The 144,179-nt window shown below is 44.9% G+C and overlaps 2 protein-coding genes and 1 pseudogene across 5 annotated transcripts; all 3 read left to right on the plus strand.

Moving 5' to 3' along the window:
• The first annotated feature begins 2,026 nt into the window (after positions 1 to 2,026).
• On the plus strand, positions 2,027 to 61,733 carry GALNT8 (polypeptide N-acetylgalactosaminyltransferase 8). Of its 4 annotated transcripts, XM_004459023.4 has the most exons (11): positions 2,031 to 3,086; positions 6,974 to 7,226; positions 34,676 to 34,842; positions 39,429 to 39,612; positions 40,332 to 40,529; positions 41,313 to 41,427; positions 51,328 to 51,513; positions 52,981 to 53,118; positions 53,616 to 53,711; positions 56,539 to 56,706; positions 59,654 to 61,733. In XM_004459023.4, the coding sequence occupies exons 1-11, from the start codon at positions 2,882 to 2,884 to the stop codon at positions 59,819 to 59,821; spliced, it is 1,878 nt and encodes a 625-aa protein (XP_004459080.1). In that variant the 5' UTR covers positions 2,031 to 2,881; the 3' UTR covers positions 59,822 to 61,733. The 4 variants fall into 4 exon arrangements, with proteins under 4 accessions (XP_058138601.1, XP_004459081.1, XP_004459080.1 ...); XM_058282619.2 differs by lacking the exon at positions 40,332 to 40,529 and having other exon boundaries at positions 2,032 to 3,086; XM_058282618.2 differs by lacking the exons at positions 56,539 to 56,706; positions 59,654 to 61,733 and having other exon boundaries at positions 2,027 to 3,086; positions 52,981 to 53,705.
• LOC131274781 (ribosome biogenesis regulatory protein homolog) lies at positions 28,357 to 30,146 on the plus strand (annotated as a pseudogene).
• A 34,361-nt stretch (positions 61,734 to 96,094) lies between the features above and the next one.
• KCNA6 (potassium voltage-gated channel subfamily A member 6) lies at positions 96,095 to 136,667 on the plus strand. Its single transcript, XM_004459026.4, has 2 exons — positions 96,095 to 101,696; positions 136,314 to 136,667. The coding sequence occupies exon 1, from the start codon at positions 96,978 to 96,980 to the stop codon at positions 98,568 to 98,570; it is 1,593 nt and encodes a 530-aa protein (XP_004459083.1). The 5' UTR covers positions 96,095 to 96,977; the 3' UTR covers positions 98,571 to 101,696; positions 136,314 to 136,667.
• Positions 136,668 to 144,179: the final 7,512 nt, after the last annotated feature.

Raw genomic sequence — 144,179 nt, forward strand, 5'->3', positions numbered from 1 at the left:
TGCAAAAACCAAGGCTTATCTAGAATGTCTGGAGTCTTACCTAAGATGTGGAAGAGATATATGCTAATTGAAGCCTATTGAGAACTGAAACAAAGGGACCATTTGGCCTTTCCTCTCTGTATAAAAGACGTTTGAAAATCTTGTTCGGGGCTCGGGATTCAAACTGAAAGCTCCCGAGTCCGGCCGGCCGTCAATAAACCATTTTTCCTTCTCAAAATCATTCCTGAGTCCTGGCCTCTCTATACTCAAATAATTGAACTTCTCTTAAATTCCACAACAGTGTGAATGTACCATTATTTATTTAGCTTCCCCTGTGGTTGGGCATTTAGGTTGGCTTCTTCTTTTTCTATTATAAACAAAACTAAGATGAGCAGCTCTTCATATTCTTATCCCAGCCCCACCTCCATCCACCTGGTGCCTACCCTGAACTAATTGTCTTTCATTAAAGCGATGCATCTTTTTGTAACCTTCCTAACACCTTACCTTTCAAGATGCCACATGCACAAGCAGAAGGGCTGCCCACCCTTCTGTGTTCCTGCCCTTCATTGCTGCTGATGTGGGCTATGGGTGGGAGGCTCTTTGTCTCTTCAGAGATAACCTAAACTCTCTGATTGTGGGTGTGACAAAAGAGGCTGCAGTCCTGCCCCTTGGTAACAATGGGAAGGACTCCAGTCCCAGGAAACAGTTTAACAATGCAAGGTCTATAACCTTTAAGTATTTAGGGAAAATGCAAACCAAATATGCTAAAAGCTTATCTAGAATGTATAAAGTCCATGCTAAAAGCTTACCTAAGATGTGAAAGATATATATGCTAATTGAAGCCTATTGAGAACTGAAACAAAGGGACCATTTGGCCTTTCCTCTCTGTATAAAAGGGATTAAAAAATCTTGTTCCGGCTCAGGATTGAAACAGAAAGCTCTTGAGTCCCGCCGGCACTCAATAAACCATTTTTCCTTCTCAAAATCATTCCTGAGTCCTGGCTTCTCTATACGCAAATAATTAAACCTCTCTCAAATTCTACAACACTGCCTCCCACAAGGTTGCAATGCCTTTGACCCTAATTGTCAGGAAAGTGGTGTAAGCTTGTGGCATGCAGCAATTGTTAAAATGCATATGGACCAGGTCCCACAGGAAAACTGAATTGGAATCTTTAGTCTGGGACCTGGGCATCTGCATTTTAACGAAGCTACCCAGGTACCTTTTATGAACTTTAACGTTTGTGAACCATGTCCCAGCACTCTGGCAGGGACTAGATGAATGAGAGGGCACCTAATGGCAGGAAAGACATTTACACATGCCGTTCCCTCTGCTTTTCCCAAAGCCACGTGTCCTTATTTCAGTCCTTACGTCTGCCCAGCACTTGTGGACATACGCTGTGTTTGGGGGCTGGGATGGGGTGGGAGGGATGATTGTGGAAGGATCTGACACTAGACTGAGAACTGTAAGCTTTTGGCTTTGGTGAATAAGTGTGTGTTTACAATGATGATTATTAGGGATATGCCCAAAATATATAGTAAGTATGAGATGTGGAGACTGTTGGGGAAATAAAATAAAAAACAAAATCTTCTTCTAACCCAGAAAACCTGAAAACCCAGAAAACCCAGAAAAAGAAAGAAAAAGCATTTTATTTTTGAATAAGCATGAAGCCAGAATGGGAGCCATCACAGGCAAGCTGCAAAAAGATTGTAAAGAAATAAAAATCTCACCCTTCTATATGGCCGAGCAGATACAGCCAATTATATATACACAAGATAAATGGCAACTAGTCCTCGGGTCAGAAGACTTAGCCTCAAGAGCGGAACACAGTTCATCTTAAGTTCACGTGGTCGTTGAGGTGGTCTTTGTATTTGTTCCTTGTCCCTATCCAAATGAATAATAAAACTTGCCTTGTCTTTATGACAGGAAAATAAACTTGGAAATGGGCAGAGAAGGGCTGTAACTTCCTTGATGTTTACATTTCAGAGAGATGCTCCCAGGTTCTTGGGAAAGGTGGTCCTGGGTGTAAAGCTGACACAGGCTTATTTAGCTTTGAAAGGGATTGACATACATCTTAAAGGGGCAGGGAAAGGATTTACAATCACAAGCTTTCTAGAGAATGCTCTAAGAAGCGGGGAGAGGCGCTTCCCTTTTGTCCCAGGGAAAATTAATGTATATGTATTTTTTCTCCTTTCAATTTACTTTTACCTACACAAGGCAGAGGAGTTGCTGAAAGCTGAGGCCTGGTAACGCTCAGTGGAGGGAGGTGTGCAAAAGACAGCAGAGAACAGAGACCAGTGGAGCAAGGCTGTGCCCTGAGTCTCGGCCCTGGGGGCCGCCTCCAGGCAGTGAGGACTCAGGCACCAGCAGGAAAGTCTTCTCAAGTTTGCTGGCCAGACATTGCCCACGTACGGTGTCAAGGTCCCGGAGCTTGATAAAAAAAGACCTCTAGGACATGGTCCTTACTCTCAAAAAGCAAACAGCACAGAAACGTCCAATTCTATGGAGTACCTTCTTATCCGATTTAGCCCCATGACCAGACCTCACATACCTGGGCAGAGAGACTCCCAGGTGATTTTGCCAGAAAAGGTGTTCGTTAAAACAAAACAACCTAGAAGGAGGAAAGGTGGCAGCCTGGCTGTCTCCAGGGGCGACCATTAGCCTGATTTCTGAGGCAGAGGAAGGCGACTGCCTTGGCACAGTCCCCACACCTGACGTTGCTCCTGGAGAAGCCACACAGCTTGTGGCAGCTTTTCCAGACGGAGAACATCTGGCTCCAGGCAGGGAGGGTGTTGTCGGTGCAGCCGGGGTGGAGACGAAGCCCGGCTGATTCTGACCCTCAGGCTGCCTGGGCGGTGACATACCCAGGTCTCCAGGGAGTTGGGAGCACCGGGGGTGCAGAAGATGATGCTGCGGAGAAAGTTCCCCAAAGCCCTCTGCATTGGGCTGACTCTGGTTGTGGCCGCCAATGTCCTCCTGGTATTTTTTCCTGAGGGGACTTTTCAAAACTTGATCCTGGGTCAGCTCCATAAGAAGACCTCGCTGCCCGAGTCTGATGGGGGAGTGATCAAGAGAATCTCTGACTTGGAGATGAATTTGCAGCTTCTGAGTAAGTTGATAATGTGGACAGGGTGGTGGTGGTGGTGGTGGTGGGGCAGGTGGGCAACACACCAGGAATTAGGAAAAAGGGGCTTGGAGGGAAAAATAGGTGAGGGCCACATCATCACCTCTCAGTTTAAGTATCTGTATTGCATTCTGTGCCTCCAAATGAGAATTAGGTGGGTCGAAAGAGGGTAGTCAGGGGGTTCAGAGGAAACATTTTGGGGAGCGGGAACAGGAGTGTCTATGGGAAAGGATGTGTGTGTGTGTTTGGGGGTGCACATGTGTGCAGGCACAGGCTCAGAACAGGAATGGCTAGGAGGCTCGGGAATATGTAGGCACAGCCCTGTCCTTAGGTGTGTGGCACGGCTTTAACTGGAGGTGGGAAATCTCCGGGGCAAAAGGCCTCACTGCATTTTGCTGTGAGCTCATTCATGAACTAATGGGTGCGTTGGTGGAGGACCTAAGATGGAACCCCGATATGGCCGTAGTGGGCGTGCGACTTCCAGCAAGAGAAGCTCTCAGCCTCAGGTTCCTCATCTGTAAATGCAGACGATGATAAGGATGAGAATGATGATGACCCTGACACCTCCCTGGCCTCACAGGGTCGGGAGATCCAGTGCAGAAAGTCATCTGTAAACTGCTAGGTGCTAAAATTTTAACCTCTTCATTTAAAGTTCAGGGTAAGATTCAATGACCTCTGGGGTGTATTTCTCCTTCTCCTCTCCATGGTAATTCCCTGGAATTTTATATGTCCCAGCACCTGATTTCAGCGAAAGGAAGCGAGAAGTTTTCCCTTGCTGCCCAAGCAACAGGGATCGAATGTCTGAGTTCCTCACGGGAGGTGTTGGATGTGTGGGCATGGAAGTGACTCTGTGTATGTCAGAGCGTGGGTGTGTATGGGGGTGGGGGAAGCATCTTTTGAAATGAAAACTGAAGCATTATTTCAAGGTGGAGAGATGGCTGAAAGGAAAGAGGAAGAGAAAGAGAAGAAGAGGAAACCAGGGGAAGGGAAAGAGAATCTGGGAGACAAGCAAGGAGGAAAGATAGGACAAAAAAGGAGAAGGAAGTGAGAGCCTGGGAGAAAGAATGAAAGAGATTATTTGGCGACAAGAGGAGAAAGGGAATATGGGCTGGAAGGGAGAAGATGAAAGGAGGGAGGAGGGAGGAAGCTAAGGCACCCAAAGCACCCTCTCCACCCGCCTGGTGAGACGCACTATGATTTGTTTCAGGGAGGCAAGTTCCACAAGGACCAGTTCCATGAGTGCCTTACCCCTCACTCTCCTCCCCTTCCCTACCACGTAGAAACTAAGTGGATGAATAAATGAATTAGTGCGTGTTATGAAGGAGAGGACGAAGGATTGGCGGAGCCGGGAGAAGACAGAGGGATACAGGGCAAGGCAGTGGGTGAAGGTGAAAACGGTCAGTCCCCGAAGCCCTGGCTTTGACATCAACAGTGCAACGATGTGCGCCCCAGAGGAGGATGTCTGTGCCTAGGCCAACGATCCCAGAGCCGGGTCCCTTCTTGGCAGAGCCCCCAGACCACACCAGGACGCTCAGATCCAACTCCAGAGGCCTGTCATACGCTCAGCCTCCCTGCAAGGAGGCGTCTGGAGCCATCCTGTTTACTTCCCTTCCCTTCTTTCCATCGGCCAGTTCCTCCTCTTATTATTATTCTCAGGGCTCCCCACATTTTATTCACTCTAAAATGATTGGGGACTAGCTATAGCCTGAGACGAAGCTCAGAAAATTTTCTGGACCCTATTTCCAGGCCACAAAAGCCAATGTTTTTCTCCGCCCACCCCTGCAGGGCTTCCTGAAATTGAAAGCCAGTCATCCTGATGGCTCAAGGCCTCGGGGGTTCCGGGAGGATTGAAGAAAGCACTTAGTCAATAAGGAAGCCAAAGCAAACTCTCCTGATAATTATCTCCCTACTGAGTGGGGGTCCACCTGGCTAGCTTTATGGCACACTGTGGATTTTGTTGTCTGCAGAGTTGCTCCCTCCTGTGCAGTCCTTATCACACCCTCACAACCGGGCAGCATGCTCATTCACTTTCTCTTCATAATTTTTTCTGTTTTTCCAATTCTTCTCTTGCCAGTATCTGCAACTCCCTTGCATAACTGTTGTTGCACCCTCCTGGGAACCCCCTAGCATTATATGAAATCAGCTGCCCACCCTTTTCCTGCCTTCACCCCAGTGCTGAGCACTGCCAGAGAAACATCTGCCACTGTGCAGACTGGTGCCACTCAAAATCACATCCACCTGCCCCCACAGGCCCCCACCCAGCCCCACAATGCTTCTGTGTTTCACATTTCTCATCATAGTTGTTTTAAAAATTTCCCACTCTTCTCAATACCTTTCTTCACTTCTCTTCTTACCCCCAGCATAGGACTTTGCCTCCCCTATTCCAGAGACAACAGAATAATGGCCAACTTCCATTGAGTGCAGAGCCCTGTCCTAAATACTTTATAGGTATTATAACAGTGACAGTTTGAAGCTGGGTGGATCCCAGAAGATCATATTCCTATTCCTGGGGGTGTAAATCCTATTATACATGGAACCGTTTGATTGGATTCAATTAAGGGACCTTCCTTTTGATTAGATTGCTTCAGTAGGACATGATCCAGGGTGGATCTTAATCCTTTTACTTGAGTCCTTTATACATGGGAGACACCTGCAGAGATACACAGAAAAAAAGCTTCAGAAACAGAAACCAAAAGAGGCTGAGAGAGAAGTCCTAGAGGCTGAAGACTGGAATCTGTGGAGCACAGAGGTACACAAGGAGGCCAGAGAGGCTGAAAGAGACGTGGTCCGGAGGAGAGGGGAGAGAAGAGCCACATGCCTGATGCCCACGGCTGAGCTCAGGGAGAAAGTAAGCGTGGAGGAGAAGGCAGAGACCACCAGAGCCAGCATGATGTCCTGCCATGTGCCCGATCACCCATGGCTGAGCTTGACAGAAACCATCTTTAGATGACAATGCCATGAGTCTGATTGCCCACAGCTGCAGCTTGGTGAGAGAGCATCTCTTGATGATCCCTTGATTTGGATTTTCACAGCCTCAGAACTCTAAGTTTTTAACCTGCTAAATACCCATTGTATTCTGGTATATGGCATTGGCAGACTTCAGCAAATTAAAACAATAACCCATTTAGTTACCACACAGCATCTCTTGATGATCCCTTGATCTGTATTTTCACAGCCTCAGAACTCTTGACCTAATAAATACCCATTGTATTCTGGTATACTGCATTGGCAGACTTCAGCAAATTAAAACAATAACCCATTTAGTTATCACAGAAACCCTCCGATGTCCTCAAGAAATCTAAGGCACAGAGAAGAAAAACTGTGCTCAAGGTCACACACAGCCCAGTCATTAAGGAATATGGGGACCTTGGAAAATAGTGAAGTGGCAGGTGTATCTAATAGCCAGTTGATATAATGATATTGAGGATTATACTGCTGCTAATAATAATAATAACCAATATTAAGTACTTATAAAAGTTCCAGGCATAGTTCTAAATGCTTTACCTGTTTGAACTTTTTTGATTCTCCTGATAAATCTATGAGGCAAGTGCTATTACTGTCCCCATCTTACAGATGGGGAAACTGAGAGGTTAAGACAGTTTCCTAAGGTCATTCATCTGGTAAGTAACAGACACAAAATCCAAACTCAGGCAGCCTGACTCTAGAAGCAGATTGTGGGATCAATCCTCCTCCTCCTTGTCCTCAGCCTCCAGGTGAGAGGCAGAAGCTTGGGGGGAGATAAGAGGACCTGGGAGAAGAGTTTGAATCTTAGAATGTGGAGAGAATAGCATTTCAAGGAAAGCAGGATGGAAAGCAATGCCCAGGTAACTCAGGGCTGGCTGAAATGATTTCTTTTCCCCCTTTGTTTGCAGAAGACTCTATAAAATTGGCTAAGAAAGACCAAGAAAAGGTTGAGAACCCACCAGCCAAAGAGAGTAAGAAGCAGCAGCACCAACCCCACAAGAAACTCTTTCCAGACTCACCTCTTTTCCAGCAGTGGGGGGAGGATCTTTCTGAAGCCCATCAGAAAAAGGCCGAGGACCTCTTCCAGAAATTCGGTTACAACCTTTACCTCAGTGACCAGTTACCTCTCAATCGCACCATCCCGGACACTCGAGATTCCAGGTGGGACAGGCCAGGGTTGGGCTTCACACCCCACAGTGACCTCAGTTTGATTTTGGGATGAACTTTGAGAGTAGTGAAAGTTTAGGGTTAAAAAGAGGGTGAGGGAAGGGAGAAATTGATGGGAAAGGAGTTCAGCACATAGAAAGTTCTGGCAGGAAGGCTGACCTGTTAGCTTGTTTCTAGCTATTTTATAATGGTAGCTCAGAGAAGGTAATTGATCCAAATATTTACAGCCCTTCAGACATGAGCAGAGATGTCAGAGAAACAGAGATCCTTGGGAATTCTGATCTCATTAGGTCTAACTTATAATTTTAGATGAGGAAACCGAGGCCGAGAAGGAAAGGACCCGTGCAAGTCACATCAAAGTTAGCAGCTTTATTTCTTTCCTTGTTTTCATTCCATTCTCTACTCAGAGATCTCTTTGTTATTTATTTATTTATTTTTTAAAAGATTTATTTAATTCTCTCCCCTTCCCCCGCCCCCACCCCGGTTATCTGTTCTGTGTCTATTTGCTGCATCTTCTTTGTCCGCTTCTGTTGTTGTCAGTGGCACGGGAATCTGTGTTTCTTTTTGTTGTGTCATCTTGTTGTGTCGGCTCTCTGTGTACATGGCACCATTCCTGGGCAGGCTGAACTCTGTTTCGTGCTGGGTGGCTCTCCTTATAGGGCGCACTCCTTGTGCGTTGGGCTCCCCTACGTGGGGGACACCCCTGTGTGGCAGGGCACTCCTTGCGCACATCAGCACTGCGCATGGGCCAGCTCCACATGGGTCAAGGAGGCCCGGGGTTTGAACCGTGGACCTGCCGTGTGGTAGACGGAAGCCCTAACCACCGGGCCAAGTCCACCGCCTGCCTCTTTTTGTTATTGAAATTAACAAGCCCTTCTGTTCTCCCCTTCCATTGTCTTCTCCCTTCTTCCTCCTTTATATATGTTTTTTTTAAAAGATTTATTTATTTATTTCTCTCCCCCCCCCACCCCAGTTGTCTGTTCTCTGTGTCTATTTGCTGTGTCTTCTTTGTCCGCTTCTGTTGTTGTCAGCGGCACAGGAATCTGTGTTTCTTTTTGTTGCGTCATCTTGTGTCAGTTCTCCGTGTGTGCTGCACCATTCGCGCTGGGCGGCTCTCCTTACGGGGTGCACTCCTTGTGCGTGGGGCTCCCCTACCTGGGGACACCCCTGCGTGGTAGGGCACTCCTTGTGCGCATCAGCACTGTGCATGGGCCAGCTCCACACGGGTCAAGGAGGCCTGGGGTTTGAACCGCGGACCTCCCATGTGGTAGATGGACCCCCTAACCACTGGGCCAAGTCCGCTGCCTATATGTATTTTCAAATAAGAGCTTTATTGAGATAGAATCTACATACCATACAATTCACCTATTTAAAGTATACAATTCGATGGCGTTTTGTATATTCACAGATTTGTGCAATCATCACAGCAATCAATTTAGGACATTTTCATCACCTGAAAAAGAAACCCTGTACCCATTAGCATTCACTTCTTACTCCCCCACAATGCAACTCCCTCTCTCTTCCTCCACCCCCAGCCCTAGACAACCACTAATCTATTTTTTGTCCTTATAGATTTGACTATTTTGGACTTTTCCTATAAATGTGGATCATGTAGTATGCAGTTATGTGTATGAGTGTGTGTGACCAGTTTCTTTTAGTTAGCATGTTTTCAAGGTTCATCCATGCTATCAGTACCTCGTTCCTTTTTATGTGTGAATAACAATCCACTGTATGACTATACCACATTTTGTTTATTCATTCCCCAGCTATTCAGGATGTTTTCACTTTTTGGCTCTTTTAAATAATGCTGCTATGAACATTCATGTGTGGAAATAAAGTAAAGAAAGTTCAAAACAAGAACAAAGGCTATTTATTCAGAACTTGCTACAGCAAGCTACTATTACCTATGTTTGACAGAGATTTGAAGGCAAATAGAGAAGTGGGAAAGCTTTATTGTGAGGAAAAAAGGGAAGACTTCACGTGTGCCCTGGTTAGAGGCTATTGGCCTGGGGAAGTTGGAGGTGGACAAAGCGGGGAGTGGGGGAAGGGAGAAATAAATAAAAAAAAATAGACTACAATCTAAAGGTTTTGTCAGGCAAAACACCCAGGTAATCAGCCTGATGCACTCCAAGACCAATTTTGAGGCATCAGGATTTCAGAGAGAAAAAGAGTCTTTGTTGAATTGCACAAGCAAAAATGATAGGAGAAACGCTCAGATCTATTCTCCTCAAATTGGAGTAACTTTGGGTGTTTATGAAATTCAAACAAAGGAAAGTGAAGACAGTGATATTGGGATATTAGGAGACATGGACTGGTTTAATTCTGTCAGCATGGGCTCTAGAGACTGGGGTGGACATCAGTTACAGGTTACAATCTGGGTCATAAATTGCTTTATTAACATCCATTAGGAACTGACAAAGTCCACCTACAGAATGAAGTTGTAAATAAATTGGACTAAGTTTGGTCAGGGTAATACATAAAGCTGTAAATAGTTCAATCCACAAAAGATAATGCTGAACTAAACAAGTCACCTAATTAACATGACTAAGCTAATCAAAGCAGGTAGTCAAGAGGCAGTTAAGGATTGACAAAATCCATACATGGTAAGATAAGGGAATCTAAGCAGGGGCTAGTTATGAGTTAAAAATTAGCACTATAAAACATAGTATTAGAATTAAAGGAATAAGTTTCAGATATTTGTCTTTTGCTACTTTAACGTTAACATACATCAAAGCCATGATTACAGTGAGTGAGCATTCTACATATTACTAAAAGTAAAGAAAACATCTATATAATAACTCAGTAATTCTAGTTATTTGTTCATTCTTCATACTCAGTTTCAAATGTGCCTGTGTGAGGGCCCTTTCTCCAACATATTGGGCAGAACTAAATAAAAAAAATTTACGTACACTTTTGGTTGTACACAGGGACTGTAGTGAAATGGGTGTCAGAAGAGCAAGAGTCTGCCCTTGGAGGTAAATGTCTGAAATTCAGTCTTGAAGGGTGTGACGGGTCAACTGATTGAGCAAACCGTGACCTGGGCAGAGTGGGCAGGCAGGTAGGACGAGGACTCTGCTGTTTGGAAGACAATAAGTGAAGCGGGCGAATCACCCTGTGTGGAATGGACCAGAGTGGGTGGGGAGGGCTGGCCCAGAGCTGAGAAAGGCAAGGCCAGAAAGGTAAGTGGTAGCAGCTAGCCACCCCACCCTTACCCCTCAGGGACGTGGCAGCCCTCCCAGTCGGGACTGCCGCTCCCTCCTCTGGCAGCATTTCTGGAGCCAGGCTGTTTTGTTTTTTCAGCCACATCCTGCTGGTTCCCATGCACAAAAGGAACGGGACTTGGACAAGTTAGTGGTTTTTATACCTGAATGATTTCTTCAAAGTCCAGAGCTGCTCCGGTGACTGTGGAGCTGGGTCCTTTCGCCTTCCTCATAGCAGTTCCTGTAAGGGCTCCAGATCACAGTTTGAAATTCAGTTTAGATGAATTAGTTCCTGGGGTCTTTTGGAGGTCTCCATTCCAATTCATTAGAGACCCTTAAGTGCCATGTACCTCGTAGGCATTTGTGGTGCCTAGAGAAATTTCTACTTCTACTGTGGCTACGTGGCCATGCCTCTAAGTCAACTGAAGAAAGAGTGGTTGGGGTGTGGACAAAGAGTCCCCCCAGCAGCTGAGATTTCCTATACTTACATTGGATTATAATATGACATTGATGGGGCAGATCAAGAGGGAACCCAGTATGCTTTCCATGCCTGTTTTCCAAGATACCAGTCATGCTTTCTTTTCACAATTTGCGTGAGTGAGAGTGATATGGGCTATGGATGGGGGCTGTGAGTCTCTTCATGAATAACCTGGGCTGTGAGCGTCAAATAATAAAAAACTGCAGCCCTGCCCTTCGTAACCATGCCAACCACTCCCGTCCTGGAAAGCCAGTTAAGTGATATAGCTCCATAGACTTTGAATATTCAGGAAGGATGCAAACTAAATATGTCATTCAAGCCTACCTGGAATGTGGGAAATAAGTGTTAACTCAAGCTTATCTAGCACTCAAACAAAGCACCATTTGACTCTTCACTCCTACATCCTCTGTATATAAAGAACCCTAAAATCTTCTCTGGGACTTGGGTTTTTGAACAGATAAGTTCCCGAGCCCAGCCAGTTGTAAATAAATTGTTTCCTTCTCCAAATTATTACTGAGTCCTGGCCTTCCATATACGATTATTAAGTCTCTCTGTTTCCACAACAAGAGTACAGTGAAGAAGAGAGGACGTGCTGGGGACAGGTGGGGCTCAGGCCCGGACGTTGCTCTTCGCACTGTAGGCAGAGAAAGAGAGGGTGGCTGTGCCCACCTGGACTGCCAGCACCTCTGTGGAGACCCTCGACCCATTCTAGGCACCCAGCTGCTGGACATCGATGGTGACCAGGGGGCCTCCTGCCGACATCGCTGCTTTTCTGGCCTTCCTCAGGCAGCTATGGGGTTCCTCACAGATTACTCAGCTTCGTAGGTACCCAGGGGGCGGGATTTTGCTCCTCATGCCAGGACAAGTGGCAGCGTCCCAGGTCTTGGCCCTGGGTGACTGGAAAGTGCTTTCCCCTAACACTAGCATAAATTGGTTTGTTTTATGGGCCATTATTACAAATCAGGAAGAATTCCACAACAAAAACCATTTCTGTGGAAATGACAGCATCTGAGGTGGTGTAAGAGGAAGGGGTTGTAGCACGGACCTCTCTGGTCTCCACAGAGCAGCCCGAGAAGCCAACCAGCAGGGGCAGGGCCAAGGCCAGTACTGCCGCCATCTTCCCTCCACAGCTGTTGAAGGGGAAAAGATGGCGATTCATATAACTAGCAGCCCTGCTGAGGGCAGCGCGGCCCCCGAGGGCCCCCGCCCCGCCCCTCGTTCCCCCTGAGGACGGGGGGTGGGGGTGGGGACCTCTCTTCTGCGTTGCCCACCGTAGTGTCCGCCCCGCGCGCCCACCACCCGACCACCACCACAGGACCCTGGGCCAGCTCCTGGGCCCCTGGGCCTTTACCACCGCCAGTTCCCAGCGCTCAGGTCGTTGGGCACCAAGGCCCGCCTGGGCACAGTGTGCGGACACAGGAGCGCACACATCATGGCCTAAATAACTTTTTACTTAAGGTGATGTGTAACCTGTTTCGTTAATCCTAATAAAACAAGAAGTGTTAGCTGTGGCACAGACACCATTGTGACTGACTAGCCAACAGGAAATCTAGAGCAGTGCAGTTGTCCGTCACTCTCTTGCCAGGAGTTGAGCACAATCCGTGTTCCTTCTAGGGCAGAGGTGGCAACATTAATAACTTCTGCCAGAGTTAGTGATAGATTTCTTACAGTTTTTTCTATTTGGGTGATTCCCACACATGGGAACGCTGCTCTGATTATTCTCACAAACAATGTCAGTAATTCCCCCCGGCAGTGTACCTGAATAATCTAGAGTGGCCTCATTTTGGAGCTCACGTCAGAGTCGGAATTTCTACTCTTGATTGGTCCATATAGTCTCTGTTTACAGACATGTCTCAGGGTATTATTCCTAAAGTGCATGAGGTGTTAGTTTGAGGAAGCAGGACCGGTCATCCTGGTTACAAAGGAAGTAGTATCCAATAGAGGCACATGAAGATCCACACAGAAAAGTTGTTCTTGACTGAGATGGGAACTAAGGCCTTAAGTTAACTGGGTTATATATGTGAATTTCTATTAGTCTTTTCCAGGAGCCAAATACTTGGCTCATTGCCCTATGAGGTTGTTAAATTCAAATTTAGCTTGATCTAGGGTCTGAACAATATGTTCTTTTTTTTTTCCTGGGAGAAAGGGGCACTAGTGCAGACACAAGTTGAATGTTTAATGTCAGATGTCCATGTAGGTGTAAGTGGAAATGCCATTGGCTATAATGCCCTATGATCTTATTGGATGAAACTGGAATTGCCCACAGCAATTAACCATTTTTGATTCACAGACCCATTTGCCAGTCATGTGAAAAAGGCATGAACCCCTTACTAAGTCCACACTATACTGTGTATTATTATTTAATGAACATATCACACCCGCAATATGTCCCCATAAGAATAATGTTGTTTTTGTTTTTGTATTTCAATGCAAGCTCACGGATCTCTGGTTAAGAACCCCTGGGCCAGAGGTGTTTTTTTCCTTTTTTTCCTAATCATTGGCACCTGGTGATGGATAGCATATCCAACTGTCCATAAGTCTGAGGGCAGTAGCAACTGTTTGAGCTAATCTAAGGATGGTGTTAGAATGAGTATGTTCTGATCTAACAATTACAATAAGAGGTGAAGAAAAGAAAAAAGGGCCATTATGTGTGTGTGACAATAAGGGATCTATAAAAAAGAGAAGAAAAATGATTATTAATTAGCAGATAATAAACAAAATGAATTAAATAGGGATATTGTTCTAATTTCTTGGGCCAAAGCTGTCCACTATTCATTGTCATCTGCTTGTTCTGATGGTCTTAGGTCAGCTCTCTGCTTCTGAAGAATGTCTGTTTCAGGGGGATATCTCTGAATCCTCAGATTGAGGTTCCCTACTGGAGTAGCCTTCCAATTGTGTGCAATTCTGAATTGCTTCTTTGGTTGTGAAACATGAATTCAAGGAATGACTTCCCAGACTAACTAATAAGGTCCCTGTTTTAGTTTGCTAGGCTGCTAAAAGCAGAGACCATAAAATGAGTGGGCTTTAACAATAGGAATTTATTAGCTTATAATCTTACAGTTTTTAGAGGAGAAGAAGTCTAAAATCAAGGTATCATCAAGATGATGCTTTCTTCCTGAAGACCAGCTACCTGTGATCCTTAGGTCCTCTGCCACATGGCAAGGCATGTGGTGATTTCTGCTGGTCTCTCCCTTCTCTTCCAGGTTTTGTTGCTTTGAGCTTCTTGCTTAGGTGGCTTTCTCTCTCTCTTTATATATTCCTCTCATTTACGAAGAACTCCAGTAAGAGGATTAAGACCCACTCTGGGCCATGCCTTAACTGAAGTAACCTCATCAAAAAGCTCTTACTTACAATGGGCTACATGCACAAGAATGGATTAAATTTAAGTACACGCTTTTCTAGGGTACATACAGTTCCAAACCACCACAGTCCCTTCCAGCAAGGTACTCAAGAGCAATTTTTCTCTGATGTCTCTTCCAATAAGTGCAAGCTCCTGGCTGAAGATCATGCAGAGGCTTTCTAAGAAAATGTTGTAGTAACGTAGCCTTAACCTGTTGGTGATAGGACTGAGTATAGTACATGAATCCTTTGCAATATTTTGCCATATAGACAAAGTCTAGTATCAGAAGTGAAATCCCTAAATACATGGGCCTTCCAGTTACCAATTCATAGGGGAATAACTGCTGTATCCCTGAGGAAGTAGACCATATGGCCACGAGCTAGTGGGAGTACCGTCAGCCAAGGGGGTTCCAGGGTTTCTAAAGTCTTGCTAATTTTAGTTTAAGGATGTCACTGGCTCTTTCAACCTTTCCAGAAGATTATGGATGATAAAGAAAGCACAGTTTTTGAGTAAGAGGTCACAGCTTACAGCATTGTTTTCTAATAGCTTTTGTAAAGTGTGTGTCTCAATCACTTGATGTAAAAGTTGAAATGCACCCAGGCTGGAAACACAAAATCCAGCAGCTGTTTAGTGATGGTGAGGGCTTAGCTTTTCAGCAAAGAAATGCTTCAACCCATCGAAAACAGACATCCAATAACTAAAACATATTTAAATCCCATGGAGGATAGAAGCTGGATAAAATCCATCTGAAGGTATTCAAAGGGCCCTTTGGTTCCTGAAGGCATTGGTTCCTGCTCATGTTTCACCCACCTTTACAGTTTTTCTGGGAATCTGTTGTCCACAAGTGACACCTGACTTGAAAATAACCTCAGCTGTCTTTTTAAAGTTTCCCCACCAATGCCAAATTAATATAGTAACCAATTTTTTAAATTCCATGATGAGTAAATTCATGGGGAAATTTAGTTAATATCCATTTAAAATTATCTAGTGCTGAAAAGTGACTGTCTTGAGAGTGCCAGAGATTATTTGAGTGAAACGTACAATCCTTTTTCCCATTCTTCCTTTTCAAAATCAAGGATTAAACATTGACATTTTATAATGGCTTTTTCGAATCTCTCCAGGATTATCCTTTGAGAGTTTGTATAGTCTCTTAACCATGGTTAAGCCAATTTATTTGATATAATGATCTGCTAGAACATATCCTTTAGCTTACATATTATCTTCTTTTTCACATGGGCTTCTACTTTTAAAGTAGCCAGTTCTTTTGGAAGTAGGAATACATCTAAATACATCCCTAAAGTGAAGTAAGTGAAGTAAAGTGAAGTAAGTGGTTTCAGGAGGAATTGATGATAAGATGGTGTTTGGGTTAGGTACTACTGGGAAGTGAGGGATAACAATTTTGTTGATGGCCCTATGGTCTTGAACAATTCTGTATCCTCATCTATTTGGTTTCCTTACTGGCAGGACAAGGGCATTACAAGGGCTAGAGCAGGGTATAAAAAGACCTTTGGATATGAGGCTTTCATTTACAGATTTGAGCCCTTCTTTGGATTTTGGCTTCAAGGGATATTGGGGAAATTTGGATAAAAGGTAGGTAGGATCTATTTGAACTTTCATAGGTTCTGCTCTAAGGTTTTGCCTATGTCAGTGGAACTTTTCCCATTAGTTTACAAATATATATATATTATTAATGATTTTTTTTGTTAGAGAAGTTGTAGGTTTACAGAAATATCATGCATAAACTATATAAAATACAGAGTTCCCATATACCCGCCTATTATTAACATCTTGCATTAGTGAGGTTATGTCAGTGGAACTTTTAGCTCATAGAGTTTCAGGTACAGTTTCAAGATCCTTATCTGGGGCAGAAATCAAATACAACAGAGAAAACAAAGGTATATCCAGAGCAGAGTCAACTTGATAATGAATAGTGGAGTCCTTTGGAAGCTCAAGAAGTAATCTCTCTGGTATGCATTTAATATTACATTTCCATTTGCAAAGTATTTCTCTCCATGTTAAATTTGCAGACAATAAACTTCTGTCAAATAAAAGGAAAGAATGTTTTTCAAAGACCCAAGAGCTATAGTTAGAGGCTGGGAGTTAGGGAAAATCTGGGTTTAAAAAATTTTTTTATAACTGCCTCCTGTGTGGTATTTTTATTCTGAGGAAGAGGTTGAGCAAGGTTGGCAGGGTTTAATGTCAAAGAGTAGCTTTGGAGTCTACCAGGAACTTATAAGGATGGCCATCTATATTTGTAGTTAATTCATCCTGTGTCTAGGGTTAAGGCAGGATATTGGGCACTCTTTTCTTCCTTGGAGCACCCTCACTGATCTGAACTGAGGGATTTTTCATTGGCTTGGTTTTTCTTTTGTAAGATGGGATGAACTTCTTTCCAATGTACTTCTGTTTACAATATGTACAAGTGTGCTTGTCTTTAAGTCATTATGGCTGTGGGCCACATAGCTGTTTGATCCGCAGGGCCACAAGTTTACTTTGGTTCCTGCCTCTTTTTTGTTCTAAAGAATTTTCAAAATGTTCTGCCAGGTATTGTGGTTCAGATAAAGGGGCTCTATCCCATTCTAATAACTGCTTTTGAATTAGGCATCCAGTTTCAGGTTTAGCTTCATTGATAAAATGAGACGAAAGGGTTGCTAATACATCAGCACCTTCTTTAACTCCCAAATGTTGTCAGAAAGTATTTTCTAGCCTATCTAAAAAAATCTCCTATTGTTTAATTCTTTTGTTTGTTTGTTTTGTTTGCATGAGTGGATGATGGCCCAATTAGTTTTTACTGGAAATAGTTCACATATGGCTTTTAGGAGATGGAAGGAGAACCTTATCCGGTTTTATTGGTGACCCACAGCAATGTTTGCCCAGGTGGATGCCAGTCTGATAAGAACCTCAAACTCACCAGTCTGTGAAGCTGCCTGAAACAACAGATTTATAGGGACTATACTCACGTACTACCCTATGATTCTTCTTAGGATAAACAGTACTTTCAGACAGCTCAACAGGTAACAATAACACAGGTAACAGTAAAAATGAGAGAAAAAGAATGGCCAATCTGATTCCCCAAGCATGCCAAACAAATGGGAACCAGTAACAAAACCCAGGTACCAAAGTCAGAATAAATGGCTGAGGAAATCAATGCAAAGAGGGTGGAGGTCAGACCTGGTGCTGACTTACCACGCTGGCATGGCCTGGACAAGCCGTGAGCAGCAAGACACAGGGGCCACTGTGGGTACTGTACCTGGTGGAAAACTGGGGTCCAAGATGACAGTCCAGGTAGACTGGACCTCCACAATAACTGGGAATTAATGAAAAATGCCCAAATAAGAATAAAGACTGTTTATTCAAAGTTTGCCTTCACGAGGGAATCAGCCATCATCACTTATTTTTGCAGCAGCTCAAAGGCAGGCAGAGGAGAGGAAGGTTTGTAGTGGAAAAAAAAAGGAAGACTTCAGATGTGTAGTGATTGGAGGCTGTTGGAATGCAGAGGCTGGAGATGGGCTAACAAGAAGCAGAGTGTCCTATTTGATTGCTTTCACTTTGTTGATTACGTCCTTTGAAGCACTAAAGTTTTTAATTTCGGCGATGTCCAATTTATTTTTTCTTTGGTTGCTTGTGCTTATATCACATCTAAGAAACCATTGCCTAATCCAAGTTCATGAAACTTTATGCCTATATTTTTTTCCAAACGTTTTATAGTTTCAATCTTACATTTAAGTCTTTGAATCATTTTAAGTTAATTTTTGTACATGGTGTGACTTAGGCATCCAACTTCTTTCTTTTGCATGTGAATATCCTTATGCCCTAGCACCATTTGTCAAAGACATGTTGAATTGTCTTTATACCCTTGTCAAAAATCAATTGACCATGGATAGAGGGTTTATTTCTGGACTCTCAACTCTTTTCCATTGATTTATATGTCTCTCTTTATGCCAGTACCATATTGCCTTGATTGCCATTGCTTTCTAGTAAGTTTTAGAATTACTTACCAATTCAGTGGCATTAAGTGTGATTTCTCCAACTTAGTTTTTCTTTATCAAAATGGTTTGGCTATTCTAGGGTCCTTGAATTTCCATATGTATTTTAGGATCTGTTTCTGCAAAGAAGTCAGCAGAATTTTGATGGGGATTGCATTGAATGTGTAGATCAATTTGAGGGATAATGCATTTTAACAATATTAAGTCTTCCAATCTGTGAACATGGGCTGTCTTTTCATATATTTATATCTTCTTTAATTTCTTTCAACAAGGTTTTGAGTGTCCAATGTTTTGAGATCTTTCTCCTTTTAAAATATTGGTGTTTATAACTATAAATTTCGCTCTGAACTCTGCTTTAGCTTCATCTCATATGTTTTGGTATATTGTGTTTCTCTTTTCAGTGTTTTGAAGGTGTTTTCTCATTTTCCTTGTGACTTCTTCTTTATTCCATTGCTTATTTAGAAGCCTGTTTTTTAATATCCACAGATTAGTGGATTTCCCAATTTTTTTTCTGTTGTTGGTTTCTAATTTCACTCCATTGTGTTTGGAGAAGATCTTTGTATTATTTCAATCATTTTATTTTATTTTTTCGATTTTTTATTTATTTCTCTCCCCTTCCCTCTCACCGCCCCCCCTTTGTCTGCTCTCTGTGTCCATTTGCTGTGTGTTCTTCTGCGTCTGCTTGTATTCTTGTCAGAAGCACAGGAATCTGTGTCTCTTTTTGTTGCATCATCCTACTGCATCAGCTTTGTGTGTGTGTGGTGCCACTCCTGGGCAGGCTATGCTTTTTTTCACATGGGGTGGCTCTCCTTACAGGGTGTACTCCTTGCACGTGGGGCTCCCCTACATGGGGGACATCCCAGCATGGCATAGCACTCCTTGCGCGCATCAGCACTGTGCACTGGCCAGCTCCACACGGGTCAAGGAGGCCTGGGGTTTGAACCGTGGACCTCCCATGTGGTAGGCGGACACTCTTTCAGTTGAGCCAAATCTGCTTCCCTCAGTCATTTTAAATTTACCAAGATTTTTTATGACCTAGTTTGTAGTGTCTCTCTATGTGTACTTGAGAATGTATATTCTGCTACTGTTGGGTGGAGTGTTCTCTAGATGTCTATTAAAGCTAGTTGGTTAATAGTATGATTTATTTATTTCTCCCCCCCCCCCCCACCCTGGTTGTCTGTTCTCTGTGTCTATTTGCTGTGTCTTCTTTGTCCACTTCTGTTGTTGTCAGCAGCACAGGAATCTGTGTTTCTTTTTGTTGCGTCATCTTGTGTCAGGTCTCTGTGTGTGCGGCACCATTCTTTGGCAGGCTGCACTTTCTTTCGCGCTGGGTGGCTCTCCTTATGGGGCGCACTCCTTGTGCGTGGGGGTCCCCTATGTGGGGGACACCCCTGTGTGGCAGGGCTCTCCTTGCGCGCATCAGCACTGCACAACGACCAGCTGCACACAGGTCAAGGAGGCCCAGGGTTTGAACCTAACCACTGGGCCAAGTCCACTGCCAATAGTATTATTTAATTCTTCCATTTTCTTGTTGATCTTCTGCCTAGTCATTCTATACATTATTGAATGTGGTCTATTAAAGTCTCCAGCTTTTATTGTTGAGCTGTCTATTTTGTCCTTTGTTTTATTTATTTCAGGACTCTTCTGGTAGGTGCATATATGTTTATAATTGTTATATCTTCATGACGTATTGACCCGTTTTATCATTTTAAAATGTCTCTCTTTATCTCAAGTAGTATTTTTTTAAAGACTGTTTTAAATGATATTAGTATAGTTACTCCAACTGTCTTATGGTTGCTGTTTGCATTGTATATCTTTTTCTATCCTTTTACTTTCAACCCATTTGTATTATTTGCACAAAAGTGTGTTTCCTGTAGAAGCATATAGCTGGATCTTATTTTTTAAATCCAGTGTCATAATCTCTGCCATTTGATTGTATTTTTTTTTTTTTTTTTTTTAAAGATTTATTTATTTACTTAATTTCCCCCCCTCCCCTGGTTGTCTGTTCTTGGTGTCTATTTGCTGCGTCTTGTTTCTTTGTCCGCTTCTGTTGTCGTCAGCGGCATGGGAAGTGTGGGCGGCGCCATTCCTGGGCAGGCTGCACTTTCTTTTCACGCTGGGCGGCTTTCCTCACGGGCGCACTCCTTGCGCGTGGGGCTCCCCCACGCGGGGGACACCCTTGCGTGGCACGGCACTCCTTGCGCGCATCAGCACTGCGCATGGCCAGTTCCACACGGGTCAAGGAGGCCCGGGGTTTGAACCGCGGACCTCCCATATGGTAGACGGACGCCCTAACCACTGGGCCAAAGTCCGTTTCCCAGATTGTATTTTTAATCCATTCATATTTACTGTTATTATTGATATTGTTCAATTTAATCTGCATTTTATCTTTGTTTTTCTTATATCTCATGTCGTCTTCCTCTATTCTTTTACTGCTCTCTTCTGCATTAAGTGAATACTGTCTAACTTAACAGTATAATTCTTTTAATGAGCTTTCACTCTTGCGCTTATCATATACATCTTACCTTATTAAAATCTACTTCAGATTTATACCAACTTAATTCCAGTAAGATATTAGATAGATTACTCTTATATTGTTCTAGTCCCTTTCCTGACTTTTTCTTATTAATGTTCTATATTAATAATATATGTATGGTACAGTCTTGGTGGGTTGGGTCAAACAAGATGAATTTATTGGCTTATATTGGCTTATAAGTATCAAATCAAGGTTTCAGCAAGGCCACATTTTTTTGGTAGTGTTCTGGTGATGTAAGTCCTCCACCACATGGTGATGTCCTTGGTCTCCTCTTCTGTGCTTGCCCTTTTGGTTTGTGCTGACTTCTGGCTCCTTCTGTGGTTTTCCTGGCTTCTGGCTTATCTCTCTAAGGACTCCAGTAGTGTGGATTAAGGCCCACCCTGAGTCACTTTGGCCAGACCTATAAGATCTTAGAAGGTCATCTTTACAAATGAGTCCACATCTTAACTGAGAATACCTCTCCAAACAGTCCTTTTTATTTTATTTTATTTTTATTTCTTATTAACACATTTTAAAAATTAAAGTTAATATGTCACATAGAATGTTACATTAAAAAAACATAAGAGGTTCCCATATAACCCACTCCCCACCACCCACCCCCATCATTTCTGTAAATTGTATTTTTTGAAGATACATATATCACAAAAAAGGTTACATTATAAAAACTGTAAGAGGTTCCTATATACCCCTCATCCCCCCACCCCACTCCTCCCACACCAACAACCTCCTCCATCATTGTGACACACTTGTTGCACTTGGTGAACATATTTTGGAACACTGCTGTACCACATGGATAATAGTTTACCCTGTAGTTCACACTCTCTCCTAGGACATTCTCTCCTAAGGTTATGGCAGGATATATAATGTCCAGCATCTGACCCTGCAATATCATTTAGGACAACTCAAAGTCCAAAAAATGCCCCCACATCACATCTCTTCTTCCCTCTCCCTGACTTCAGCAACTACTGTGGCCACTTCTCCACATCAATGATACAATTTTCTCTATTGCTATTCACAATAGTCTTATAGTAGAATATCAGTAAGTCCATTCTAATCCATGTTTTATTCCTCCATTCTATGAACTCTGAAATGGTGATGTTCACTCCACCTCTAGATCAAGAGGGGGCTTAGATTCCACATGGCTGATTTGAATGCAATTCTCCTGCTTACAGTTGTAGGCACTCTTGATTCCCTGGTGTGGTGGTTGACCATCTTCACCTCCCTATTAGTTGACCTGGGTAAGTCCAATGAACCGGAGAGTAGGAGTTGCAACCCTGCTGAGGCTCAGGGTCCAGCTGGTACATGTGCAGTCAAGAGACTCAAGTTCCCTGAGTATACACCATCCCTAGCATAAACCACAGGTTCAGTAAAAGTGACAGAAGAGGCATATGTAGAAAGGTCACATCTGAGTCCAACTCCATCACTCTCAGGAGCACAAATTCCAAAGTAGGGCCCATTGACATGGCACAGAACTCAAAATCCATCTGCTATGACCATATACCCTGTGGGTCTCCGTAGCCTTCAGGAGAACCAGTATCTAGGATTGTATATACTTTAGCTGTTTCTGGGGTCCTGCTGAGGTGTGCATAAGCATGACCCCTCTGATGACCTCCTGACTCTTTTTGAAGACTCTTAGCCATATAAACTCATTTGTCTTTGCCATTTTCCCCTTTATTCAAGGTCAAAAAGCTGTTTTTAACACATGATCGTACATGTAGGCTGAGGTATTCTGCTGGTCTGAGTTGACCCTTTTATTCAAGGTCTCTTTCTAGCTGCATCACCAGTTAGTGATTGGTAGTAATCAGTGCCAGGGAGGTTCATCCCTGGGAGTCATGTCCCACACTAAGGGGAAGGTATTACATTTACATGCTGAGTTTGACTTAGAGAGTGGCCACAGTTGAGCAATGTGGAGGCTCTCAGGAGGTAACTCTTAGGCATCCTGCAGCTCTAGACCTAGTTCATATTTCAGGCACACAGCCTCATAAGTATAGTCATCAGTATCAAGGGCTCATCGTTGGACCATCCTTCCTTGTTGGTCTTTGCTGTTGCACTTGGGGGATTACTGCTGTTCCATTGGGGAACGTGACAGAGCTCCCCTGAGTAGGAATCTGCACTCCCCTCAGTTGTCATTTGTAACTGCAACTACTATGAAAACACCCAGCATATATCAGAACATTTTTATGTCCCGATATACATGCCCTGGAGAACTCCCTCCCAACCACGTGTCCCCCATCAATAACACCCCACACCAGTGTTCCTCCCCTGCCATAGTTGAACTTCTCTGTGGTCCAAAACTTCTTCAACAATGAAGTCTAATATACTGCCAAATTCAATTAATAGGAAAATGAAATATAGTGATGGGTTTAAAGATTAGAGATATATATACTAATTTAGAAATACAAAGATAAAGTTAAAAATAAGTTGGTGTATTAATAAAAATGAAAAATATTATAGTTTCATTTTTAATGTTTTGCCTTTCATCACTGTAATAGGTGTTGTCCTATATGTACAGTGGCACGGCGCTTTCATTTCTTCCTCAGTGTCTACATCCATTCATTTAAAAATTTTTTTTCCCAATTTTTAATTTTGTATTCAAAAAAGTTTTAGATCACAGTAATTCACATATACAATATAGGAACTCCCATATATCCAATATCTAACCCTTTCCCCCTCCCCAGCAATGATTTATAACCATAGGGATGTAGATTAAAATTTAGAATGTGTCTTTTGTTGGGGTACATGATTCAGTCTATCATAGGTACAAACATGACAATACAGTGTTATAATTATTACTTTATATAATCATGTCGATTAAAGAAGCTGAGGAAAAGAGAGCACATATAAATTTATAGAACTTGTTATATTATCTTGTTATATTATTTCCCATGTACAGTTATCTTCATTTGTTCCTATGAATTCATATGACTTCATTTGCTCAGTACAATACAGTTTTCCTCCCATTACCTTCTTTGTGTTTTTCTACTCAAATATATTACATTACTATAAGTCCAAAACTACAATTATATACATTTTGTTTTATACATTTCCTTTCTCAATCAGTTAAAAGAAGAATGGAAAAGAAATATGCATTTACATGTCTTTTATAATTACATAATTACCTTTACCAATTGTTTTAGTGTCCAGGCAGATAAAGAAAATATTATGCAATGGATTGGTTTGAACAGCAGGAATTTATTGGCTCATGATTTTGAGGCTAGACAGAGTCCAAAATCAAGATATCAGCAATATGAGGCTTTCTCTCAGAAGACTGTGGCATCCTGGGGATGGCTGCTGGTGATCCTTAGTCCTTGACTTTTCTGTCATGTGGCAAGGCACATGGCGGCCTTTCCCAGCTTCTCTACTAGGTTTCATTCTGGCTTTTGGCTGTTCCCACTCTGGCTTCTCTCTCTATGGTCTTCCGTTTAAGGCTTCAGTTTAGGCCTTCAGTAATAGGACTAAGACCTATCCTGACTCAGTTGGGTAAAACCTTAACTGAAGGAACCACATCAAAAGATCCTATTTGCAATGAGTTTGTACCCACAGGAATGGTTTATGATTAAGAGCATGTTTTTCTGGGTTACATATCTCCAAGCCACCACACCATCGCTCTTTATTTTTAGTGTGTGGATCTAAATTACCATATGGATTCATTTACTTGCTTTCAGGCAGAAGAACTTCCTTTAGTATTTCTTATAAGGTCAGACTGCTAGCAATGAATTCTCTCGGTGCTCATTTATATGCAAACATCTATATTAACCTTCATATTTTAATGATATTAAATATAAGATGCTTGATAAATTTTTCTTTTAGTCCTTTCAATATATTACTCCACTAACTTCTGCCTTCCATTATTTCTGAAGAGAAGTCAGCCGTTAATTTTATTGGTGTTCCCTTGTATTAGGCAGGTTATTTTTCTCTTGCCTCTTCCAAGATTTTTAATTTTTCTTTAACTTTCAAAATTTTGACCATGGTATGTCTGGGTGTGTATCTTTGCATTTATCCTACCTGGGAGTTTATTGAGCTTCTTGGTAGTTCATTGGACATCTCATAGTTTTGACTATGAATATTTTTTTGTGAGATTCTGAAAGATGTCATTTGTCACAGCTTCTGGGTGATAAGACTTTATAGCCGAATCAAGCAGACATAAAATAAACAATGAATCATGACCAGGAAATTTATAAAATGTCTTCCCTTTATAGCAACCAGAAAAAAAAAAAGAATCATTATTCAAGATCTAACCTACAAGCCATGTAGTGTATGACAGTGGCCCAATGTGTGGTTTGAGTGGTTAATTGGTAATCTCCATGACATTACCCTAAAAAGATGATTCCTTAGCATCTCCTGAATCCCCACATCAGAAGGTACAGGTGTAGCCATAGATGAAGAGGTAGGAAGCTGCTTCTCCACTAAGACCCATCATTTCAACATGTAGATTGCCTGTCTTAGGATGTTCTGTCCATGAGATATTTAGAAAAACCTTTTACCTATTTAGCTTGCGTGAGGATGGGGAAAAACATTTTTCATGCCATCTCTGATCATGAATTTAGAGTGGACATTAGATGCCATTTGGTTCATTTTCCTGTTAAGCAAGATGCTAAACTGACTGCAGTAACTAAGCTACCCCAGCTTTCTGGACAATGTCTGATACCAGAAAGATGCCAGCCCTGGCAGTTCTTATGTTGTGTCCTCTCTTTACCTTTCAGAGAGCAGAAGAAGGAAGCTCAGGAGAGTGCTATTTAAAAATTGTTCTATCAGTCACCTACTGCACTGTGTTTGGGTAGATATTAAATACCAATGAACAATTAAACACATGAAAAGTCATAGTTTTAATAGAGAGTCCATTAAAATACTGTGGGCAGACCCAGCTACAAATGTGTCGCCAATGCAAATGCAAATGTGTGGCTTTTTGTTAAAAAATTGTTAAGACTTTCAAGACAGAGACTGTAAAGCATTAAATCAAGTCAAAGTCCCTTCTAACGGTGATGCCACGTGCAGCTGCGCAGGTTGCATGCTCACTCAACTGGCCCTGCTGCTATTATACCATGTTCTAGGAGATCCCAATGTAAGAATATATTTAGCAATTTGTTGGAAGCTTGTTTGCATGTGTATAGATCAGTTTATTTGTTCCACACAACACTAGTTTCAGGCAAAACTCTGATGTGCATAAAGTTTATCTTTCTAGCTCTAACACCTAGAATTTATTCACCTTATCTACTTCTCCAATTGTCCCTTCCTATTCTGGTGGGGGGAGGGGCAGGCACATTGTGCTGTATTAGGAGTTGTTAAAGGTCAGTTCCTCTAGCTGCCATACAAGCAACAAATATTTATTATAGTGTCTACTGTTGCACTGTCAACAGAGTAGCTACAAACCACATGTAGCTATTTAAATTAATTAAAATTAAATTAAAAATTTAGTTTTTTTGGTCATATTGGCCACACTTCTGGTGCTCAATAGTTGCATGTGGCATAATGGGCAGAGCAGATAGAGAACATTTTCGTCATCACAGAAAATTCTATAGAACAGTGCTGGTTTACACATTCTAGATTAGGTGCTGGGGAAGCAATGAAGGGGGTGAGATCATTCTTTTTGAAACTGCAAGAGCCACATTTCCTGTATCTCTTGATATAAGGAGGAGAAGAGAATGTGAGGTGTGGGAAATACAAGGGTTGTGAAAACGTTTAGGATATAGCCAAGAAAATATTCAAAAGGATATGTGGGAGGAAAGAAAATCTGAAGGTAGCTGATGGGTCTATGTTGATAAGAGGGAAAAAAGCTGAGCAGAGTTATAATCAGTCTTCAATTTAACATAACTATTCTTACTCTTGATTAAACATGCATTTGTTATATAACCATTCTGTACCAGGCACTGAGGGCTGCTACTGACGTTTAAAGACTTTGAAGCCAGCGTTCATCAGGATCCTCTGCCTCTGCTTTACATGTTGATGATCTTCCGGATTTAGCTCAAGGTTCTTTTCTACAAATAGTTGGGGTGATTCTACCTAACTCTTGAGAATCCAACTGTCTCTTACCTGACGGCAGCTAGAATGGTCTTTTTAAAATGTTAATTTGGGGAAGCGGACTTGGCCCAGTGGATAGGGCGTCCGTCTACCGCATGGGAGGTCCGTGGTTCAAACCCAGTGCTGATGCGCTCAAGGGGTGCCGTGCCATGCAGCGGTGTCCCCACATAGTGGAGCCCCATGAGCAAGGAGTGCGCCCTGTAAGGAGAGCTGCCCAGAGCGAAAGAAAGTTCAGCCTGCCCAGGACTGGCGCTGCACACCTGGAGAGCTGACACACAGGATGACGCAACAAAAAGAAACACAGATTCCCATGCTGCAGACAACAACAGAAGCGGACAAAGAAGGACACGCAGCAAATGGACACAGAGAGCAGACAACAGGGGTGGGGAGTTGGAGGGAGTGGGGAGAGAAATAAAATAAATAAATCTTTAAAAAATGTTAATTTGATCATACCTATTCTCAGTTTAAAATATTTCAGCATCTTTAGCATAAAATCCAAACTCATTAGTCTTCCTGGTCCAGTCCCTGCTGATCTGTCCAGCCTTGTCTCTTGCCACTACTACGGAACAGTGCAGTTCTTCAAGCAGGCTGACTCCTTCGTGCCCCTGGGCATCCAAATGTATTGTGGCCTCTGCCTAAAATTCCCATGAAATCTCATGGGCTGCAATTCAGATGCCTATAGACATCCACTGGAGAAAAGTCTCGGTAGGGACTGCAGGAAGCAGGGGAGCATATGTTCTGGGTAAATGTGACCAAAAATCTGGACTTTTAAAAATATGTTGGCAACTAATCTAAATAAAAAATAAAAAAGTGTGAATCCAGGCTTCCACTTCCAGAATAGTTGAGTATGGAAAATGGCATTCCCCCTCCCTAACAACACACCCATTTGTCTGGAGAAAATTACTTTAAAGATCATTTACAGTTTCTGGAAATTGTCCTAAGGACACAGAGCAAATGGAGAAACATTCTTTCAAGAACATCTACTACATCTCAGTGAGAAGAAGAGTCTGTGGCATTTGAGCCAAGATTTGCTGCTGCTTCTCTCCTTCCCCCAGCTCTGTCATGGAAATTTTACTGCAGGCTCTCTGTGCTCCAGTCCAGACAGCTGTGGTCAGGATGATGGGGTACGGAGGCAGGAGGCTCCTTATTCCTCCTGCTCCTAGCTTCGAGCTATGGTTTCACTCTCGAAGAGGCAGGCTGCAAGCATTTCTCACCTCTCCAGTCCTCTGATGCCAACAAGCTGTTACCGGTGGGTGTGGCTGAGAAAACCAACACTCCCTCCCTCCACCTAGACCCTACCCAGAAAGTGGGATCTCAACTCTAGGTGTGATAGGCCCAAAATACCGAACCCTGATTGCTCTACCCCAGCACGCACAGGGCAGGGGTTTCCACACTGGAAGGCACCAGCTGAGAAGATCAGGGGCTGTTACTTCCCCACCATGGTATCTGCTTGTAGAGCAGGGGTGTTACTCTGGGTTAAATGGGCCATTATCTCAATCTCCAGCTCCTGTGAGGTGACACAGAACTTTTGTTCACATTGAAGGAACTGACATCATTGGAACAGACCATGCAGATTTCCATGCTAAAAGGTGTGTCAATAGCAGTGGGAAAAGTAAGTTAAGCTGCAGTCCAGGACAAGGTAGCTGAGCTGGAGCCACGGAGGACCGGTGCATGGAGCAGCGGCTGGCAAAGGCTGAACAGGATGAGGCAGAGAAACTACAGTGCAACATGGTACACAAGAACTGTAGCTGGAGTTTGACCCGGGTAACCTGCTGGCCACAGATTATAACCTCCCAAAGGGCTTCTGGCATGTGGGACCCATGCTGGAGGGTGACCTACAGGCTCTGAAGTGAGACAACACACAGATGCTCATCAACCAGCTGTGGCTGCTGCCCATGGGGCGGGGGAGGAAGTACTGGTGGCGTGTCTGCTGGAACCCACCACAGGCCTGCCACCATTGCTTATGAACTGGCTGCTGTTCGCATGCTTCAAGGGCATCCATCCCAAGAAGAAAACCAATTTGGTGTGAGGTGAGGTGAACAACCACTGTGATGACACCACGGAGTGACTGATGGAGGTGCCTGGTGTCACTGACCCCTTGGAGGACCAGTTTGCCCAGGGGATTCAGGCCAAAAAGGAACGACTGGCCAAGAATGAGCTGAACAGGTTGCAAAACCTGGCCTATGGCACAAGATGCAGCTGCCCAGCGCTGCTGATGTGTGTCCTACTGGCTATCAGTGAAAGGAGGAGCTGGGCTATGCCATGCAGGTGGCCAATGTCTCCCCAGCATCTGTGGGGTGCTTCCAGAAATGCCTGACCAAGGAGAAGGTGCCCTGGGGCACAGCAAGAAGAAGAAGTTTCAGGGTGGCAGACTTGGTCCAATGGTTAGGACATCCGTCTACCACATGGGAGGTCCACGGTTCAAACCCCAGGCCTCCTTGACCCATGTGGACTGGCCCATGCACAGTGCTGATGTGCGCAAGGAGTGCCCTGCCACGCAGGGGTGTTGTCCACATAGGGGAGCCCCATGTGCAAGGAGTGCGCCCCATAAGGAGAGCCACCCAGCGTGAAAGAAAGTGCAGCCTGCTCAGGAATGGTGCCGCACACACGGAGAGCTGACACAGAGATGATACAACAAAAAGAAACACAGATTCCCGTGCTGCTGACAACAACAGAAGTGGACAAAGAAGACGCAGCAAATAGACACAGAGAACAGACAACCAGGGTGGGGGTGGAGGTGGAAGGGGAGAGAAATAAATAAATACATCTTAAAAAAAAAAAAAGAAGTTTCAGCCTCTCTTCATGGACTTTGCAGCTGGGAAGAAGAACCAGTTAGAGTTGCTGTGAGTCATGAAAAGCAAGATGTCTCAACTGGACATGAGGAGGGTCACCAATAAGCAGATGAGAGAAAAGGACCAGGAGGAGGCTGCCAACAGGAGAAAAATGAGTCAAAAGAGCAAGAGGAAGGAGGACTGACAGAATCCTGGGAGCAAGAGGAAAGGGGGCCCACTTAGCCAGGGAGGGACAAGGAAAGGGAGCTTGGGAGGCAGATGAATTCAGGGCCACCTAGCATGGTGGCAAGAGAAAGGAGGGCAGCGCCAAGGAGGAAAGAGGAGGAAGTAATAGTGGCACCCTGAGACCTACTCTGTAAACCAAGAACCATATACCAAACATTGAATTCTAGGAACTTCAGAGACTACGGAAGAAAGTGGCTGCTACTTTCCACAAGCTTGGGGTTGAAGGGACAAGATTGCTCTTGCCTCAAGAGAGTAAGTGTTGGACTCCGCAAACTAGTGTTTTTCCTACAGCTGAGACTTTAGCTAGAGATTAAGAATTAGGGAAAGAACATGATAGAAACCAGGAACAAGATCTATTTTTAAACAGCCACCTTTTTTTCCTTTTAATTTTGGAAATAGAGGGAGAGAGAATTTGTCTTATTTCAGACTTATAATGGATTGATTTATACATTTCTGCATTTTTAAAATAACAAACTTGTGTATCAAGGGGGGGGGGCAAGGAAAGATTACAAACATTGTCACAATTGTATTTATAGCTAACTGTTATAAAGATTATTTAATAAGCATGCTTATATAAAAAATAAAGAAATAAAAACAATGAGGATCTGGTTAGAGAACAATTAAGTGTGTTCATAGCTCCATGATACTAGTAGCAACAAGCAAAAGGGCAAAGCAACCAGAAATTTAGCAGAGAAAATCAGGGGAAGAAATGGCCAAGAAAAGTCCTCCTGGGATCACATTTATCCCTGAAGGGTCTAGAAGACTGGGACCCAATACTAGAGGGCCTCCACTAAGGGGAAATAAGGGCAGGATGTGGAGAAGATGTGACAGCATTTCCTACACACAAATCTACCAACAAAGGACAGATGCTTCATCAAACAGAGACTATCAACAAAGAGATATAAAATTGAAAAATATGGTAATTCTAGATAAAAAGTACAGTAACTGAAATGAAAACTTCACTCAGGAGGCTTAATAAAAGAATCAGTGGACTTTAAGATAGATCAATAGAGATTATGCAATTGGAAGGGGAGAGAGAGAGAGAGAGAAAAGACCAGATCCTCAGGCAAATGTGGGGCAACATTATGCACACTGTTGGTGACTGAATCATGCGCCCCACAAAAGGCATGTTCAGATCCCAGCCCCTGATCCTCTGGGTTTGAGCCATTTGTAAATAGGAACTTTGAAGATGTTATTAGTTAAAGTGGTTTAAAATGAATGGGGGTGGGTCTTAACCCAATATGGCTGAAGCTGCAGTCCATATAAGCAAAGGAAGTTGGAGCAAGAGAAGCCATGGGGGACAGCTAGAAGCTGGAAGTCAATGGAACTTGGAAGACACTACCATGTGCATTGCCATTTAACAGAAAAGCCAAGGAAACCCAAAGACTGCTGGCCAGCCACAAGATAGCCATCCCAGAAGGAAGTAAGTCTTCTAGCCTCTGAAACTATGAACCAGTAAATACCTGTTGCCAAGCCAACCCATTTTATGCTATTTATTTTAGCAGCTAGGAAGTGAAAGTGAATACCAATACATATGCATAATGGGAGCACCAGAAGGAGAGGAGAAAGAGATAGGATCAGGAAAATATTTTAAGAATTAATGGCTGAATATTTGCCAAGTTTGATGAAAACCATTAATCTACACATCCAAAAAAACTCCAAAAATTTATCCCAAAATTTCAAGTGGGAGAAACACAAAGATCTACACCTAAACATACCATAGTCAAAGTGTTGAAAGCTGAAGAAAACAAGAAAATCTTGAAAGCAACAAGGGAAAAATAACTCACCACAAACAAGGGAATCCCAATAAGAGTAATACTGATTTCTCACTACAAAGGATGGAGGCCAAGAGACAGTGGGATGATATACTGAAAGTACTGAAAGAAAAACATCTATCAACCTCAAATCTTATATCTAGCAAAACTGTCTTTCAAAAACGAAGGCAAAATAAAGACATTCCCAGAAAAACAAAAGCTGAGAGTTTGTTGGTAGCAGACATGCCTTATGAGAAATTCTAAAGGCAGTTCTTCAGGGTGAAAGCAAGTAACATCAGATGATAAAATGATTACAAAAAAAAACAAAAAAAAAACAAACAGAAAGCAAGAAAGAACACAGGTGAAGGTAATTATGTAGGTAATTGTAAAAGATGTTGTAGTTACATATTTCTTCTTTTTCTTCTAAAAAGACTTAAAAGGCAAGTGTATAAAACAATGTGCATGCATTTTTGTTGCTGGGCTTCTAATTTATATAAATACATAAGCACAAATGAAGTAGGTGGGAAAAGCTATATTAGAGTAAGGAAATGACACTAGATTGTAACTTGAGTCCACAGGAAAAAAATGAAGATATTCAAACCCAGTAAATGAGAATATTAATATAACAAATTCTACAAATATATATTTGCTTACCTTTCTTTATGCTCATTTAAAAGACACAAGATTATATGAGGTAGTAATTATAACAATATATTGTTGGGTTTGTAACATAAATAGATGAAAGATGTATAACAATAATAGCACATAAAAGTGGGGAAAGAATGGAGCTATATAGCAGTGAAGTTTCTTGATTTCACTTGAATTAAGATTTTACAAGTCCAAAGTAGATTTTGATAAGTTGGGGTATATATGGTAAGCCCTTGACCAACCCTTAAGAAAATAAATTCTAAAATATATAATTAAAAATTAAGAACAGAGTTAAATTGATCTACAGATTCAATGCCATCCCTGTCAAAATCCCACTGACTTCACTGCAGAATTTGCCAAGCTGATCCTAAAATACATATGGAAATTCAAGGTCTTGAAATAGCCAAAACACGTTGAAAAAGAAAAACACATTTGGAGTACTCACACTGAATGCCACTGAATTAGTAAGTAATTCTAAAACTTACTACAAAGCAATGGCAATCAAGACAGTGTTGTACTGGCATAGGATAGACATGTATAGATCAATGGAATAGAGCTAAAAGTCAAAAAATAAACAAGTATATTTATGGTCAATTGATTTTTGTTGCTCTTGTATCTGCCTCCCCCCAAGATGGCTCCCTTGTCTGTCTGCTTGTTGTATGCTCATTGTGTCTGCTCGTTATCTGCTTGTCTTCTTTAGGAGTATCAAGAACCGAACCCAGAACATTCCATGTGGGAGGTGGTTGCCCAACCACTTGAGCCACATCCACTCCTGCCAATTGATTTTTGACAAGGGTGCAGACAGTTAAATGTAGAAAGGATAGTTTCTTTGACAAATGGTGCTGGTACAACTGACTATTCAAATGCAAAAGAATGAAGTTGGCTATCTATACCACACCATGTACAAAAATTAACACAAAATGAACTGAAGACCTAAGTGTAAGACTAAAACTATAAAGCTCTTAAAAGAAAACATAGTAATAAATCTTTATGATTGTGGATTAGGCAATTGTTTCTTAGGTATGACTCCAAAAGCACAAGTAACAACATGAAAAATAGATAAATTAGACGTTATCAAAATGAAGTTTTTGTGTTTCAAAGGAACATCATCAAGAAAGTGAAAAGACATCCCACACAATGGGAGAAAGCACTTGCCAAATTCTATATCATATAAAGGACTTGTATCTAAAATACATAAAGAGCTCTTGGAACTTGATAATAAAAAGACAAATAGGCCAATGAAAAAGATGGGAAAAGGATCCAAATAGCAGACATTGGTGAGGATATGGAAATTTTGGAACCCTCATACATTGCTGTGGATTGTAAAGTGATATGTTCACTTTGGAAAACAGTCATGGTAGTTCCTCAAAAGATTAAACACAGAATTACTATATGTCCCAGCAATTCCACTACTAGGGTATACTGAAGAGAAATTAAACATATGCCCACACAAAAACTTACATGTGAATGTTAATAACAGCATTATTTTTAATAGCCCCAAAGTGGAAACATCCTAAATATCCAACAACTGGATATGAGTGGATAAACAATATGTGCTATAGTCACACAATGGAATAAAATTTGATAATTAAAAGTAATGAAATGCTGATACATGCTACATGGACGAACCTTGAAAACATCATGCTAAGTGAAAGAAGCCAGTCATCAAAAATCACATACTGTATAATTTCATTTAATACAGGGTCCAGAATAGTCAAATCTATAGAGACAGAAGTAGATTATTCATTACCTAGGACTGGGGGGATGGAGAAGTTGTGGGGAAATTGGGACTGACTGCTAATAAGTAAGGGGTTTCTTTTATGTGTGATGAAAATGTTCTAAAATTAAATAGTGGTGATGTTTGTCCAACTCTGTAAGTATTATAAAAATCACTGAACTGTTTACTTTTAAATGGTTGAATTTATCTTATGTGAATCATATCTCAGCAAAGATGTCAAAAATAAAAGAGTAACCAGTGCCTAGCATATGGTAAGCATTTAATAAATGTAGACGATGTAAAAAAAGTGCATGTCAAGCACAATTTTCCAGACAGTTTACCCTGTCACTATAGGGATGAAGTAGAGGGGTGTGTCAGAATGACTAAAAGGTCTGAGAACACAGGGAATGAATGATGGCAATATCAGAAAGAAGGTTTCTGTCAAAGAGGCTAATTTGGCTTGGGGGAGGAATGGGAATTCCTTTATGGAATGTGGTGTTTCTAAGTGGAAGCATCTGCTGGATTAATCAAGGGGAATGTCTTTTTTTTTTCCCTAGCAGCAGAAAAATGTTTGATAAGAAAATATAAAATCTTGCTACTATGGTAAGCATCTGAGAGAGTTTCCCTCTCTGATAAGTTTGGGGAATTGTTATGTTGATTGATATAATACTAAGAGAAAGGGAAGCTTGGATCATTACTTTTAAGTAATTAAGAATAAGAATATGGTTATAAATAATGGTCTCTTATAGGTGTCTTCAGAAGACATATTCTTCCCAACTCCCATCACTCAGTGTCATTGTCATATTCATGAATGAAGCTCTGTCCATTATACTGCGAGCCATCACCAGTATCATCAACCGGACGCCCTCTCACGTGCTGAAGGAGATCATCTTGGTGGATGATTTCAGCTCAAATGGTGAGCTCTTGATCAAGGAATAACAGCAAAAATTACCATTTATCAACAGCACTAGGGTGGAAAGGGGTTCTGGCTCAAGGTTTAGGATGCCTCGGGCTTTTCATGAAGGGAAGAAAAAAGGATTATTTATTGAAGCCCTATTTGTTTTGGTCACATTCAGTGTCACAAAAATCAAGACTAAGGATCATGATCTTAATTACAGAGATGAGGAAATGAAGACTGAGACACCCCAGGTGTGCTCAAGTCCTGCCAAGCCAGGGGCAGAGCTGGGAGTCAGACCCAGAACTCTGTGACTCCAAAGCCACCCCTTTCCGTGTCCTTGGAGCAACATGTGAGGGGGTGAGTGGGGTCCAGAGGAGGACCTCAGATACCAAGAAGGGATTGGGAGATGCTCCCTCTGACACCAGTATCTCGGGGAAATATGCCTGGAGGGCTCTGGATGCTGAGGCTCTTGGCAGTGGTAGTTTCTTGCCCATAGGATTGGGCCCCCCTCCTCCAGCCCACTCAAGGTGGACATGAGAAGAAATGGGAGAGAGTGGACCTGGATCCACACTGAGTTCACAATCCTAGCTTCTCCCTTATAAACTCTATGACCTTGACTTGACTTCTCCAGGTACCTGCTTTCTTATTTGCAAAATAGGGATGCTGATAACAATGTCTCATGGGGCTATAGTGAGAAATGAGATAATAATGGCAGCTCAACAGTTTGTTCTAAGCACCTTCATAGATAAACTATTTTAATCATTACAACCAACCCTATGGCCAAGGGACCACATTTTTTTTTGTCCGTTTCATAGGTACAGATAATTAAGGCATACATACACTAGTCAAGGGCCTTGTTCAATATCACACAACTGGCAAGTGATAGAACCAAGATTTGACCTTAAACTTAGAGCCCTAGCTCTAACCACTATGTATATTGGTGTAATATGTGGATTGTGAATGATGTGTAACATATAGAAGCATCTCAGCCAGTTTAGCTATTAATTTCATTAATAGAATAAAGTCATAACATCAGGGATTTAAGCTAGTCATGTGGAATAACTTCCTGACAGGGTTGTGAAGCAGTTGCCTGAGGAAGGCAGAATATGCTCCTTCCTGGGGATCTTCAAGTGCTGTGCAGGCTTTGACAGCCTCCAGTTGGGGCCAGTTTGACTGGAGGATAGAAAGAGAGAGACAAGCATAATGATCTCTTAAGCTTTTCTCTCGGGATTTCCAGACACTAACCATGTTCCATTTCATCCTTCAAACACCTCCCTCTCTTGTTGTTCCAATGTAACTTCATAAGAAATAAGATTTGATGATTCCTAGAGCAAAATTCTGTTGAAAACCAAAAGAAAAAAAAGAGAGAGAGAGAAAATGTAATACTCCCTTTGTTTCTGTGCCTAAAACTTGATCCCAAATTGTACACTTGTTTTGCCAGCAAGAAATAGATGCTTATTAGAAAGAGATTCTCTCGTGGGTTCTGTGCTTCTGGGCTCTATGGGATGACCCTCAGGACAAGTCGTCTCACCTCTCTGGGCCTCAGTTTCTTCATAGGGAAAATGCAAGTGTTGAGCTGGAAGAGCTCTGAGGGTAATTTTTTTTTCCCTATGGAAAAAATCACAGATTCTATAATTCCATGCTCCATGGTGTGTAGATAAGAGTTAATTCAAGAATTCTTCCTGTGGAATAATAATATCAAAAGATAAGGGTTACAAACACGGGGCAGACACAGAGTCAAACTCACTATTGTTCCCAACTGTGTCCTGTCTGGCCACACATCCCTCTCACTTGGAACCAGAACCCATTTCTCTTTTTCATAGGGAAAATTTGTTTGGATGGACACCAAAGGGACACTGTTAGTCAGCTTTGACTGGCGTCACAGGGACAGAAATCAGCTTCTCTCTCATTAACCACTGAAACATTAGCTAGATCAGGCCCACGCTGAGCATAACGAAAAAACTCGCTTTGCACTAAATGGAGGAAGATCATTGGAAATCTCTACCATGTGTGCTCTTAGAGAAACTTACTACCCATTGTGACTTCGGTGGCAAGTCACTCAACTACTTCATGCCCCAGTTTCCTCATCTGTAACACAGGAGAAATGATGGTGCTTCAACCACATAGGACTGTTCCAAGGATTAAATAGTACATGTGAAGTCCACAGAGGACTTTCCTTGCTTGCCCTGTCAGCACTTGAGTGCTGTTGAAATGCTACAGCCTGGTACTGGAGCTGCTTCCCCTTCTTTTCTTTCCCTAGGTGTGAAGTTTCATTTGCAATCAGGTCAGATGCTTCAAGTAGCAACAGAGCTAATACAACCCTTTCAGAAATTATATCAATGTATATAGGATCCCATATTCCTCCACAATTATTTTTCGCAGATTCCACAAATAGCAACTATTTATTGAGTTTCTACCTTGTGCCTGGGACCGTGCAGGGAAGAGGATGTCAGCGATTTCAAGAAGCTCCTTTTATTTATTTATTTATTTATTTATTTATTTATTTATTTATTTATTTATTTTTAATGATTTATTATATTTCCTTTATTTTTCTTAATTTATCCCCCACTTCCCCCAGATGGTTTGCACGTCTGTCTGCTCATTGTTTGCTCACCTTCTCCAGGAGGCACCGGGAACCAAACCCCGGACCTCCCACATGAGGGAGGAGTTCCCAAAGGATTAAGCAACATCTGCTGGGCTGCAGCCTCTTCTGGCTTGTAGCCTCTGCTTGTTGCGGCAGGGGCAGAGTCTAGCTCTGTTGCATCAAGAAGCTCCTTTTAGCTGATGGGGCAAGATGAATGAAGAATAGTGTGTCAGTTTGAGTAAGCTGCTAGTGAGTAGAAGAAAGCCCAGAGAGGAGGCTGACATGATCTAGGGAGGCTTTCTGGAGGAGGAGTCTTGAGTTAGCACTTGAAGGCTTGGTAGGACTTGAAAAGGCAGAGAATACTAGGGACTACTTAAGGGGGCGGGGGGAGTGTGCCTGGGGGTGGAGTGGAGAGAATGATAGGAACAGAGATGAAGAAATCAGAAGCACCCCAGGCTCACCAGCTTAGAAAAGATGGTTTGGGGAGGGGACCAGTGGGAGAGCAAGGCTGGGAAGGGGGCGTAGATACTTTAGAAGAGCCACTGGAGGGTCTTGAATTTTCATATTGTACTACAGGCATTAGTGACTGAGGAGGGACTCAGCATCTGTGGCTCATAGAATTTTGGATTTGGAAGGGTACTGACAGATTATCTAGTCCTTTTCTGTAAGTTTAGAAAATAGAGACTCCAAAATAGAAAGACACTGAGTTAGATCGTGATGGAGCCTGAATTAGAGTCTAAATATCCAGGACCTTTGGCAGTTCTTAAAAGTAGTTCCAGAATGAGTGTAGAGCCTTGACCTTAATTTCCCCTAGCTCACTCCCAGGAGGATCAACACCTTCGGACCCACTGGATTTCTTCAACACCTGCAGTAACTGAGTCAGTCAACCTTGAGTGCAATGGGAAAAGGTCTAAGATGGGGTAATTCTTGGTGCTGGAGCCATGTAGGTGATGATTCCAGATCTTGACCACTCCAGGATTTACAATCTATTCTTCTGAGAGAAGAATGAGCAAAGGTCTCTTCCTTTGATTATAGGGGTGGGGAGAGAAGAGACAGGGAAACGCTGATAAACCCAAACAAGTATGAACACAGTTCTTGAGGCAGTGCTGCGTAGTAGCTAAAGATTGCACGGGCTCATATTCTGGGCATGCCACTGTCTAGATATATGACTTTGGACATATCCTCTCTGTGCCTCGGTTTCTTCATCTGCAAAATGGGGATACCATAGTGCCTACCTCACAGGGTTCTTTGAGAATGCAGTGAATTAATATTTAGTTATTTTGCATGCTGTTTAGTGATAGGCATGCAGATTGTTTACTTACATGTGAGGGAGTCAACTGGTAGGCTGAGTCAAGGAACAAAGGTACAGACAGGATTTATAAAAGAGAGGGGAGAAAGGGAAGAAAAAACCATAAACAGTTGGGGAATAATGAAACTTGTTCGTATAATTTTGGGGGTAAATTCATGAGCTCGAAGCTGGCAAAGATATCAGTCAGGCATTCTGTGCCAGTTGTCCTTGCGGAGACCAACTAGTTTTGTTTTGTGTATCTAAAGCAAAACACAACAAGTTTAATTGCTTATGGATTCTCCCAAAAATCTTGAGAGTTCAACTGCAGAGAAGACACTCCAGGCTGTTTCTGTGCAATACCTGCTCATTTGTACCTCTTAGTTATGCCAGGTTTGTCCTACTCATTCTCATAAAAATTTCTCTATGTACATAAATTACTTAGAACAATGCCTGGCACATAATAAGTAGGACTTCATGGTTAGCTATGGCTCTTCTAAGATTGTCTGACTGTAAGGGTCAGGAGATTTGGAATAGTAAGATTAAACCTCGGATTGAAGGATAAAGGAGAGGTAGGTGCAGAGGATTCGCTGCCTATTTTCTCAGCCTAGGCTGTCAAATTGCTCAACTTAGGGTGTAGAGAGTACAACCACTATTGTGTAATAGTATGATATTTCTGCACCACATTGATTATTGCACTCAGAAATTCAATATAGATGTGTGTTTGATTGGCAGGAGAACTAAAGGTAGACTTGGATGAGCAGATTAAGCTTTACAACCAGAAGTATCCAGGACTATTGAAAATAGTACGGCACACTGAGAGAAAAGGTCTTGCTCAAGCACGCGTCACTGGCTGGGAGGCTGCCACCGCTGACGTGGTCACCATCTTGGATGCTCACATTGAAGTGAACATTGGGTGGTAAGCCTTTTCGAGGGTTCTTCTGGGAAATGGGAGAAAGGAGATATTGTACGTTTACTGAGTATAAAGCAAGATATTGTGGAAATAGGATAAGTGAACACCAGGCCTTAAACAATGAGATCTGCAAAGGAAAGAATGCGTTTACCCAGGGCTTTTGATTTTTAGGGAAAGTAGTTTAGTGTGACAGAAGAAACAATGGGCTATAAATAATGACTGCCAGATCCTGGCTCTAACCTTTGACAAAAACTTGTGACTTTGAACAACTTGCTTCACCACACTAGACATTTGTGGTCTTCTCTAAAATGAAGAGAATGCCCTTTGGTGAGTCCTAAGGGTTTTTGCAGCCCTGAAATTACAAGATAGAAAGCGAACTCTGTTCTTTTTGTACTGTGAAGAATCATGTAATAAAGAGATATCATTTTGGAAACAGGGAAATCCCAGAGAAAACGTAAATTCGGGCAGAACAGTGATAGTCTTGGTTTAGAATGGCCTGGGGCTGGTACTTCTGTTCTAGTTTAAAATCTACTCTTGATGTGGGTTTCCTGACAGCTGTAGATAGTCTCTGGACTGTGGAGAGTCCTACTCATCATCGAGCACAGCCTAGGCGGAGAAGGCACTCAATGTCAGGTCAATGTCGGGCAAGGTTCCTGCAGGACTTTGTCTTGCTCCTGATGCTAGCCCTCCTATCCAAGCCCGGCTTCCTAGCACTCCTTTTCCAGGGCAGAGCCCATCTTGGCTCGGATTCAGGAAGACTACACCGTGGTCGTGTCTCCTGTGTTTGACAACATTCGTTTTGACACTTTTGAGCTGAAAAAGTATGAGTTGATGGTTGATGGATTTAACTGGGAACTTTGGTGTCGCTATGATTTACTGCCACAGGCTTGGATTGATCTACATGATGTCACAGCTCCAGTGAAGTAAGTCTGGTGGAGGCTCAGGGATCGTGATTAGCCCCAGGGAAAGTAGCAAGGAACCATGGGGTTTTGTTTATTTTTGGTGGTTGTGTATGTGTGTGTGTGGGGGCTGTGGATGGGAGAAGTGGAGGGAGTGGGGTGGAGGACAGGGGATTGGAAACAATAGTGAACTGGTCAAAGATAAGGAATCCCAGATATCTTGGGTTATTTAGGGACTTTCAGACAAAATCAAGCAAAGCATTTAATTTGTTGTTGTTTTCGTTTTTTTTTTTTCAAAAAAAACAGCAAAAACTTTGGACCAGATCAATTTCATGAGCATTTATCAGGATATGAAATAGGGATACCAAAATGAGAAAGATGTAATTTTAATTTAATTGGAGAAAGGTTATGATAACACAGGAGGAAATGGAGGCCTGCATATAATTAGTCCAGCCTGAAGGTTTAGAAAAGGCCTTCAGGCTAAGAAGAGGCTTAGGGGGAGCTGAGGTAGCTCAAGTGGTTGACACCTGCTTCCCATATACAAGGTCCCAGGTTTGATCCCTGGTAACTCCTAAAAATACAACTAATGAAAAATCCAACTCTCATTGGGGAACAGATATAGCTCAGAGGTTGAGCACCTGTTTCCCATATACTAGGTCCTGGGCTCAATCCCCTGGTACCTTTTAAAAAAAGAGGCTTAGGTAGAGATGTGGAGGCCAGATCTTCACTGGGCTTTCCACCCCTCACTTCCATCCTGACCTGTTCCTCATAAAGCAGTTGGTAACTCTTTTGTTGTGTACTCTATAGGAGCCCTTCCATCATGGGCATCATGTCTGCCAGCAGGCTCTTCTTGGGAGAGATCGGGTCGCTGGATGGTGGAATGCTGGTCTACGGAGGTGAAAACGTGGAGCTTAGCCTGAGGGTGGGTACATTTTGCTTCTCTTTATGGGAGATAAGAGGCATAGATAGGATCGCTGGAATCCTGGAGAAAGACTGAATGTCCTTGGATCAAGAGGTGCACAAATTCTCATGTTTCCAAGTCCCTTGGCCAAGGAGGAATAGGAGATAGGACTTCTGGAGGGCAGCTTTCTGTTATGGGCCTATATAACCTGGGAGGAATGGTGGGTAGGGGTAGAGGCGAGACTGAGCAGATAGTGTCCATATTTCCCTGAGAATGCCACCCATTTTCTAAGCATGTTCTGGAATAAGTTGACTTTGGCAATTCTCTATAAGACCATGATGCAAGCTGCTTTGTCAAAGACAATGAAAACTGGAGTGGGAAGAAGCAGCAGAGAATGCAGACACATGGACATCAAACCTACTCTAGTATGGACAGCTAAAGCAGCTGACATCAGGAAGAAATTTTGTACTGATACTTAGTCTAGAACTAATAGGAAGGGGCAGTACAGCATTGAAATCCTTGAGCCAGTTCTAGGTTTGACCAACTCCGGTGTGTCCAGGACACCAGTGGCTTTACCTTGGCAGTACTGCCTCTTCTCAGCTCCTGGCTGTCCCCATCCTTGCTCAGGTCAGATGAACAGCCAGTATATTTGTGCTCTGTAAGGGAATTCAGGGAGCAGAGCAATATGTCTGGAGAAATTCCAAGTTCAGATTCTTATTACATCACTATAGTGGTTAGCTATTGCCACAAAAATGCTGCATAACCTGCCCACCACCCCCTTCCCCCAGCTGCTTAAAACACCAATCATTTACCTCAGCTCTGCAGGTCCTTGAATGGGCCTGGGTGGGCAGCTCTTCCATAGGTGTTCTTGTAGGGCCCAGGCTGAAGGGGCAGCAGCCAGATTCATGATATGCTAGAGGGCAAGTGGACCATGGGGGCCCTCTTTAGGCCTGGGCTCGGAACTAGACTACTCCCTCTTCTGCTCCACTCCATTAGCCACAGCAAAGCACATGACTAAGCCCAAAGCCAAGGAGCAGGGAAGTCTAAATACTCTATCCAAGATGAGACTATGTCAGGGAGGGGGAAAGAATTGGGGTGATAAATTCATTAGTTGGATGGTTATGTGCCCAGGTAGTCCTTCTGTTCCTAAAGATGTAGAAGAGAACAGATATTGGGGGTAACTGTCTCTTGCACAAAAATGCAAATGCATAAGTGATTACCTTGTGTGTGGTACTTAGCAAAGTCCTGAAGATGACCGTAGTTACTCTGTGGCTGGGGTTTTCCCACCAACCAGAGATTTGGTTGAATCTGGCTGGGACCCTAGTTCCCCCAGCTTAGGATCCAAAGCCCCTCTCATAATTTCTCTTTATTTCTGAGTCCCTCATGCTTTTCTGCCTCCCACCATTCTGCATCTAAGCTGGCTCTGGGTTTGCATTCTCCCACCTGCCATGTAGAACTCTGACCTTTCACTTTCCACAGGAAATTCTCTTTTAAAAGAAATGCAAGAGGCATTTGTAGTTTCCCTATAGATTTTGCTGAAAATATAACATGTCAGGGGAAGAGCCATTCTCACTCTTTTCTTACTCTAAACATATCCAGGCTCCTTGGTTTCACCTTTAAAACCTCTAAGCTTGTGTATTTCTCCAGTAACAGATCTTGGAGTGCCTACGAGGACTTGAAGTGTTTTATTCTGACATCTGGTGGCCACAGCCATGATGTGCTCATGGATGTGGGTGAATGGAGTGTCAAGGCTAATGGGTGGGAAATGAAAGCCAGTGTTTGTCAAGCTATATCTTCTTAGCATTGCGTCAGAGCTTAACCTGGACTGCACGGGCTCAGAACCCAGCAGCCAGCCCTGCCATTTACTAGCAGGATAAACATAAGTAAGTTAGGTAAATGGGATAATAATAATACCTACATGGTGAGGATTAAATCCGTAAACAATGTTAGGACAGTATGTGGTTTGAAATAAGCCACTGCTATTATAAGCAGAAACTTTGTGTGTGTGTGCTTGTGTGTGCATGTATGCATGTGTGTGTGTGAGAGAGGTAGGTAGGTAGGTGGGAAATAAGGATAGATTGAGGTTAGCAGATGTAGCTCAAGTATTTGAGCACTTACTTCTCATGTACTAGGTCCTGGGTTGGATCCCTGGTACGTCCTAAAAACAAAACAAAACAAAACAAAACAAAACAAAACAAAAAAACAGAGAGAGAGAGAGAGAAAAGGATAGATTGAGAGGGGAAAAAATTGAAAGTTGTTGATCAATGGTAACGGTTGACATTGCCTCTTAAAAGACAATGTAAGATTTCTCGTACCAATAACTATTTTTTTTAAATTTAATTTAATTTTATTTTTTTAAGTATTACATTCAAAAAATATGAGGTCCCATTCAACCCCACAGCCCCCACCCCCCCACTCCCCCACAGCAACACTCTCTCCCATCATCATGACACATCCATTGCACCTGGTAAGTACATCTCTGAGCATCACTGCACCCCATAGTCAATGGTCCACATCATAGCCCACACTCTCCCACGTTCCATCCAGTGGGCCCTGGGGGGATCTACAGTGTCCCGTAGTTGTCCATGAAGCACCACCCAGGACAACTCCACGTCCCGAAAACGCCTCCCCATCTCATCTCTTCCTCCCATCTCCACACCTAGCAGCCACCATGGCCACCCTTTCCACACCAATGCCACATTTTCTCTGTGGACTTTGGATTGGTTGTGTCCATTGCACATCTATGTCAAGTGGGGGCTTAGATTCCACATGGATACTGGATGCACTCCTCCTGCTTTCAGTTGTAGGCACTTTAGGCTCCATGGTGTGGTGGTTGACCTTCTTCAACTCCATGTTAGCTGAGTGGGGTAAGTCCAATAAATCAGAGTGTAGGAGCTGAAGTCTGTTGAGGCTCAGGGCCTGGCTATAATATTGTCAGTCCAGAGATTCAAATCCCCTAAATATATCTTAAACCCCAGCACCAACTACAATTCCAGTAAAGTAGCATGAAAGTCTTGTGAAAAGAGATCCCATCTGAGTCCAGTTCCATCATGCAGAAGCACTAGCTCTAAAGAAGGGCCATCAGATATGGCAGTGAACCCCATCTACCATGACCATAGAACCCGTGGGTCTCTTTATCCCTCAAAAGAACCAATACCTGGGGTTGTATCTACTTTATCTGTCTCTGAGACTCTGCTCAGTTGTGCATAAGGGCAATCCTTCTGACAACCTCCAGACTCTTTTTTAGAGACTCATAACCATATAAACTCATTTCTTCTTTCCATTTCCCCCTTACATTAGGTCAAACAGCATTTTGAAGTCATGTTATTATATGTAGACAGGGATATTCTGCTGATCTGCATTGAACCTTTAACTCAAGGTCGTTTTCTAGTTGCATCTTCAGCTGATATTTGGTAGTGATCCCTCGGTGCCAGGGAGGCTCATCCCCGGGTGTCATGTCCCATGCTGGGGGGAATGCACTGCATCTACATGCTGAGTTTGGCTTCGAGAGTGGCCACATTTGAGTAACATGAAGGCTGTCAGGAGGAAACTCCCAGGCACAATGCTACTCTAGGCCTTGTTCTTATTGCAGGTGTATAGGCTCACAAGTATAGCCATTAGTATCAGGAGCCCACTGTTGGACCCTCATTCCTTCCTGGTTCTTACTGTTGCACCTGGGGGACTGCTGCTGCTCCCCTAGGGACCATGACAGAGCCCCCCCTGGCCAGGAACCCAGTACCCCCCCAGCTGTTGTTTTTAATTGTTTCCACTATGAGTATATCTAAACATTACCATGCACCCTGGACATATGCCCTGTATAACTCCCTGTCAACCATATATAGCCTGTCAATAACATCCCATATCAGTATTCCTCCGCCGCCATTGTTGAACCACTCTGTGATCCAAAACTTCCTGTAAAGTGAATCCCAATATAATGTCAGTTTCCCTTACTAGTAAAATGGAATATAGCGATGAGTTTAAAGGTTAGATCTAGAGTACATATTGATTTGGAAAAATTTCTACATCCTATCTTTTTCTTTTCTTTTTTTCTAATTATTGAGCTTCTCTTCACAAGAGTCTTAGATCACAGTAATTCATATATACAATATACAGTACTCCCACAGATCCACCATAAAACCTTTTCCCTTCCACAGCAATAATCTTTTAACTTATTCATATCATATTTACTGAAACTGATGTACAGACTCCGAAACAATAACTTTCAAACAAGGTGACATCTGTGCTTACAATGTGGTCCATATTTCAGGATATACAGTTTTCTAAATTTTTTAGTTATCCTATGTTTTACATTATGGTTTACATTATTAGTTTGTCATCCCCTATATGTTTTTGGTGTAATATTACATGTTTTATATTCATCCTTGTGTACTCTCGTGAAACTCCTCTCTTGCCCCCACATTTACCTTGGTTCTATCCATTCAACATCCATTTTCCCCTCCCCTTGGGGCCCACAGCGACAGCCAATCTCCATTTCCTGAGAAGCCACGTCCAGAGATACTTGCAGCAGTGTTCAGGGCGTGACTTTCTCAACTGCCCTAATGCCCTGGGAGCCACCCTTTCTCTCGAGAGATACAGTTCTTTCTATTTGATGGCATTAGTCCTCCCCAGGATGTGGGTCCACCCCAACTCTCACTTCTTCCGTCTCTACCCAATGGTACAACCCACCCTGGCAAAATGAGCCTTCAGCCATTCCCCAGGAGTCCGTCCCGCATCAGACCATCCCCTCTGAGCATCCTAAACAGGTAACCCTCTTAATTATATTTTGATACGATTTTCTCAGCATTTTACTCTCAACCAACACCTGACACTCTCCTATGTTCGTATGTTGCCCCTCCCTCCCCCCAATTTTTTGGGCAATATTACCCTTCCGCCCATCCCCAGCCCCCCTCAAACCCGCAAAGCTCCACCCGAAGGCAACCCCTTGCCCCCATTTTATCCCTTCTTTGTGCTCATACTTACCCCCAGCTCATCATAGATTCCACCCCTGCAGACATCGGCTCACATCCTTCCTCCACCCCCCGATTTCCTGTAAGCCTATTTTCCAGTCTCTAGCTCTCTGAGGCAGGTTGCTTATTTCATATCATTGAGGTCATGTAGTATTTGTCCTTCAAATCCTGAGTTGCTTCACTCAACATAAGGTTCTCAAGATTCATCCATGTTATCACGTGAGTTTGTAGTGTATTTGTTCTTACAGCCGAGTAGTATTCCATTGTGTGTATATACCACATTTTATTGATCCACTCGTCTGTTGATGGGCATTTGGATTGACTCCAACTTTTGGCGATAGTGAACAATGCTGCTATTGGTGTACATATATCGGTTTGTGTCCTTGTTTTCAGTTCTGCTGGGTATATACCCAGCAGTGGTATTGCTGGGTCATATGGCAAATCTATGGTTAGTTTTTTGAGAAACCGCCAAACTGTCCTCCAGAATGGTTGGATCCTTCTACATTCCCACCAGCAGTGGATGAGTGTTCCCCTTTCTTCACATCCTCTCCAGCATTTGTAGTCTTCTGTTTTTTTCATGGCTGCCAATCTTATGGGAGTAAGATGGTATCTCATTGTAGTTTTGATTTGCATTTCCCTGATAGCTAGAGATTTGGAGCGTTTTTTCATGTGCTTTTTAGCCATTTGTATTTCTTCTTTGGAGAAGTGTCTGTTTAAATCTTTTTCCCATTTTTTAAATGGGTTGTTTATCTTTTTATTTTCAAGATATATGAGTTCTTTATATATGCAAGTTATAAGTCTCTTATCAGATATACGGTTGCCAAATATTTTCTCCCACTGTGTGGGTTCCCTTTTTACTTTCTTGACAAACTCCTTTGAGGTGCAGAAGGCTTTAATTTTGAGGAAGTCCCATTTATCTATTTGTTCTTTTGCTGCTCGTGCCTTTGGTGTGATATTTATGAAGCCATTTCCTATTACAAGGTCCTGTAGATGTTTCCCTACACTGCTTTCTAAGGTCTTTATGGTCTTGGCTCTTATATTTAGGTCTTTGATCCATCTTGAGTTGATCTTTGTATAAGGTGTGAGATGGTAATCCTCTTTCATTCTTCTACATATGGATATCCAGTTCTCCAGGCACCATTTGTTGAATAGGCCATTCTCTCCCAGTTGAGAGGGTTTGGTGGCTTTATCGAATATTATATGGCTATATATATGAGGTTTTATATCAGAACTTTCAATTCGATTCCATTGGTCTGTGTGTCTCTCCTTATGCCAATACCATGCTGTTTTCACTACTGTAGCTTTGTCGTATGTTTTGAAGTCAGGAAGTGTGATTCCTCCAATTTCGTTTTTCTTTTTCAATATGTCTTTGGCTATTCGGGGCCTCTTTCCTTTCCAAATAAATTTCATAGTTAGTTTTTCTAGTTCCTTAAAGAAGGCTGTGTTGATTTTTATTGGGATTGCATTGAATGTGTAGATCAGTTTTGGTAGGATAGACATCTTAATAATATTCAGTCTTCCTATCCATGAACAAGGAATATTCTTCCATTTATTTAGGTCTTCTTTGATTTCCTTGAGCAGTCTTGTATAGTTCTCGGTGTATAAATTTTTTACCTCTTTAGTTAAATTTATTCCTAAGTATTTGATTTTTTTATTTACTATTGTGAATGGTATTTGTTTCTTGATTTCCTCCTGATCTTGCTCATTATTGGTGTACAGAAATGCTGCTGATTTTTGCGCATTGATCTTATAACCTGCGACTTTACTGAACTCATTTATGAGTTCTAGAAGCTTTGTTGTAGATCTCTCAGGATTTTCTATGTATAGGATCATGTCATCTGCAAATAATGAAATTTTGACTTTTTCCTTTCCAATTTGAATGCCTTGTATATCTGGTTCTTGCCTCAGTGCTCGAGCAAGTACTTCTAAGACAATGTTAAATAGGAGCGGAGACAATGGGCATCCTTGTCTTGTTCCTGAGTTTAGAGGGAAGGATTTTAGGATTTCTCCATTGTAAACAATGTTGGCTGTAGGTTTTTCATATATACTCTTTATCATGTTCAAAAAGTTTCCTTGTATTCACATTTTTTGGAGTGTTTTTTTCAAGAAGGGGTGCTGTATTTTGTCAAATGCTTTTTCTGCATCTATAGATATAATCATGTGATTTTTTTCCTTCAATCTGTTTATATGGTGTATTACATTGATTGATTTTCTTTTGTTGAACCATCCTTGCATACCTGGAATAAATCCCACTTGGTCATGGTGTATAGTTCGTTTAATGTGTCTTTGAATACAATTAGCAAGTATTTTGTTAAGTATTTTTGCATCTATGTTCATTAGAGAAATTGGTCTGTAATTTTCCTTTCTTGTGATGTCTTTGTTTGGCTTTGGTACTAGGGTAATGTTGGCATCATAGAAGGAGTTTGGCAATGTTCCTTCTGTTTTGATTTTTTGGAATAGTTTCAGCAGGATTGGTGTTAGTTCTTTCCGGAATGTTTTGTAGAATTCACCTGTGAAGCCGTCTGGCCCTGGGCTCTTCTTAGTTGGGAGATTTTTAATGACTGATTCTATCTCTTTGCTTGTGATTGGTTTGTTAAGATCATCAATTTCTTCTTTCGTCAATATGGACTGCTTATTTGTTTCTAGGAATTTGTCCATTTCCTCTAAATTGTCATTTTTGTTGGAATATAGTTTTTCAAAGTATCCTCTTATGATAGTCTTTATTTCTGTGGGGTCAGTGGTGATATCGCCTTTCTCATTTCTTATTTTGTGTATTTGCATCTTTTCTCTTTTTTTCTTTGTTAGTCTCGCTAAAGGTTTGTCAATTTTGTTGATCTTCTCAAAAAACCAGCTCTTGGTCTTGTTTATCTTTTCAAGTGCTTTCTTATTTTCTATTTCATTTAGTTCTGCTCTTATCTTTGTTATTTACTTCCTTCTTCTTCCTGTTGGGTTACTTTGTTGTTGTTTTTCTAATTCCTTCAAAAGTGCAGTTAGTTCTTCAATTTTTGCTCTTTCTTCTTTTTTGATATATGAATTTATGGCTATAAATTTCCCTCTCAGTACTGCTTTTGCTGCATCCCATAAATTTTGGTATGTTGTGTTATCATTATCATTTGTTTCAAGGTAGTCATTCCAATAACTATTCTTTCTGCCATAAATTCCCATGGATAGGAAACCTCCATCACTAGGAAAATTGAAGTAAAATTGTATTTAGATTTTTAAATTCTTGGCTGGAGAAAATAATAAAATCTGAAAATAAATTGGGTGTAACCTGCAAGTGGTTCAGAGGGCTAGTAAGGAGAAATGGAGGAGGATAATGAAAGCAAAGAGATGTCTCAGGTTTTAATAATCATAGGGCCCACCATTGACTGACTACTTGTTATGCCATTTAATCCTTCTGACAACCCAAATGGTGGGTATGTCCCTTTTATAGATGTGTTGGCTAAGCTTTGGCGGGGGGGAGGTGAGTGATTGCCCCTAGTTGCCAGGCGTGCAGTGATAGGGTGGATTCGAACGCAGGTCAGACCTACTTCAGGGTTTGGCTCTTTTCACTCTACTATTCTGAGCTGTGGTGGGAGTGGGGTAGAGAAAGGGAAGAGGTGAGTTCAGAAGTGGAGAAATTTGCAAGTCAGAGAACGGGACTGGCCCTCAGGTGGGCACTCTTGGGGTATGCTAACCGAGTCAGCAGGACCTTGGCTTCTCACCCTCATCTCATGGGCTCTGTTGATATGACAGCAGTAGGTTGCTAACCACTGCTAGACGGTGAATTATCTCCCTCTGGAGATTAATGCAACCCCTTTAAGCAACAGGAAGACAAGACACAGATCATATTATATCAATTCAACATCATTAGACATTTCTATCATTTTTTTAGAATCAAGACCATGTTTCAAGTGAAATATCAAAAATGCATGGTCTGCCAAGTATGTCTAGACCCATAAAGATGGCAAGGAAGAATATGTATAATTGGATCATAAGTCACTGTCCCGCTCAGTCAAAGATTACCAGTATGAGTTGTCAATTGCTGGGTAACAATATTATCACACACTTAGTGGCTTAAAACAATGCACATTTATTATCATAATTTCTGTCGGTTGGGAGTCCATGCACAGCTTTTCAAGGTCAACTGCAATGCTGCAATCAAGGTGTTGGCAAGTGCTGGGTTCTCATCTGAGGCTTGAGTGGGGAAGGACCTGCTTCCAAGCTCATGTGTTGGCAATATCCAGTTCCTTGCAGGCTTCCAAACCGAAGGAGTCTTGAGTTTTATGCTGGCAACAGCCTGAAGCTGTTTTTAAGTTCTTTGCCACATGGCCTTCCCCATATGGCTGTCCTTAATATGAAAATCACTTCTTCAAAATTAGCAAGGGAGAGAGTCCCCTAACAAGACGGTTGTTGTGGTCTTCTGTAATGCAATCACACACATCATCACACATACCCTGCTACCTTTACTGTATTCTCTTGGTTAGAAGCAGGTGACAGGTTCCACCCATATTCAATGGGAGGGGATTATGCTGGGGTGTGAATACCTTGAGGTAGGGATTGTGGGGGGCCACTGTAGAGTATGCTCACCATATATCTGGCAGGCAGGACAGAAAGGGGTCATGGGATGCTAAGTCTAGGGAGACTGGCTCAGGAGAACATGGGACCTCTAAAGACTTCAGTGCTTTCCTCAGGGATAAGTGAGACAAGGAAACTTCTTGGGTCAGTTTAGGAGGACTTCCTGAAGGATGTAGGATTTCAGAAACTCTTAGGACGACAGGAGAGAAGCAGTTTGGTAGACTTCTAAGGAAGATTGTTTAAAATGAGTGGGTTCGGAGGCAATATTAGAGTGGGAGGGGAATGACTAAACTTATGTTCTTTAATAAATGGTACCAGGATATGATCTTTTGCTGTACAAGTTATTGGTCTAGTGGCCTTCTAGCCTGTCCAGGTGAAGTTTCCTCTTCTCTTGCAGGTGTGGCAGTGTGGAGGGAAGATTGAGATCTTACCCTGCTCTCGTATTGCTCACCTAGAGAGACACCACAAGCCCTATGTCTTGGACCTGTCCTCTGTCATGCTGCGCAATGCGCTGCGAGTGGCTGAGATCTGGATGGACGAGTACAAATACATGGTCTACGCAGCTTGGAATGTACCTCTCAAGGTTTGTCATGGAACTGACCCTCAAAGGAGGAGGGAGGTGGTAGTAATGGTAGGGAGTGGAAAGAATTGGAGCAAAAGTGCCATCTCAGCCCCAAAGAATTAGGGCAAGGTCCCCACGGTGTGATAATAAGGACATCTGATGTTTATGTAATGATATTGTGTTCCAGGCACCATTCTATGTATTAACTCATCTAACTATCACCACATACCTATGGATTAGGTATATTTTTATTTTCATTTTACAGATGATGAAACAAGGCAAAGAGGTGAAATGAATTTGTTTTAAGTAATACAGGTAGAGAATGGTAGAGCCAAGATTCAAATCCAGGAAATCTGGCTTCTAGATTCCAGGTTCTTTATTACTTTGCCATGTTGGGGCATTCCTTGCTTGGGGAGGGAATTTGCTATCTTATGATGACATAAGCATGGCAGGTAGGGATGTTGGGTGGTGGGAGAAGGAACTGTAACCTTGGTAGGTGTACATGAATGAGGATGACCTTTTTGGCTAAGACTACACTGTATGCCCAGGCCACCTGAGGTCAGTGTGATGTGCTGTCTTCTGTTCCTGACGCTGTGGCTCTGGTCTCAAGCATGCTGAGCTATGTTTGAGGGTACAGGGGGCAGTTATCAGGAGACCAAGATGGTGGGAAACTTGTGGAATGAATCCAGAAGGGAAAAGAAATGGGGGCCAGGAATCAGGTTAAACAGCTGGGAACACTGTGACTGAAGAAAGTAAAATTGTGCAAAAATAGCTGACTTTTCCTCTTAATTCAAAGTCATTAGCATCCTTCTATTAGTTCACTGCTTGAAGAGAGTTATAGCAATTTATTCTGGTACCCCAGAATGCCAAGGGATGGTAAGAAAACAAGTACCCCTCTGGGAGATCCCTTGGCTGTTTATTTATTTATTTTTTCACCTCTACAGGATCATATTTATGAATGTCCCAAACTGTAAGGGGAATTGCCCCTAAATACATAACACCTAAATTCCTGTAAGGGATGATCTGAAATGAGCCATGAAGGAAACTTTTGAGAGGAGGGCAGATGCACAAGTGGTTCTCGCATTTCCTTTTCAATTTTGCCTCTGCAGTATTCTTGGACTTTGATTCCCTCAAACTATCACTTCTAGAAAATCTCTTTTAATTTTGTTGCCAGAATATTTCTTTTGCATGTTTTTCTGGTCCCGATAGGAAGCATGCCCTAATGATGTAAATGTTGTCTCTGACAGAAGCCGTCCAAGCCAGCTTGCTAATGATGAAAAAGAAACCTTAGTGATCCGACGATGCAGGCATTGCAAGTGGCTTTGAAACCACTGGGGTTCAGCGCTTTTCCCACTTTCCCTGGAAAACTATAAAATATCAAGGTCATCTCACAGGCTATCAGGAAAATACTCTGTTTCCTTGATGGAGTCAGGGAGGCTATACAGTCTGAGCTTATGGGCACCATGTCTTTCTGTGTTTTGTTTACAGAACTCTGGAATCAATTATGGAGACATTTCCTCCAGAAAGGCCCTCCGGGAGAAACTGAAATGCAAAACTTTCGACTGGTATCTGAAAAATGTTTATCCATTACTGAAGCCAGTCCACAGCCTTGTGGGCTACGGAAGAGTATGTATTACGCAATTGCAGTTTAGGTTTTTAAATGTCGGCCTGTCAAAGACAATGAAACCTGAAGGACGTGACTGTCCAGCTGAGGTTTCACAAAGCCCGGCTTGCCCAAGATTCCCTGCAACCTTGACTGCTTCCTTCCCTTTGCCATTGGACCTTCTGTTTCCTCTTCTCTCTTGCTCTAAAATCCCCATCTCTTTTCCTTCTTTCTGCCTCTATGTCCCTTTCTCCACCCACCAGGATGTTTGGTCGCACCTCTCAACTGAGCAGAGGGACCCCTTCCGTGTTTATGACGATGTTCCCGGGAAGTGGGCATCACAGCAGCAGGTCACTTCAGCATTTGCCTGTTTCCCAGGACTGAGGAAATGGCCTCTGGACTCCAGACCTCGGCTCCTTTTGGCTAGTGGTTTCTGGTGCCCTGAGTACACAGGGGAAAAGGCGGGGACTTCTTTCTCTGCCTCTTTCTAGCAGTGATGTGCTGTGTTTTGCCCCTTCAGATGAAGAACTCACTGGATGGAACCATTTGTCTCGATCAAGGACCTGCTCCACATCACACCCCCATTATGCATAATTGCCATGAGTACAATCCGCAGGTATTTTTTTACAATTTCCACTGCCTTCATAGGGTGAAGCCTGTTGTGGCTTAGTTCCTGGTAAACTTTGCCAGATTTAGACTAGGTGTTAGATGATGGGGAGGCAGATGCTCAGCATCTGTGGGTAAAGAATAAGGGTGAAACCCAAACGTGCACTCTTAACTGAATTTTCCTCCTACATCACTACTTCACTTCCTGGTTCACCTAGTTCACTTCCTGGTTCACACAGAAAGCCATGGCAAGATGGTGCCATCTTGGCTATGTTCTGTCTTGTTCATTTTCCATGGTAACGTGCACTGACAATCATCTCTGTAATCAAGGGTTAAGAATTAAATAATTATGATTACTGAGTCGCTGGATAGATGCCTTTTACTTCTAGTCTATTATGAAATAACTAAAGGTTAATGTCTGATATTAATGAAACTGGCTAGAGTGACCTCACCTTTGAAGATGGTCATTTCCAACTGAAAACCTGCCATTGTGATGATTATTGCAGATGGATCTTACCTTTGGATATAGTCATTTCTAACCAACACCTGCTATATGATGATTGTTCCCCACTGATCTTACCCTAGTATATAAACATGTTTATTGACATGATAACCATTCCTCCCTCCTCTGTTTGAAATCCATAAGAAAAATCTGGTAATCGACTCTCATTCTGTACCTTCCTTTCCTCAGATGCCATGATCTCTGATAATAATGGTCTTGTGCTTGTAGTAACATTGCTACTAGTCTTGGTTTTGCCATCCTGTTCAGCCCCTTAATGTTTATTAATGAAGGAACTTGAACCAGCCCCACCCCAGTTACTCTTTATCATAAACTGCTAAGCCTGGATATTATAAAGCTGTCAGGATTGTGGCAGTTCCACGAGGCAGTTTTTGGGCCATTAGTGCACTGACCTCCTTTGCTATGAGCAAGCAAATAAACTCTTTCTCTCCTTGAAACCCCTCTGTCTCAGGATTGGTCTTTAAAGTGCATCAGGTGGACAGAACCTGCTTTTGCTTGGTATCACCTCCAATTCCTTTCTTTCCCCTCCTTCCTCTGTCCTCTCTATCTTCCCACTGTCCACAACAAGAAATACACACTGCTTACATGTCCTGGGAGATGGGCAGGTGTGAAGCCACCTGTGGCTTCTTCTGTAGAAGGGGAAGCAAACGGCTCGGAAAGAGAGAGGCTGTGAAGTCCCTCCAAAGGATGCAAGAGCTCTGGAGGGCCTTTGCTCTGAGAATATTCACATCTATCGTCTTATGTGGCATGTTGCTCTCCCAAGAATCTTTTTGGAGTATGCATGCTGGATATTATTTCCATTTTTATAGATGAGACACAAAAACAACCTGTTTGTCCATACTCATTGAGCAGGGGAGTGTGTCAGATTAAGATGCAACTAGAAAATGACCTTGAATTAAAGGTTCAATACGGATCAGCAGAATATCCCTGTCTACATATAATAACATGACTTCAAAATGCTGTTTGACCTAATGTAAGGGGGAAATGGAAAGGAGAAATGAGATTGTAAGGCTGTGAGTCTCTAAAAAAGAGTCTGGAGGTTGTCAGAAGGAATGCCCTTATGCACAACTGAGCAGAGTCTAAGAGACAGATAAAGTGGATACAACCCCAGGTGTTGGTTCTTTTGAGGGATAAAGAGACCCACGGGTTCTATGGTCATGGCAGATGGGGTTCACAGCTATGGCAGATGGCCCTTCTTTGGAGCTGGTGTTTCTGCGTGATGGAATTGGACTCAGAGGGGATCTCTTTTCACAAGACTTGCATGCTACTTTATTGGAATTGTAGTTGGTGCTGGGGTTTAAGATATATTTAGGGGATTTGAATCTCTGGACTGATAATATGACACCCAGGCCCAGAGCCTCAACAGACTTCAGCTCCTACACTCTGATTTATTGGACTTACCCCACTCAGCTAACATGGAGTTGAAGAAGGTCAACCACCACACCATGGAGCCTAGAGTGTCTACAACTGAAAGCAGGAGGAGTGCATCCAGTATCCATGTGGAATCTAAGCCCCCACTTGACATAGATGTGCAATGGACACAACCAATCCAATGTCCACAGAGAAAATGTGGAATGGGTGTGGGAAGGGTAGCCATGGTGGCTGCTGGGTTTGGGGAATGGGAGGAAGAGATGAGATGTGGAGGTGTTTTCGGGACGTGGAGTTGTCCTGGGTGGTGCTTCACGGACAATTACGGGACATTGTAGATCCCCCCAGGGCCCACTGGACGGAACGTGGGAGAGTGTGGGCTATGATGTGGACCATTGACTATGGGGTTCAGTGATGCTCAGAGATGTACTTACCAGGTGCAATGGATGTGTCACGATGATGGGAGAGAGTGTTGCTGTGGGGGGAGTGGGGAGTGGGGGCGGTGGGGTTGAATGGGACCTCATATTTTTTTAATGTAATTTTTAAAAATAAATAAATAATTAAAAAAAAAAAGATTCATCCATGTTAAAAAAAAAAAAAAAGAATTCGAAAGAAGGCTGCCTGAGAAGCAGCCCAGTTGGGCTTTCAGTGTCAGCTTTCTGAAGTTCAGTTGTTTTTTTTCTTCAAAGATATGCTCCCTCATGCCATGCAAGCCATGATTTTCTGTTTTGGTCCTTGTCGGGAAGGAAGCAGGCTAGTGTCCCCTCCCCATTCCCAGTTTCACCCTGGAATAAACTGGGGATTGGGGAGGAAAAAAACAGAGGTAACACCTTGTTATCCAGGAAAGGACAGTGCTCCCACATGGCGATTACTTTTCTAGGGGACCAGTGAGCTGTCTTGGTGGAGGTTAAGGATCATCCTGCTGACACTCCACTTTGCCCCCTTTTAGAATGTCTACTACCTCCTAACTGGGGAATTCTACGTGGGACCACTGATTGCACAGAGATATCCTGATGATCGCTGCTTGACAGACCCTGGTGTACGGGAGCAGCCCTCTTTAGAGCCGTGTTCCCAGGCAGCCACAAATGGACTGCACATATACTGGGATTTTCAACAGGTGAGTCCTGTGCTTTTAAAAGGATAGATATATTCAAATGCTTTGTGAGGGGTTCATTCACCTTTGACTTGACTGTATTTTAGAAGATTATTTTCCAGGGGCAACATGTAGAAAAAGTGATAAATCTGGCTGAAATTAAGAGGATGAAATGTGTGAGGGACTGATGGAAAAGTCTTGCCTTTAATGTCAACATCAGATGACCAAGAACAGGGTGGAGGACTTCTGGCTTTGTTCACATGGCATTGAATGGAGGATGTGGCTGACCAAAGTCTCCAATGACTGATGGATCTATGTGTGATGGGGCTGACCGGGCAGCTGCTGACCTCTCAGGCCACTCTGGCAGGAGTGTGATGTCCTGATGGAGGGAGGCATTACTTGGCTGGTGCTCGGTCCACGGCAGGACCGGCTTCGGTCCATGTGTTGCATTGGAGGAGATGTGGCCACTCTAGCTCAGCAAAGGCTTTTTAACTCCTTTGAGAATCTGCTGCTAAGTATAGACAGTCTCTCTCCAGGAAGGCATACCTATACCACCAGTGCGGGCATTTTGGCTTACAAGTCTGTCTGCACTAGACACTATCAACTAGAAGGGAGAGCAGGGAAAAGTCTTCCCAGTCCCTCCCTCACTGGAAGCTCTAGTGATAGGAACTACCTGTACTTTTAGGAAAGACCCCATTCCATCTTACCTTAGGCCCCTGTTCACACGTGGCTCCCACGTAAAATCCAGCTGAACATACATAAAAGAAACCAGAGAAGAGTCTTAGAGGATGTGAGGGAAGTCATCAAAGGATATGTTGAAGAGCAGTTGAGAGAAAATAACCCAAAACATTAGTATATTATAATAGCCAAGGTTCATTGAGCACATATTATGTGCCAGGCATATGGGCTAGGGTTAAACATTTTTAAATTAATCCTTACATAAATATAATAAGAGAAGCATTATCATCTTATCTATGACGTAACCAAGGCACAGACAAGTCACATAACTTGTCCAAGGTCCCAAAGTGTAGTAAACGTTAGACTGGGACTCAAATACAGAACCTTAATTGCAGTGTGCCATTGCCTGGTGCTTGGGAAGTTTGATTCTGAAAAGGAGGACAAAACTGATTGATTGAAAAGGATGGTAGAGTTGAGGTTCCCACCTGCATCTAGTAATTTGATATTTGGGTACATTTAAAGGTAGTAGGAAAGGACTCTTCAGAGAGAGAAATGAAAGGACGCTGCTGTCCAGAAGGAGTGGGCCCTCAGGCATGGAGGAGGGCTGGGCTCAGCACACAGGGAGCTGCTGGGGGTTGAGCCGGGCCCGGGACAGCTGTTTTGACGTTGACCTGCTGGGGGTTGACCCTGGCCTGGGGGGTAGGGTGGGGACTGACTGGACTTGTGGTCTTCTCGAGGAAGTGAGAAATAAAGAAATGTATTGAAAGTGAGGCTTCAGGGGTGGGAACTGAAGGGTGGAGCTGGCTGCAGAAACCTGGAGAAGAAACCCTGGGCGGTGAGCCCAGCTCTGCGGCCAGACTGCTGTCGGCCCCTGCTGCGGAGCGAGCCCTGTCCAGGAGCGTTCCATGGTCTAGAAGGGGGGGTCTGGGAAGGGGCACCCGGAGGGGAAGTTCAAGAACCTGGAGAGAAGCCCTAGAGGAGGGGGCACCTGGGGAGGTGAGGGTGAATGGAGGGGGGGCAAAGGAGTCCAGGGTGCCCAGGAGCAGGCAAATTAGGGGGCAGGGGATGTTGAGGGGCAGTTTGTGAATGAAAGAGATGGGAGGCAGGGAGGTGATGGTTAGAGAGGGAGCAGAGAATTGGAGATCTTAGAGCTGTAGCCCTGCTTGGTGGGTTTTTGTTTTAAAGATTTATTTATTTATGCCCCCTGTTGTCTCATTGTTTGTGCTCGCTGTCTGCTTGTCTTCTTTTTAGGAGGCACCAGAAACCGAACCTGGGACCTCCCATGTGGGAGAGAGGTGCTCAATCGCTTGAGCCACCTCAGTTCCCTAGTTTGTTAGTCATTGTCTGTCCTCTTTGTGTCTCTTTGTTGAGTCATCTTGTTGCATCAGCTGGAGAGATGGCATGATCTCCAGTTGTTGAGCCTGAACCTAAGGAGGAACGAGCTGAGGGGGCCTGAGGGTGGCACATGGAGCAAAGAGAAGGACGACCCTCCAGTAGGATGGTCAAAAGCAGATGAAAGGACATTTGCTGCATGCCTTTCATGTGCCAGGCACAAGATGCTCAATAGCTATTAACCTTAATTTTGACCCTAATGTTAACTCTCATCCCACTTCATAGATGGAGAAATTGAGACTTAGAGAGGGTAAGTAATTTGCCTAAGGCCACACAGTTTTGTATGCGATAAGGCAGGGATTCAAACCCAGGCTCTAGCTCTAAAGCCCACAGTGTCATGTCCCCCGCAGGAAACCTTGGTGAAGCCCCATGATGCAGAAAGGCTGGAAGTTGCTGCCTAGAGCCAAGGGGAAAATGGGCTGAACCTCCTGAATGTGGCTTCCGATTTGGTTCCATAACAGTGCCTTGCCATGGAGGGAGGGGGAACACACAGTGAGGGTGATCTTGATGGACTTCCTGGACTTGGGGGCTGAAGAAGTGGAAGGAAGACCAAGTAGAGAAGGACCTGTGGGTCTTTATGGCCCCTTCATGCCCTGCCAGTCATTACTGACTTGATGCTTCAACCTCAGCAGAGGCTGATGTTATCACGTGAAATCAGCACTTGCCAGCCCTGACCCCAAAGCATGGAATACTCCCAGATTTGTGGTTAATTGGTCATGGGGCTGGTGGAGAAAGCACTGTCGGATCTAATTCTACACTTGGCTTCATTTCCCTGCCAGGATGACTTGCAGAGAATTGAGGGGACCCCTCAAGCATGACCACAGTAGGGAGAGGAGGAGTAGGCAGGCAACAGGCTCCTAGAACATTTCAGTACCTTGACTCTGTCTCTCTTCTCACCCAGGGAGGAGCTGTCATAAACAGGGCCACCAGACGGTGCCTGGAGATCAAGAGGGACCCTTCAGGTACCTATGTGCCTGTGCTGCAGACCTGCACCACTCAAGTGTGGGCTATACAGCATGTGCTTGGAAACTGGCCATCCCAAAATGGACTCATCCCAAAAAAGATTTGATGTGTGAGCCAGCTCTTGCAACTGGCCTGGCTTCTACTCTTGGCACTGCTCAAATTGGGAGAGAAAGAAGGTGTGTGTGTATGTGTGTGTGTGTATGTCTGTGTGTGTGTTCACTGCAGCTCCAGCCTGGCATGCACAGGTATGGGGAGATGAGGCCTGTGCATTTTTCTTGGGTGTCTCTGCTGGGGAAGGGAAAGGAAACGAGGATGCCTCAACCCACTTCCCTTGGGAGTTCATGATATAGCTCAAATACCATTCTTGGGAACTCCCTGAAATAGCCAGCCTCAGCTGGCTGTTACATGGCGAGAGAAACAGGAAGGTGGAAGTTTATCTTTGGCTTCTGCCATCACTGTTTAGTCTTCATTCCCTACAACTACCATCACCATCTGCCCCACACCTCCTCCCCCAGCTCATCTGCTCAGTCTTCCTGGGGCCTGTTCCACATGAGAGGCTATTTAGGTGATACCAGTTCAATTGAAGGCCTGAAAGGACCCTCTATGAAGGCATGGACAGCTCCTACCCCCTCCTTTCTTGACTATCCTGAAAGATGCAGAAAACAGACAAGTAACTGTTCCAGAATGTCTGAATCCTTAAAAATTTCTTCCGTTCAACCTCTTACACCAGTTTCATTTGGACTACTCAGTCTCTCCCATGCCAGAAAGAATCCAGGGTCTGAGCAGTTGAGAGAAGCTACCTCACCTAATCACTGCTCTTCAAGGGCAAGTGCATAAAGAATGATAGAAAAATCCAGGTCCGTCTGAGTCGTTCTCTAGGTAAATCATAACCTTTAATAGCTTACCCTGGGGAGTATGGGGAAAACGAGGCAGGCCATCAACAATTAGGGCCAAAAGAAGGGACTTTAGGCTAAAACCCAAGGCTGTCCATTGGAGAGGTCCTTCCCCCTAGTTGGTGAGTTGGGAGGATATAGCCAGGGCTGCTCATTTTGGGCATTGTCTTGGAGGTTGGCGGGAGTGGGCACCATGGTGGGAGAGGATGTTGGATGCTGCTGTGTGTGTTGTGTCGTGGACTCACTTTTCATTTGTGCATTCTCTGGGCTACTTCCTTAGTGGGCCACTTGCTCCTTTGAGGCCACTGTCAGGGCTGCCTGGGTTTGATTCTGGGACTCACTAGACTTCCTTTAAGCATCAGCCAGGCAAGACACTGATTGTTTTAGCATAGAGTTAAATCAGGTGATATTTTTAAAAATTAAAAATGTATGCAAATCATAAATGTACAGCTTGATAAAAGTTTTTGCAAAGTGAGCACATCCATATCAAAAACTAAAACATCACACTTAAGATGTTATTATGAAAAAATTAAGGAAGAAGATAAATGATAAGCAAATGTATAGCTTCTAGCTTCTGCCTAGAAAACTGAAGGGAAAACACAAGTTAGAGCAAAGTTATAGAAAAGCATGTGCCCAATTGAAACATATATATTATATTATACCCTTAAACATAAGAAAAAGATGTTTAACCTTGCTCAGAGAAATGCAAATGAAAACTATACTGAAACTATATTGAAACTATATAATTTTTCACTTAGATTCGCAAAAGTTAAAAAGCACATTCTGTTGGTGAGGCGGTGGAAAACAAACAATCTCTTGCATTAATGTGGGGATGCAAAGTTATACAATCTTTTTGGAGGGATATTTGTCAATATATAAAAAGACTATATATATATATATATTTCATTTGTGCCAAACAATTCTACCTCTAGGAATTTATTCTGGAAATATCCCTCCAAAATAAGGAAATACAGATGCACAAATTAATTCTTTGCAAAATTGTTTATAATTGCAAAATATTGGAAATACAGTAAATTTCCATGTGTTGTAGAGTGATTGAATGCATCCATACAATGGGGTGCTGGGAAGCTATGAAAAAGAACAATAAAGATCTTTTTGAACTGATGTGGAGTGATTTCCAATGTATTTTAAAGGGAAAAGGAGCAAAATAGCATCTTTAATATGCTACCTTTTATGTGAGAAATAAGAGGAAACCATACATGTATCTGTTATCTCTGCAAAATGAAACATGAGAAGGGTAAACCAGAAACTAAGATTGGTTACCAATGGGAGTGGTGATTGGGACAGCTGGGAGGGGTTTGGGACAGTACAGGGTAGAAGAGATGTAGAGAGAGAGGTAGTTCTGCAAATATACATTTTTCTATAGTTTTGACTTTTATAACCATGTTATATTTTACATACTCAAAACATAAATACATAAATTCACAGGTTTAGGGGAATCCCCAAAAGGAGTACAAACACATACACACAACAGTGAGCACAGTTAGCATCCAGCATCTGGATCTTGGTGTCTAAATATCATTCTCCTATAAAAGGAATGAGAACGCTTTGGAGAAATAGCTGATTTCAGTGATGGGGCTGGGACATCTTCCTATGTTAGAAAGTAAGGATATACTCAAAGAATGATGGAGACATGTCAAAAGAGCACAGCAGCCAGGTCAAAAGGTTCCCACTGGCCAAACTGTGACAATTTGAACATCAAGATAAATGAATGATCATAACAGCTTATAAACCATAAAATAAAATAAAATAAAATAAGAGTCCATACCAATGAATAAATAAATAAATGAGGAAGAAGGGAAAGCTCTTCCACATAGTCAAATGCCAACTAACAAATGTAGAAAGAATTATAGAATTAGAAGAGCACCATACAATTGTTTCAGGCAAGAATCATCAATGAATGCTAAAACTAGTGGGTGAAAAGTTTGCTGAGAAACAGGGTACATCCCTAGTATCAAAGTAAGTCCCAGAAGATACTGATTAACCATCAAGGGAGAAACAGTAATTTCTTGGTGGAGAAACCTGATGGACACCAGGTAAATATCACTAGTTAAGGAACAACTAGATATCATGTGCCTCCTGCTCTGATGAACCGGGAAGAACATAATAGTACTTTTATGCTGGTCCTGACCAAAATGCAGAATCTGAATCTAATCTTGAGGAAACATTAGTTAAACCCAAACTGAGGGACATTCTTCAAAATAAATGGTCTGTTTGCTTCAAAAAGATCAAAGTCATGAAAGACAAAGGGAGACTGAGTAACTTTTTCACATTAAAGGACTAAAGATATATAAAAACTAAATGTAATGTGTGATCCTGAATTGGATCCTGGTCCGAATGGAATCCTCTCACTCCTTGCAGTAGAAAGTACAACAACAGACAGCTGGTGAAATTTGAATAAGGTTTTTTGACTAGATAATAGCATAGTATCAATGTTATTTTCCTGATTTTGATCATTGTACTCTGGTTAAATAAAAGAACGTCCTTTATGTTAGTAAATGCACACTGGATGGATTAGGGGGAAGGGGCATTATCTCTGAAGTTAAAAACAATGACTTCTTGGTATTCTTGGTAGTTGTGTTCTATGTGAACACTGAATTAGCGAATACTGAACCATAGGCCCTGGGGGAAATATAGGGTTAGGCTTCTGTGAGTCTCTGGAAACAATGTTTTTGCCAACTCATCAATACATAATCTTGTTTTATGTGCATTTCTGTTTAAAGGCATCTTATTTAATACACATTTTGATTCATTAACACCGAACTCATGGCTGAATGCACTATAACTCATGTCTGAGGGAAGCTTATCTAACTCATTTATTTCCTCTGTAAGGCACATCACAGCCTTCTTGTGCTTAGGAATACTAGACAGCATTTTAGCCTCATGCTTGTGGGCCATTCAAAAATTTTTAAAAAATTGGTAACATATCTCCTGAGAGCCTCCATGTTGTTCAAATGTGGCCTCTCTCTAAGCCAAACTCAACATATAAATGCATTACATTACCTTCCCCCCAGCATGGGACAAGACTCCTGGGGATGAGCCTCTCTGGCACTGAGGGATTACTACCAAGCATCAGCTGGTGATCTGGTGATGCAACTGGAAAAAGACCTTGAATAAAAGGGGGAAAAGGTAAAGACAAATGAGTTTATATTGACTAAGAGACTTCAAAGTGAGTTGGGAGGTCATCAGAGAGATAATGCTTATGCATGTCTCAGAAGGATCTCACAGATAGCCAAAGTAGATACTACCCCAAATAGTGGTGCCCTGAGGGCTCTGGAGACACCCAGGTTCTATGATCATGGCAGATAGTTCTGGAGTTTGGTGCCTTGCCAGTGGACCATACTTTGGAGTTTGTGCTCCCACGTGTGAGAGTGTTGACTCAGATGTGACTTTTCTACACATGCCTCTTCTGTCCCTTTTACTGTACCTATAGTTGGAGCTGGAGTTGGTAGGTGTATGTCCAAGAGACTTGAATCTCTGGGCTGTCCATGGGCCTCAGCAGAGTTGCAGGCCCATTCTCCAATTCACTGGACTCACTCAGGAAAACTAACAAGGACATGAGGATGGACAACCACCACACAAAGGAACCAAGAGAGTCTACAACTGCAAGCAAGAGAGTCCCATCCATCAGTCAATATGGGGTCAAAATCCCCTCTCAATTAGAGGAGGAATGGGCATCACTATCACAGAATCCTCAGGATTGGGGGATAAAATATGGACTAGAGTGGACTTACTGGTATTCTACTATAGACTTATTGTGATTCTAACAATGGAAGAAATTATATCATTGATGTGGAGACAGTGGTCCCTGGGGGTGCTGAAGTCAGGGAGAGGGAAAAAGAGGTATAATATGGAGGCATTTTCAGAATTTGGAATTGTTCTGAATGACATTGAAATGACAGATACTGGCCATTATATATCCTGCCATAACCTACAGAATTGAGTGGGAGAGAGTATAAACTACAATGTAAACTATAATCCATGCTTAGTGTCAATGCTCCAAAATGTGTCCATCAATTGCAATGAACGCACCACACTAATGAAAGAAGTTGTTAATATGGGGAAAAGTGAGAGGTGTGGGAAGTGGGGCATATAAATATATTTATATAACATTTTATATAACATATTTTTATATAACATTTTATGTAATCTAAGTATCTTTTAAAAAGAAATAAAAATATATTTAAAAAATGGTAACAATAAAATTTCCCATTTAAATCATTTTTAAGTGTACACTTCAGTGGTATTAATTACACTCACAATGTTGTGTTACTATCACCACCATCCATTACCAAAACTTTTTCTCTCTCCAACAAATAATGCTTAGGCCAGGGATTTCTGCTCAAAGCACCTTGTCAACATTCTTCTACTCTTTTAAGATTCTCATTAACCGTTAAATGAGGATATGGCTCATTTGATATGTTTTGTAACCAAGGGTAAATTAAGGAAGAAAGTGCTGGTACTTTCATGTTTCTGTAGGCACTTTGTCTTGTCGTTTGCTGCAGCCCCCAAATCCCAGCCATTTCCCCATCATCAAGCTCGCTACTTCCCCTTCCAGAGAGCCTACCGCCAGGCCCTGCCCACTTGACTAGTGCTTCCATATGGGGATTTCTTTCCAGCATTGATTGGGAAATATCTATGTTTCTCCCCCTCCCCCCAATTTCCAAGTAAAGTCAGTTGGGAAACTGGGGAAAACAGGAAAGAGCTTTATAATTCTTGTAAGAAATTAAAGCTTTGCAAGTAACTTAGAGATGTTACTGGTTTGAAGAAATCCCTTGAAGTCAAATGGAAAGCAAGTGTCAAACACTCTTTTGACGGAGTCCAAAGTTAACATTGATATTTCTGGAACTGGGGACAAGAGCATGTGGGAAAATGCAGTCACAGTCTAATCAGTCAGCTGTGCTTATTGCAGTAAGTATGTTAAAATTGTGTGTTCCTGATCTGTCTGCTGTAATGGTGAATAATTGTTGCAAAGAAAAGAAATATGAGTAAGGTTTTATGTATAGTATACTTTGTACATCATACAAACGTTTCCAAAAGGAACAAGTTTTGGAAGCAAAATAAGTCCTTTCATCATGTGCTTCTCAGCAGTGCTGCTCATTGTGCTAGGAAATCAGAATATTATATTCTTCAAATACTACCCAATGATGTTTTCTGGCATTTTCCAGGGTTTGAATATTTGCTATAGGTTATAGTTCTTTGTAAATATTTCTCAACTTAATATTTCTTTTTTATTAAACACTTTTTAGATATCCACAGTAAGAAGTTAAATATATCATTAATTTTGGGAATAATTAAAGAATAACATAAGGTTTGGAATTATCAAGAATTCCCGAGAATTCTGATTTTTCATGCCTAAATCTCAAGGATAATATCTGTAAGGAATTTGGAAGCACTGCCCTGATGGTGCTTAAACCTGCTGGGTGGTCTGCCTTGATTAATTGCTCTGGATTCTCCATTAAACACTCAATCTAACAGATTTCCTTCAGTTTTCCTTCATAAATGTTTTACGCTTTTTCCATGATTTTTCTTTTTGTTTTGCAAAAAGTTTTTAAGTGCTTTTCAAAAAAAAAGTTATGTTCCAGCTGTTCCGTAGTGGTCTTCTATGTAGCTTGGTATACATGGGCTGTGGTTGGCGTGAGAGGCGTGGCTGGGTGGCCCCCAGAGAGGACAGTGTCTGGTGGGTCCCTGGTGGTCCCAGTGGTTCTTGTGACTGTAGCAATCTTGTGACTTTTCAGTCCTCAGGAGCTTATTTCTGGGCAGGAGAGTTCTGTTGGAGCACGGAAGAAGATGGGCTAGCTCCCAGAATGTCCTCTGATCTGGGGAGGTCAGGGTGTGGAGGGAAAATCTAGGAATATGTTGCAATAACAGTGGCAACAAAAGAAATCTAACGGGCAAGGTTCTAGCATCATAATCTGTGGACCTGCTTTCCTCCCAAAGTCCCCCCTCCCAGCCCTTATTATGGAATTCCCTCCCTGCCTATTGGAACACTTTCCCCCGGTGTAAAGGCCTGTGGGTTCGGTGCCCCAGATTCCTGGAGATGCTCTGGGCACAGACGCTCTGCTTTCTGAGCCTGGGTCCTTCCACGCTCCTGTGGGTATCTCTTTCCCGGTGAGAGTGGCCTCTAGGCCACACCTAGAGAGGGTGAGCGCTCTAGTCTACTGCTAGACTTGGGAATGGCTACTTGGTGGCCCTTGCTTTGCTCCCCTGTCTGGAGCACATACCTCCTAAGTCCCCCAGCAAGACTTTGGGAAAGGAGAAGCAGAGCAGGACGGCAGAAAAGCCTTGGGCCAGGGCAACAGGATAGTGACTGCAAAGCTGATTTGGCGGCTGGAGGGCACTGCTGGTTGGAGGTGTGGCTCTGTGGGTACCAGTATTGCCAGTGGCAGCTCCTGCAGGCCCTAAGAGAGGGTCAAAAGGGAAGCAGATCCTGCGGGATGATGGCAGGGGTGGGTGGGCAGGGGAGTTATCCTTGTCTCCAGTAGCTGCTGCAGCAGGGTCCAGTGGCACTGCCCTCAGAGAACTCTGCCAGTGGCAGGTAATGGGTCAGCCTGAACATGTTTATAGTAAAGCTTGGGGTTCAGCCAGGCAGAGTGGTGTGAAAGAGCCACGGGAAGAGGCCTCTATCTGTAGCTGCTGCTTCTGTTACTCCCCTCTGGTGGCTCTCTTACCTGTGCCCGAGGTTCTCCTTGCCTCTACCCAATCTTAGGTGCTAGGATCTTTGCATCTACATTAACTCAGCTCCAGCAGATCAGGCACTGGCTGCTGATTCATCAATGGCATAACATATTCTTGCCAACCAGCAGGCAGCAGTAAGTCTTTACTCAAAAAGGCCTTGTTGCTGCATCTTTAACCCTGGGCAGGCTGTTTTCCATGAGGATTCTCTGTTGGGGTCCTACCCCAGCCCTTAGGATCTTGAGATGAGCTCTGTAAAGGGAGTATGGCCCTACCCGCAGAAGTCACCTTTCTTCCTTGAATTCTTTGAGACAAGGAGGATGCCTTAGGGCCCTGGGAAGAAACACCCTTAAAAAATGAAAGCATGAAGTCATCTTTCCAACTTCACTCCTACCCATCTCCGAACACTTTGTAGCCAAATTCTCTTTTTTAAAAAGAGGCAGGATTCAGGGGTCCTGGGCAATATCCAGGGCCTGGGCAGAAGCAGCTCTCCGGCTTGTGGCTCCACACTGTCCTGCAAGTGAGAACCAAGAGCCAACGCGGGAGACCCCCGTCCACCTTGAGCTTTTCCAACCATCTTGTTTACGGCCAGGAGAGTTTGGGAAAGGTCAAGCAGCCCAGGGTGCCTGCGCATTCGAGTCCTGGGCAGTTCCATCCAAAGGCAAGGCAGGGAGTTCTTCAGAGAGCAGCCAAGGTGACGGGGGGAGGGTGCCTGTGGTTGGGGAGTGCTCCTTTGGGCAAATAGACTGGTTGGCTGGTGGCGCCCTGGACTCAATATAGTACAATAAACAGGCAACTGTTCTGTTGGCCTGGGGCTGGAGCGGTCTGGCAAATTCATAAGTGGAGAGCCTTCACCTCAGACCTGCTTTGGATAAGCATCCCCCTGTTGGGGTCTCTGCCAACACCCTTGTCTGTCTCTTCTCCATCCTTAGATCCTTCTGGCTCCAGACAAGTTCAAAGTTTCCTAGTCTTCTCAGCGAAAGGCCTCAGAGAGATATTTGTAGGAGCCTTTTCATTATGAGCTCCTGTTTGAAAACCTGGCTGTGTGCTCTTATTCCAGGCCTGCTGTTGGCACCAGTGTTCTAACAAGGATCAACTTCTATCCCCTACTTCTCCCCTTTTAAGTCAAATGTGGAAAAACTCCATTTGGCAGTTCCTTTCCCTGAAATAGCAACAAGAAGAAAGACATCTCAGATTTTTTAAAAAGCAGGCTGTATAGAAAAATCAAGGATTCTTTTATAATGTTCTTTTTAATAGGTAATACCCTTCACTCCGTCATCATAGCCCTGATATTTGTGATTATAAATAGACCTCTGGCCCAGGTGTGCAAGAAAATTCTGAAGCCACTGTAAGGATTTTAAAAGGCAGTGTACGAAAAGATGCACGGCCAGAGAGAAAGTTGAGTTAGAGCCATCGGTCAGAGACTCTGAAAGGCCAAGACAAATCTGCGCTCCCCAGGCACGGCTCCGGGGACAGGAAAGGGCACTGGTGCTTACCTCAGGGCAGGGTGCTCACTCTGTCTGGTCTGGAGGGGCCTCGTAATAGGATGGTTTTCTCTGGACAGTGAGTATCCTCACAGAGGGACACCCTATTTCCCCTCCTTCACTCTCTACCTCCTACCACGGGGGTCAAAGGAAAGAGAAAAAGGGCCATTAGAATTCCTCTCTGTTATTTGAGGCCTCGTGGCTGCTGGATGTGTGCCCAGATAGATGTATCAAGTGTATGCAAACTTAGCTGTGTTTCTTTTGAATTTATGGTCTCCCACCCCCTTCCTTCCCCTTCCCACTTACAGACCTAATTTTTATTTTCACTTATTTCACACTTGGCAGAATCAAGATGGATGATGCAGGAAGGGAAGCAGGATACCTGGGGATCAGGGATGGGGCTGAAATGGGCTGGCAGGGAGTGAAGGAGGCTCTCACTTCACAGGTGGGTTTTGACAGCTTCTGGAGCAAGGTGGTACTCCCGGATGTGAATCAACAGAAGCTGGTGCTCCCTGCTCCTGAGGGCTGAGCTGTTTCAAAGATGTGGATATAAGTAAGCTAAGAGCCGAAAATTGATTTGGCCTAGGTGGAATCAAAGGATAAAGAAGAGAGGGGGTGAGCCCTGGGAAAGAAACAGAGTTGGTCCTACAAGTAAGCACAGCAGTCAATGGACATGTTTCCCTTACAGCCTTCTCCCTAAGGAAAACATAGAGAAACAAACAAATTTTTCATTGTAAAAGTTATATGTGTACATTGCAGAAATTTCAAAAACACAAAAAAGGCATAAAGAAAGCATCCATCAACTTACCAATTTTGAGATAACAATATTTCCCCTTTATTTCTTTCTAATCTTTTTTTTTTCTTTGAATCTATGTGCCTGAATATATTTTTGGATCTTATAACATTAGGATTATCCTTTACATAAAGTGGTAGATTCCTTTTTAAATTTGATTTTCCTATCAAAATCCGATGGTAGGGAAGCGGCTGTGGCTCAATCAGTTGGGCTCCCGTCTACCATATGGGAGGCCCTGGGTTCACGTCCAGGGGCCTCCTTGTGAAGGCGGGCTTGCCCGCGTGTACTGCGGGGAGCTGCAGAGAGCTGATGCAGCACGATGACACAACAAAAGGGAGACAAGCAGACATAGAACGCACAGCGAACGGACAAAGAGCAGACAGCAAGCAAGCTGCAGTGGAGGGGGGGAAAGAAAGAAAGGGGAAGGGAGAGAGAGAGAGAGAGAAAGAAATCCAATGGTATTCACTAGTCCATTATTTATGGATATAGAGGAGTTATCTGCCTGAAGACAAAAGTTCCTAGCACAGGCATTAGAGGGAAACTCTGTAGAAAAATGCTGTCAGAACGTCTCCTTTGGGTTGAGGTTTCGAGTGGAGGGGAGCTCTCCCTCAGCTTTCCAGCACAGCAGAGGTTGGTGCTCTGAGGTGGAAGAACCCAGATGGAGTCATGTTGGAAAAAGAGTTCTCTTCCCCCAGGGTGTGGCGGGAGGGAAGCCAAGGGGCAGGAGCTGCTCTGTGATGGTGGGCGAGTGATTCCCAGCCCTGTGCTGAGGGAAGTCCCCCAACCCTGGGGGGCGCTCCCAGGAGTTATTCACTGAGCCCCTAATATGGGCTGGGCATCGGGGACTGTGCAAATACCATTTGTCATTTGCTAACCGATCTGACAAAATAGGTGTTGTTGTCCACACTGTCCAGCTGAGGAAAGCCAAGAGCGTGAGGTCACATAACTGGTAAGTGACTGAGTGAAACATAACTCGGGTTTCTAAGACGGAAGCAGAATAGAACATAGGCTGTGATAGAAACAAAAAAACCTGGATTCAAACTGCTTTTGTTAAACCACAACTTTATTTTTTATTATAAGAGTAGTTAACTATTAATTGAAGAAAAATTTGCAACTAATCTCCCCCTTTTCTCTGGCATCAGGAGTTGAGAAATCTCTGCTTAACTGACTTTCCCTGTCAGGATCAGACATTAATTCTTTAAACAAACATTCATTTTTCTCTTTTTTTCGAGATCTATTTTTCATTTATTTCTTTCCCCTTCCCCCCTCCCCCATTGTCTGCTCCCTGTGTCCATTTGCTGTGTGTTCTTCTGTGTCTGCTTGCATTCTTCTCAGCAGCACCAGGAATCTGTGATCTTTTTGTTGCATCATCTTGCTGTGTCAGCTCTCCGTGTGTGCAGCACCACTCCTGGGCAGGCTGCCCTTCTTTTCATGTGGGGCTGCTCTTCTTGAGGTGTGCACTCCTTGCGCGTGGGGCTCCCCTATGTGGGGAACACCCCTGCGTGGCAGGGCACTCCTTGTGTGCATCAGCACTGTGCGTGGGCCAGCTCCACACGGGTCAAGGAGGCCCTGGGTTTGAACCTTGGACCTCCTGTGTGGTAGGTGGACAAGCTATCCATTGAACCAAGTCCGCTTCCCCATTTATTTTTCAATGACCATGTACTAGGCACCGTTAAGAGAAATTTTTTTAAAAAGGCTAAAATTTAGTCTCTGCCTTCACAAAGTAGATGTTATCATGGGGTTAGGCGGGCACTTAGAAGCTAAGTAGGCCACCGGCAGTGACTGGAGGAGGATTAAATAGACCTGGCGAGAGTCACAGAGGCCTGAAAAGGAAAGTGCGCTGCCCTCTCTGAGCCTCGATCATTTCACCTTTAAAATGAGAGAACTAGACAAGAGCAATGTCTGGCCTTAGCATCCCATAATCCTCCTCCCCTTCTCTAAGGTAAATTTGTTACACGGGGTATGCTTTTCCACATGTAGGGAGCTCTGGCTTTCCTGGGCAGCCTGGTCCAGAGCCCATGCTGGACAGTTGCCTTAAGGTCCCTGTCCAGCTAGTGACCTCCTTACACAAGTTTCCCCATGTTTGTGGTGGGCAGGGAGAGGTCTGCTCAACAACAAGTTCAGGTTCTACTTCTTTTCTACTTTTACTCTCTCCCTCTTTAAAATGCTTTATCTAGTGTGCTTTTTAATATTATGAAGCTTCTGTGTGAAACGAGTTTTTCTTTGTTTTTTGTTTTTAGTAATGAAAACCACACTGAAGATGTTTAGTAATCATGTTCTGTCACTGGTACCAAGTTTACCAAGGGAAAGTCTTTGTACTTTAGGCATTTCACTATATAGATAAGCAAACTATGAGACATGGCACGTCTCCTAGATATGCCAATTTTGGAGAACTGTCTAATGCACATGTGCCAATTACTGCTTGCACAGTACCCATTGACTTTTCAAATGAACTTTATCTGAATCATGTTTATCACAGATCTATTCTAACATAGATTTGACTAAATTTGTGGTGCCTTGCATAATGTTCAGAGAGTCATGTGCTTGTGAAGGTGGAAATAAGCTATTTTTAAAGCAAAAAAAAAAAAAAAAAAAAAAACCAAACAAACCCCAAACCCCTCAAATTCCCCAGAAAGATAGATCTTAAAGTTAAGATTTGTTCTGATTCAGCTCTGCATCCCTCCAGGTCCAGGCACACTGCTTTGTGTATAGAGGATGATTAATTAATGCAGATGAACAGCAGTTTTACATTTGAAACTTTTTTACGTGAAGTTTCAAAGCACCTGTATTAATTTCTTATTGCTGGTGTAACAAATTACTGGAAACTCAGTGGTTTAAGGCAACATAAATTTATTATCTAACAGCTCTGGAGGTCAGAAGTCTGAAATGGGTCTAATTGGGCTAAAAATGTGTTTCAGGACTAAGTTTCTTCTGGAGGTTCTAGAAACCATTTTGGGGGGACTTTTCCAACCTCTAGAAGCTGCCCACATTCCTTGGCTTGTGGCCCCCATCCACCTTCAATGCCCGCAATGACTGTTCAAGTGTTTCTCCCATGGCATCACTCTGACGCTTTTTTGCTGCCTTCTTCTGTTTTTAGAAGAAGCTCTTCTATTCTAAACATTGTTAAGTGGTAATAGTGGACCAGACAGTGAAAATCAAACATTACATTTTGGGTTACATGTAAATAAGGGAAAAGAATGTAACAAGGGTTACCAATTACACTATGCAACCACTTGCTTTGTATTTTATACAATATGTCTATTATTTTAAAATAATAAAACAATGGCCTTCATAGTGAATATTATAAAAAGTAAACAAAAACCATTGTGGTTACACTGGGCTCACTTAGATAATCTAGGATAATCTCCCTCTCTTAGATCATCTAATCAGTAAACTCAATGCTATCTTGTCATGTGTGATGGTTAGGCTAATGTGTCAACTCAGCCAGGTAATTGTGCCCTGTTGTTTGGTCAAACAAGCACTGGGCTAATTGTAATACAAGGACATTTATGGACCTTAGTCCTCTGTGACTTTACTGCACAGATAGCTGGGAGATTGCCATTAGCAATGAGTGATGCTTTATCCAATCAACTGAATGCCTTAAAAGGGGAGTGATTCCAGCATTGAGTGAGAATTTCTCACCTCGTCTTTGGACAGTTAATGTCTCCTGGAAACTCATCAAGGACCTTCACTGGACTTTCATCAGAGCCCCTGACTTGCAGCCTACCTGTAGAACCTGGACTAGTGCATCCTCATGGTCATGTGAGAGACTCTTATAGAATCTCTTACTAATGACAGATATCTCCTGCTCTTTCTGTTTTCCATACACCATGTAACATAATGTACTTGTAGGTCCCAGGCACTAGGATGTGGACATCTTTAGGGGACCATTATCCTGCCTACCACAGTGCCAATACATTTTCCTTCAGGATGCTGTTTATTCTATCATCAAGGTGTCCACATGTGTCATGTGCTATGATAGGTGCGGGAAATCGAAGACAAACAATACATAGTGTGGCAGGAGGCAAAAATGATCACTTGCAATGCAATCTGATAAGCACTCAATGTAGGTGTGCCAAGGGGGCTGTGAGAGTGCCAAGGAGGAGCATCAAACCCAGACTGGAGAAAGAGAGGGTGCTGAGCAGAGCTTTATGGGGGCTGGGACTAGGAAAGGGAGACCATGCAGAGGAGACAGCATGTGCAAAGTCCTGGGCAGCCCAAGAGCTAAGATAGACAAAAGTTACTGGAGCATAAGGTGCTCTCCCTACACTCTTCCTGTCCTGTCCTTAAGGAAGAGATTTGAGTCTGAACAAATAAGAATGGGGAGATCATGGTAGACCTTGTGTGAAAAGAGCTGAACCTGATGCTACAGCCACTGGGAAGTGACTGAAGGTTTTCAAACAGAGGAGTGATAGTGGGCTAACAGGCTGGCTGAGTATAATGACTTGCCAAGGATTCTCCCTTGCATGCATATGGCTTCCTTCCTTCTAGGGGCCATGCCTGGTTTGCTTTTTTCTAAGGTAAACTACACTTTTTCCAAGTGTAATCATGTTCTACCCCTCTGCCAACTCCCTAGCCTTTCATTGCTCCTGTTGGCTAAGGCTGCTTTGAGGTACTCCAAGATCGCTTTGTGGCATCTCTTCCCATATTATGCACAGGACCTAGTCTGGATCACCCCTCTCCCCACTGCTTCCAGTCTCTTTTTCCCCAAAGTCATCTTCATTAAGGCCTTAATTAGGACAGCATCAATGTCTTTTAATGCTTTGGTGTGAGATGATTGCTTGTCTCAGCAGATATTTTGCTTCCTTGAAAGCAGTCAAAGAAGTGATTATGAAGCAGCTGTGGTAGGGTGGCAAAAGCAGTGGATTTAGTCAGAAGACCTGGTTGCGAATCTCAACTCTGCTGTTGATCTGCCATTTGACCTTGGGGAGTAACATAAATTCTTTAAGTCTCAATTTCATTATATGTAGTCAGGGTAGACTAACTGCTGTAACCAGAAGTTTAGTGGGTTAACACAATAAAAGCTACATCTTACTCATGCAGTCCAGTGTGGCCTTATGCATAGCTCACCTCCAAACTGTGACGCAGGGACTCAGGATCCCTCCATCTTGTGACTCTCTTCCTTCCTCCCTCCCCCCAGAGTCCACAAAATCTTCCCATTGAGCTAAATAGCGGGGGAGAGACTACATTAAGTGGGATGTAGTTTTATGAGCTAAGCTGTGAAGTGACCGGTGTCCCTTTTGCCTACATTCCATTGGGCAGAACAGTCACATGGCTGTACCTCATTGCAAGGGAAGTTGGGAAATGTAGTCTAGCTGTGTGCCAGTTTATCCAAAGATCCAATTATAGGATAGAACTTTTTCTATAATTAAATTAGATAAGTGAGTGGTAGCACGTACAGCAGAGCCTAGCACAGGTTAAGTGTGCAGGGTGGTTTTTTCCAGTTGTGATTTTTACCCCGCAGAGAGTACCTCAGAGAACAACAAATGCTTCAGGAAGGAAATGTGAATTATGGGCTGTGATAGCAGTCTTCCTTTGTGTTTTCTTTTAGAGTGAACCAGTAATAAATGTTCAGTAAAAAAATAGTCCATCAGTGTGAGTAAAAGATACTTCCTAAGAAATAGTCCATTAGCCCTCTGCCACCATAGGGAAGTTGTTCTCTTCTTCCAACAGATGACATGCTGCCTCTGGGCTCTACCAGCAGTGTCCTTGGCCTCCCTCATCTTCCTCTGCTGTTTCTTTTCCACTAACTACACCCCCTCTCCCCACTATGCCCAGCTCACACACACCAGTTCCTCTCAGGGAGCATTAGAATGGGAGCTGAGTCCGAAGTGCAAAGATGGGGGAAGTAGGACTAAACAGACCAGCTCATTTAGAGTTAAAAATAAGACACCATAGGCTATCTAAAGTAGAATTAAATAGAATTTGGCCTGAGAGAAAGGTCCAGACTAATTCCAATGCTTGTGCAAATGAGTATGCAAATAAAATGAACAGAGAGTAGACAGGGCGTTAATGTCAATGTTTGATAATCAGCTAAGTGTCTGACTACCCCAACTATTAGGGCCTTTATGTCTTCCCAATCCACTTTGAGTTACCAGTTTTCCCCCTCCCCTAAGTGGGGGGATCCTAAATAGGAATGGAAGAATGCATGTTTCAGGATGATGATTTTATTAGAACATGTATTTATTTATTTATTTATTTGGAGGCACTGGGGATTGAACCCTGGACCTCACACATGCAAAGCAGGCTACACCTGCTCCTGTATTTATTTTTTTAAAGGATATAAAAAGGAGATTATTTCTTCTCCCTTTCATCACTTCAGGCCCTATCTTGGAAAAAAAAAAAAAAAACCAGGAAGAAATTCTCAACTGAGTTCCGCTGCTTTTAGAGCTATCCCAGGGGACAGATGCATCTCCATTAAGCATCCAGTGGTTGAGAGATGCTCTGGGCTCAGTAGTGAACTTTGCCATCGGAAGGCTGGAAGCCAGAGGGGAGGGGGCACTAAGGATGGTGTGGAAGGCAAGCCCCTCTCTGAAGATGTCCAAGAATGGGTCGTTGGAAGAGGACTGATGCCATTCGCATGAGGGCTGAGGGGCAGGCTGCAGAGAGTGATGATTAGGGGTCATTTGAAAGAAGAGACATGACAAGTTAAAGAGAAATGATGACTGTGGCTCAGGACTCAGAGCTTTTATCCAGCCACAGGCTATTCTCGCTGTGCAGGGGGGAGGGAGACCTGCAGGTTTCCTTGGGTTCAGAGTGAGGCCTGGAAAATGAAAAGAAGCCTGGTCTTGGGGAGGGAGGGAGGGAAAGGGGAGACTGGAGCTTGGCTCAGGAGCTACAGGAAAGCCCCAGGGGAAATAGGCAGGTGAGTGCAGCGAGTCCAGGGCTCAGCACTCCAGAATAGAGTTCCTCAGTTTCAGAAAGGAGAGGGGTAGCTCCTTCACTGATGGGGTGAAGAGCTCCATGGCCATCCTTCCCTTGGGCTGGTTTTGCTTCTCCTTGTGGTGACTCTCTCTATGAGGGGTGGTTGCAATGCACGGCTGTTAACTAACTGAGCTTGGATTCCAGCTCCACCATTTGCTAGATGGGGGACTTTTGGGAAGTTTGTTAACCTCTCTGAACCTCAGAGAGCAGTAAGGATTAAAAGAATAATGAATATAAAAGTCGGCCCAGGGAAGTGGATGTGGCTCAACTGATAGAGCGTCCGCCTACCATATGGAGGGTCCAGGGTTCGATACCCAGGGTCTCCTGATCTGTGTGATGAGCTGGCCCATACTCAGTGCTGCCGCACGCAAGGAGTGCCGTGCCACACAGGGGCACACCCTGCGTAGGGGAGCCCCATGTGCAAGGAGTGCATCCCATGCAAAAAAAGCACAGCCCGCCCAGTAGTGGTGCCGCACACACAGAGAGCTGATGCAGCAAAATGATGCAACAAAAAAGATGCAGTTTCCCAGTGCCGCCTGATAATACTAGCAGACACAGAAGAACAAACAGTGAATGGACACAGAGAGCAGACGATGGGGGGAGGGGAGAAGGGGAGAGAAATAGAATAAAAATAAATCTTAAAAAAAAAAAAAGTTGGCCCAGTGCCATAGCACTCATTTGACAAAAGTTAACTGATATTGTAAAAATGTTTACTTAGACCAAAGAGGTAACTGGACGTTTGGGGAGGCATTTCAGGCAATGTGATAGAGTTGTCTTCGGGCAAATAAAAATATGAAGGTCTTAGTGCAGGTAGCTCTAGTAAACCTTTCATGACCTGGGTCCTTATTTTTTAAAAGAGACATAATAATAGCTGTTTGATTTGCCTTTCAGGGTCTCCTGGGGATCCCTAAGGCAATATCTAGAACACCTTATGAATGGCAAGAATCTAGACAAACATGAAGTGCATCCTGCTGCACTGAGCAGGATGAGCAACCCTTGGAGATCAGAGGGTAGGTTGGCAAAGGGTAGTAAGAAGCTCTGGACAGAAAAGAGGAAGTGGAGGGGGGAGAGAGAGAGGGAGAGGAAGCTCATGGAAACCCTCAGGCAGCAAGTATAGGGGCTGAGAAGCAGGGTTGAAACCAGGTTATAACCAGGAAGTACCAAACTCCAGAAGTACTACTAGGGAATTTGAGCTACAGAGGCTGAAGTCTATATGGGTTGAGAGTATAAAGTAAGGATAATGGTAAGAAATCACATATATTGATTTAATTACCATTCATTTATTCAACAAAGATTTAAGAGCCCTATGTGCCAGACAATATTTTAGGTGCTGAGGATAGATATATCAGTGGACAAAACAGAAAAGAATTCATGCCCTCATGGAGCTTATCATCTAAGGGGGAAATAGATAATTAAAATATATATGCTGGGACAACTGGATATCCACATGTAAAAGAATGAGGATGGATTCTTACCTCACACCATATACAAAATTACCTCAAAATGTATCAAAGACCTAAATGTAAGAGTCAAAACTACAAAATCCTTAGAAGAAAACATATGCATACATCTTTGTGACCTTGGATTTGGCAAAGGATTCTTAGATACGACACCAAAAGCAAAAGCAACAGTAGATAAAATAGATAAATTGGGCCTCATCAAAATTAAAAACTTTTGTGTTCCAAAGAACACGACCAAGAAAGTGAAAAGACAACCCACAGAATGGGAGAAAATATTTGTGCAAATAATGTATCAGAAAGGGATGTGTATCTGTAATATATAAGGGACACTTATAACTTGATAATAAATAGGCAAAAAACCCAATTTTAAAATAAGCAAAGGGGCAGTGGACTTGGCCCAGTGGTTAGGGCGTCCATCTACCACATAGGAGGTCCGCGGTTCAAACCCCGGGCCTCCTTGATCTGTGTGGAGCTGGCCCATGCGCAGTGTTGATGCAAGCAAGGAGTGCCCTGCCACACAGGGGAGCCCCATGCGCAAGGAGTGCAACCCATAAGGAGAGCCGCCCAGTGTGAAAGAAAGTGCAGCCTGCCCAGGAGTGGTGCCGCACACATGGAGAGCTGACACAACAAGATGACGCAACAAAAAGAAACACAAAAAGAAACACAGATTCCTGTGCCGATGACAACAACAGAAGCGGACAAAGAAGACGCAGCAAAATAGACACAGAGAACAGACAACTGGGGTGGGGGGCGGGGGAAGGGGAGATAAATAAAGAAAGAAAGAAATCTTAAAAAAATAAAATAAAATTAGCAAAGGATCTGAGTAAATATTTCTCCAAAGAAGATATCTACAAATGGCAAATAAGAACATGCAAAGATGCTCAACATCATTGGTCTTTAGGAAATGCACATAAATAAAAACTACGATGAGATACCACTTTATGCCCACTAGGATGACTACAGTAAAAAGAAAAAAACCGAGTAATGAGTGTTGGTAGGATGAGGAGAAACTGGAGCCCTCATACACTGTTGGTGGAAATATTAAATGGTGCGGCCACTTTGGAAAACAGTCTGTAGTTCCTGAGAAACATAGAGGTAACACTAGATCCAGCAATTTCCCTCCTATGTACGTACTCAAGAGAAGTGAAAACATATGTCTATACAAAAAACTTGCCCATGAATGTTCATAGCAGCATTGTTTATAATAACAAAAAAGTAGAAACAACCCAAATGCTAGTCAATTGAGACATGACAAAATGTGGTAAATCCGTGCAGTGTATTACCATTCAGTCATCACTAGACATGAAGTACTGATACATGCTACAGCATGGATGAACCTTGTAAGCATTATGCTAAGGAAGCAACCAGTCACAAAGAACCACATATTATATGATTCCATTAATATAAAGTGTTCAATAGGCAGATCTATCAAGAGAGAAAGTAGATTAGTTGTGGCTCCAGGTTGGGACAGATGAGGGATTGGAGAGTGATGGCTAAACGATATAGGATTTCTTTTAGAGGTGATGAAGTGCCCTAAAATTGATGGTAGTGAGGGTTGCATGACTTTGCAAAGACACTAAAAAACATTGAATTGCATGCTTTAAATGGTGAATTTATGGTGTGTGAATTATGTCTCAACGAAAGTGTTGAGTGTACATAAAAATAAGTACATGTTATATCAGGTGATGAGGAGTGCTATGAGAAAGAACAAAGCAGCGGCAAAGGGCGGGTGGGGAATGCTATTTGGATCAAGTGATCAAGAAGGGCCTCTCCAAGAGAGGAGACAAGAAGGTGAGGGAGGAAGCCATGCAAGTGTATTGGGGGATGAATGACCCAGTTCAAGAAACAGCAGGTGCAAAGGTCCTGCAGCCACAGAGAATTTTTGGTGTCTAGGAATGGCAAGGCCCGTGTGGTTGAAGCTGAGTAAGGGAAAGGAGGAGTGTTAGGGGACAAGGTCCAGGAGGAAGGCACTGGCCAGAATAGGTAGGAGCTATGGGCTGAGGTTGGGAGTTTAGATTTTATACTTAGTGTGGTGGGAAGCTCTTGGAGGCTTTGAAGCAGGTGAATGACACATGCGGATTAACATTTTAAAAAAATCACTCAGGTTGCTGCGTGGAGAATAGTCTGCAGGTAGGTTGGAGGCAGTGGACGCTGTTGAACCAGCTCTATGGTGGAGCAAAGGGTCTGGTTTGTGATGGTTGCCAACTTCTCTGGTGTGCTGCTCCTAACAAGTCCGGTTTCAAACTATTAATGGTTTAACCACCGGCTTGTAAAACTCCTGAAAATTTAGCAGTTAGTTTCTGTAAGCCAGCATGAGGCAGTGGTGGCACCCTGCTGGCAGGAGACCCATCGAGAGACTTTGAGAGTGGTAGTAAAGGTAAGGAGAGGAAGTGATCAGATTTGGGTATATTTTGAACACTTCCTCCAACTGTGATGATGCTCTTGCTGTATCTCATTTAATTCTCTAACAGCCTGGAACCCAGCCTTGGTGCAAATGAGGAAAAGACACCCCTTCCCCTGGCAGTCAGAACCTTGCACCGGGGTGCAGTGGTGTAGTGTATGGCGTGGAGGCTCAGTTTCAGCCTCACTCAGGGTACAATCATCCATTCATAACGCAGCAGGCCTATGACAACACCGAGGACGCTTCTTTTAGGCTGTCCTTTTCAGTGGAGAAATTGGAAGCCCATATTAGGTAAGTAACTTGCCTCAGTGGGAGGAAGGGATTAAACCCTGGCCCCCCATCTCAGTCTTTTTTTTTTTTTTTTTTAAAGATTTATTTATTTATTTAATTCCCCCCCGCCCCGGTTGTCTGTTCTTGGTGTCTATTTGCTGCGTCTTGTTTCTTTGTCCGCTTCTGTTGTCGTCAGCGGCACGGGAAGTGTGGGCGGCGCCATTCCTGGGCAGGCTGCTCTTTCTTTTCACGCTGGGCGGCTTTCCTCACGGGCGCACTCCTTGCGCGTGGGGCTCCCCCACGCGGGGGACACCCCTGTGTGGCAGGGCACTCCTTGCGCGCATCAGCGCTGCGCATGGCCAGCTCCACACGGGTCAAGGAGGCCCGGGGTTTGAACCGCGGACCTCCCATATGGTAGACGGACGCCCTAACCACTGGGCCAAAGTCCGTTTCCTCAGAGTCTTTGATATTCTTTCTCCAAGCCCCCGTTTGAGTCTCTTTCTCATCGGTCCTTTAAATGTACTCCAGTGTAGCCCCATATCCCAGTGTACACCTGTGAGCCTGACTACCGGGCATGCCTGCTTGCAAGGGCAAGGAAATGGAAAGAAGGAGTAAGAGGATGGAGAGTCCTAGGTTTATAGACTTTTACTGCAAAGTTTTATCCCTGGAATTTGGCAACCTCATGGGAAGAGAAGTGCATAAATTGTTTTTTGGTACCTACTTTATATAAAGTGTTCCAATGATCTTCTCATTAAATGAGGAAATAAGAAATTTCAGCTTTATTTTTAAGGTGAGAGCACCAAGACTCAGAGAGGTTAAGAAACATGCCTGGCATCACACAGCTGATGAGTAGCACCTGGGGCAATGGCCTGTGCTCTTTCACATGCTCTCCCAGCAGCTTGAGCTCTACCGATGGATAAGGGACCCTCACCCCTCTAGCATCCTGAAATATTGTAGGAACTTGACATGAAGCCGGTGTATGGAGGGGATTCCTTCATTCCCTAACAAACACTGAGTGTCTACTATTTGCCAGGCACTGTCTTAGGGCCTGGGGTTGAGGGATGAATAAGATCCTGATCCTGAAAATTACTCATGGTCCCTCCCTATGCTCCCCTTTACAACTTGGGGTCCCAAGTCCCATTTGCGCATGTCTGATGTATCTCATGAAACCCAGGGCGACTACATGGTGTGAAATTTCCCGACACGACCATGGGACATGGAATCTGGACATATGGGAGGTGCCAGAAATTGCAACTTCCCTTTGCTCTGCCCCAAATATGGCTTCCCCTTCCACTGCCAAATCCTGGGCTGACAGAAATTGGGATGCCAGCTGTAGCATTTTTAGACAGCATCAGCTCAGCCCTCCACTTGCACCCCACTTCTCCACTTCTTGGTCTCCCTATTTTTGACAAGAAAGCAAGACCCTGTCTGATGAGCATGGAGTGTCTTTCTAATGTGGGGCACTTCCCTAGAGCAGGGCCCCTTCCTGGCTTGGGAAAGGACCAGGGCATTAGTGTGGACATTTTTTTTTTCATGGAAATGGAATTCAAATTGGAACCTTATGTCTGGATTCTCTGTGCTGCCGAGCATGGCTAGAACATGGGCCTGCATCAGCTAGATCTGGCATTCCACAGGTCTGCTGACTCTGTGATTAGCTAAGCTTGTGCTCGCTCCCTAATTAAGAGGTTGCATGCATCTTTCTTTCCTGCAGGCACTCACTTCTGGTGGTCAGATAGTACACTATGATGCCCAGGTGTGCCTATATGCACATATGTGTGGATGTGCGTGTGTGTGAAAAGGAAGCAGCAGAGGGTTAGTTCTGCATTCAAGAAACGGATGGGTTGAGCTCTAGGCCTCCCTGAGTTCATAACATTTTACTCAGGACCCAGGAGGCAGCTCAGCTCCTTGCAGCAGCTCAGCTGGGTTTGACTCTCCACTCCCTACCTAATGAGCTGAGGGCCTTTCTGCAAGCTAGTTGACTTCTCTGAGAGCTCCAGTTATCTGTTGATGCATAACAAGGTACCTGCCACCTAGTCCCTTAAAACAACTTGATATTCTGAAATATTTCACAATTCTGCGGCTCAGGAATTCAGACAAGTCGCTGTGGGGATGTTCTCCATCTGTTCTGTGACGTCTGGGGCCTCAGCAGGATGACCTCAGTGGCTGGGGCAGGGGCTGTCACCACTCACTCCCAGCACCTCACACACACCCAGGACACCGAAGACGTTCAGTAACTATTTGTTGACTAAACGAACGGTCAACTCACAAGTCTCCTGTCTGCATGGGGAAAAGACAAGAGGCAATGGGAACAAGAGAGAGGGGGGGCAGGCCTCTCCAGGCACCTGCATTATGTCTCTATACACATGTAAACATGCTCAGGTCCTGACATGGGTGTGGAATTCTATTCGTTTTGCTGCTAATAAAGGTTGAGGAGCTCAGGGCTCCCAGATTCTTAGCTATTCCACTGCCGAGGATAATAGAAAATGCCTGCATTAATTTGGGCTTTTCAGATGATGAGGTTCTGGGAATAAGTGGGAGACACCAAGCACTTTGAGATTTTTAGATGGCAAACCAGTCGGAAATGTCCTCACTTGTAATTTTCACTGCTCTGTGTTTTGGCTGTTAGTATAAGATCCTTCAGCTTCTGCCATTTCTCCTTTTATCCTTTGAAATGGCACTTTCCAATAGAAAGTGAACAGGGATATTTATTCTGGAACAAGGGGAGATGAGGGGACACGTAAGTGGGCTAGAATTTGCTCCCATCCCCTCTCTCTATGCCTTTGTGGGTGTATATAATGTAGTGTCTTCCTCTGTGTCCCCTTCCTTGCTCTCCTGTCCCCCCACTCTGCAGAACATAGATGGAAAGAAAAGTCAAGCACAGAGGGCTTCCAGGAATCAGGTTCTGGGCTCTGCTGGGAGGCTGGGGGTGAGCACCAGACCTTATGAAGCCCACTCCACACCCAGCAGGAGGGGCCTGACCTGGCGGGAGGTGCCTGATGTCACCGGAAAGGGCCAGATGGGAACTGGGAGAAGATGCTCTCATCTGGGAGCCACTGCCTCTGTTGCTCCTTGGAAAAAAATATTTTCTCCTACCAAACCCCTGCAATAGTATAGATCTGGAATTAGAAGCACGGATGCACAGGGATGTCCCCTGCGTAGGGGAGCCCCACGCACAGGGAGTGCGCCCCACAAGGAAAGCTGCCCCGTGTGAAAAAAGTGCAGCCCTGCCCAGGAGCGGCACAGCACACGCGGAGAGCTGATGCAGCAAGATCATGCAACAAAATGAGACAAGATTCCGGGTGCTGCTGACAAGAATAGAAGCGGACACAGAAGAACACACAGCGAATGGACACAGAGAGAAGACAACTGGGTGGGGGGGGCTGGGAATAAATAAAAAATAAATCTTAAAAAAAAAAAAGGAAGCACAGATGCAGAATCCAAGAATTATAAAACTAGGATGATAATTTATGATAGACCCCAGAGTCCACGCATCCAAACTCCTTGCGGTGTAGATGAGGAAACTGAGGCCCAGGGAAGTGAGACGACACAGGGCTAATCAGTGGCCGAGCCACACCTGGCAGTCAGGTTTCTGGATTCCAACCTCAGTTTGGCTCTGGATTTCAAAGTCCTTTGTGAGCTGTGAGGCCCCACAAAAAAATGAAAGGTTCATTAATGCTATTAGGTTCCTGCTTCCGAGGATCGCTTGGTGGCAAATGTAAGTGGAAAGGAAATGGATGTCCATCTGAGAACCTCCCTCCTTTCCTCACCCTCCTCTTTCCTGCAGCCCTTCCCCACCAACCTCCACAGCTCACCCTCCCCTTGTGTGGCCTCTGTCCTCTGAGCTCTTGTTGGGGACCCAGATTTGGCTGAAAACAGCACAAAACTGTCAGTGAAGGGGATGCAGAGAAGAAAGCGCAGTGGAGGCTGCTTGGGTGAGGCTTCTGTCTGTTAAAAAGTGATGGACACACAGGTTCTACGGTCATGGCAGATGGCTCTGGAGTTCAGTGCCTTGCCAGTGGGCCCTACTTTAGAATTTGTGCTCCTAAGGGTGATGGAGTTGGACTCAGCTGTGACCTTTCTACACATGCCTCTTCTGTCACTTTTACTGAACCTGTAGTTGGCTCTGGGGTTGGTGTATACCTGGGAAACTTGAATCTCTGGACTGCCCATGTGCCAGCTGGGCCCTGAGCCTCAGCAGAGTTCAAACTCCTACTCTCTGGTTTGTTGGACTTACCCAGGTCAGCTAACAGGGAGGTGAAGATGGTCAAACACCACACCAGGGAACCGAGAGCGCCTACAACTGCAATCAGGAGAATTGCATCCATTAGCCATGTGAAATCTAAGCCCCCTCTAGATTTAGAGGTGGAGTGGATATCACCATCCCAGGGTCCACAGGATGGAGTAAAAAAAATATGGATTAGTGTGGACTTACTGGTATTCTGCTATAGAATTATTGTGACTCTAGCAATGGAAGAAATTGTATCATTAATGCAGAGACAGTGGCCACGGGAGTTGCTGAGGGCAGGGAGAGGAAAGAAGAGATGTTATGTGAGGGCATTTTTGGGACTTGAGTTGTCCTAAATAATATTGCAGGGACATACGCTGGACATTATATATCCTGCTGTAACCCACTGAATGGACTGGGGGAGAGTGTAAACTACCATGTAAATGAGAATCCACACGGCACAGCAGTGCTCCAAAATGTATTCACCAAATGCAATGAATGTGTCACAATGATGAAAGAGATTGTTGAGGTGGGAGGAGTGGGGGGAGGGGGGTATGGGGTATATGGGAACCTTTTATATTGTTTTTAATGTCATTTCTTGTGATCGAAGTATCCTTGAAAAACAAAAAGACAAAAAAATTGGGGAAAAAAAAGGAATGAGCAAAATGGAAGGCCTCCAAAGAAGCAGTGCAACACAATTGCCTCCCCGTCCCTCCCTTACATCCTCCCTGGCCCCCAATCTCCCAGTGTCCGGTGAGGTGAATCAGGATGAACATGGGACATCGGCACCCGTGTTCTCAGCTCCGGCCAGCACCTGCACCGGCACCCCTCTCTCTTGTCAGGCTCCTGGCTGGCCTCGGTGAATTGTGTCTGGGAGGAAATGAGGGCCTCCTTACACCAGGCCATTTCGAGGCTTCCTGAACCGCAGAGAGCACTGGGCGAGGGTATGAATATTTTATCAAAGGCCATAAAACATAATTTGTTCCTCTGAGTGAATTAGAGGCTGTAGTTAAAAAAGGAGAGTTACCATCAGTGGAGCAGGGGTTTTGCATTATTTAGCCCCAGCTATTTCATTACATCAGTAAAGCCGGAGAATCAGAGCATTAAAATCACACCCTTCGTGCCTCGGGAAGGCAAACAGCATCTTAGAGGCCCAAATACATACAACTTAGGCTCCGCGAGGAAACAGTGCTCTTTGCCTGGCGGGCTTTATAGGGGTCCTTAGAAATGCTTGGATGGAGATAGGCAACAAGCCTGCCCCAGCCTCCTGCTCTGCCGCCTGCGTTTGTCTCCAAGGGAAAGGTGAGCGAGTCATCCCAGCAGAGCCTCTTGTTTCTGCAGGGTCCTCCCCAAACTCCCCTCTCCCCCTCTCCAGGATCAGCTCCTTTTCATTCCCCTAGAGGTGCAAGGGAAACTCGAGCCCAGAACAGGAAAAGACCAAAAATGTATGTCAGACATCACTGCTCCAACCTGTACACGCCAACAGAAACTGTTGTGTACAGGTAACGTCGCGGAGACCCTATCTGCCCGCTCCATTTCTGGGATCTGTCCTGACTCCATACAGTGCCTTCTCAAATCTCTTCTCTTCTAGGTGTCCCCAAATTTCTGACCCTGGCGGGGGGGTGGGGTGGGGACACACATCTTTTGCTTTAAGTTCTCTATCATAAACTATATCTCAAGCTTTATCATTGTTATATTAAAGTCCTTTAATTTGTTTTCAGATCTAAAAGAATGCCCTACTCCATGGACTCCAAGTTTAGAAAAACAAACAATAGATATAAGCTTTGAAACGACATTTTTAAAAACCGCATCAAAGGTTCTGGATCAATGTCTTTGGGATCATAATCAAAGCACATATAATTTCCTCCTCCATCAATGGTGGAAGGAGGCAGGAAAATATTCTACATCGTTCTAGAATGTAACTTAAAAGCAATTGTTCTTTTGTTATTCCCATTGCTGCACTGGATTTTGATATCCCTTCCCATCATTCCTGCTATTTGGGGTAATACTTGCAATTGGTTTTCTGTGTCTTGGCCAGCTCTTGCCTCCTTTCTACCACCCCAATCTCTTCCCTGCTACACACATGCACTCTCTCACACATGCATTCACACACATATGGCTGTGCAGAGCTTGCTTTCACTCCATCAGTGCTCTGAGTGATAGGGATTTAGGGCAAGTGGGAGAGGAGGATGCGGTTATCGTAGGTGAAGAGAGATCCTTTTGGCCCTTGTAGATGCCCCACAAGCTTCATAGCCAATGCTCTCCTTGCATCTCTTTCTCTTGGTTGCTTTATCCTTCTTCAGTCCCTCATTATTACTCATCAACCAACATTTGTTGAGCACCTGTTATGCGTAGGATGTTGTTCTAGGTGAGGGGAAATAGATGCAACAGGCAGGATCCTTGTCTTTATGATGCTTAGAATCTGAGAAACATGTGTTTCTTTTGGGCCTACCACTTCTTCCTGGAAGGATTAGCTATTTGTAACTCTCAGGATAGAGAAATCCTGCTGAACAGGGAATGGAGAGATCTGGACTCTAATACTTACCTCACCGCAATATAACCATAAGAGCATAGGAAACTCATTCTCTTGCTCTGAACTCCTATTCTGGCACCAGCAAATGAATTCAGTTGAGTAAGATGATGTTCACAGTCCCATGTAGTGCTTGATTCTATGATCCAGTTTTCTCAAATTATGTTCTGCAGTTCACAGGTCTCAATATGTAAAGTTTGGTGAAAAACAGTGTTCAATGGTCAAATCCTATTGGTAAACATTGGGTTAAATGATTTAAGGAATGTATCAGAGATTTTATTATTCTAATGTCTATGTGAACTTCCATAAGATTAGTGAAATCATGCAGATTCCCAAACTCATGTAATTGGAGCATTTGTTCGTGTGTTTATGTGTATGTATGCATGTGTGTGTAAATACCTGTTAACATGGTGCAAAACTAGAATTGTGGAGGGCACAGCTTGGAAGATTAGCACTGTTCACAACCATGGTCTTTGGAGTCAAGACTGCCTGCATTTGAAGCCTGCTCCAGGGTGCACTAGCCCTGTGGCCCTGGGCTGTGACTTAGCTGATCTGTGTTTCAGTTTTCTCATTTATGCAAGGACTATAGGTAAAGTTTCTCCTTATAGCATTTAGAAAAGTGCTTGGAACACAGTAACAATGCACTCAATGCTTATAGTAAACTATTATTATCTTTAGTCAATATTTATTGAAAGATTAATAAACAAAAGGTAATTACAGCATTTTATCATAAAGACTTCACTTCTGATTCCACTGGAGGTGTCAGATAGGAGACGAGATTCGAAAGCAGGTTACTGTTAGCTCAGGGGTATAGAGTTAGAACAGAAAATAGACAAGAAAGAGCAAAAAGCCAGGCCAGTTCACTTAGACATATGTGATGATCCCTATAGAAAGATATGTTAAGGGAAAAGTAAACAACAATAACAACAAAAGTGTTAGCCAAAGTTAAGCTTTTGGAATGAATTTCATGATCCATGTACATTTTTCTTCTTGTAGTAATAGAAAATAAAACATTAATGACCTCTGTGTTGTAAATCTCTTCCAAGCAGGAAGGCAAGTAGATATTTCAGTCAGGGGAGGCTAGGTTATGCTGTAGTAACAAACCACAATTTCTATGGGTTATAACAAGAGATTATTTATTGCTCAGACTACATATCTGTCACTGGTATTTGGGGTGCTCCGATCTTTGTCTTTTACCCAGAGTCATGGGCTGATGGATTAGCCACTTTTTAAAGTACTACAGATCATTATGGCAGAGAAAAAGAGCTCTGGCATTAAGTGTTTCAGGCCAGATATGGCACATTACAACTCATCAGCCAAAGTAGTCACATGACTTCAACTAACCACACATGGACAAGGAAGTGCACAATCTACCACAAGCCCAGAAATAAAGTTGGCTAGTTGGTAAATATTTGCTAAATAGCAGCAATGACTACCATAGTCTGTCCTTCTGAATACCAAATGTTTGGCTCCCACAGGCAAAACTCTTACTTGCTAAGGGAGTCAATTAAAAAGTCCCATCCAATCCTGGCATCAAGTGGAATCCTAGTATCTCTGGTGATGTGTGTAGTCTTTTTGTTGGGAGACAACAAGTTCTAATCTCTACATCAGTTCTGGATGTGGTTCCTCTTGATTCAGAGACTTAGGAACAGGAAAGAATAAGTTATCTGTCCCTCAAACATAGTATGTAATGGTTGATTAGAAATAGGATAACTGTGATAAACATTCCCATTTCGAAAGGGGAAAGATAGAAGAAGCATAGCAGTCACTGGTCCATAGCAATTCTGAAATCCCATAGAGAAGACTTAGGCCTTGTTTGGCTGTCTGGGAGAGGTGTCTAGTCCACTGTTCTCTGGTCATTGGCTTTACCCTCTGGGAGGTTCTTTCCCTGTTAACTCCTTTGGTCATATCTGTGGTGGGCATAGCACATAATTGTCTCCTGAGGGACTGAAGAATTTTCTCAGCCTGAAGCCTGAAGGTTGTTTTAAAACTCAAGCAGTCATAAATCATCTAGTGTAGGTCCTAGCTCCTTTGGCAATATGACTGTCTTAAAATCTTCTTGGACTTCTTTTAACTGTGCCAGTCAGCTCCATGAGCCAGTAGCCAAAATCCACATCTATGGTTTTTGAGATGAACCTAATAGTGGAAAATTTGAGTCTATCAGTTTTCTGTGGGAGATTACACACCTAGTCTATTTTTTTCTCTCTAGCTACTTTGTCTAATTCAAATGAGTCTTCTGGAAGCCACAACTTTAACTAGGTTTTGCTTTAAAACACCTTACTTCATTCAGAGGATTAGAAATAAGAATGACTGCCCTATGCTTGATTTGTTCCACAAAGCAAGCTGGAGTCCTAATCAGTCTTTCTTGCACAAAGGCCATCTAAGTTTTATTTATTTCTTATTAGGAACAAGAAGCAGTTGTCTCTATCAACCCTGAAAATCCTAAAATTCTGAACTCTCTTTTCCATTCCATCTCAGCTCATTACCTGGCCAATTTTTTGCTGAGCTTGTCAGTATGTTGTACTATATTGTCAGACACAGCCAAAAGTAGTCAATATACAATATTAATGATCTGTTTTCAAATCTCTTTCTGTAGTCTTTAAGTATGTTACCTGCTTTCTCAGGGATCACATGTGGCAAATTTTCAAAGATTTTGCTACTCATAATGTGGATTTCCCATAACAGCCTTCAAAAATGTTTCTTCATTGCACCATCTGATGGCCACAAAGTCAATGCAACAATTTTTTTTTTTGTTATAGCATCTTCTCACTTATGGGTACCTATGTCTAAATCTATTTTGGATAGATTAGATTTTGCGATGGTAGATTTTCTTATTGATATCCCCAAAAATCAGAGGATTAGAACAACAAAGGATTATCCTCACTCAGGCTACATTTTTATTGCTTCTGTTGAGAGCTCTGTCCATGTCATCTCATTCTGGAATCTACTTCACATCAACAGAGCAGCTGCTATCTTGAGCAATGCTGGTCATTGTAGCTGGGCTAATGAAAGCTTTGGAGGGTTTCACATTGTTAATTAAATGTTTTGACCCAGAGTGACATGCATCACTTCTGCTTACAACTTCTTGATGAGAATTAGTTGCCTGGTTCAAAGCAACTACAAGTGAACTAGAAAGCATAGTCCCCTAATGTTCCTGAAAGGTAAGAGCTGGAGATATCTGGCAAATCACATTAATGCTATCACAAGAGGGGAATGGGATAAAGATGCAGACTACAAACTTGTGGTACTAACAAGCACTCTTGGGAGCTTCCCTGAATGCTAAGGAGCTCTTAATAGATTTATTTCTTGGAATGGTTAGACATTTTCTAAGGCTGTTTGATTTGTGTGGCACAGATGTCTAATGTATTCCTTTCCCAATATACAGCTTCACTCAAGTGAAAGCTGTTAGATTTTTCTCTAGTGAATTCTGGAGCATCACCATCACCACTTTGTAGCTGATGACATCATCATCATCATCATCATCATCATTAAAAGCTGTGACTAAGCAGCTAATTATAAAGGTTGCTTACCTATAGGAACATATATATTTGTATTGTCCTTCCCCTGTCCACTCAGGTCACAGAGAAAACCTGGGAGGAAGAAAATGGTCACAGTCCTTAGTTCTTCCTGAGACAAATTTATAAGGGGGACTTTAATTCTAAGAGTTATGCTATCAAATGTGGGTTGGGGGCAGCCATTAGTTTGTAGAACCATTGGGTGCTATTGGCAGAAAATGAGCCTTTAAAGTTCAAGACACTTGGGTGCCTTAGGTGACCTTTTGGGGTGTCTGTGTGTGTGTGTGTATAGAGGTAGGGGAACAAAGTGAAAATAGCAAAAACTGGCTGCAAAGTAACACATGGACTCATCCAATCACCTATTATAATTTCTCTCTTCTCCAGGAGTCAAAGCTTCCTTCCCTATCTTCCCAGTAGAGAATAATGGAGGGAGGTGAAGAGAAGGAGCAAAAACAAGTCTGAGACCTTGGGGAAAGGGGTGAAAGAGGTCACAAGAAGAAGGGGGCTAGGTCATGTGGACACTCTTCTTGCTAAAGGAACTTCCACATAGGATTCCCTGAAGAGCTGGGCGACTAGGGCGGTGACAGCTTTTTTCAGAAGTGAGATGAGGGACACAGGGGCTGACCTCCCACTCCTACTCCCAACCATCTTTGTATGGTTTAGATTCTACTGTGGAAAGCTAAAGGATGGGAGAAATCTTCTCAGGGAGGGCATGTGTATACTTGTGCAAAGTTGGGGGAAGGGAGTTGGCCAGTCTCCACCCCTTCCTCTCAGCAGGGGCCTGTGGGTGACAGGGCAGTGAAAAGGACCATTCCCGGATATTACTTGGTCACAGAAGCAATGAGACTAAGTTCATCTCCACCACTTGCACTCCCCTACAGAGATCCTGCTATCAGAGTTACATTTATAATATAACTCTCACAGTGCTATTGATACGGAAGACTCTGAAAATGACAGGCACATACACAAACACACACACATGCTGCAAAGTAAAAAATGTAATAAAAAGAAGTTTAGAAAATAGAATAGGATGATCATTTATATACCCGGGATACATACATTTTAGTACCCAGGGCAGAGATAAGAAGATAAATGGTTATCAAATTATATGCCATGTTTCTTGTATGTACTTTGTTTGGTACAGAGTCAGTTTTAGGTGACTCCTCCCACTGGCATCCTTTTTTTATCCCACCATGTATTTCTGTTCTTACGTAGAAAATATATTCAGTGGCAGGGTCAGCATAGGCCTGAAAGGATGTCCCTGGAGTCCAGTCCTAATTGTTGGTTTCCAGGACAGCGCCTTGTCCTGATTTTCATTCTACCTCACTGGCAGCCCCTCAGTCTCTTTTGCTGGCTCCTCTTCCTCCTGAACTTAAACTGTAAATTGTGGAGTACTGCGGAGGACTTGATCCTGGTCATCCTTCTCTTATTATCCATATTTTGTCTCTCCAGAAGACTTCGGTGCTACAGATTTAAATACTTCTAAATGTTTTAAATTCACAAATCATCAATTTCTCTTCCATATTCCAGGCCTTAATAAACAACTACCTCCTCGACATCTTCAAGTGCAGGTTTAATTTGCCTCTCTGATTTCATAGGTCTAAAAATGGAGTCTTATTGCATCCAACTTGTTTAACCCCTCATCTTCCCTCTCTCAACAAATGGCTCCACTCCCTACCTAGTTGCTCAAACCAAAAAAAAACACGGCCTTCATTGCCGATTCTTCACGTTACCCATCAGCAACTCCTGTTGAGTCTTTCTACTAAATACTCCCACCACAACACACACACTCTCCATTTCTACCCTAGTCCAAGTCACCATCATCTTCTTCCTGGGCTGCTGAAATTTCCTGGTCTTTCTCTTCTTCTTTTGCCCCTTTGTAATTCATTGTCCTCACAACCTCTGTGTAAACCACATGATTCCATTCCTCTACCTGAAAACCACCACTGGCTTTCCATCACCTGTCAGATAACACCTGAACACCCCACCATTCGATGTCTTATTCCTCTCTCTTCTTGACCCTCATCTTATACTTCTCTTCATCTTGCTGCCTTTCTTACCACTCTGGCCTTTTCCATCCCCTGTGCCCTTCCTAGTTCAGGGCTTTTACACCTGTTGTCTTCTCAGAATGCCCTTCCCCTGCTCTTAGCATGGCTGGTCCATTCTCATTGACCAGCTTTCAATTCTAGTACCTCTTCAGGGGGAAATTTCCTAGTCATCCTGTTTGCAGTTGAATCTCCAGCTTCCTTTCTTTTTAAGATTTATTTATTTATTTATTTCCCTCCCCCCCCCCCGTTGTCTGTGTCTATTTGCTGCATCTTCTTTGTCCGCTTCTGTTGTTGTCAGTGGCACGGGAATCTGTGTTTCTTTTTGTTGCGTCATCTTGTTGTGTCAGCTCTCCGTGTGTGTGGCGCCATTCTTGGGCAGGCTGTACTTTCTTTCACGCTGGGCGGCTCTCCTTATGGGGTGCACTCCTTGCGCGTGGGGCTTCCCTACGCGGGAGACACCCTGCATGGCTGGGCACTCTTTGTGCGCATCAGCACTGTGCGTGGGCCAGCTGCAAAAGGGTCAAGGAGGCCCAGGGTTTGAACCGCGGACCTCCCATGTGGTAGACGGACGCCCTAACCACTGGGCCAAGTCTGCCATCCTCCAGCTTCCTTTCTAACATAGCATCCCATTAATTTTCTTCCAAGCATTTATCACAATATGTAAATATCATGTTTTTTTGTTTATTTTTTAAATGTTCTGTCCAGAATGTAATGTACTTACCACACTACAATGTAAGATTATAAGAGTAGAATTTTGTTTAGATTGCTTCTGGATCCCCACACTGTACTGGGTACCCTGTAGCTGCTCAGTAAATACTTGTTAAATAACTGAATTACCCCTATGATCATTGCAAGCATCCAAATTTAGATATAATGAAAAGAAAGTCAGCTTCTCAGAGCAGAGTGCTGGCAAGAAATCGGTGCTCAGTGGATGCTGGGGAAATGATCAGCTGTCCCTGGAAGCAGCACTGCAGTCTTGATGGGTTTGCACTTCTTGTCTTCTTTGTTCACCTGGGAACCTGCACCTCGGAAGGTTTTACTCATTCTGAATATATTCTTGGGAGGAATGATCCAGGAATAAGGTTTATCTTAAGTTGAGAAGTGAATATAGTTCATAAAAGGATTAAAAACAGAATCTGATTCATGAATTTGCTAATGGCTTTTCTCTCCCAGGGGACCCTCCCTGTGCAGAGAAGCTCCTATTGGGTGACAGACTTCTGTGAAGGTAACATCAGGCTCTGACTGTACATTGACAGGTGGTGCCAGCCAGGCTAAATCCCAGGGATACCAAAATGGTGGTCTATAAAATACCCAGAGTTCCTGTTATCACACTGGGCTATGTAACCTTCTGGAAGAATCATTCCCAAGTTCCTCCAGTATTTGTTTGGAAGAGTTACCAACCTAGGTGAGAGTCCTAAGAATAAAACTGACAATGATGAAAACAAACCTGCAAATAAATAACTCACTTAAGTTTTGAAAACAAAACAAAAAAGAATCATGGGGAAATCAATGCACAACGCAGAAAATAACTACGGCTATTTGGACAGGGGTAAAAGTGTATCTTCTATATTGTATTGATTATTGGTTTTCTTTTGATTTTTAAAATCGAATCGAGCAACTTACTTGCGTGGAGTCTCAACTGCACGTACACAGCCTGTAAATAGGAAAACTGTCTACGGGATGACTCCATATACTTGCTTTCTCATCTTTTGTGCCCTTCACAGAAGCATGTGAGGTGAGAGGAATGTGGAAACCAATTGCACAAGTACAGAAAGGAAGCAGAGGCTGTTTCCTGGTACACCTGTGAGGGGCTAGAGAGGGAATGAGGATGCAGTGTGTTCCAGCTGGCATCTCTCCTTTACACTCACCATCTGACCTCTTCCCTACACATCCAGGCGTTTTAGTTCCCTCCTCCACCAACTCCTCTGGGAGTGAACTATGCTGAAAACCACTGTCGTTTTTAAAACACTTTGTGCAACACAAAGAACTCTTCTACGCATCTTGTGGCTTGAAAGTGCCTTTCTAGACCATTCTCACCATTATCATCAATGAACCCTAATTGGTGATGTAATATGTATAAGAAGCTACCCAAAGAGGACATTTTGGTCACAACCATCCCAGAAAGGAGGAAACTAAAGCACAAAGAAGCAAATGTCAGTCTTACCTAGAAGTGGCAGTGTGAGGTTAGACCAGCCTTACCTCCTCAGACCCCAACCTGTCTGATCTAGTGAAGAAAGACCATAGAGCTTCTGGAGAATTGGATGAGAAGCTGTTCTTACTTCTTCCATCCTGGACAACTAGGAAAGGGTTCAAGAGGCTCCTGACAACACTTTGCCCTATCCAAATACAGCCAGGTGGGCCTTGATCCTAACATTACCTAGGAGCAAGGGTGCTCTCTCTCAGGGTTTTGAGGATTGGGTGAGATAGTACCTAGATGTAACTAGCACGGATTAGATGCTCAGTAAATGCAGCTATTATTTTTATCAACACTCTTGCATACCCCCTTCTATTTACTGCTCCTTCCCTTTTCTTGGCTGCTCAGTAAGTAGAAATTCCAGATGTGCTCCCAGGGAGTCTTGGTAGCAAATGCTTTTTCAGGGTGCACTTCCCTGGAAAATGATACCCCTGTGATACTAGCATCTGGTTCTTTCTTCACCAGGGTGGCTGCTTAACTTTCCCAAGTCTCCCTTGGAAAACTCCTGGTAAGAAAGGAAGTGGGAGGCTTCTCCGCCCTTTCTCTACTACCACTTTGCTAATCTAGGAGTTGTAACCTCTCCTCCCAGATTTGCAAAAGGAAATATGGGATTCTCTGGGGACTAACATTGGAATACGGTTTAAATTGGAGGCTCTTAAAGATATTTAAAAAATCGTTCCTCTCTCCTAGAGATCGGAGAGGCTTGCGAATGGGTCTTTGTAAATACAGAGGAATGAAATACGATTAAAAAATCTTTTTTCCATTAAATTTCTGGGTGAGTGGAGAGCACGGTTCACGGCCTCGTGGAGTGGGTGGGGTGTGTGGGGCGGGGTGTGTTTTCTTATTGATGCGCAGGCCAACTCGGTACACCGAAATGAGGTATCAGCGCACTGAGTGCTCCTTCAGGGAGGCTGCGATGTGAGGGTGTGAAAGGCAGAGGCGTGCCAGGAGAGCGCGGGAAAGATTGCTGGTGAGGCAAGTGTGTGTCTCTTTCCCCAGCGCCCTGGCTCGCCGCAGCCCCTGGCTGGGCGAGGGGTGTGCTGTGGAGGTGGGGTGGGAGGGGGCAGCAGGCGGGGCCTGCCACGTCACTTGGAGAGTGTGTGTTGGGAAGGAAGGGCAGAGCCGAGAGCCGAGCCGCTGCAGCTGCGGCGGCCGCAGCCAGGGCTTGAGCAGTTGGGAGGTGGGTCCCCGCGCTCCCGCGCCGGGGCAGCTCGAGGGCCGGGTCCTGGGCCTGTGGCGCGGTTGGTGGGGAGGAGGTGGCGGCTGTGGCCGGACGGAAGGAACCGCGACCTTGGCCAGACGGAGCCCCGGCGTGGACGGAGGGCGGAGGCCGAGCCCCGCCAGGAGTCTTGGCCGAGCCGGAGGGAGGCGCATCTGGCGCTTCGGCACCAGCGACAGCCTGGGGTCTTGAGTTGCTCGAGGAGCGCAGTGGGAGCTGGGAAGAGGTACCCCGCCTGGAGGGCGGACCCCCGCGTCCCGGAGCCCAGCTTCAATCACGGCGGGGAGCGCAGCCACGCGTCTTTTCCGGCATCCAGTTTCGCACGCGCCAGCTTGCGGTTCCAGGTATTCCAGGAAGCTCTGGCACCCAGGTGCGGGCAACTGGAGGCGCAGAGCCCACTACCCTGCGCCCAGGTCACCTCCCCAGACCTAGCGCGGAACAGGGCTTCAGGGCTCCCGCACCCACCCGTCAGGTCAGATCGCGAGCTCGGAGGAGCGCGAGCCCCACCCTAAAAAGAGGGCGCAGCCGGGAGCTGGGCAGCGGGTGCCGCGCTCTAGCGGTTGTGCCGCGGGCGCCGTCCTAGTGGCGGGGAGCGCGCGGAGGAGGGGGCATGCGATCGGAGAAATCCCTTACGCTGGCGGCGCCGGGGGAGGTCCGTGGGCCCGAGGGGGAGCAACAGGATGCGGGCGACTTCCCCGAGACCGGCGGCGGCGGGGGCTGTTGTAGTAGCGAGCGCCTGGTGATCAATATCTCGGGGCTGCGCTTTGAGACACAATTGCGCACCCTGTCCCTGTTTCCGGACACGCTCCTGGGGGACCCCGGCCGCCGCGTCCGCTTCTTCGACCCCCTGAGGAACGAGTACTTCTTCGACCGCAACCGGCCCAGCTTCGACGCCATCCTCTACTACTACCAGTCGGGGGGCCGCCTGCGGAGGCCGGTCAACGTGCCCCTGGACATCTTCCTGGAGGAGATCCGCTTCTACCAACTGGGCGATGAGGCCCTGGCCGCCTTCCGGGAAGACGAGGGCTGCCTGCCGGAGGGGGGCGAGGACGAGAAACCGCTGCCCTCCCAGCCCTTCCAGCGCCAGGTCTGGCTTCTCTTCGAGTACCCGGAGAGCTCAGGGCCGGCCAGGGGCATCGCCATCGTCTCCGTGTTGGTCATCCTCATCTCCATTGTCATCTTTTGCCTGGAGACCTTACCCCAGTTCCGTGCAGACCCTCGAGGTGGAAGCGATGGGGGCGGTGGGAGCCGAGTCTCCCCAATTTCCAGGGGCAGTCAGGAGGAAGAGGAGGATGAAGATGAGTCCTATAAGTTCAATCCTGGCCTCACCCCTGGGGGGATGGTGGCAGGGGGCTCGTCCTCACTAAGTACTCTCGGGGGCTCCTTCTTTACTGACCCCTTCTTTCTGGTGGAGACCCTGTGCATTGTCTGGTTCACCTTCGAGCTCCTGGTGCGCTTCTCCGCCTGCCCCAGCAAGCCAGCCTTCTTCCGCAACATCATGAACATCATTGACCTGGTTGCCATCTTCCCCTACTTCATCACCCTGGGCACCGAGCTGGTGCAGCAGCAGGAGCAGCCGCCGGCGGGGGGCGGCGGGGGCCAGAACGGGCAGCAGGCCATGTCCCTGGCCATCCTCAGGGTGATCCGCCTGGTCCGAGTGTTCCGCATCTTCAAGCTCTCCCGCCACTCCAAGGGGCTGCAGATCCTGGGCAAGACCTTGCAGGCCTCCATGCGCGAGCTGGGCCTGCTCATCTTCTTCCTCTTCATCGGAGTCATCCTCTTCTCCAGTGCCGTCTACTTTGCCGAGGCGGACGACGATGATTCGCTCTTTCCCAGCATCCCCGACGCCTTCTGGTGGGCCGTGGTCACCATGACCACGGTAGGCTATGGGGACATGTACCCCATGACAGTGGGGGGCAAGATCGTGGGCTCGCTGTGCGCCATCGCTGGGGTCCTCACCATCGCCCTGCCCGTGCCCGTCATCGTCTCCAACTTCAACTACTTCTACCACCGCGAGACGGAGCAGGAGGAGCAGGGTCAGTACACCCACGTCACCTGTGGGCAGCCTGCCCCGGATCTGAAGGCAGCCGACGGTGGACTTGGCAAGCCTGACTTCTCCGAAGCTGCCCGGGAAAGGAGACCCAGCTACCTTCCTACTCCACATCGGATGTATGCCGAGAAAAGGATGCTCACTGAAGTCTGACGGATGCAGGCAGGGCCCACGGGAGAAGGTGGTGCTGAGCAAACCATCTCTCCCGCTTCTTTCTCCTCCTCCTCTCTCCTCACCCTGGCTCCAGATGACTTCCTGCCTCCCTCCCCTGCGCCCAGTGGACGGCATCCTGGGCCAAACACCTGGACTGGAAACCTTGTTCCTTGGCCCCTGCCGCATTCAGGGTTTCTCCATCCAAGGGACGGTCTTGAAATTCCACCGGTGCCACTCAATCATGCCCATCTTCTGCCACATGGATTGACAAATACATTTCCCTCTGACCTTCCTTCAAGATTTTAATTTTTCATGTCGGGACCTTAATATCTCCAGGGACAGAAAGGCCGACAGGATGGAATTCAGGCATCCCAGGGCCCCATCTCTCTCCTTAGTGTCTTTTGCTTTCGGGCAGGCACCTGTGTTAGCTTCTGGTCACTTGGCACCTAGCAGAAGCTGGAGGACAGAAGGAGTCCTCACCTGCTGCTTCATTCAGTACCCTGGAACCCTGCTGGCCATCCTGCACAGGGTCCCTCGGTAGGGCCATTGGAGGTATAGTCTCAAAATAACGTTTCCCATCTTTCACCTTGGATGGGACTAGATAAACTACAATTCACCTTGACCATTTGGAGGCTCTTAGGGTCGGTCCTGGATGAAGGGAGCCACTGGATTCTTCCAGGTGTGTTTTGGGACAGCAGACACCAGTCTTTGGGCTACATTCCATTCTCCCCACTCTGATCCCCTGACTCTCTTCAGCTCCCAGGAAGGTTCCTTCTCAGAGCCAAATACTCTTTTTTTGTGCAAGTGCCTTCCTGTGCAGAAGAATTGGCAAAAAGGGAATCAGAGCCAGGAGGAATGGCTGAAGGGAGTCAAGCAACTGGCTTGATCACAGAATCTGTGGCAAGCTGCCACTTAAATAGACATTCCCATCTCCAATAGGTAGAGGAACCTTGCAGAGAATTGCAGACTGCAGATTCTCTCCTTCGCTTTCCCCTGGTCTCTCTCTAGCCCTCCACCTTCCTTCCTGGGAATTTGACTTCGTCTTGCAGTTGAAGGGTTTCTAGAACAAACTCTAGCTTAAACTCCCAGACAGGTAAAAACACACCTTGGTTGCCAATATGGGTCTCTTCCCATTCTGTGGGCAGTGAAATATGGTTTAGGTAAGGAACAGACATTATTCCTTGACTGACAGCCTCACTGCTAGAGGTATTTTGCTGAGTCAAGCAAACATTGGCCTGCTCTGCCCTTGGAGCTGCGCTGACTTGCTCTTCCTGGTAAGGTCACCTGGGGGCTCCCCATCCTGGACTAAGCCATCCTTTTCCATTGTGAAACTGCTGCCTTCCATCCCCCCACTCTGCCCCCGAATTTCCCCTCATTTCTCACCCAGTACCATTGTCATTTTGTTTTTTGCCTCGATAAACTGTGATGTACTATTCTGAGCTTTTCTGGGTGCAGTTCAGAAACCGAAAGGACTGTTAACATGTTTTTTACTTTATATCTATGCTTTGAGACTCTTTGATGAGAACTTAATTTTTTTTTTTCTCAAAGAGTGACTTAAGAGGGATGGCCCTTTGAGGGTTTCCTTGAGAGGCAAGGCGGCTCCTTTGGGTGCCAGGTCTAAAATTGGATTTTGCCAATTAACTTGGGAACCATAATCCCTCTTTGTGCCTCAGTTTCTCTGCCCATTAAATGGGACCGTTAATATACTCCCCTCCTTACCTCATAGGGAAGGTGGATGAGCTCACCTGAGAAACTAGGGGTGATGCTATGCCAGCGTGGGAGTTTTAGTAACTGGCTTGATTTTGAGTTCATTGCCCTGTTTCCCCATCTCCCACAGGCAAAGCTCTCCCCTAGAATTCCTGCCTTGCATCCAAAGCTTAAGAATGGGCCATTATGGGCCAAGAGCTCTCTAAATCCATCCTTGGCTTCTGGGATGGGCCTGAATCTTTCTTCTTATCCTTCAGAAAGTGGGGTCCTTCCAGGGCTGGAGGTCACCTTGGCTGGGAGCTTTGCTTCTCCAGACCCGAAGGACAGTAGGAGAGAGAGGAGTTCTTGGCTCAGAAACCTGCTCTGAGGCCAGAATCTGTCTTCAGTTATTCCTGGCTCTTTGGGGACAGAAGAGAAGGGCCCACTCCAGAGGCACAAGGGCTGCTCCAGCAGTGGAAATGTAGGAACATGTATGCACATCTTTTTCTCTCTCTCTCTCTGATCATCCTTCTCACCATCCCTTAGGAAGCATTTCCTTTTCAAGTCAGTGCTTGCCTGAAAGTAAAGGGTTTGTGGAAAGCTGGGCTCTCTAAGGACTCTGGTTGCCATAGCAACCTTCCAGCCTGTTCTATCTTCTGATTTGGGCAGCAAGGGACAACAGGAGACTCTATTTTCTCAGCTTCCCAAATGGGAGAGTCTCCCTCGTTTTGGTTTAGGGGTTTGTCGTGCCAGGAGAAGGATGTGCGACTTGTGGAAAATGTGGGGGATGCAGAGCCCCCCAATTTCCTCTCTGGATTTCCTGGTTTCCCCACCCAGTCACTGAAAAAACTGCCTCATCTTACCTCTGACTCTTCAGAAACTTGAATGCTAAGCAACTGCCCAGTTAAACCAACGTCAATATCATCTTTTTCAAAATGAGATGGGGAGCCTTTGGAGAGCCTCACAGAGAGCAACAATAGTTTTAGGTTCCATGGAGTTCTCGTCTCCTCAGAGGAAGGCTCTTCCCTCTCTACGAGAGTAAGAGATCAATGAAACTCCTTCCTCCCAGGGAGGTCCAGCTCCTGGGAGGAATCACATAGGTGGTTTTTCTTAAGATGTTGAAGAAAAACTGAGAAAAAAAAGCCGTGCCCTGACCTAGTTTCTGTGAAGGATTTTGCCAAGTGGGGTCCTCCCTGACCCTCAGCCTCTGTACGTGGGTTTTGCCTCCTGAGCACCCAGAGAATATGTACTTTGTGTTGCTGTGGCGACTTCAAGGCTGCTTGGGAAAGGTAGGGTTCAAGCCATGGCTACCCCTGACTCAAGCCAGCAGGAGCTCCCAAAGGACTTTCCGGAACTGTTAGCCTCATTGTGAGATGGGGAGCGCCGTCCTGCTGGACAGTCTCCAAGGAGCGAGGAGGGCTGGCTGTCTTTCCATCGGAGGTAGGTTCTCCTGTGGGGAAATTTCACTCCTGGCTCAGTCCTCTAGGCAAAATTAGAACTTGGGGTTTTCAGGGTGGGGAGAAGGTGGGAGAGCATATATGTGGGGAGAAGCGAGGTTTTGAGTTCCCCTTTTCCCAGTGTTCTCCCCTCTCTCTGTCTATTTTTCTTTGATTCCATCTATTTCAGTGTTTCCGTCTCCCTGTCCTCTGGTTCTGATCCCTCAATGCTAGCCCTCCCCATCTTTTCTAGTCATTTCCTTTTCCATTTCTCTGGATTTCCCCCTTCTGCCTTTCTTGTTTTTCTCTCTTTCTCTACCCTTTTCTTCTTCTTCTCACATTTCTGTTTTTTTTTTCTCTTTCTTCGTGGCTTTCACCTCTTCTTCATTCTGTGTATTTTTCTATCTGTCTTTCTCCCTCTTCTGCTTTCTTTGGTGGCCAGCAATGCCTTTTCCACTTCTTTGAGCCCACACATTTGAACTCTAGGTCAGATGTGATTCAGGGTATCTGCTAAGAAGGTCTCTACCTGAAAGACTCCCCCCCTTTCCTGCCATTCTCAGTGTGCCATTCTCTCCTTCTGAGCTCACCTCTGGTGGGAGCGTGTGTGTGTGTGTGGGGGGAGGGGGGGTTCCCTGAATGTACCAAGCAAGATGAGATTGCTGTGAGTTTAGGAAAAAACAGCATCTCCCAGGAATTTCCTGAACCTGTAAGAATAGAAGAGAGCGAGACCTGGTAAGTGAATGGTAAATATTCTGCTATATAGCTCTGGCATCTCTCCACAACTGTAAGAGGCTCGCAGAGAGGCCAAAGGCAAAGAAACAGTAGAACTACTAAAATAAACAAAGAAAATAGGACTTAGAAGGAAGGGATAAGATTGGATTTAGCCTAGAAAAAGCCTTAACTCAAGGGTAGCCTTACGACTGCCCTTAGTTGGCTCAAAGTTTCTCATAGCCTGCAGCTGTGTGTCTTGGGCACAGAAGGGGGGAGTGAAAGGAAGAGAGGTACACCCCAGTGGTCAAGGTGCAGGGGCCACCCCTGTGACAAGGTGGCTGAAGAGTCACCAAGAAATCCTGGGGGTTGCAGAGCACAGAGCAAGTCCCACCCACAGATATCAGGAGCTGGAGGGTCCCCCGCCTGGCTGGAGATGGTTCTAGTAAAATAGGCACCAGGGGACTTTGGGGGTGCAGCGGCTGATGGGAATGTCTAAGCCTGCATTGGGGAGATAGTTGCACAACTCTATAAATTAACTAAAGAATCACTGAATAAGGCAATATGAGCTCATAACCTGAGAGTTTCACCTCCTGGCTAGGGGAGGGGTAGTGGGGTTTCACGAATTTGGAAGTGTGGCATACGGAACACCCAGGATGGAGTGACAGCTCTTTTTCTCCTGCCACATAGGAACACTTTAGAGTGTTCATCCAGTTGCTCCCTGATACTTCATGTACGGCATCAAGAACTTGTGATTTTTAAAATTTGTTTTAAAAGCATTTAAAAATATTTTAAAGCAGTTCATGTAGAAGTGCCATGCTCTTTTGGCTGGAAAGATAGGTCAAGCCATTTCTTGGTAAGGGTGGAGCATAATTAGCATGCATTAAGCGGTGATAAATTTGTTGGACATTATTTATTACATAGAGCTAAGGCAGTGAACTGGCCTCAGGGATGCAGGTTTTGCTGACAAAACAAACAAAGAAATAAACGAACACACCAACCAACCCGAAATAATTTCTTTAACTGTAAACTCAAGAGTTCCTTAAGAAATTGCATAGGAGTCCAGGTTCTGTTTTCTCACCCCCTCCCAACACTTCCCCTGCCCCAGGTAGCCAATAACCCTTAAAAATTCTGGGCTGAGGTCTCGGCACCATCTCTGGGTCTTCGGGCTGAATGTAAACAAAAGTGGGAGGGACCAGCCTTCTTCTCTGTTGCCCCTTCCAATGATTCTTTACCCCACTGTTCTCCTCTTGCTCTTATTTGCCTTTTGCTCGCCCCACCCCTTCGGTCTTTCCCCTCTAAGACCTCTCCCAGTCCTGCTGTGGCTCGCTCCTCTCTCCGCCTGCTGAGTCCTCGCTGCTGGCACTATTTCCATGTCCCTGCCTCACGGCGTAAATGCCAAGGCAGAGTCCTGGGAATGCTGGCGTCTCAGGCCTCGATGGCTGGAAGTGGTTTTGATTATCTGTCACTGCCGCGGCAAGGGAAGTGAGCTCTAATTCTAGCTTGTTGGTGTCACTTAGGGGAGGAAAAGAAGTCCATTTTTAAAAACCGTAGGATTTCCTCTCTCCGTCCACTGTGTCCTGGCCTGCCTTGGACCAGACATCTCACGGCAGAAGAAGGCCTGGAGTGGGGGGTCTGGCGGGAGAGGGCCCTTCCGGGAAGCAGGTCACCGGGAATAAAGCCAGGTGGGCTGGAGGTCCCTGTGGGGTCTCGTCTCCCCTGCTTGGGGATTCCACGGACTGATGACAGACGCCTGGCTCCCAGGCTCTGTTCGGTGACGTGATGTCAGGAGCCGGTGTCTGCTGAGAAAGCCTCGGGAAGTCGTTCATCCTGCCTGGTCGTCTTTTCGTGGCCCTCAGCCCCTGGCTTCATGTGGACCCTAACAGGAGTCCGTGGGAGCTGACCACCGTGACAGTGATTTCCTTGTTCCCAGAATAAAAAAGGGGTGCTCACTACAGGGAGTGCCACTAATACTGGTCTAACCTTGGCTGTCACTTTACCTACGAGTGCCACTAGTACTGGTCTAACCTTGTCTGTCACTTTCCTACTGGGGGGACCTGGCCCTGGTGGGGTGTAGTAACACAACTCCAGCGTCAATGCTGTTACTCTGAAGAGGCTTCTTCCTCAGTCCGTCATCCACCCCGGCAGACCCTCTTAGCCTGACCCCAGGAAATGTCCTGGAACCTTCGGCAGCCTCCACCGCAGGCTGCCTGCAAGCCTTGCAGACAGACCCTGGCTCTTTGGAGGGAGCGAAGTCGACGTTTCAAAGGGAAAGCAGCCACGCAGTCTGCTGGCGCTGCTATTTTTGACATGCTCGCTGTTCTCCCAGGGCTTGACAACCACTGTCTCCAGGAGACAGACTAACCCGCTCTGGGCAGCGGAGCTCACGTGCTTTTAAAAGGAACACAGGAAGGCCGCGGTGAAGCTGGGAGGGGCGCACAGTGCCCACGAAGCTGAGGCTGCAGGCCCCATCGTCACCTGCTGCTCCCTTCCCCTGCTTTGCCTCCTCCTTGATCGGCGTGGTCCTAACAAGAAGGATTTCAGCGTCCATTAGAAAGCATTTAACAAAGTGGCCGAGGGCATGAGTGCTGGAGCCGGATTGTCTGGGTTCAATCTCTTCCCTCTGCCACTTACCAGCCGGGAGATATTGGACCGGTTATGAAACCTCCCTGTGGCTCAGTTTCCTGCTCTGTCAAATGAGTACTGATCTCATAAGGCTGTTTTGAGGACTAAATGAGTTAATGATACACAGTGTTAGAAACAGAAGGCACCATGTGGCGATCGGTTAGTATCACTATTACTACCCCAGGAGGTCAGCAGGCCAGGTAATGTTTTCCTCCCTGGCAAGTAAGAACACTGAGGCTCAGAGAGGTTGTGACACATTCCAGGTCACACAGCTAAGGGGTGGTCCACTGTCCTCGGGGGAGGTAGAACATTGTTGAATGCGGGGCAAGAGGGACCGGTCAGTACCAAGCAAGAAGCAAGAAACTCGGGGCTCCTAACTGTGCACTTGGGCTTTTTCTTTGCCAGCCAGTTTGCTTCTTTGGCTGGAGAGCAGCAGGTAGTGCTGAAAGCGCCTGGCCGCATCCATCTTTATGGGCTGTCCTTCTGTAAAGCCCCTTGAACCTACCATCCCTGTTTTCCCCCTCCTCACATTTTCCCATTCCCGGGGGTGGCGCTGCACTAGAACCTTCCTCGCAGCCTCCTTGGAGCACGTGCAGGATCTTACAGTTAGCACGGGGGTCCCCATAAGCCAGACCCCCGCCGGGAGCTCTCCGGTGTGCTTCCCGCGATTTTCAACCTCCATGCCTGTCCCCGGCGTCCCCTCCTCTTCCCCAGCCACCTTCAGGTCCCAGGCTGGGTGCTCACTTCACAGGCGGGGATACCCTTGAGCAGCCCGTGGCTGGGTCCTTCCTCCTGGGGGGCCGGGGAGGGTCTTCGGAGGAGGCCTGGGGTGCGGGGCGGCCGGCTCCTCCCCTCCTGCGGCTCTCTGTCGGCCTTCACCTTCACCGCGGCCGGAGCGGCCCCTCCAGCGGGGGCCCTGGGCCGGGCCAGCCCTGGGCCCCTGCGGCCCTGCCTTCACGCCTCCCGCTGCCCCGTGGGTCTCTGAGCTCAGGGTTGTCTTGGCCTCATCGGGTTTGGAGTCAGAGAAGAGAGGTTGGGTCCGAATCACCGTTTATGCACTGTATGCCCCTCCTGCCACCTCTCTAAGCTTCTGTTTTGTCATCTGCAAAATCAGGACGCTAATCGCACCTGCCTCACACGCTGTCCTGAGGCTCAAACGAGGCTGCGAGTTAAAAGGGTTTAGCTTCCGTGCCCGGCAGGAAAGACGCCAGCAGAGCAAAGCTCTTCCCTCTGCCAGTCGGAAGAGGCTCTTGGCGACCTTTAGCGCCCACCCGGCGAGGGGGGCTGCAACCACCTGCACTCTCAGAGAAAGGCTTTGTCACAGCCGTTAAATGAAAAGACTCAGGAGAGCGAGCTATTCAGGCTCTTTGCCTAAAGGATTCACAGCAGAATTTCTTTGAATAATTGCATTTAAGATGTGATTGAATTTACGGAAATGGGGTCTGAATGCATCTTGTAAGAACAGGCTGGATATACTCTTTGTTTCCAACCAAACTAGAAAAAGGATTCTCACTTGACCCTTCCCATGAGCATCATGGCATTGCTGAGGACAGTGTTCAGGTCACAGGGAGAATGCTAGAGCTGGAAGGGGCCATAGCTTCCTGCTAGCCCCAACTTCCTTTACAAAGAAAACCAATGCAGAGAAGTGAAATGACTAAGTCAAGATCACACAGGCAATTAGGGGCCCAGCTGAGTGTGGCACCCAGGGTTTTTGATTCTAACACCAGTTTATTTTTCCATGGAAAATAGAAACCTATGGATTAAGCATCTTTTTTTTAAAAAAAATTGCTCATTTTCTGCCCAACTAAACTCCTTAGCAGAGCTGCCTATAGGAAATGGAAATAATTGATTGTTAATATCATCGTTCCCTCCCCTGGCTCTCCAGGGTACTGAGGCAGCAGGCCTGGGTAGAAAAATCCGTACCAGATAACCAGCTCCTGGGTTTTTAAGGAAGGACTAATTGCTCCTCTAGTGAGTAGCAGGGATATTTCAGCATTGGGGAAAAAAGGCTCGTGCCTTAGCAGCCAAGGTCACTGACAAAGAGATTCTTTAGGTTTTCTGGGCTTAACTTTTTCTAAGTTCATTGACTGGATTAAAAGAAACTGACACAGACTGAAAAGCAGGAAAACGGGATTATTCGAGCCTTCTCTATTTGATAGAGGAAGGAAGCAACTTCTGACTCCCTAAAACGTCATGCTTTCCTGGGCTACAGAAACCAGCTTCTAAATTCTTCCCTGCACTTTGTTGCGCTGGTAGAGAAAGAGAAGTTACTGCCGGTACAGATCTCTTTTATAAATCACAGGATGAGGTCAGGAAGTACAAAGTTTCCAGAAGCCATGGTAGCTGAGCCATAAATCAGACAGGCTCTACCGAGCTGCTTTAAGGCGATTTGGAGTCGCTGGAAAGAGAGGGAAGGGCTGGTGTGACGTGGAGACTGCTCCAGCTGCTGGCGGTACGTGCTTCTGGAGAGGGCTCCCATCTACACAGGAGCACACACACGTGCACGCGTGGGAGCCTAGCACACGCCTGTGCCTCTGCAGTCGTTCCCTGCCCCGCCTCCCCACCAGAAGTGTGGTTTTTTGTTTTTGTTTTACCTGTACCCTCAGCCCTCTGGGACAGTTCTCCATCCCGGCAGACTCCCAAATAGCCATTGCAGAGGCCCTACCCTAAAACCATGCAAGTTAACTTCTCATCAGAGGTCCTAAATCAGTGGCTTATGGACCAACTAGGACACAACAGTAAGAAATATTGGCTGATTCGACACACGGAACTGGATACTGAGTTTCTCTTGAAAAGTGAAAGAGCTGGTCTCACTGATCCTGCATTTCTGCTTTTCAGAACTTTTCAGCAGGAGCTGAGGGGCTTGGCTGCCCCTTCTGAGGGGACATGGTTCTCGTTGCCCAGACCCTGCCACTCTTTATTCTTCCCTGATGCTGGGGCAGGGACCATTCATCAGTTTTGACTGTGTCCAGTGTGTTGTTTTTCTTGTAGATGGGAAAAAAATTTCTCTGTATGCACATTTCTACCAAAGACAAGAGAACGGATGACTGAAAGGGCTCCACGCTTACAGGAAACTGTCCCTGGCCTCCGTCACCCTGGTCACCCCTTTGGGTACTGGTGTGGGGGCCACACTCTAAAGTGCTCCTCTCTGATCTAAGTCACATTTCTCAGTGGTCAGTGTTGACTCTCTGGTTTAGAAATGAGATGGGGATGGGAGCAGAGGTGGTTGTTGCCAACAGATGGTGAGAGCAGAAGTAAAGACTGGCAGCCTGCAGGAGAGATGGCCACAACTGCGGCCCAGAGAGCACTGCATGCTGCACGGAGGAGAAGGGACCCCACGGTCATCAAACACGCGTTAAATTGTGTTTGCTGTACAAATAAGCAGGCCAGGAAATTTGGGATGCAATGAGGGATTTCCATCCAAATGATGAAAATGAGAAACAAGGCAAACTTTGGGTATGTCAGTTTGGAGGACGACTTTCTACTTTGTGATGTCAGATAACGAGCCATGACTCTAGTCTCGCAGGCATTGTGTGGTTGTCCTGGATAATGTCTGTGACTGACGACCTGGCTGTGGGTCTGGTTGTGTTGTTGCAGGACACTGTGTTTCCCAGAGTATTCTTGCCTCTCTTTCTAGATATGCCCTGTTGGTTTCGGCTCTTGGGGCAGTCTGCAGTCTTTGAAGTTTATTGGCCAAAAGCTAAATGGAACGAAGTCCAACATTATTATTGCCCTGGGAGAGAGATGAGAAAGACTCTCTTTTCCTAGCTCTGTTGGCAATTTCATCAAAATATTTCAGGGCCAGAATTTGAGAGGGAAGTCACAGTCACACCTAGGGCTAGAGTCAGCTCAAAATCCTTAGGATTCCAGGAGAGGAGATTTTACATAGGTCATTCTGCCCAGGGAGAAATGGTTAAGTCAGATACGGCTTAAAGGAAATCCATCCCCGGCCTTACAGTTTAAGGCCCCTCAGCCTCACTTTTCCTAATGGATGTATTTCTGTAAAGTTGCTACTGCATGTGTATTTTCATAGAATCCTTTTCCTATCAGGCATGTCAGAAGTATGTTTTAACAGAAGAAATGGAGCCCTTTCCCATAAAAAAAATTACACAATGTAGCTTAATTTAAAAGAAAGCCAGTATGTGTTCAATAGAAAGATGAACTTAAAATAGTTTTTAGTATAACTCGTACAGTGCTCCAGTGGAAGGGGAAGGAATGCTGTGGTGTTAGAAACAGTGGGGATGGTGAGCAGATTTGAGAAGGAAGGAATTTCTGCTCAAAAGTAGGAATGCTAAGAAATTGTATTATAATTTTCCCTTTTTCTTTCTGAATTAGGACTCTGTAGATGATGAAATTTCCATCTACAGTATAGTCAAAGAGTATCCATCTAAGGCATCTGGAGAGGCAGGACCAGAGAAATGAAGGAGCAGCGCTGAGCTGGTGGCCTCTGCCCCTCTGGAGTCAGTGCTCAGTGCTGTTCCCACTGGCTGTGTGACAGCGTGACCTTGGGGAACTTAGGAACCTCTCCCAGACTTGGTTTTCTCCTTTGTAAAACCTTCCTCATGGTGGCTGGTGGGACTGAACATGAGAATACCAACTGCAGAGCTTCACTGGCCTGGCAGGGAGGCATGCAGTTAAAGTCACTTTTTAGTTCTATGCTTTCCTTCTTCTTTGCCCCCTTCAATGGAGTAGAGGCATAGACAAGGCCTCTGAAAATTGACCAATCTTGAGAACTGGTTAAAGTCACTCACAGCCTCATAGATCAAAGTCTTTTGGGAAAAACCACACTTAATAGATAGCTCCTCTCATCTTCTACCTTTGGGTACTCTGACCCATCATGGACAGACCGTGATTCAACATTCAGCTATTCGATCAGCAAATACCTGTCGTAGCACACGTGACTCATGTCAAGGACTTAATACCTTTTTAGAGTGAACGCTGCTTCCGTGCTAAGAAAAGCCATAAGAGAGAATGAACATCCAGGGATTCTGCTAAATTCCTAAAGAAAGGGCATAAATAATGAGCCAATCTATCCATTCAAAATCCCTGGGTTTAGTGAGAACTTTAACTCTCTTGGGTGATTAGCTGAGAGGTTGAATAGTGTGGCAAGATGGTGTGAGTTCAGTCACTTGCCTAATGTCTTAAGGGCTGGGCGTGAGTAGAAGAAAGAGTTGTAGGGAGTGGATGTAGCTCAGTGGTTGAGCACCTGCTTCCCATGTACAAGGTCCTGGGCTCATTCCCTGGTACCCCTAAAAAAGGGGAAAAAAAAAAAGAACAGATTGCCTGTGGACACAGATGGAAGCTCTCCTGGAGTGCTCAGGAGGCCCGTAAATGTGCCTTTTATGATGTCTTTGAGGTCAGCATTCTTCTTTGGAATTCTAACACAAGTCAGAAGAAAAGATGAGTCTTGATTTACATACGGCATTTCAGGAATGCCTTGAACTAGCAAATAAGTCAGCTGAACTCACTATGATCTACAAGTAGGGAAGTAAGGCAAATTGGCAAGAAATAATTGAGCAGGAAGAGACTTCCAAAAGTCAGGGAATTCACCCTGCTTTAGAGCAATTTCCAAATGATACTAGACCCATTTTGAAAAATTCCCAGAGAGAGAGAGAATCATCACTCAGACTTCCTCACCTATTTGTGTTCGAGCTTCATCTTCTTTGTTGTCAGGATGTTTTCCTCATATCTCAATTACACATCTTCTGCTCTGTTTTAAGCTTCCTTCCACCTATTTTGTTCTCTACTGAAATGAATACGCAACTGACCATATTACCTAGAATAACTGCTAATGACAGTGGTTCTCCATGGGCTGCAGAGCATTAGTCACACATTTCCATGAAAAAGGAATCCCCAGGCACTAAGATGCGGAAATGTTACCCTTGGAGATACATAATTCATAGATCCATAAAATTAAAGACTGAGTAGGCCTGCAACAAATAAACTTATGTCACTTCTTTTAATCCAGTGTTTCCCACAATATTTTACCACAATTACCTACTTTTTGGGTAACTGCTATTAATGTCCCACAGAAGCTGTCCTCTAAGAAACACATTTTGAGAAACTCAAAGAAATCCGAAGCACCTTACAATAGATTTGAGTGCTTGGAACTTCAATCCTCACAGTTTTCTCAGATGGACCGTTTGTGGCTTCTGATCAACCTCCTCAAAATTCTCCACCCCCTTCTTGAGTTGTGCGAGAGGGTGTTTTGATAAGGCTCCGAATGATGGGAAAAGTGACATTTTTTCTCCCTTGTTGCCTTTCAAAGCCTTCTTAAATAGAAGTCTTTCTGAAAATAACTGAAAGCGTTGGTCTTATTTGTTCCATTTGGGTTTCTCTCTTCCTCTGCTAAATGCCTGTAATTCAGATGACCATCCCCTGGTGGATAGGGATACCTGCATTCCTGCCTCATCGGGCGATAGCCCAGTTTCTCTGCACACTGCTCACCTAATCAAAGACCCTCACATGCATTTCTCCTTGCAAGCGCTTTTCTAACTAACCTTTCATTGAACACATTCAAGCATAACCTTTGCTAATACTCATATTTAGAAAAATGTGTTTACAAACTGAGCAAGGACTGAAGCAATGCTAACAGTGAGCTCTAAGTCATCATTCCCATTTTCCTAAATCTGTTCTCAAGTGTGCACTTGCCCTGTCTGTCTCCCCAGACACTCCCCCCCCACTCCCAGGCGTGCCAGGCTCCCTAGGGTTTGGAGTTGAGTCCTCTGGCCAGGTTCTCTTTGTGCTGTGAGGGCTCTTACCTTTGACTCTTCTCTGCTCATCCCAGGAAAGACCTGGTGTTCGGCCTCTGCTCCCCCACCAACTGTCCCGGCACGAGATCCTTCCGCGCTTTCCTTTCTGTGCTCAGAGGCCAGAGGAGGCAGGAGGTAGCTGCTCTTGTCCTGGTATCACCTTCGTACCTCTCCTTTCCTCGACATCTCGGGCCACGAGGAGAAAGTGTCTTATCTTTGTTTGTTACTGTCATTTTAAACTCTACTAAACATTGGAACAAGTAGACTGAAGGGCAGGTGGGAATTGCCTCCAATTCTGGGTCTGTCGTCAGCGGGCTGTGCGACTCTGAGTGCGTCACCTGCCTGACATTTGGCAAGTATTTGCTATTAGTTTTAGTCTGTGGCTTCAGTGTCTTCACGTGTAGAGAGAGAGGGTTGAATTAGGCCATTACTAACAGTCGCTTCTGCTCAAAAATTTTATGGGTGCTCAAGTATAGTCATCGAATGTGCAGTTGGTTCTCTTGGCTTTTCACACCCGAATAATCTTTAAAAAGAGATCTGGAATTACTAAAATCTCAACTTTATATCAGAGTCATTGAATTTGCAAGCTCTTTTATTCCAGCCTCTTATTTCATAGACAACGATCAAAGCCAAACATTCAAAAATATACCGAGCAAGTTATAGTGAGGCTTTGAAAGGTTTTGAGACACAGCACTTTTTCTTCAGTATCAAGTATGATAAATACCTTCCTCTGTTCCCCTCCCTCCCTTCCTTTTCTTCCATTTTTTTTCTTCGATGAGGTCCATCTTTGTTATTAAATTATTCTAGATCCTTTTCTATTTCAAAGTTGCAAAATAAACGTTCCATGGTTTTGGCTGTGTCCAGCGCCTTGGCGTTATTATTGGAAAAATGTTGGGCATGGTACTGTGCTTCTAAATTAAGGGACGCAAGGGAGAGCAGACGAGCAGGGAGGCTAACTGGTGAACTTGAAATCTCAGGCTCCGTGCCCGTTGAGCAAGCCTGCCGCAAGGACGAAGGAAGGAAAAGTGGTACGATTCCTTCGGTGTCCTTAGGGGAAGAACATGCTGGTTCTTTCAATCCCCGGGAAAGGGCAGTGGCCCAAGGGCAGACTTCTTGGGTCGTACGCTGGGCTCAGCCCATTGTGCCAGGCAGTGGTTCTGTGTGGAACAGAGAGATCCTAACAAAGCTCTGCCCGTGGAGGCGAGGGCTGCGCAGCCGCCCAGCGTTCCTTGGAGCGGGCTCCACCCCAGCGAGGCTCCACCAGGTCCTGGGGCTTTGTGGCGTGTGTTTGTGGCCCTTTTCCTATTTTGCTTCCCTTCCTACTTCTGGTCCAGCTATGATGAAGCGGCAAAAGCCCCGGACAGGGTGTTAGAAATATTAGGGGGCCCCCGATAGGCTATTTGGTCTTGAGCAAATAACTTGAAACAAGCATTTTATTTTCTGACTTTAAAAGTAATTACTGCTCGTTATGGAAAATTAGTACAATTTAGAAAAGCAGAAGGAAGAAAATAAAAATCCCCATAATCCCATAACCAGGGAGACCCAGCGTGAGCACTGTGGTGTATTTTTCTCCCAGATCATCTCTGTTTGTCTCTGGGTCTTTATCTTTACAGAGATTGTACTGTGGTTCATTTAAAAAAATTTTAAAAAATTTTTTTATTTATTTCTCCCCCTTCCCCCATATTGTCTGCTCTCTGTGTCCATTTGCTGTGTGTTCTTCTATGTCCACTATCATTCTTGTCATGTGGCACTGTGAAACTATTGCTTTTTTTGTTGCATCATCTTGCTGCGTCAGCTCTCCGTGTGTGCGGTGCCATTCCTGGGCAGGCTGTGCTTTATTTGTGTGGGGTGGCTCTCCTTGCAGGGTGCACTCCTTGCGTGTGGGACACCCCTATGTGACACGGTACTCCTTGTGCACAGTAGCCCTGCGCGTGGGTCAGCTCATCACATGGGTCAGGAGGCCCTGGGTATCGAACCCTGGAACTTCTATATGGTAGACGGACGCTCTATCAGTTGAGCCACAACTGCTTCCCTGTGGTTCATTTTTAAAACTTCAGATTATACTCTCAGTTTTCTCATGAAATCATTACATAACCATTATATAGATGCACCAAAATTTTAGTAACCTGCCCCCTGTTGTTGGACATTTAGGTCATTTCTATCTTTTTGTTCTTAAAAATGGTGCTAAGATGAGCATTTGTAGTGTAGATCTTCTTTCACAATTAGACTCTTCCCTTTGGCTATAGTCTTAGAAGGATCAACAAGTATGAACAAAGTGAGTTAATCATTTTCTGGCCTCAGCTTCCTCAGCTCTAAAATAAAAGAGAAACCACAACAACGATAGCAGCAAACACTTAGCCAGCCCTTCCGTGTGCCAGGCATGTTTCTAGGCATGTACATGGATTAACATACTTGACCTTCCCAGCAACCCCCCAGGACAGGTGCTTGTGCTATTCCCATATCACATATGGGGCACAGGGAGGTTAAGCAGCTTGCCCAAAGCCACACAGCTAGTAGGGAGGGGCGGTGGGATTTCAACCCAGCAGTCCGGCTCTGGCTCCAGAGTCTATGCTCTTAAGTGCTGTGCTAAGATTACCCTGGTGAGATGAAAGGTAAACTGGACAATCCCTTCTGGTTCTAACATCATTTGCATTATTCAGTTCTATGCTATAGGTGTTCCCAAGTAACACCTGTTCCTTTAATTCTCTTCATCTTCTCACTTATGTTTTTGATGGGGTCAGGGTGTGTGTGTGTGTGTGTGTGTGAGAGAGAGAGAGACCGAGAGAGAGAAAGGGAGGGAGGGAGGAAAGGAGGGAAGCAATATGTGTGTTGAACGTATAACCATATGAATGGATCAAAGTCAGCCAGAGAGCGTACAGATCAAGAAAGCCTGGACAATCTACTGACAAAACAATAAGACACTGGTCATCTTCGTTGCTAGTCACAGATAACTCATCATGGTTTCCTTTTTTTCTTGAGGTTCCCAGGCTTTTTGGCTGGGACATTTGTCATTTTATAATTGGATTGTCATCCCAGTGGAGTGGGAATGGGATTGGATTGACTGCCTAGCGCGGCCCCGTTCCAAAAGGCCGTGTGGCTCCTTACTCTCCGAGGAGGGGTCTTCCCTTTCTCAGCTGACCTGCCCGGGCTGCCCACGGACACGGCTGGGATGACTGCGAATCCTGGAGAGGGGGAGACCGAGGACGTGCTCCTCAGCGGAACAACGCGTCTACACGGCTTTCCTGCTTGTTAAGTCTAGACTGCCAGGCTGTCTTGAGACTCTTATTGAGTGGACATGAGAGAAGCATGGGAATCTGTGTTTCAAAGTCGTGCTCGCCAAGTGATTGTCTTTAGGAAGTATGGGGAAACCTAAGTGGTGAGTCTCAACTTTCACGGGATGTCAGCTCTTTAAAAAAGTGCTTGTCCCTGCCGGCTCTCTCCTCTCCCTACCCCGATTTGAATATTTGCTTTAGGGTGGGGTCCAGGTAGAGTGTTTTGTTTGTTTGTTTGTTTGTTTGTTTTTGCAGCTTCTCAGATGATTCTAGTTTGCAGTCAGTTGGGAGCCATCAGTCTAAGAAATTCTGGCTGTAATAATTTTACGCTTTCCAATTGAATTACACTTCCCATTTTATAAATCTCTTCCACAGACTTCTAGTTGAACATCAGAACGTCCATTAAGGTCAACAGAGCAGGCATTATTACGATCACCCTTATTTATAGATGAAGAATCAAGGCTCAGAGAGGTTGCCTGAGTTGCCTAAAGTTGCACAGCTGCTGCCTCAGCACCTGTTCCCGGAAGATCTTCCAGGATGAACTCATCTCAGCCTCCAGCCCTTGCCTCTCCTAGTGCCCGCGCTCCAGGGGCGCTTTCTTTCCCTGTTCATCCACGCCCCTTCTTCCTTCACCGAGAGCCTCCTCGGTGAGAAAGGCACAGCCCCTTGGCCTCCCTCGCTCCACTCCCCTTAACCAGGTCACCGGCCGGAGGTACGGAAGCCCTGGGCCCCGTGCAGTCGCACCCCCAGCAGCCGAGGACGCAGGCCTCCTGGCCCTCGCTGCCCAGCGCCGGCCCCTTCACTGCCGTCCCTCCGCGGGAGCAGGGTGAGTGCCCCGCAGAGCCAGGAGGGTGGGCGCCGATCCGCTGCTGTCCCCGAGCTGAGCCGCCCGCCTTCTCCCCAGGCTCCCATCCAGGCCCCTCACGTGCACCCCAAGGCGTCGCCCTCTCCCCGCTCCCAGAGCCATCACGCCCACCACCCTCCGCCGTCTACAGCCACGCAGTGCAAACCAGGGGTGTCTCTTCTCTTTGCTCTTCCTCTCCTTTTTCAAACCCTTTCCCTCGTTCAGACCGTGTCCTGGAGAGGCTCCCAGGGACTGCAGGTTTCCGTGTCAGAGTCCCGCAGCCTCTGTCCCTGGGATGCTTGGGGGGAGGGAGGAGGAGGCGGGGTCTTGCCCGGTAGGCCAGGCAGGCAGCTCTGCGCGCACCAAATGCTGACTCCCCCGCATTCCCGTGACCCGCTTGGCAACCTTGTCCGGGAGCCGGTGCCACCACCTTTGCAGACTGCTGCAGCAGGACGTTCTTGCCCTCGGGCAGGGCTGCCTTGAGTAACTGGCTGGGTTCCTTACTGTGGGAGGGGCGCAGGGTGTCCTCAGTGACTTTTTATTTAAGCCTTTTTTGGGGGGTAATATTAAATTTTATTTTTAGGGAAGTTTATGTTTACAGAAAAATCACACTGAAAATATAGGGATTTCCATATAAGTCCCCCCCCCCATACACATAGTTTCCCCTATTAACATCTTACATTGAGGTGGTACATTTCTTACAATTGATGAGCCAATATTGAAGCATTGCTACTAACCAAAGTCTATTGTTTTCATTGCGGCTTACACTTTGTGCTGTGAAGTTTTTTAGGCTTTGATAAATGTGTAATGTCATGGGTCCATCACCACTGTGTAATGTCAGATGATTTCACTGCCCTAAAAATGCCCTGTGTGCCACCTATTCATCCCTCCCTCACCCTTATGAACCTCTGGCAACCAGGATCTTTATATCAACATTACAGGTTCTTCCTTTAACATGAGATAATAGCTACAATATCAATAAATCTACTTTGGTCCATGTTTACACTACCCCTTTATGTTTGTTCATTCCTCAATATTGAAGGATTTGAAATGATTTCAAACTTATTAGACAGTTGCAAAAATAATACAAAGTCCATATGCAGAACTCCAGCAACACCCTACCTAGATACACAGATCCACGAGTTTCAACATTTTTGTATCATTCTATCTATTCATCTCTTACTCTGCCTATTTATCCAAATTTATCTATCTGAGTTTGCTAAGGCTGCAGATGCAAAATACCAGAAATGGGTTGGCTTTGATAATGGGGATTTATTAGGGTAAAAGCTTACAGTTCTGAGGCTATGAAAATGTCCAAATCAAGGCGAGACTGGAGATCTCTCACCAAAGGTCTGCTGCTGGTCGATCCTGGGCTCGCACCACGTGGCAAAGCAGAATGGCAGCTTGTCACGTCGGACGTGTTCCCTGACTCCAGCCTCTGGCCTCTCTCTCCGCCTCTCAGGGTTTCTCTGTTTTCCCACAGTCTTCTCTCTCTCACGTGGCAGGGTCTAAATGGTGGCTGTCTTTCTGTGTGTTTCTGCTTTCAGTTTTCAGTTTATGTAAGACTCTGAAAGAGACTGAGACCTAACCTGGGTCATGCCTCATTGAGGTAGTCCAATCAAAGGCCCTCAAGTGATTGAATCAAAAGTGATCTAATCAAAGTTCCCTTAACCAGATCTAATGCAATAAATGGATCTCATACCCACAGGAATGGATTAGTTTAAAGAATATGATCTCTTCTGGGATTCACAAAAAACTTCAAACTGTCACAATATCTAACACCATCTGTATATTCATATATTTATCTATCAATTTTCTAAACATCTGAGAGTAGGTTGTATACGTCGTGCTCCTTGAACACATAATATTTCCCCGGACATTTCCTAAGAGCAAGGATATTCACTTATGTAACCACCTTAAGCACAAACAAGTTCAAGAACTTTAACACTGATATAAAGCTTTCCGCTCTATTCCAATTTTTTCATATGTCCCAGTAATGTCATTTTGGGCCTTTTCTCCATTAATAGGTTCAGTCCAGGATCATGTATTGCATTAAATGGTCATTGTCTCTTTAGTTGCTCTGTTTTTTTAATTGTGGAAACATATATACAATATATATATGTGGAAACATATATTCTCATTTCAGCCACTCTCAAGCATACCATTCAGTGGGATTAATCACATTTGCAATGTTGCACCACCTTCATCACCATGCGGTACCTGAAATTTCCCGTCACCCCAGAGAGAAGCCCTATACCCATTATGCCTTAACTCCCCACTGCACCTGTCCTTATGCCTGGTAACCTGTACTCTACTTTCTGTCTCTATGTGTTTCCATAGTCTAGCAATTTCAAATAAGTAGAATCATATAGTATCTGTCCCTTTGTGTCTGACATTTCACTCAACATGAAGTCTTCAAGGTTTATCCATGTTGCCATGTGAATCAGAAATGTATTCCTTTTTGAGGCTAATATTCAATTGTATGGATATACCACATTTTGTTTATCCATTTCATTTATCTGCTGCTGGACATTTGGGTTACTTCCATCTTTTGGCTATTGTGAATATGCAATGAATACTAGTGTACAAATATCTGTTCAAGTCACTACTCTCAGTTCTTTTGGGTATATACCAAGAAGCAGGATTGCTGGGTCGTAGCTACAATGACTTGTGATTTCTCAGGACTGACATTCAGGAAGAGTATGTTCTCTGCTGGCAAGGCTGCCCCCTATCCCCTGCCCACCTCCTCTTCCCCCAAAACCCTGTGTGGCTGTCTTGCCAGGTGAGGGGATTTGGGAGAAGGGGAGAGGAAGATGTGATTGCTATGCTCTCTTTTCACAGAGCACAGGAAACAGTGCTGCAAGCAATCAAACAAGTCCCTGTGGTCTCACCTGGTCAGAAAGGCTGGCTTGGTGAATCTGTTGGTCCAGCTGGATGTCACCAGACAGATGATCATCAGAGGGTCTAAGAGCCCTCACAGTAACCCGTTTACCTGCCCAGCACTCAGAAGTCTGCCAAGTTGGTGGCAGATATGAGTAAACAGCGGGCTCCAGGACAAGGTGGTAAGTGGTAGAGGTGTAGGTAAATTGTTGGGACTTTTTGCTGCAGGGCCAGGGACTCCAGCTTGCCCAGATCCTGCCCCTGCTCTTTGTCCCTCATCACCACTGAGATCTGACTGAGGCAGCTATGGGCAAAGACCAAGGTAGGAATCAAAGCACAATTTCATTACTTTCTGAAGCAGCCTCAGTTACCTGCAGTGCAGGGCTCATTAGTAAAAGGCAGAGTTGAAATGCATAGCTCAGGGCTGCAGGCCAAAGGGGATGTCTCTTACTCTAGCTTACCTTGGAGCCAAAGTCTGGGGCCAGCTCTTTTAGGGGTGACCTGGGGGATGGAGAGAGAGAGAGAGCAAGAGAGCTTAATTTCTCATCCCACCTTGGGCTCTCTTAGAGCTGAGAACACATGGACAGAGAGGAATTGTACTCTGAAAGAGACAAGGAACTGAAAAGTGAGCTGGTTGTAAGGACTGATTTGGGGTACAAAACCACCAATAACTAGCAAAATGTCACCCAAGCAATGCCTCTTTCTAGACCATTGGGATTAGAAATTAAACCCCTCTTGGAGACTGTATGGAAAACCTTAAGGAAGTAGAGGGGGTGGAATCTGCAGGGATGGATATGGTGGAGCTATGTAGCAGGCACTCTGGCTGGGTAAGGGAGGCAGGACAACAACTTCTTGGGGCTGGTGGGGTCAGGGAAAGCTTCCCAGAGTTGACCTATCAGGTACCTTGGAAGATAAGAGCCAGAGCTTACAAGGTTGGAAAGAAAATTCTTAGTAGAAGGAAGAGCTTGGGGTTTGAGGATGTGATGGTGCATTCAGGGAACTGGGAGCTTGGGACACATGGGGTAGGACAATAGGTGCAGGGGAGATGGAAAATATTGGACCCCATCTGCGAAGAGTCATGGAGTTGCTAGAAGTTGGATTCATTCTGAAGGCCATGGAAACAAGTAAGAGTTTATATCAGAGGCACGATGTGTTCAGATCACATTTTGGAATGATCCCTCTGGCAGAAGTGAGGGCAGGCTGGGAAAGAGACTAGGGGATGGGGACCTCAAGGGAGCGGTCGGGGGAGGGGAAGAGCGGTGAGGGTGGGCCACCCCAGTTTGGAGAAGTATTTTATCACCGACATTGTTTGTAACTGCCGACACACGGTGAACATGAAAAGCAGTCCACCTTTGGGTCAGTTCTGTTGCCATGTTGAAATCCTCCACGGGCCACGCACCCCTTTATTGCCTGAGGACGGCAGACCCCCTCACCGGCCCTCCGCTGCCGCCGATGGGAGGCCTTTCTAGGGATTCAGCCAGCAGAGGCTACAGCCGCTTGCTAGCAGCTCATAGATGGGCCGGCTGAGCGCTGGCTTAGCAATTCAGAGGAGGTTTTTTAAAAGGACCTTGGTATAATGCTTGGGGTGCTGCGCCAGGCTGCAGGGACCTCCGTGCCTTCCCGGACAGGGGGAAATGCGCACGCGCGCTGGAAGGGCGTGGTTGTCATCATCCCACCCGCGTTGGGGGCAGAGGGTCTCAAGTTCCACAGCTAGGGCCACGCTGGTTCCCCGCGACCCTCCCCGGGAGCTTCCTCTCCCTCGGGCTGCTTGGAGGGGGTGGGAAGGCACAGCGTCTCATTCGTTCCTGGAACTTCCTCTATAAAATATTCAGGGCTGCCAGGAAATGTCAAGTGCAGATGTCTGACAAAGAGATTTATTCAGAAGCAAACCGAAAGCTTTGCCTGCCTGCCTCGGTTCCTCCAGGCCCGTGGAGGCAGTGCCTGCTCCCTGCCAGAATGACCCCTGAGGAGGAAGCACGTGCCAGAGGCCACCGCCAGGGGTTCTGGGCGGTATTATTCGGAGAGTAGAGGTGAAGGGCTCTATCCTTGACCTCTCTTTTTCAAGGGGGACTAAATGAAATGTGTTATTAAGGCCCGAGGGACTCAGGTGCTTCTAAAGAGTGAGAATTTATTATATCCTTTTGCTCTTGACCTGCTGTCTGACCTGAGTGGAGCACGTAACCTATCTGTTGTACCTCAGTTTCTTGAGAGGGATATTGGGTCACAAAAGTGAACAATGACAAACACAAAATAAATTGCACATAGAATGTCATGACATAGGTAAATGCGCCCAAATCATTTTATCTGGTTCTAAGAAACCAAAGATGATTTATTGAAAGCTCTACACCCAGCATTTCCTTTGTCCTAGGTCTGTATTTATGTGTCCAGTTCTATCTGTCCAGTTTATACAGCTTTAGACAATGTCAGTATTTGCAATTATCCAGTTAATTTCAATAATGAAGTCAACTTTGAATAATACTTTGGGGATTGTACGATGTTCATTAGCATTGGATGTGACTCAAATGAGCAAACACTAGTTTTTCATACTGATCCTTGCTTGGAAATTAGAGAAAAGGGTATTACCGAGGAGACGTCCTTCACCCACTTGAAACTAAGGCTCTCTTTAGTACTTTTCAGGTGCATGGCTTCAAATCAGAGCTATCTGCAGGAAGCTTCTGGTGGTTATTTCATATCAACTGCTGGGGAACCCAAACCAATGAAAGAACTCTGTGTGTGAGGGCAGAATTCAGGATTCTAAGTCTAGATCAGAAGATAGCATGGTGCAGTGGGAAAAGGCTTTGATGTCTTTTGATATCCTTCTTCTGTCTAGCCGTGTGGTCATGGGGGAATTACTTAACCGCATGGAGCCTCAGGGTTCTCATTTGCGAAAAAGAGAAAATAATGTCTATCTCAAAGAATTGGCGAGATTATTAATGAGATAATATATTTAAAATGCCTTGCCCACATATTGTGCTTAACACAATGTAGCTATTATTAGAATCAGGCTATAGAGCTTAGGCAGTGGTGTCTATAATTAATTGGGTCTGATTAGCTTTCTTTTGGTTAAAGCGACTGAAAAACAGACTCAACCCAGTTTAATAAAAAAAGAGAGCTATTGTTGTTTTAAAACTCATATAATTTCATCTAAGCCTGGACTTCAGGTACAGGTTAATCCAGGGGATAAAAATTTCCAGCTCTCTCTCTCTTTTTTTTTTCCCAACTTTTCTAGAGTGCCTTTATTTATTTATTTATTTTTTGGCTTATGCTTTTTTTTGGTCTTTATTTTTTAATGTTACATTAAAAAAAATATGAGGTCTCCATATACCCCCCCACCCCCCTCCAGCTCTCTTAATGCAATTCTGTTCTGCTTGTTTGTGTCAAGATAGTGGCAAGATGGCTGGTAGCTTCAGACTCCCAGATTCCTGACCAGTAAAAAGAGAGTGCTTCGATTGGCCCAATGAAATCCATGATCTGATTTTCCTTGGTCAGAATTCCACTGGATGCTTGAATGAGGGCTAATTATTGGGCAGGCCAATGGCATGCCCTGACTGGACATACCTTGGTCACAAGCATCCCCTTGGAGCCAAGGGTAGAGTCCGTTTTACCCAAAGCACAAGGACTGAGCATGGTGTGAAGATGATTTCTCAAGAGGAAAATCGGTGCTTCGTAACCAAAAGAAGGAATAAAATAGATTGGGTAGGCAAAAAAGTAGACCCGCCCAAGCAAATAAAAGGAGCCAAATTAGCAAATATCCAATGCTATCAGGTTCTTCTCTGGCCTTTTTAGCAAGAGAAAGACCTCAGGGCTTCTTAGATAAATCAACAGGGAAATAGAGGGTGAATCAATGTGCTGCTTCAGATTTTAAGATTGTAGAATTAGTAAAGAATACTTTTGTATAATTCTTTTTACTAATACTTTTTTCAAAGTTGTGATAGCTTTATTGTTTTGTTCTGATTATTAAGGTAATATATGCATAAAACTATGTAGAGGAAAATAAAAGCCAGTGATAGTCCCACAATTGAGAGAGAACACCTCTCCATGTCTTGGTATAATCATTTTGGATTTTTTTCTGTGTATGTGTGTGGGTACATATGTGTATGTGTGCATGTGTGTGTGTCTTGGACATATAAAATACCTAGTTAAAAATAAGATCATACTTAAAATTATTTTATCTATTTTTTCGTTTCATAATCTATTCTGGATATCTTTTCATGTTAACAAATATAGATCTTAAAAATGACAATTTTAAGGCTGCATAGAATTACATTCAACAGATATACCATAACTATTTAACCACTTTTCTGTTAACCCATTTTTTTCATGATTATCAGCAATACGCTGATAAATATCTTTACCTGTACATGATTATCTCTTTTCTCTTATCTAATGATTCTTGCAATAAATTCCTAGAAGTGGAATTCCTGTGCTCAAGGTTATGCAGACAACAATGATTTTAACAGGAATTACTAAAATGCTCTCCAGAAGATTACACATGTGCTGAGTAGGGTTGTTGGATAAAATACAAGACACCGAGATAAATCTGAATTTCACATATGCAACAAATACATTTTTAGTATAAGTATACCCCAAATATTGCAAAATTATTGGAAATCCAAATTTAGCTGAGCGTCCTGTACTTTTGTTGACCATATCTGGCAAACCCAGGACTGGGAATGACTCTCAGTTGACAACCCAATCGTGTCCCTGCTGCTTTGTGACCTGGCTGGCAGCCTGTGCCTTGGGCTGGGCACCTCGTGCGCCAGGCAGCCATCGCCCAGGTGGTGTGCGGGTCTGTGCGCTTTTCCAACAGCTGACCTCTGACCTTTTGAGTGACAGGGGTAATCTCTGCCTCTCAAATATTACAAGTGTTCTCCTTCTCTTCTTGTTGCTTTGAAATGCATCCCCTAGCCAGGTTCTCGTGGAGCTCAGGCTGATAGAACAATAAAGTTTGTGAGTTGAACTCAAAAGCTTAAGAAATTTGATTTAAAGAACTTTAACCTCAATACATTGAATATTTATTAAAACATTGCATCTTCTGAGTAATCTCTTCCATCCACAAAAGCCCCCTTGAGAGAGCGTAAAAGCTATGCATTCACCTATACAGAGATGTGCAGAGAAAAAAGACTGGACATATATATATATTAATAACAACTATCATCATAGTTAATAGCTCCTGAGCCCTGTGGCCTTAGTCAAACATTACCTGAAATCCTCACACTGTTGAGTAGCTTCAGTTATTATTTCCATGTATTGGGTGATGCCATCCAGTAAGTTACTGGACTAAGGCCATCTAACTCTTCATTGGTGAAACGAATTTAAAATCAGGTCTGTATGACTCCAAAAGCAAAGTGGTTTTTTTTTTCTGGGTAGAGGGGATATACATGATTTTAGTTCCTTTTTTATAGTTTCCTTAAGTGCCTGAATTCTTTACAATGAGTGTGTATTTTCTTAGAAGCAGAAAATAATTATTTCCATCTTGAAAAATTATAATGAATGGTTGTAGAAATTAAAAGACAAACAGGTAGAAAAATATCAGCTTATAGGAGAGTGTTTATGTCACCAATCAGCAATAAGTATTCTAGTTAGGGGAATGGGGGACGGCTGTTAATTTGATGGGCATAATCCTAATGATTTCTGGCTGAATTTGCATTTCCTTGGCAATTTTAACATATGTGTGCTTTTTAAAAAAGATTATTTTCTTTCTTTTTTTAAAAAAAGTACTTAGATTACATAAATGCTATATAGAAAATATAGGAGATTCCCATATGCCTTTCTCCCTAGCCCTCCCACATTTTCCCATATTAACAACATCCTTCATTAGTGTGGTACATTCAGTACAATTCATGAACACATTTTCGAGCATTGCCACTAAGCATGGATTATAGTTTACTTAGTGTTTACACTTTCTCCCACTGTGTGCTTTTAAGGATAATGCTGAACAGTACCAAGCCTTGAGGGTGCCCTGGAAATGTCTCTCTAGGTGTGTAAAGCTTAACCTGTACCCTAAGCTTGTGGCATGCCACCCCTCTGCCTCTCTGGGAACGCACAGGACCTTGGTGATATAGTTAAGAGGAGCAGAAAATTCTCTCAAGCTTGGGGTTTCAAGAAATGCCACATTCCCCAGCACTCAAAGAGGTGGCAGAATGATTGTGAAACTGCTAATTCCAAATCTGTAACTGGAGCAGCACGTGTGGGCCATGAGACCAAGGTGGTTGGGGGCACACACGGAGTCCAGCAAGAAGCAGAACTGTTCAGATTCTGTCCCTAAATTTCCCCTGCTGATGTGGCATGGCCCAATTCTGGGCAAGGGAGTCCATTTAATAAAGATTGGCCCAATAGCTATTGCTAGAGACTGATGTTGGGGGTGAAAGACTGGGTGTTCTAGTCTTTGCTTTCCATTATAGGAAGTCCTGGGTTCGTTTCCCGGTACCTCCTGAAAAAAAAAAGTACATGCAAAGGGATTTGTCGCATTCAACTGTTCAGTTGTATTAGATGGCAGATATTAATTTTTTTCTTTTATTCTAAATAGGCAGAGTTAGGACTCCCCATGACAATTATAGCTTGTGTCTGGAAGGGAGTTAATTGACAGGAAGACAACATGTTATCCTTCCTTTTTAGAAGGGACTTAAAGGTTATTTGGTTTACAATCCCAGGTAGTTAGGGAAAAAAAAAGATACATGAGTTTAAATGTGTATTCAGCAAAAGTTTTAATTAATACTGGATTAGCAGGTTATCCCTAATTGGGCAGAAATTGTAAACAAGTGGTGTTCAACATCAGATGTTCAGATTTAAAACCCCCTAATTCCCCTTCTATGCTGAATTTGGACTTTCGTGCATTAGCCAGCAAAAAGTCATTCTCCTGGTGGATCTGTCGGCCAGCCAGCATCACCACATTTTCTGTATGGTAATGTATGGGTGATAATTTGGCTACTTTATTGCATTTTGCCCTTACCTTATAAATGCAAGGGAGAAATAGAGAAATCTATAGTACAAAGCATAGATATTAAACTTAATAGAGTTGAGGCAAGATGCAAATCATTAGATTTGCTTATAGTACTGATCTTTAGCCTACTGAGATGTCCACTGGAGTTCAGCCACCTCTATCTGAGTTGAATTGTGAAGGAAGATAGCAGATTGAAAGATCACATGTGAGGTGCTTGAAATATATCATGATGCTTATGCCTGAATGACAAAGTGTAAGGAAGAATTCCACAATATGTTAGCCTCCCAAGATGGAAACCCCACCAACACATAATCTTTTTTATGTTTTACATCAGTACACATTTTCAAGAATTATATTTTAAGATGAGGACTGCCAGTAAAGAGAGGAGAGGAGGGCAGGGGTTTAAAAGAAGCACATGCAGTCTCCAACTCTTAGAATTTTACGGTAAAATGAGACAGATGAATAAATGTTACTCAAACCCAAGCAGTATATATTAGTTATTACAGTAGTAAAAGGTAGTGTTTCAACAAATCCTTCAACATGTATATTGAGCGCCTATGCACTGGGGATGTAATGATAAATGAAACACAATTTCTTCCTTTCCTGGAGTTTATGGTCGTGTATGTTGATGGTGGGGACAGAGGCAGATGTTATCCAATAAACCCACAAAAGTAAAGTTGCAATTGTGGCAAATGTTACAAAGGGTGCTAGGAGGTGGGGTTCACTTGACCTTTTAGCTGATGTTTGAAGGATGAGCAGGAGGTGGCAGAGAGCATTCCAGGCACGCGATCAGCCATGCCCAGTGGCCCTGTGTTGGGAAAATAGGATGAATAGCAGAGACTGGGTGGCAAGTTGAAGAACAAGCCAGGGGCAAGATTGGTGGGTTAAGGGTACTGCCCTTAGCCTCAGGGCAGTGGGGTGCCGTGGCCAGGCTTTAAGCAGGTAGGGGTGGGATTTGGTCAGATCTGTGTCTGGCCACAGTATAATGGTTGGAGGGACTGGATAGAGGCAAGTGGACCTGTTACAGCCTTTTTGCCAATGTCCAGGTGATGGGTGGAACTAGGGCACGGGGGCAATAGTGATGGAGAAGCAAAGTGGTGAATGGATTTGAGAGCCATGGAGGAGGTGAGAACCTTAAGACTTGGGAATGGATCAGAGGTAGTGGATTGGAGTGAAAGAAGTGAATGAGAGAAAGATGACTTCTAGGTGTCAATAATACAAATCATAGATAATCCAGTAGTCACTTAATTTTGGTATTGCAATGGAATATGATTAGGTAGGGGGTGAAAACTGTGAGCATATTTAAAAAATAATCTTAATTTTTATTTAAATAATACAAACATATGGTTTTGAAAATCAAATCATATATAAGGCTTCTAAGAACCAGCTGGCCTCTGCCTCAGAGTCAACCACCTTCAATTACTTTAACAGTTTATTTTCTAGTATTTATCATTGGATTTATCAGTAAATCCTTACACTGCTATTTCTGAATTTATTTTTCCATTTAACAGATATTTATGAAACACCTACTATGTGCCAGGCACTATTCTAAGCACAGATACATTAGTGAACAAAGCAGACAAAATTCCCTGTCCTTATGGAGCTTTCATCCCAGTGGGGAGAATAAGCAAGCATTCCAACAGACTATGGCTCTAACCATCTCATTACAAAGAGGTGGTGTTCTATACAGAGATGACTATGAGAAATCTGGAGAAAAATAAGTAGTGAGAGTAGAGTGTGGTGTAGGGAACGCCTGGACAGAATGTTGAATAAAGGAGTGGGGGCAAGAGAGGTGACCTTACTGAGAAGATGACATCTTAGCAAAGACCTGAAAGATGGGCGAGAGGGAACCCTGTGGATATCTGGGGGAAGGGCTTTCTAGAAAAGGGAATGGCACGTGCAAAAGTCCTGTGGTGGGAGGACATATAACCAGGAACAACAAAGAGGCCCTTATTGCTGGAACAAGGTGAATGAGGGAGAGCATTAATGGATGAGGTGTAAAGGCAGAGACACAGATTGTATAGGGCTTTGCAGGCTGCTAGCAGGACTTTGACTTTAACTCTGAGTGATGGGATGTGACGTTTTATCTTTGTAAGAAACTCAGTACCATTTCCTCTGCCTCCAGTGTAATTTTTGGTTTAAATCCTTATTCAGTGTTGACATCATTATGCCTATTTCCAGGCAGTGTATCCTGATAACATTTCTTTTCTCACATGTACACATTTTATTAATAACTGCCTCACTTTTTCATTTGCTTAATTTTCCATGTATCTATTTATGATTCCTTTCAAATTCTCCCACAGAATTGGGGAACCCCTCTAAATACAATTTTTCCATGAGATCAAATGCATCAGGGTCTCTGTTGTTCTTTTTTCCCAGAGTCTTCCATTTTGGAGACTTAAACATTTTTTAAATTAATTAATTTTTTTACTAGAAACATTGTAGGTTTACAGAAGTTTCATGCAGAAAATACAGTTCCTATATATGTTCCCCTCTCTCATGCAGTTTTCCCTATTATTAACACTTTGCAATAGTGTGGTACATTTGTTATAACTGATGAAACAATATCTTTTTTTACATTTTTAAAATTAAAGTTAATAGATCACAAAGAACATTACATTAAAAAAATAAGAGGTTTTCATATACCCCACTCCCCACCCCCTCACTCCATCATTTTTGTAAACTGTATTTTTTTTAAGATATATACATCACCAAAAAAATGTTATATTAAAAAATATAAGATGTTCCCATATATCCCCCACCCCCCACCCCACTCCTCCCACACCAACAACCTCCTCCGTCATTGTGGCACACCCATCGCACTCGGAGAACACATTTTGGAGCACTGCTGCACCACATAGATAATAATTTACCCTGTAGTTCACACCCTCCCCCAGTACGTTCAGTGGGTTATGGCAGGATATATAAAGTTCAACATCTGATCCAGCAATATCATTTAGGATAGCTCCAAGTCCCCAAAATGCCCCACATCATACCTCTTCTTCCCTGTCCCTGCCCTCAGCAACTACTGTGGCCACTTTCTCCACATCAATGCTATAATTTCTTCTATTACTAGTCACAATAGTTTTATAGTAGAATATCAGTAAGTCCATTCTGATCCATATTTTATTCCTCCATTCTGTGGACCCTGGGATGGTGATGTCCACTCCACCCCTGGATCAAGAGTGGGCTTAGATTCCACATGGATGACGGATGCAGTTCCTCTGCTTGCAGTTGTAGGCACTCTTGATTTCCCTGTTGTGGTGGTTGATCATGTTCATTTCTCTGTTAGCTGACCTGGGTAAGTCTAACGAACTGGAGAGTAGGAGTTGCAACTCTGCTGAGGCTCAGGGCCCAGCTGGCACATGGGCAGTCCAGAGATTCAAGGCCCCTGAGTATGCACCATCCCTAGCTCCAACCACAGGTTCAGTAAAAGTGACAGAAGAGGCATGTGTAGGAAGGTCACATCTGAGTCCAGCTCCATCACCCTCAGGAGCACAAATTCCAAAGTAGGGTCCTCTGACATGGCACAGAGCTCCAAATCCATCTGCCATGACCGTATACTCTGTGGCTCTCCATAGCCTTCAGGAGAACCAGCACCTAGGGTTGTATCTACTTTGTCTCTCTCTGGGGTCTTCTTGAGGTGTGCGTAAGCGCGCCCCCTCTGATGACCTCCCAACTCTTTTTGAAAGACTCTTAGCCATATAAACTCATTTGTCTTTGCCCTTTCCCCCTTTTATTCAAGATCAAAAAAATGAAACAATGTTATTCTAGTTAAACTATTAATTATAGTCCATAGTTTCCATTTGCATTCACTGTTTGTGTTGTACAGTCCTATGGTTTTTTTTCAAAAAAATTATTATAGTAACATATATACAACCTAAAATTTCCCCTTTTAACCACATTCGAACATATAATTCAGTGCTGTTAATTATATTCAGTGTTGCATTACCATCACCACCATCCATTCCAAAGCTTTTCCATCACCCCAAACAGAAGCTCTGTACTATTAAAGCACTAACCCCCCATTCCTTATCCCTACCCAGCTCCTGGTATCCCGTATTCCAGTTTCTGACTCTAAATTTGCTTATTTTAATTATTTTATATCAATGAGATTGTACAATATTTGTCCTTTTGTATCTGGCTTACTTCACTCAACATGATGTCTTAAAGTTCATCCATGTTGTCGCATGAGTCAGAACTTCATTCCTTTTTAATGTCGCACAATATTCCATTGGATGTATATGTATATGTATATAACACATTTTGTGTATCCACTGGACTGTTGATGGACATTTGAGTTGCTTGCGTCTTTTGGCAATTGTGAATATGCCGATATGAACATTGGTTTGTAAATACCTGTTTGAGTCCCTGTTTTCATTTTTTTTGGGTATATACCTAGAAGTGGGATTGCTGGGTCATATGCAATTCTGAACTTTCTGAAGAACTGCCAAACTGTTTTCCATGGCACTGCACCGTTTTACATTCCCACCAATAATGAAAGAAATGTCCTATTTCTCCACATCCTCTTCAACACTCGTTATTTTCCATTTGATTTTTAAGTAGTCATTCTAGTTGGTGTGAAATGGTATCTCATTGTAGTTTTGATTTGCATGTCCCTAATGGCTAATACTGTTGAGCTTTTTTTTCATTTGCTTTTTGGCCATTTGTGTATCTTCTTTGGAGGAATCTCTATTCTAATCTTTCGTCCATTTATAAACAGGATTGTCTTTTTGTTGTTGAGTTGTAGGATTTCTTTATATATTCTGGATATTAAACCCTTATCAGATATGTAATGCCCAAATATTTTCTCCCATTCTGCAGGATAAAGTTCTTTGATGCACAAAAGTTTTTAATTTTGGTGGTCCTATTTAAACATTTTATCAAGTAAATTTTTTTGCTCATGCTTTTGGTGTAAAGTCGAAGAAACTATTGCCTAACACAAGGTCCTGAAGGTGCTTCTCTATATTTTCTTCTAGGAGTTTTTAGTTTGCATTCTTATATTTAGGTCTTTGATTAGTTTTTGCATATAAAGTGAGACGGGGGACCACCTACGTTCTTTTGCATATGGATTTTTAGGTTTTTCAGCACCATTTGTTGAAGAGGCTATTTTCCCATTGAGTGAACTTGGCACCCTGTAAAAAATCAATTGGCTGTACATGCGAGGGTTTATTTATGAATTGCCTGTGAAATAGACGTTCACTCTTTACTGGGAGCTCTACTGTATATTTTAAAGCAGGTAATCCTTTACCTCAAGCCTCTTTGACTTAATTGTTGCTTACACTGCTTTAGCTGTCTGCAAGTTGCTTCTGCCTGTCGTGCAAGTCCTGGGATTGCAACCAGAGATGAGTTCCCTGGTTTGTCTTTCAAGCTGCCACTTGATAGATTAGCACTGTAATGCAGACAGCACAGTATGTGCATAAGAGTTAGTCTGCTCCCTGTGGAACAGGAAAAGGGACCCACAATGGGAGCACAGGCTGGCTCCACACCATGTTGGAAAGTGGGTAGGGTGAGGCATCAAGGGCGCCATGAGCTTGTCCTCCTGTTTTTACATTTTTCTTGATTGGGCATCTCCTTAATTACTTTAACTCTTCAGCATTTTGCAGATTTTGAGGAAGATGGCTCTATCAGTTTTGTTTGTTGTTTAAAGATTCTGTGGTGGAATGGAACTCTGAAGCATCTTATGCGGCCATCTTGGTCGACCAGAAGTCTGGAGTTTTCCATTCTCCCACCCCCTTGTTGACTCCTTATTCTCAGCTTCAGCACAGCTGTTGTGCTGGTAATTAATTTCCTTTCTCTCCTGTTTTGGGTCTCCACTTTCTTAGACTGTATGTTTTCTTCTTTGTTGGTTGGTTCCTTTGTTCATTTTGTTGGGAAAATCCTCTAGTAGTTTTCTATGAAAGGTTAAGCAGAGGTACATTTTTTTAAAAAGATTTTTTATTTATTTCTATCCCCTCTCCCCCCAGTTATCTGCCCTCTGTGTCCATTCGCTGTGTGTTCTTCTGTGACCGTTTCTATCCTTATCAGCGGCACTGGGAATCTGTTTCTTTTTGTTGCATCATCTTGTGTCAGCTCTCCGTGTGTGCCGCGCCATTCTTGGGCAGGCTGAACTTTCTTTTGCGCTGGGCAGCTCTCTTTACGGGGTGCACTCCTTGCTCGCGGGGCTCACCCACGCGGGGGACACCCCTGCATGGTAGGGCACTCCTTTCATGCATCATCACTGCATGAGCCAACTCCACACGGGTCAAGGAGGCCCGGGGTTTGAACCACAGACCTCCCATATGGTAGGTGAATGCCCTCTCCATTGGGCCAAGTCCGCTTCCCCAGAGGTACAGTTTTGAAACTTTGAATGCCTAAAGATTCCTTTTTCAGTTCTCAAATTTCATTAATGATTGAATGCATGTAGAATTCCAAGGTGTCTATCATCTTTCCTCAGAATTTTGTACACTTTGCTCTACTGCTTCTTAAATTTCAATCTTGCTGTGATAAGCTCAGGCTTTCTGATTTCCTTGTATGTGACCTTGAAGATCTTTTTATCTCTAGTGTTTTGCAATATCAGGCAGGTGCCTCAGTGTGGATGTGTTGGGCATAGTGTTGCCAAATAAAATATAGGACACCCATTAAATTTGAATTTCCAATGAAGTATGAGTAAATTTTGCAATATTTGGAACATATTTATACTAGAAGAGTACTCATTTTTTATCTGAAATTCAAGTTTAACTCGGCCTCCTTTTTTTGTTTGTTTATATTATTTCTCGCAATATTGGGGCTTTTCAATCTGGAAACTTAGGCTTTCAGTTTGGGGAAATTCAAGTGTTACTTCTTTTCCTTTAAATTAAAACATTAATGTAAGTTTAAAAGAGTCAATTATTCAGCAAGCTTTTAAGCAAAAATAACAGTCCCCTGCCCTTCTCATGAATGGTCTCTTTCAACTCTTCAGTTCTTTATTCTAGGTTTTTGCCACTGCGTTTCTCAGTAATGCACTGACATTGCTACGCTTACTTTTTTAAGTTTTAGAAGACTTGACTTCCTACTACGGGAGATAAAGATTTAGCTTTCTTACACCACCCACCATTACTCCCCACAATACAGACACACACCCTTCTCAACCCACTTGCTATTTCCCCCTCCTCCAAATATGATATATGTGCCATGATATTTATCAACTCAGTTTGCGATGTGACCTAATTATGACTGTGTAAATATTATTCCTCATTGAGCCACCTAGTGTGCTGTGCTGTACTTACATTTCCTTTCTTTTACTATTTTTAAATTTTCCTCTGGAGTTATTAAGTATCTTCTTTTATGTTGCTTAATTTTCAATGTACCTGTCATTAATTGATTCCCACAAGGAGGTGGGGTTCAATAAATTTCTCACCAGAAATGTAAATCTCCTGCCAACCAATTCAGTATACCGGGCTGCCTTTCACCTTCATTTTGGCTTCCTGGAGGCTTTCTGTTCTACCCTGGTGTGGACTAGGGGTTGTCTAGGCTTCTGCATGACTGCCCATCCTGGGATATCCTGCCACTATATGAAGGGACTCCCTGCACTTCTCTGCTGTGGGTAGGTTCCTGTGTGGATAGGTATAACATTTTAGGTTGGAAATCACCTTACCACCCAGTTACCTCAGTTTGGAAGGTATTGTTTTTAGCTTCCAGTGTCACTTGTGGTACAATCTGATGCCATCCTTATCCTAAATTTCTTGCGGCTGTGCCTTGATGTGGGTCTATTTTTGTTGATTTTCCTGAGTGAGTACTCTTGGTCTAGAAGTGCCTAATTGCTTGAGCCCCCTCTGTTCCCTGCTTTTGTTGTGTCTCTCATTATGTTTTTTCTTCTTGTGTCTCTTGTTTTATCATCTTGTTGTATCAGCTTGCTGCACCTGCCTGTTGCATCAGCTCACTGTCTTGTTCCTCATCTTTAGGAGGCACTGGGAACCTCTGCTCCCTGCATCATTTTGTCTCTCATTATGCTTTTTCTTCTTGTGTCTCTTGTTGTGTCAGCTTGCCGCACCTACTGTTGTGCCAGTCATTGTCTTCTTTAGGAAACACCAGGAACTGAACCATGGACCTCCCGTGTGGTAGACGGGAGCTCAATCTCTTGAGCCACATCTGCTTCCTTGAGTGTTTTTAATTAAAGATTTTTTCCTGCTCTGGAATTTTGTTTCCTCTGAGTCTCTCTCTTCTAGTTAGGCCTCACTTTCTTGATGTCTGTAATTTGAGAATATTTGCTCATATTCACAAACAAGGAGCTAAAAAGCTGATGGAAGTTTCTATGTCTATTCAGCTGGTCAAGTGGTGAGCTCACTGCAGGGTGACAAGACTGGGACCAGGCTATCTTCCTGGGATCTCCAGATATCAATGCCTCAGGGTGTTTATCTTGGAATGCCTTGGTTTCTGCATGAAAGAATTCTCTACTTGCCTGCCTGGTCTGTACATGCCCGGCTGATAGCCTTCTGGGAGCTGAGGTGATAGAGGGCATCACTAGTCAGCAGGTGACACTCATCATATGCCAGCCCTTACTCTTAGTGCAGTGTCCCACCCTTGTCTTATACTGTACTGAGTGGCTCTGAGGCCAGAATTTGCTGTCCCAGTTTCTCCAGAGAATAAACTTCTTGTCTTTTGCTGGGGTGGCAGAGGGGTAGGTGCTTGGCTCTGTGGAGTTGGGGAGGAGACCTGGATGGAAACTAAGTTTTCACCCTCCATCCCCTTCTTTGGAACCTGCTGCTCCCACTCCTGAGCCTCTGTGGGTTCTCTGGGGTAAATCAATTTTGTCTTATCAGCCCCTCACCTGTAGATACTCAAGTTTCAACTCTTGCCCCTGTCCAAGGTCAGGTGCTTTTCCATCAATTGTTTTTCTATCATTCACAAATCGATTTTTAATTACATTCCTCATTTACTTCTCTTTGTAACTTTGCCCCTCCCCCAATTTAAAATCCCCTTTACTGTTATTTTAGTAGTGTTTCAGGAGCAACCCCCCTAAAAATCTATGTGGAGGTCAGATGGACTTCCCTAAAGATGTTTTCTTTAGGCTGATGTAAAAATCATGATTAATTCCATGAGAACATGTAAAAAGCTGTAGGTGGAGCCATGGCTCTGGGATAAAACCCACCATGTGTAATTTATATTCGTATCATGGGAACCAAGGGTGATGCAGACCCTTGGCATCTGAAAGTTGTGACCTGGCACAGCCCAAAAATCGTGAATGCAGAAGTGCTTGAACAGGCTTCTCCCCAATCATGTGTGTGTGAAGGGTGATGAGTTTTCTGTTCATTTCCCTTTGAAACAACTTAACTGCGTTTTCACCATTTGCTAAAGCATTTTCTTTGTCTTGATGACCACTGGAGTTTCACAAAGAAACCCGGTTTTTATTTGTCTTGTTTCATGCCGGTCCCCTTGGCAGGATTATTGCACAGTCAGATGGCAGTAGAAAGTACTGAGCAATGTCCTGTGACATCTGCTGCTCAATGGCAAAGACCCTTGTCACGAGGCAGACGCTGCTGCTCTAGGACGCGAGGCTTACAGTGCCCTCCTGAGCCGAACTGTGTGTCAGTGAAATTTTAAGTTACTCGCTCCGTGTTGTGGAGCTTTTGGGCTTGCCCCCAAAGAACTGAAATGACAAATTTGAGATCTTTTCATTCTTCAGGAGTCTACTGTGTAGGCCTGGTACTATCTACTGGCGGTTTTAGAAATCTTTGCCTTAACTTACCAAGTGGTCCCACTGACACTGAACCCTTGCAGTAGCCCTAAGCACCCCCGAACACACCTTACCTCATCCCCGCGGTACATGGGCCGTAACAGAAGTTCTAAGGCCTGGATGGTTCGTTTGTTTAGCCCAACCCTGGCTTGCCCCCGAAGTGCTCTGTGGCCATCAGAGGTTAAGGGACAGCCTGACTTCCTTTGCCCAGGGCACAGTAGAGGCAGAAGTTGAATCCAGGACTTTGGACTCCCAATCGCATGTATCTGCCAATGGAAAATAGCACAGGATCTGGTGTGGGACAGAGCGTGAAGGGGGCAGGGCCTCAGAGAAGGCAGAGACTCCGTCATGCCAGGACGACCAGACAGGCTCCTGAGCCTGGAGGGAGGGTGGGTGGAGGACAGTGGAAGAGAGAAAGGAGAGTGAGCTGGTGGGTGGGAGGGGGAGGCCGAGGTGTGGGAAGAGTTCCTCCACCGAGGCAGGGATGTGCGGGACCTTAGCCGAGGCTCCGAGGTGGGCTCTGTGCAGATGCGCAGGGAGACCAGCAGGTGGACTGTCCGAGGCTTCATTTTCCGGGGCCTGGAGGTCAGACTTGCTTGCACTTGGCTCTTCAGGGAGTTGGGGGGCCATCACAGCGTGAGGTGTAAAGACGACTTCCACAGGGGTGGCTTTGGGTACACAAGCCCGGCGGCCAGGAAGGAGCTGCAGGCCATGGGTGATGGTGGGAGAAAGAGCTCGAGCACACCAGAGCCTCCAGACACAGGGCCCTGTTAGGAGACCCCCAGGCAAACGCCGGGGGCTGAGGAAAGGAGCAGAGCGCCAGGTTTCTGGGTGCCCCGTGTCCCGCATCTCACCTCCGTATCCCTAACTACCTTCCTCTTGTTCTTGATTCCTTCCCGGCAGGACGGCCCGAGCGTGGAGACGAGGCGCACATTCCGGACAGTTCACTCCAGCCCTTGCCGCCTTCTTTGGGATCCCAGGCCCCTCCTCGGGCGACCCGACTGGGCTCCCTCCTGGGCCTCTCGCAGGCAGCAGCTGGACCGGGAGAAGCGGAGGCTGGACCTGTGGTGTCAGAGAGGGGGTCCAGCCCATTGGGGTGAGGCTGGAGGCGGAGAGGGAGAGCTGGTGTGCTGGCAAGAGAAACAAGGCGTGGGGAGGTTAGGGATCAGGGGACTCCGGAACGTGCATGGCTGTTACAGACCCACCCGGGAGAAGGGTGGCTTGGAAGAATGACAAATAAACATGGCAAAGTCCAAAGCGTGCGTCGTGCTGCGTGCAGACAGGCACAGCTAAGCTCAGCGGACGAGCCGGGGAGCCTTGATAGACGCTCCGGATGCCGAGCCCCCCACAGCTTCCCCACACCCCCTGGGTGCACCTGTCACCCACAGATCAGCAGGAAAAGCGCCTGCGTACCCTTGTCGTGACCCCGCCCCTGACAGGGACTACCCCAAGAAGGCAAGGCGAGTGACGGTGGAGCAGGGCTTAGAATCGTCTCCTGTTTATCCATAACTGTGGGCACGTGTCAGGCCCGAGGTTTATCTCCCATGAGTTTTCGGCTTCTTTCTCACTGTCTGGGGAAGGAGGGGGCAGGCCCAGGTGATAATATGCCCGCGTTCTCCCAGGCCCAGTAAGGACGTCCTAGTTTGTAACCCACATTACTCTTCTTGTAGTTGACTGCTGTCTCCTCCTGGCCTGTCCTCAGTAGGCTTCTGGAAAGTTCCTTCCGCACCCACCCAGCTCTCTCTTCTGCCCTCTTCTGTATTGTGGATATGCTAGCAGCCACCCAGTACAAGTTGCTTTCCTCTTTTGACAGAACACACGAGGCTGTTTTCCTCGCTCTGACTTTGCCTACGGAAGCACTGCTGGGGCTACGGTTTGCTTTTATTCCCGTAACTTTTCGGATATGTGTGGAGGCCAGGGGTCTCTTGCCACACTGCGAAGTTGTGGCAGCGGGGACCATGCTCTTTGCCACATGTCCACCTCAGGGCCAGCAGAGCCCTTGACGCAGAATTATCATCACTCATCGGATGTCTGGTGAACGAGTGAACGAGGAAATGAGTGGCGACGTGTTGGCTGTGGTTCACACAGGCAGTCAAAACCCTTAGATGCAGACAGTCAGGAGCTCACGCCTTGCTCCTACCAGGGGAGGTGGTTGTTAGACACCCCTGAAGCACACACACGCCCTTTTCTCTCCCCGGCTTGTCTTCCTACTAAACAAGCCGAGTCGCTGACTTCTCCTGTGATGGTCTAGTTCCCAAACTGTGTCTGAAGTTCTTTCGTTTGCGTGTTCATCCAGTGCTTTTTGAGTGCCTCCAGTGCCTGGCTCTTCTAGGAGCTAGAGAGCATCAGTACTAAAACCAGCCAGCAGCTATGGTCTTGGGAGGTTAGGCTCGGGTGGGAGGAGACAGGCACGATTAGTCCAATGAACAAGTACACTCCATTGTCTGTTAGATTATTATAAATGCAGTCATTGGGGAAATAAAGCAAGTAAGGGGCTAAGGAACACGGTTGGAGTGGGAAGGAGATCAGCTTAAAATAGGGTAGCGGGGAAAGCCTGATCTAGAAGGTGATAGATATTTTAAATTTTGGCAGAATTACCAGGTTGGAGGCTGTTTGGAGAATCTGGGTGAAAACGGATGGTGGTTCGGGCCAGGCTGGCGGCAGTGGAGGGAGTGAGTGGGGACAGTTCTGGATAATTCTGAACGTGAAGCCAACAGGAGACACTGGATGTGGGTGTGAGGGAAAGAGCGAAGGCAGGACTGACGGCACTGGCTGTGGATGTGAGAGGTGCGTGGAAGCCAGGAAGGACGGCCGAGGCAGTGGCTGGGCCCTGGGTGCTGGGCGCCCGCTAGGCAGCTGCTGAGGCCGAGGAACACCCCCCCCCAGGCTGACCTGTGGGGTGCAGGTGGGAGCAGCGCGGCCTCCTCATCCAGCTAAGCAGGATCTGCTGCCCGACTGCCCCCATTTCAAAGCAAGCCCAGCAGGATGGGGCTATGCTCCCCCCAGTCCTTCTCTCCAGGAAGCGATCGTCGCCCCTGCCTGCCTGTCTCCTGACCCCACACCCAGGACAGGATGGGTCACCCTCAGCGTCTCCCTCTCCCCCTCCACACATCCACACCCTGGCTTTATTCACTACCCTCTTCGCGTCCCTCCCCCTCTCCACGCAGAATGGGGCAGTGTGCGTCTGCTTCTCAGCCAGGTGATGGAGGGTCCCCATGGAAGGACCCCAGAGAGCCTGAATGTCCTCTCTGAACAGGTAACTGCCATCTGAGTCTGTGGCCACCAAGCAGCAAGAAGAGGTTGCCTGGAGGCTGCCTCCCCCCTTCCCCCAGCCCACCCCTTGGAAAACTGGGGGCATGACTGGCACTGGCTCCAGCTGGTGGATGCCAAATCCTAACAGGAGGCAGAGAAGGTGGGGAAGGAAAGGGTGGGGGCCTGGAGTGCAGCAGAGGAGCCCAAAGCAGCCTGGGAGGAGGAGAGCCACACACCTCTGTGGTAGCTTCAGGCAAGGGACAGTCCCTGCTCTTTGCTGCCTGTCTTGGGGAGACACCTTTCCAGGGGACCTCTTGTCTTTGTTTTCAGTGTGATGTGACAGAGAACCTATTTCCCAGGACACTTTTGGGTGCTTCTGGCTGGTGTTAGAAGGTGTAATGACTTGAATCGTGCACCCTAACAAACACATGCTCTTAATCCATGTCCCTCTGGGTGTGAATCCACTGGGAATAGGATCTCTGGAAGATGTGACTTTTAGTTAAGGTGTGGCCCAACTGAGTGAGGGTCTTAATCCATACTACTGGAGGCCTTAGAAAGAGAACCCAGAAGTCACGGAAGAGAGAAAAGAGAGGACATGACCATGTAACAATGGGAGGAAAAGAGCCAAGCCAAGGACCCCAAGAATGGCCAGCAGCCAGCATCGGAACACTACAGGTTTCCAGGAGAAAGCAAGCCTTGCTGATGCCTTGATTTTGGACTTCTTCACCTCAAAACCATGAGCCAATAAATTCGTGTTCCTTAAGCCAACCCATTGTGTGGTATTTGTCATGGCAACCTGACTAAGACTGGAAGCTGCTTCTTGAGCTCACTTGAGCTGGCTGATGACCAGGGAGCTCACTGAGTGGTGGAAGGTGACCTTCTGTGCTGTTTATTTGCTCAGGTGTGTCTCAGGAACAAGGCCCCGTGCTGAGAACTTTGGGCTGAGAGTTTGGAGACCCGAGGCCAGTCTTGACCCATGACGAACTTGCTGTGTGATGCACAGTAAGATTCTTTTTTTTTTTTTTTTTAAAGATTTATTTTTATTTTATTTAATTCCCCTCCCCTCCCCCAGTCGTCTGTTTTCTGTGTCTTTTCTGTGTCTTTTTGCTGCGACTTGTTTCTTTGTCCGCTTCTGTTGTCGTCAGCGGCACGGGAAGTGTGGGCGGCGCCATTCCTGGGCAGGCTGCTCCCTCCTTCGCGCTGGGCGGCTCTCCTTATGGGTGCACTCCTTGCGCGTGGGGCTCCCCTACGCGGGGGACACCCCTGTGTGGCACGGCACTCCTTGCGCGCATCAGCACTGCGCATGGGCCAGCTCCACACGGGTCAAGGAGGCCCGGGGCTTGAACCGCGGACCTCCCATGTGGTAGACGGACGCCCTAACCACTGGGCCAAAGTCCGTTTCCCACACAGTAAGATTCTTCACGTCTTTATTCCTTAGTCAGCTCACCTGTAAAGTGGAGAAATTGAACTGGATGACCTTCCCACTTTGTCATTCTGATTCATAACTCTATGAAGGATAACTGCATAAACTGATTTCTGGGCATATAATGGAAAACAAAATCCCTCTCCTCCTGCCTAGGGAGAACCATATTGATTCAATTCTTCTTAGATATCTATACTTGGTGGCAGGCAGTTGTAATATTCAGATGACTCTGGTTCATAGTCAAATGACTCTGGTACCCAGGGAAGAAAGGCTGGTTTATGGGTACTTATGAGATAGGGATATGTGATATTGAATAGTAAATCCCAGCAAAGTGTTTAGCATTTGTCTAGCCTGTAGTGAGCATGTATAGAGCCAGCCATCATCATTATTATTGTTATCAGTACTGTTATAGATTGGATTGCAGAGTTTCTGTTCCTGCAAAGGAAAGAGTGGAATTCCATAGCCTCATTTCCTCAGGCCTCCAAGCTCAGGCTGACAGCCCCAGCAGGACCCATTGGGAGAACTCTTTGGTCCCCCTGGGTCAGAGGAGGCTCCTTTGCATTTTAGCTCAGTGTCAGAATACAGTGCTACCTGATTGTTGAGACAGTGGCAGAGATTAGGCTAGGGTGCAACCAACGGTTGTTGCGAGAGCCAAGTGCAGTCATGCTTATGACTTGGTAGCTGTGAAGCTCATCCAAGGGTAGGATGAGAGGAGCAAAGTCGTTGGCTCCCTGCCAGATGAGCTCAGAGTGGAATCAGAGCTATGGAGTCATGGTGTTTTAGGGATGGGAGCTCAGCTGGCTGGCCTGCACACCACTGGCCCAGAGAAGTGGAAGTAGATTGTCCACAGTGGGGCCAGGGCTAGAAGAAGCTTCCCAGGAAGGGGGTTAGAACTTCTGAATTTCTGGCTCCGTTGTTGAACCAAGAAGCCTCCAGGCAGAGGCGAAGAGTGATTGTCCCTGCAGCCAAGACTGTCTAAAACCCAAAACACTTCTTTTAAAATTGCTCGTATTAAGATGGCATGTGAGGAAATCTTTGGGCTGCTCTCAGCTTTATAACTTCCTGCCTTCTCCACGGGTTCAGCGCCACCTTCAATTTCTCACAATGCCCACTAGAGGGAGCCAGAGCCCCTATATTTCTGCTATGGACCTGCTAGAAACCACCACTGCCCAGAGCTGCCCTCTCGGCACCTCCGGGTCTGAAGAGCTTAGGCCAGCCCTAAGGGGCCTTGCAGGACCAGTGAGACCTGGGAGGGGGTGGACGGTGAATTCGTGCGGGGCTGAGAGACTGCACTGCCCTTCGCCTGGGCAGTCAGCTTCCCATCTCCTTGGCAGATGAGGGGGGGCGGGTAAGCCTGGCGTGGCTGATGTCCTGCCAAAGGCGAGATGACCTACCCCGAGGCTCCTGCATGAGGAAGTGCCGTGTGCATCTGTAGAGGTTCTGGGCAGGTGGGCGGGGAGGGGGGCATGGAACGCTCCCTGCTCACATTCCCTGGGCCTGTGAGTCAAATGGGCAACTCAAGGGGGGCTTGCCTGGGCGGGGTGGTGTCCCTAACCTCCTGGAGGAGATGACAGCGCAGTGGGGAGCAGCTGGAAACTTCCCGGGAAACTCCATGCAGCCATCCTGGGAGTGCTTGCCCAGTTTACTCTCTGCAGAGGGAATTTATCCATAGGGAGGAACTGGGAGATGACACAGCAAAGAGATCAGGTGTCTTTTGGAAAAATGATTTTCCAGTCCAAATACCCATCAGTCACAGAGATTTTGCAGAATCCCACCAGGCTAAGAATCAGGCTGAATTTTCTTGCACCCCTACCTGCTAATTGGACCGAAGTTAGGAGGGGACAGAGGGGCATGGGACCTTGTGCACAACTCTTAGCCTCAGTTTCCTCCTCTGCTAAGCAGGGAGTTGGTATAGATGTCTCCAAAATCCCTTCTGCACTCAACAGTGATATGTTCAGTTTATTCTCCAGCTTTGAGACTCATTTATCATCAGTTCTTGGCTTTCCACAGTTTGAATCATATTAAAAATATCCCCTTCCCCCAAAAGTATTTTTAAAGATACCAATACAAATAAAATTAGATTGGCCTCTTAGAACCAGTCAACTCATCAAAATGCTTCCGAGCCCTCTGTGCTTAGCAGTGCAACAGTAATGGATACATTTCATGGCTATCAGCTGGAAACGTACAAAAGCAAGGTCAAGGTTTATGTTTTCTGGGTCAACATTCACTTGCTTCCTGCCGAATTTCTTTTTTTGCTCCTGCTTACTTTTGGTGGGCTTGGGACTGTGTGTGGTTACCTGGCATCCTGGTGACACGGTCCTTGTTACCTTTAATTGCCCAGCAGTGCTTAGTCCATCAAAGACACCTCAGTGACTCAGATTCCATTCCAAGCTGGGTTTTGATGAAACAGAAAGCAGGTAACACTGGGAGGGGGTGGGGGATAGATCTCCTTGGAGGCAAACCCAGGATTTGAATAAGGAAGAAATATCTTTACGGTCGAGAAAGACTTCGGGAGATTGATAGGAGCAAGACAGCAGGGCACATGTGGTCTAGGCCAGTGCCACTCATTCGTTAGCATGCATCAGAAGCAGATGGAGAACTTGTTAAAATGCAGATTCCTGGGCTCTAGCCCTCAGAATTACTGATTCAGCAGATCCGAGAAGGGGCCCAAGAATTTGCTTGTCCATCAAGCTCCCAGCTTATGCTGAAGCTGCGGGTGTCGGGGCATGGACCACACTTTGACAGCCCTGGCCTGAGACACGGGTGCTGTTTCCGTCCAGTGCAGCGAGTGCATGCAGGTAATAACCTGAGGATTTGGAAACTTATAGGGAACTGTAAATGCAAGAGATGTGTGTGTGGTGAAATCTCCAAGGAAACAGGCCGGGTCTCTTCTCCCACTGTTAGTTAAGGAGCCTGTGGCTGTCACTAAGCTATTGGCTAATGACTGCACTTGGGGGAAGCATCCCAGCCTAGGTGCTGGCGAGCTTCTGGACGCTAGAGGGAGCCAGGGCTATTTCTTCTCAGGCCTAAGGGTCTGAGAAGTAGAGGAAAAGTACTGAAGAGAAAAGGTGGAAAGCCTTGCAGAAAATTCTGCAACGCTCTGTGCCAGCGGGCCCCCCACCCCACGCCCCTGCAATCCTGCTGTACACAGGCACCCCCGGGGACTGGAGTTTTGAAGGGGAGGGGATTGTGCTGTTTTTTACATTGTCTCAAAATGCGTTCACACCAATGCCGCCCCTACCAGAGATGAACTGTGGCCTGAGAAGAAAGAATGCTGCCCCCATAGCACGGATGGAGCAAGAGAAGAAGGGACAGGAAGGAGCTTGTCCAAGACGCGGGTGGGTGGGGCTGGCTGGAACTGCTTCCTGCCCAGGTGTGTGGGAGAGGGGGGGACTGGCCAGCACGGGGTCTTGTCCACCCCGAATGCCCTGGTGCTGACGGGGCTGTGCTCCCTCTGGGGAGGAAGGTGAAGGAATTCTTTAGAGGGCAAAGACTTGGTACCAGGAGCACTGAATCGCCATGAGGGTATTTTACCTGCCTGGAACTTGCAAAGCAATGTGGCCCGTGAGCTACTGAAATTCAGCACGTCCCCGTCAGCCCATCTCGTCCAGGGCACGTTGGCGCCACAGTGGACAGCTGGGTGCAGCGCTGCTGGCTAGGGGCTCGCCGCACGGTGTCGCACGGCAGCCCTGCCTCTTCCTCGCCCCTCCCGCCCTCTTCGTCCCACAGCACGGATGTGCTTGGGAAGTAGCCTGAAGTCCCCTAGTTTATTGGAAAGAGATTTTCAGTTCGGTCACTCCCAACCCTTTTTCCCTGTTTCTTGGCATGACAGTGGTCATTTAATGGTTTTGCAGAAAAGATGTGACTCCCGGTACCACTGAGTTGTGGAATCACCGGTGAGCTTGCTGTGTATTTTGGACCCTAATCCATTGGTGGGGCACGTTCTCTGACGTGGCTGTGTGTGTGGCTTTGGGTACAACCTCTATGGCAAAGCAGGGCCACTAAAGTGTCAGCTTTAACAACACAGCTTTGGGGCTTGGTGCAGCCCCCCCAGGCCCACCCGCACCTGTCCGAGGGGCCCTCCCCCTTGTCGC

The sequence above is a fragment of the Dasypus novemcinctus genome, chromosome 20 (genome assembly GCF_030445035.2).
Source record: "Dasypus novemcinctus isolate mDasNov1 chromosome 20, mDasNov1.1.hap2, whole genome shotgun sequence".
NCBI classification, from domain to species: domain Eukaryota; kingdom Metazoa; phylum Chordata; class Mammalia; order Cingulata; family Dasypodidae; genus Dasypus; species Dasypus novemcinctus.

Excerpts from the sequence above, each read along its gene's own strand:
- GALNT8 (XM_058282618.2), top strand. The coding sequence starts at position 2,882 with ATGATGCTGCGGAGAAAGTTCCCCAAAGCCCTCTGCATTGGGCTGACT. Across the intron at positions 3,087-6,973 it reads GATGAATTTGCAGCTTCTGA|AAGACTCTATAAAATTGGCT; the intron begins GTAAGTTGATAA and ends CTTTGTTTGCAG. Across the intron at positions 39,613-40,331 it reads ATTGAAGTGAACATTGGGTG|GGCAGAGCCCATCTTGGCTC; the intron begins GTAAGCCTTTTC and ends CTCCTTTTCCAG.
- KCNA6 (XM_004459026.4), top strand. The coding sequence starts at position 96,978 with ATGCGATCGGAGAAATCCCTTACGCTGGCGGCGCCGGGGGAGGTCCGT.